A 144,179-nucleotide genomic window follows, 5' to 3' on the forward strand; every position below is an offset into this window, starting at 1 on the left:
GATCCCTGGTCTAGAGTTAACCACCTATGGAGAGGTACCTGGGGATCAAGAGCAGACCACATACCCAGAGTCGACCTCAGACATGAACCTGGATGTCATGAATATTTCCAGTAAGTGAGAGTCTCGCTTTAAGGAGGCCTCGGCAGGTGTTTCTGGACCCCTGTCTTCTGCATTTCTGAGAATGCCTGCTTTCTTCTATTCCCACCATTGACTAGTGACCACACCTGTCTTCCATTTTATTTTCTCAGAATTCTTTGTTGACCTTGAAACAGCCACTGCCATCTACGACGCAGAAGAAGCCAGTGAGGCCCCAGGTAAGGATTCCTGTCTCCTAATATGCAGAATTTTCTCCCTGACTCCCTACCTCATTACTTAGGAAAGTCCTGTAGTAGCTTATGTTTGGGGACCAGCTCTGGTGTCTCCTTGGGGTGGACAGATGTGGCCACAGGACGGGGCTAATCACTTCCTTTCCTTTTCAGATGATTATAACATATTTCAGACAATGAGCTTTGTGGGTGAAGATTTTGGTAAGTGTAAATGTCATCTAAATTTAGACAAACAGAATAAAAAGGGATTTAAAGGCTTTGTGAATTAAACAGTGGTCCTATCTGCCCAATCCCTCTCACAACTCATGTTTCTTCATTTTTCTTTCTGCCATTTTGTGAAGGTACCATAGCACTTCAATACCTCTGTCACTGCCAATAAACTTCAATAGTTTGAAGGATGTGTGAGATTTTTGCTAAAAAAAGGGCCTTGGGCCTGACCTATAAGAGCAGACTTTTAAGGAATCTCCTTGGGTCTACAAATAGCAGCTAACCTGTATTCTAGCACTGCTGTAGGTATATTGAAGGATTGCAGGTAGTAGTTGGATAAGTGCAGAAGTTGTACTTTTGGGGAGATAGAGATGAGGTAAAATGGGGTTGGCTGTATGGCTTTAAATTTTTTTTTTCTCACAAAACATAACTTAATTGCTTAATAAAGTGGTACTTCAGTATTGTACTCAAACTTCCCTACCTCTATAGTTGGTTAATAAGTTAATGATGTCCTATGCCCTGCACTGCATGGAGTAATAGGGAAATTCTCATAATTGACTACAATAAGAAGAAACCTCATGGTCCAGACCCGTGTGGTCACTTCTGAAAGCAGAACCCCACTGGTTTCTACCACTACCTGTTGAGAAATGATTTCTGACTATGGCAATTACCATCTAAGAAGCTTCTATTTTTAGTAGGAGGAGAAAATCCAGAAGGTTTTAACTTTTTAGGTTAATACATTTTTGCTGTTCCCAACACATGTTTTTCCTTTTGATGAGCCAACTGAATTAACAGTTAAGGCCACAGATTTTTGTTTTATTTTTATTTTTTCCTTTCAATCTTAGTTTTTGAGGGATTTTTCTCTGGAAAGATTCCAGAACAAAGTCATGAAGTCATACTTCAGTACTCTGTCCTTGTTTTATACCCTTCCCACCCAGATGCCATGTTCAATAAGCTCAATGTGTGTACTTCTGGCAGATGAAGATATATCCAGTTAATGTGGAACTTCTAGTTTTAGACTTTTTTTTTTTTGCACTGGGATTTGAACCGAGGGGGAGATTTTACCACTGAGTTATTACCCTAGCCATTTTTTTTCCAGACTAAATTAATCTCACTAAGTTGTTAAGGCTGGCATTGGATTTGTGATTCTCCTGCCTCAGGCTCCTTGGGATTATAGGCATGTGCCTCTGCATTCAGTTACTCTTAGGAACCTGAGTGTGAGGGAGATGAAACCCTTCACCAATCCTTCTCATGGGGTGCAGGTGCATCCACTTCCACTGGCAGGCGTTCAGCATTGGTAGAGTGTCTTGGCAGTTAGGAGAAAGGAGGCTTTTGTCCCAGATTCAATGGAGTCCTATGTGTACTAATGCTACTGTTAAGAGAATTCAGTGTGAGTAATATACCAGTTGAAATTGACTGCAAACTAATTCCTTATTTAATTGCAGACCAGAACAGGACTTTTCCAGAAAACAATGAGTACACTTCAGTGTATCTTTGTAAGTTGTTTCTCTCTTATCTCTGATGCCTTTTGAGGGATCTGATACTCCTTTTAATGCCAGTTTTAATCCCTTGGGAAAGGATTCCAAGCTTAATACTTCCTAGATACGGAGATCAGCTACAAAATCTAACAAGGAGGTTGAAGATAACCTCTTTCCTCCAAGATCTTCCATGTCCGGTTACTTGGAACATTAGCAACCAACTAGGATAAACAAGGTCTCTTCTTTGAATTTTTTTTCCCCCAAGATTTATTCTTCCTGTCTCTTCTGGATGTGAGTTCCTGTGTACTCCATGGAATTTTACCAAATGAGTAGGCTGAAGAAAAGGCATCATGTTGCCTGATGCAGAGGACATACCACTGCTTTAAAAATTCTGGGGGCTCTGCATCAGGATGTCCAGTTTTAATACTTCTTCTCCTCACTCTTGACTTTTTGGAAGTCAATAAAATGTTTTCTTCATGCAATAAAATGGATATCAGGACAGTATGTAAAGTCTCATTTAAAGTACAAGGGGAGGAAGGGAGGGTAAGGAGTTACACTTTAAGAAATTAAGTCTCATGCCCAAGATCACAGTGGTGACAAAAGATGGGTCTGATCTTTTGAGTACTGGGTTATCTAGGTAATTCTTGTGTTGTTGTTGTTCTTTTTAATTTAGAAAATGAAGCAAGGTCTCCTTTTGCTGTGACAGTCACTCTGCTATTCAACACTGTCTGAGAAGACTTGAACTTTTGAATCAGTCAACTACTACACTTATTAGATGTTGCTTGATTGTAGAAAGCTAGTGAAACATGGCACATGCCCAGCTGAGGAGAAATGGCAAGCACTGGTCTGGGGTGGGTGTTGTGAATTTTACAGACAGAAGAGGGGCATTTCTTAACTCTGTCCTACTTAATACAGATTTAATAAATTTCCATTAGAATTGAATTTTGAGAGTGGTTTATTTTAGGAGGAAAAAATTGCTCAGTTGCTAATTTCGTTCTTCTTTGATGCTTTATAAAGAGGATCAAATACTTGTCAGGGACTGCATCTGTGGGAAGTACATTAATTTTCCTATGGCTGCTGTGATAAATTTCCACAAATAGTGACATAAAACAACATGATTCATTGTCCTGTAGTTTTGTAGCTCAGAAGTTTGCAATGGTTCTCACTAGGTAAGTCTATATGTAGGGGCTTTGTTCCCTTCTGGAGGCTGGGGTGGGGGCGCGAATCCCACTTGTTCTTCCATCTTCAGAGCCAGCAATGGCTAGGGGAGTGTCACATCCCTGACACACACACTGGCCCTTCTGCCTTCCTTCCCACAGCACTTTCCAGAAAGCATGAACATCTCACTCCTGTGCACCCAGTATGTCTCACCCAGGTTCTTTGGAGGTGGAGACAGTTACCAGGATATTTTTTGCAAAAAGATACATAGGAGTTTATGTAAAATTAGTTGGTGTTACACGTTTGTACTTTGAAGTACAAATGTAAGCTGGGGCCGATGAATCCTTTAGGTGGTGTGCACTTGGGTGGGAGAGAAATGGGTTCTGATTATAGGGGCACAGCTCACTATGAACCTCTTACGAATCCAGCTTCTTTTTGTAACATGAGTCAGTTATACCAAATCAACTTGAAAATCCTTTTCTCTTCTTTAATATGTCATAGCAAATAGCACACTAATGTTTGGAATCACTAACTCTTATAATTATTAACTTATTAGCTTGTCTCAGGGAAAGTCTGTGTTCACCAAGTGATTTTTTTTTTTTCTCCCTTTGGTGGTGCTAGAGATTGAACCCAGGGGCTTGAGCATGCTAGGCAAGCACTCTACCAAATGAGCTATAGCCCCAGCCTACCAAGTGAATCTTTATACAATAAGTTCTCTCTTTTTATAAATCCCTTTTACAATGAGATTGTAACAGAGCATATTGTATTTTAGGATTCTTTATTTTGTATTTTAGGATTCTTTATTCTGTCTCTGTCAAGGCCCTTGTCTCAGGAAGTTTCTTCTAAATAGAAAGTAGTTCTAAGTCCTCCATTGATTTCTTTAAATTTCTATTCTTTCAATCACCATTTTTTCCTTTTTTTATTCCCATTAAAAAAATTTCCTGCAGATCTCAGCACAGAATTTTATGATGGACCATCAGAATGAAATTTATGAAATTTAGTCAGGAAAAAGGGCTCTCAAAATAGGCACTCAATAGAATCTGAGAATCTATCTAGGATAGAAAAGAGATTTCATTTCAAGTTCAAGTGCCTCAACTAAAAGTGGTGCCCTAGAGAATGTTGGGGTGGTGGTGTGCATGCGGTGCAAAGAGCTGATCCTGGTGTAAGTGGCACTTGAAGCCCTGGGCTTAAACAAAGTCCCTTAGAACAGTGTGGATTTCAGGAGAAATAAGGCCCTTGAGACAGCCCTGGGGAAACTTAACATGCAGAGCCGAAGGTGAGGAGTGCCAGGCATGTCACTACACTCAACAGCAGCTTCAGGAAAAGCTTACCTGTGGCAGGTAAAGCCTGAGTTGAGAGTTTTTTGTAGGTTTTTCTACAATACATAGAAAATGTTCACAATATTTCTGATTGTACAAATTAGTTGATACTAAAAATTAATCGCACAAAACATCATTAATTATATAATATTTAATATAAAATTTATACAATTTATATGACAATGTAAACATTGTGTAAATTTTGACAATGGTGCAGACTATTCTGTTTCTGTAATCAAGAAACTCCCCAATTTTCAAGGATTTATTTTACTTAAGACAATTTACATTTCATGTAATTATTGATATGTTAAGGCTTAAGTCTGTCACTTTAATTTATGTTTTACATTTACTTTATTTTTTCCCTGTTTTCTATGCCTAGGCTTCCTCTGTTACTTGGACTTTTTTTTTTTTTTTAATATTTATTTTTTAGTTCTCGGCGGACACAACATCTTTATTGGTATGTGGTGCTGAGGATCGAACCCGGGCCGCACACATGCCAGGCGAGCGCACTACCGCTTGAGCCACATCCCCAGCCCCTGTTACTTGGACTTTTTCTTTTTTTTTTCTTTTCAGAATTTCATTTTGGCTTATGTATAGTATCTCCCCCAGCCCTGGTCCTCCTCCTGTATTGGAGATTAGACCCAGAGGTACTCTGTTGTTGAACTACATCCCTGTTATTTTTTCTTTTAAATTTATTTTATTTTATTTAAGTTTGAGACAGGGTCTTGCTGAGTTTCCAAGTCTGGCCTCAAAGTGTGATCCTCTTACCTTAGTGTCCTGAGTTGCTGGGATTATAGGTGTGCGCTACCATACTCCATTTATCTATTGTATTTTTGAGTGCATTTCTTTCTTCTTTTTTTTTTAATCTTTTTTTTTATTATCTACACATGACATTACAATGATCTTGGCAATTCATGCATTTGAATCAATTGGGGTATAATTTCTCATTTTTCTGATTGTACAGATTGCAGAATCACACTGGTCATAGAGTCACCTATATACATACAGCAATCACAATGTCTATTCTATTGCGTGCATTTCTTTATACATATTTTTTTAGTGGATGCTGTAGGTTTTATAACCTATCACTTATATAACATATAACTTCATAAGTTAAGCTTAAAGTCTACACAGAAGGATTTATGAAATTTAGTCAGGAAAAAGGGCTCTCTCAAATAGGCACTCAATAGTATCTATCTAGGATAGAAAAGAGATTTCATTTCAAGTTCAAGTGCCTCAACTAAAAGTGGTGTCCTAGAGAATGTTGTGGTGCCTTTAGAATATTTAATTAAAGATGTTAAATATATAAAGGTGTGATGTTCAGAGTAGAAGTCTTGGCAAAAGATATAATTTTGTGTCCCTGGTACATTATATAATAACTGAAGCCATAGGAAAGGGTGTTTCTTTTGGTAGTAGAGATTGAACCCAGTGATGTTTCACTTCTGAATTACATCCCCAGCCCTTTTATTTTATTTTATTTTTTTAAATTTTGAGGCAGGCTCTTGCCAAGGCTGGCCTCTAATTTGCGATGATCCTCCTGCCGATTACAGGTGTGCCACACTATACCCAACTCAGAAAGGATAAGTTTTTCTAGGGAGATAGTATGTAGCAAGAAAAGACAAAACACTAAAACAAAATGAGAAGATTTCACAATTCCTTGACTAGGTGGAAGCAGATATGTCTGCAAAGGAGACACAAAGTGTTAGCTCCTGGATGATGGGAACTGACTTTGAATTCATCATTCATCCTTAACTCTTAGAGAATTTTTGATGCAGAAAAGGCATTCAATATTTGATAAGTGAGAGAAGTGAGCAGTGTAGCAACCAGAGAATTAGAACATAAAACAGATACATGTTCTCGACAACGACCTGCACTGACAAGATGAACTGGGTTCAGAAGATCTGGCTGCAATATTAAGAAAAGAGTGAAAAAGCTCAGGATACAGAAGTACTTTTCTTATCGAGGGCCAGACTGCTCTGTGACCTCAAGGAGCCTCTTCCACGCTGGAAGGCAAGAGAGTGTGCACCCGGAATCTCTTTATTTATAGGGAAAAGGATTTTTGATAGAATATTCTACACCAAATAAGGCAGGGGATAATGTTTCAAAGAGGGTTGCCAAATCCCATTGAGTGATGCTCAAGTCCAGAGCTGAAGCAAACTTCTCTGCCAATCAAGGTGGAGGCCACTTGCTTCACATAACCCTTAGCCTGCGATGCTAGATCAAACACCCCCTTTACTCAAGGCTGAGAGAGGATGCTTAGTTCATGGGCAGGGCAGCCTCCCACAGCATGTGGTATCTTGGAAACAAAGAAAAGAGAGGGTTCTTTTCCTTTTCCTTCTCCTTTAAATTTTTTTTTTTTTTTTTTGTACTGGAGATTGATTTCAAGGGTGCTTAACCTCTGAGCCTCATCCCCAGCCCTATATATTTTTTATTTAGAGACAGGACCTTACTGAGTTACTTAGGGCCTCACCAAGTTGTTGAAGCTGATTTTGAACTTAGAAAAGGTGAACTAGAGAGGTTCTAGACTGGGAAAAACTGCCAAAGACAGGGTGTGATTAAAATGTTATTCTAAAAATGTAGGAATGAGAGCCTAAAGTTGTCACACTATTTTCTTGTAGTTTTTTTTTTTTTTTCTTTTTCTTTAGATACCAAGGATTGAAGCCCGGTGCGCCTAACCATTGAGCCACATCCTCAGCCCTTTTTATGTTTTATTTTGAGACAGAGTCTTGTTAAGTTGCTTAGGGTCTTGCTAAATTACTGAGCCTGGCTTTGAACTTGTAATCCCTCTGCCTCAGCCTTCTGAGCCCCTGTGTAAGGATTTTGGCTGTGGAAATGTACAAGGCAGTGTTCCTCTGGTGAGCAAACTTCTGGAGGGTAACAGACACCCTGTTTCCCATGGTTGGAATATTCTGTAGTTTCTCCCAGGAACTAATAAGATGACTAATACATTGCTCAATGTCTAGCTGGTAATGTCCTTCATGAGGAGGCTCTGGCTAGAGTCAGCCTTGACATGAATCTCAAACACTCATCTTTTGGGAATAAAGAAACTCTCTTGTTAGACAACACAATTATGTCTCTGCACCCTAACCTGCCTGCATAATCATAACTTTATACAATGACAATATGTACTAATGATGCCAATGACCTAATGTAACCTATGGATATAAATAAAGCTGGCAACTCGGATGAGCACCCCTTTTACTTTGCCCCTGTGCTTTGATTATGTCTCTTTTTGTTTTTCTTTATACCCCTGGGATTATAGATGTGCCCCGTTGTGCCCAGCTCTTGTAATCTTGTAATTTTGGTTTCCCTGACCTCTTTTGGTAGGTTTGATTTGCTTAATTTAACAAACAGGACACTAAAATGGAAGGGGTTGACCAAGCTGAAACCAAAACAGAGAGCATGTGTAGGACAGCACAAAGCAGCACCCCTTGCTCAGTACCCAACAATGTCAGATGTCCTAAAATCTCCTTCCTGCAAAAATCATGCATTGCATGTTCTGGAAAACATGAGAACATATAAGTTCTGGTCCACAGCTTGCTCCTTACCACTCTCCTGTGGAGTCCTTTCCTCTAAGTATCTCAGAACCCCTTACAAATTAACAATCCTTTGTCTCCCATGAATTTAGAAACTTTCTGTTCTGAGACCACCAGGGTTCCTTGCCTGCACAACTCAATAAAGCTCCTTTCTGCCTGGCTACATCTGGTATTGGAGTTTCTATTGGCATGCTCCAGAGACAACCAGCACCCAGCACCTGCAGGGTGAGGAGAACAAGGCAATTGAGGGAAAGCCTAGATAATGAACTGAGTGTCCAAGCTCCTACCTGAACAGTGCCAGCAGTGAGCATTCTGCTTGAAGATCAGGAGACAGAAGGGTCCTTCTGAAGGATCAGAGCATGTGGAGGTCCTCAACAGAACAGCTTCTAGGCTGCCAGATCACCTTACTGGTTCTCCAAAACTCAGTTCTAACTTCAGAGTTTTCTGATTCTCGTGTCTAACTCCTAAGCATGAACAGAAAGCAAAAGATCGCTACATATTTGAAGAAAATCTCCAATACATTACTATCAAAGAAACAGAAAAAAGGGGGTTCATAGGGGAAGATGATATGAGAAGAATAAAATTAAGAAAGGATAATAACTGGGTGCAGTTATTATCAAGCTTGTAATTCTAGCTATTGGGGAGGCTGAAGCATTAAGATTGCAAGTTTGAGGCCAGCCTGGACTACTGGGCAAAACACTGTCTCAAAATAAAATTGAAAGAAAGCAAACAAACAAACAAACAAACAAACAACAAAAGGTTGGGAATGTAGCTCATTGGTAGAGTACCTGGGTTCAATCTCCAGAACTGTGAAAAAAAAATGATAATATTTTGTGAGGGATAAGATTGGATATTGCATCTTGTTTTTTTGTTTTTGGTACCAGGGATTGAATTTTGGGGTGTTTAACCACTGAGCCACATCCTCAGGCCTTTTAAAAAAATATTTTATTTAGAAATAGGGTCTTGCTGAGTTGTTTAAGGCCTTGCTGAGTTGCTGAGGCTAACTTTAAACTCATGATTCTCTTGTCTCATCTTCCTATGCCACTGGGATTACAGGCACATGCCACTGCCCCCAGCTAGATCCTGCGTCTTTGAAGTAAAGACAGGATGCTATTAGATAAAGGATTAAATACACACACACACACACACACACACAGTGGCAATTATAAACTTGAATGATGATCAGTTCTAGTAGATGAAGTTAAGAAATTCCACCATAAAATTGAACAGAAAGGCAAGGAGATATTCTATAGGTGAGAACAAAATTTAACTAACATGAATTTCAGACAAAAAAAAAAAATCCAGGAGGGGGGATAGTAGAGGATAGGAAAGGTAGCAGAATACAACAGTTACTAATAGGGCATTATGTAAAAATGTGGATGTGTAACCGATGTGATTCTGCAATCTGTATTTGGGGTAAAATTGGGAGTTCATAACCAACTTGAATCTAATGTATGAAATATGATATGTCAAGAGCTTTGTAATGTTGTGAACAACCAATAAAAAAAAATCCAGAATATCCTGGGAAAGAAATGACCAATAAAGCACTACATTTCATGATGTATTCAATATGAAGTCTCCATATTGACACTTACCATTTGTAGCTAGTACCTAGTGTGGCAATACAAAAGGAGGCTCACATTCTCTAAATATTGACAAGTTGTAAACCAAGCTAGTTGCTAGCTAGTTACTAGGTTACACCCAAGACCTACAGACTGTTTCTTGGAGATTGCTCTCTGACTAAGCCTAGACTAAAAGAGCCTTGTGTTTCCCTGCACCACTCTGACCCATGCTGAGGTGTGAGAAGGGGAGGGGGCTGGGTATTTTGCTAGGATAGGAGGTTGGGCCCCAGGACTGATCTGGCCAACCTCCTGAGAGCCTGCATGGCAAATTTTCCTCTCTTGCACCTCCCTTCTGATTTAGGATTTCTAGGAGTTTCTAAGTACTCCTTAAAACCACACCACTGAACACAGGAGTGCAGGGAGTGCAGCTGAATTGGAGGTGGGCGAACCTGACGCCCTAGATGGGCTCTTTGTTTGATTTCAGGAAACTCACCCATTTCTTGCCCCTCTGCTGCCCTAGGACAGAAGGTACCTTCTTTCTGTACATTCTTATCTTGCATCTTCAGGCGTGTAGGGCTACAGTTCAGCCTACAGCACTCTATCATAATTCTTGCTTTTTAAATTCACTTGATACACTTTAAAAATATCTACTAATGAGAGTAAAAGGAATAAGCCATCTTTTGGTTTTGGTGTTTTATGTGGTCCCCTTCTAAAGTGCAGAGTGCAGGGAATGGCCCATCTTGGAATTCTGAGTGCCCAGCACAATACATAGAGGAGACCCACATCAATGTAGATCAGATTACATGATGTTCTCCATTTTCATTCACTTACCAACAAAGGCCATACTTTCATTCTTATTTGAATGAAAGTATGGCCTTTGACTCCATTATATATAGACTCCATTATATATGTATACTGAAGGATGTGCAAAATAGGCCCAAGGGAACCTCCCTTACCTAGGACTGTTCCCCTACCTGCCCTCCTGCTATGTGTGTGGGGACATCCCAGCGGTTAATTGGAGCTTTTGTCATTGAAGCAAGATAAAATAGGAGCTCAGGCCTCAGCAGGAAGGAAGGCAGGAAGGCTAAATGGGGAAAGCACACACATAGGAATATTCACCTGGCCCCTACCTATAGCTGAACTGTCTGTCTTCAGTACTGAACCCCCATGATCTCTATCTGCACTCTTTGAAGGACATGGAAAATAAAAATCCCCAAGGAGAAAGGGAGAGTAATGGGCTCCGAACTGTTGCAACTTTCCTTATGTACAGACATTCCCCTGACTGCCCAAGGTCTCCCTCCAGCTATGACCAACACATTTCCTGCCAGGACTTAGCCCCTCTAAATCCTATAAAACTCAGACCTTTATTGTAGCCAGTTGCCATTTTTCTCTCTTGAAAATGCTTAATGAAGCATTGCAGGTCCACTGAGGCCTGCCTCCATTTTCTTTTTCTTTTTGCATTCTCTTTCATATACCACCATTCATTCATTTCTTTCTTTCCTTTTTTATTTTGGTACAGGGATAGAACTCAAAGGTGCTTACCCACTGAGCCACATCCCCAGTCCTGTTTTACTTTTTTATTTTTGAGACAGGGTATGGCTAAGTTACTCAGGGCCTCATTAAATTGCTGAGGCTGGCCTCGAACATGTGATACTCCAGCCTAGATTCCCCTGTTGCTGGGATCATAGGCAAGTGCCACCACACCTGGCTATACCACAATTTCTTAATCCATTCATCAATTGATGGGCAGCTGAGTTGATTGTAGAAGATAGTTATTGTGAATTGTGCTGCTATAAACATTGAAGTGAGTATATTGTTATAGTATGTTGATTTTAGAACTCCTGTACTCCTATACTATTCTTTCCTGAAATAATTATAATGAAGTTGTGAAGGCAATCTCTGCTGTGTTTTGAAAATCTGTTTTCTCTCTTTTTTTTTTTAAGATTTTAAAAAAATATTTATTTTTTAGTTCTCAGTGGACACAACATCTTTGTTTGTATGTGGTGCTGAGGCTCGAACCCTGGCCGCATGCATGCCAGGTGAGTGCGCTACCGCTTGAGCCACATTCCCAGCCCCAATGTGTTTTCTCTTTAATCATCATCCTTTAAGGCAGCTACTATCATTATCATTATTATTCTCATTTTATAGGTGAAGAAACTAGACTCTGAGAGTTTTATGTAGTTTTGCTTCAAGTTCAGAGCTAGCAGGAAAAAAAAAAGAAAGACTTAGGGCTTAAACTCAAGCATAAAGGATTGATTCCATATTCTTTGCCTCTTAAAATCCACCTAGATGCCTCTTTTATGAAATCCATTTAGGCTTTCATAAAAAAAATGCTAGGTACATGTAGGGAGGATGATGTTTGAGCAGAAATAAAAAAGAAAAAACAGAGTATTCTGTGTTCAAGGTAAATGAGCCCTAGAACTACATTCATTTCTCTAGAAATCAAGATCAGTGGTTTGGTAAATGTTAAGAACTCCTCAGTTTCTGCAACTTTCTCACATTTGTTTTATTTTTGTTGTTTCCCTAAAATTACTTGATATCAGTAAGAGATCTGAAAATCAGGAAACAGTTTGCATTTGTGCTACAGAATCAAGGGAAGGGAGAGTGGGAGAGAACATTGGATGTCTTTCACCAGCAGCTGGTTTGTGGATAAAGGAGGGGGGAAGGCTTCTGGAAGCAGCCATGAGAAGGGGTCCTGGATGTCCTCATACTGTATCCATATGGTTCTCAAATTCCAGACCTTCCAACAGAAAGAGACAGCAACCAGAAATGGCATACTGCTTATTTTATTGGTGTACTGAAGATACAGTTATGATCCTATTGTTCCAAGGCATGACTTTCTGAAGGACATCATCATCTCTCTTACTTTCTGAAACAAATAGGGAGAGTTACAGGGGAGACATGATATGCAGGCAGTTTCTATACTTCTCTGGTGCCGCTGAGGTGGAGTAGTGAGAGCCTGAGTCCTTTCTCTTTCCACCTTTTCCTTCCTAATTTCTTCTTGTATATTCTGGCTATGCACCTAACAGATAATGTGCTTTAAAATGTTTATTTTGAGAAGAAGGAAAAAATATTTTTCTTAGGTTATTATTATTATTATTATTGGTACTAATGACTGAACCTAGGGGTGTTCTCTTCCTCTAATCTACATTCCTACTCCTTTTTAATTTTTATATTGAGACAAGGTCTTGCTAAGTTGCTGAGACGGGAGGCTGAGACAGGAGGATTACAGTAGTTCAACTACTGAGTTGAACTGAGCATACAGTAATTTAAAGATAAGTATTAAAGAATCCTGTATAACAGTTGGCAGCATTATGTTAAGGAATCGTTTAGGAGAGATACTTGTTTTGAAAGTCGTGCTGTGAGTCGGAACTGAGCAACGAGTGATTAGGTAGAAACATGAGATGAGAAGTCATTGAGTGAGCAAGAGGGTAGAGGAACAAAGGGAGAACATTGCTCTACTTCTGCAATGCAGCATAATTTAAGAGAGAAAATCATTATGAAAAAGAATTTGGAGACAGTGTTCCTCAAAATCAGAATCACCTTGGAGAGCGTATTAAAACATCAAGGTCTTCCTATACTCGCCCAGAATATCTGAATCTAAATCTTTGAAATGGGGTCTAGGACTCTGTAGTTTCAGCCTGTTTCCAGTTAATTCATTTGTACACTATAGTTTGATAAGTGTAGAGAGTCAGGGTCTTTCATGGAGAGTACATTGGAATCATACCTGTCATTGACATTTTGTTTACTGGGGTTGTTGGCCTTGGGGAGGTCCTTGTGGTCTGCTCCCTTGGGAAGAGCGTGGTAGTCCCTGTTGGTTACCGGGACGAGGAGGGTGAGAATGCCACTGCTGGCCTGCTTGTGGTATTGGTCCTCGTTGGGGTCCAGGAAAAGGAAGGTGGTGTCGCTGCTGATGTCCTCCATGTTGCAGTGTTCCCTGTTGATGTCCAGGATGAGGAGGAGGAGGAGGATGTCGCAGCTGATGACCTCCATGTTGAGGTGGTCTCTGTTGGTGTCCAGGACGAGCAGGGCGAGGATGCTGTTGATTGCCTTCTTGTGGTGGTGGTCCCAGCTGTAAACCACCATCTTCATCTTCATCCTCATCATCAGCAGGGGGTCTGGGTGGGTATCCTCCGGGAGGTGGTGTCGGAGACTCTTGAAGAGGGCTCTGGCTTGAATCCTCAACTTCTGTGTGGGTGCAGCACAAGAACGGAAGAGCATGTGGTGCAAGACTCTTCTTTCTCCTTACCTCTCTGACCTCATCACACAGTTCCTTTCTCCCAGAACCTGTCTTTCACCTGCCAACATCCCTCATGCCTTCTGCTTCCCTGTGCTTGGCTACTCTTAATCCATACTGATATTAAGAGTATGTGGCCTTAAATTTGGCAAAAAAACAAGGTTTTGGATACCTTAGATTTCACAGAAGAAATCTCCCAAGGCAGAAAGGGAACAAAGGAAAGGACTATTGTTAGTTATGTTGCCAGTTATAGTTCAGGACTGTGTAATAACTTACTGCTTATGAATTCAAGTCTGGGCTCCAGAGCCTGGTGTTAAATAAAACTAGAGGTAGCTGATCAGGGCCTTAGACCCAGGCGGAGAGATACTAAGGGAAAGGGGAGAAAGGCAAATGAAGGTCCACACAGGATTCAATGATTTCCCGTGGCACTATTTTTTTTTTTTTAAATCAGTGACAGGGACACAACTGAGTGGAGAAACAGAGAAAATGTCCACATACGCTGATTTCTGTGCATTTTACCATGAAACCATATGATTCTAGAGAGAAATACCAGGGAAGAAGGAATCCCTTGAACCACTCTCAGTAGCCTGGAGGAGTCAGAATTGGACCACTCCTCATTGGTGCATCAGCTCTCAGCAGTCATTTCACTGAGGGAGAACATCGGGAAACTACTCCTGTAGCCATCCAAGCACCCTGTTACTCAAGTCCATGTCCCTGCTCATGGTTCTGAGAATCAAGATTGGGGACAGTTTACCTACGTCTGTAGGGGAACCAACATTTGTTAAATGCTAAAATAAAAATGCTGATAATAAGACATCACAGAACTAAAACCTTCCCAAGAAAATGGAGAAACAGAAAGTTCATTAAGGATGAATTGGGCCTTACCTGATACTAAGGAGGAAAACTCTTCATAGCTGACCTCTAGGAAATGAAGCACAGGACAAGTGAAAAGTTAATCACCAATCTCTCAGAGCTCACAGGAGTCACATAGGGAAAGGTGACTTGCAACCACAAGCTGTATAGCCCCTAAGTGAACTGTTAACCTCTCCCTGTGCTGCTGTTGGAAAAGGAGGAAGACATGAGGGACTGCTTCGTTCTTGCTGTGCTGAATCTCAGCCTCCTGCTCTAAATAAAAAAATAAATAAATAGATAGATAAATAAATAAAAAGCTTTTTTGTCCCCCTTAGATTCCCTTACAACTTACTGCTAATTGTTCTTAAGCATTCTGGGCATTTCAATGTTATGTTTTAATATACTTTTACCCTTTTTCTTCATTGAATCCTTTGCTTCTATTCACATCCTTTCTGTTTTTCAATCACTATGATAAACACCTGCATAAAACAATTTAAAGGAGGATAGATTTGCTTTGAGTCGTTGTTTCGAGCTTTTCATCCATAGTCAGCTGGTTTCATTACAGGACATGGTGGAGGAAGAGTGTGGTGGCTGAACTCTTACTTCAGGTGTGAGTGTGTGTTGGGGTGAGTGGGGGATGGGGAGAAAATGAGAAAGAGCTCGAGCTCACAAACTTTTTTAAGAGAGAAATCCAACAGTAAACATTTAGGTACAAGGTCACATATACTACTTTATAGTATATTGAAATAATGAATGTGGGTTGGAGTAAAATGCATAAATTAGGCCCTAATATTTCTATCTCTCCAGGTAGAATGAGTCAGCTATATTATCTGGTTCTCAGTCTCCGAAGCAGGTCCTATGCATGCTAATCTTCCTCTGTCATGTAAGGCTACTAGTGCACACTGTCTAGTTCGATTACAAAAATGTCTTCACAACTGGGCTTCCCTCTACCAGTCTTCCCATCTTTTCATGCATCCTTTGCAGCACAGGGAGCTGTTTCTACAAATGCAAAACTTACCTGAACATTCCTCTGGTCATAAATTTTTTATGGAATTCCCACTGTACATTAAATAATAAGGCCTTGATGTGGAATGAGGACATAATTGGTCTTGCTCTTGTTATGAACTCTAGAGTCCACTCTTCCCTCTCATCTCCTGTACTCCCTCCTCCCCTCCCTCTCTGCAATGTGGTTTCCCAAGTCCAAGGAGAGTCCAATCACATCCTTCCCCCTACTTATACCTTCATTTGAGCTCTGAGCTGAGCTCAGGGCCAGCAAGGCTGCTGCAAGCAGGACCACCAGCATCTTGGAGGAGGCTCTGAAGTCGCTTCCAAGTCTGTGCTGGGGAAAGTTGGTCAGCTCCCTTTATAAGGAGAAGAGAAACAATGGTGCCTTTGAGCTCCATCCTGGGTGAACTCACAGCTGACACACTTGGTTGGATGCCTTGCATCCCTCACTTCTCTTTGGGATCTCAGCCCAACAGGATGGGTGGGGAGGACATTATGAGTGTCTCCTTTCTAAAAGATATAGCATGTTACTCAGGCAAGCGTTGAAGGAAACCAATCAAACATTCAGCATAGATATTAGAATTGAAATTCCCTCATTATTTGAATTTTAGTGAGTTTGATAAGACTGTTTTTCTACTGAGCTTTGTGTATGCTGTGTGTATGTACATACACACATGCTGTGTGTATATGTGTGTCAGCAGTGATCCTATAGTTTAAAATGAAGATGATGAATAACTTTGATGATTATTACATCCCAAACTCTATCAGTCATGATGTATATGTCTCCATGTGTATAATATTTAGCTAAGTTTGATGATATAGGAGTCACTTCTGTTCAAATCTATAATGGGTTAAGACATGGAACTTGAACACACCATAATAGAAGGTTGTCCTGCTCAGACCCACAAAAATTATCTGGATCTGGCCCTAATTGGGGAAGATTGGTTTGTAGAAACAAATGCCCCAAGACATTTTGTTTACCAAACTTTTAAGAAAGAGCTCATATCAATTTTTCTCATGAACATTTCAAAAAATTAAAGAGGAGAGGATTCTTCCAAACTCATTATACAGGACCAGCACTATCCGGATACAAAAACTGGAGAAGGATATAACAAACAACTATACACTGTGATGAACATGAATGCAAAAATTCTCAACAAAATACTAGCAAACTGAATCCAACAGAATATTAACAAAGATTATACACTATGATCAAATAGAATTTATCCCAGGAGGCAAGGACAGTTCAATATGCAACAATAAATAAGCATAATATTTCATATTAACAGAATAAAGCATAAAATCATATGATCATCTTGATATATGCAGAAAAAGCATTTGATAAAATTCAACATCCTTTCATCATTAAACAAACAAACAAACAAACAAAACCCCCTCCAAGTTAGGTAGAGATGAAATACACCTTAACACAATAAAAAGCCATGTTTGACAAATCCATAGGCAACATCATAGTGAATGGGGTAAAAAATCTACAATAATTTCTTCTAAGATCACTAATAAGACAAGGATGTTTACTTTCTGCATTCCTCTCACTTTTCTTTTTGGTACTGGGGATTGAATCCAGGGCCTCATGAATGCTGGACAAGTGCCCTACAGCTGAGCTAAATCCACAACCTTTTACTTTCACTGTTCTCATTAATGTAGTATTAAAATGTTAGCCAGAGCAATAAAACAAGAGAAATAAATATAAAAATCATATAAATAGGAGGAAGTCATTTTATTACTGACATTATTTTATACGTAGAAAACCATAAAGACTCCACCAAAAAACTGGTAGAATTAATAACGAATTCAGTAAATTTTCAGACTACAAAATCAACATAGGAAAAATAAGTAATATCCTAATACATCAACAACGAACTTGTGCAGAAACAAACCAATAAAGCAATCCCTCCTGCAATAGCTACAAAAAATACTTAGGGATATATTCAATCAAGATAGCGGTAATATCCATAATGAAAATTTCAGTGATGAAAGAATTTGGAGAGGAAACACACACACACACACACACACACACACACACACACACACACATACCATGAAAGACATCCCTTGTTCATGGATTGGGAGATAAATTTGCTAAAATTTCCATATTACTCAAAGTGATCTAGATTCAATGCAATCTCCATCCAAATATAAATATCATTCTTCACAAAAATAGAAAACACCATTCCTAGAATTCACATAGAATCATAAAGACCCCATATAGCAACAACAAAAAATTATGAACAATAAGAATGAAGCAGGATTTCATAACATACTACCAAAGCTGTAGTAACTAAACAGCATGGTATTAGCATAAAAACTGATAAATATGCCAATGGAACCGAATAGAGAGAACCCAGAAATAAATCCATGCATTGATATAGTTAACTGATTTTTGACATAGGTGCCAAAAACACACATTGTAGAAAGGAAAGTCTCTTCAATAAATCGTGCTGAAAAAGCTATATATCAACATGCATAAGAATGAGGATACCTTGCATACAGAAATCAATTAAGACTTGGTCAAGCTCCTAATTCTAAAACTACCATGAAGCTTATAGAAAGGGACATACAAGAGATAGTTGAAAACACTGGGTTAGGCAATGATTTTTTTTTAATAAGACCCTGAAAGCAGAAGCAACAAAGCAAAAAAATAGACATCTGTGATTATATCAAACTAACGAGCTTCTGCACAGGAAAAGAAAAACTGAGTTACACTGACCAGTGTAACTCCACATCATGTACAAACACAAAAATGGGAAGTTATACTCTACGTAAGTATGATATGTCAAAGTATATTCTCTCAATATCTACATTCTATATACATTCATGTGTAACTAAAAAGAACAAATAAAAAAAAACAAATTTTAGACTGGGGCAGGAAAGAACTGAGTGAAGAAGCAACCTGCAGGATAGGAGAAAACACTTGCAAACTATCCCTCCAAGAAGGGAAAATATTCAGAATACACAAGGAACTAAAAAACTCAACAACAAACCACCTCCAAATAACCCAATTAAAAGTGGGCAAATGTGAATAGATGTATCTTAAAAGGAGGACAAATGTATGGAATTGTATGGAACAATTATCAACATCACTAGTCATCAGGAAAATACAAATCAAAACCACAATGAATGAATGCCAACTCCATTAGGATTGCTATCATCAAAAGAATAAAAAATAACAAATGTTTGTAAGGATGTGAAAAAGGGTAATTCTTATACACTTCTGGTGGAATTATAAATTAGTAGAACCACTATAGAAAACAGTATGAACATTCCCCCTCAAACTAAAAATAGAACTATCCTGTGATCCAGCTATTCTGTTCTACATACAAAAGGAGGGCTGGGGTTGTGGCTCAGAGGTAGAGAGTTTGTCAACCACACATGAGGCTCTGGGTTTGATTCTCAGCACCACATAAAAATAAAATATATCATGTCCACCTATAACTAAAAAAAAAAAAAAAAAAGAATGGCGTTAAAAAAAAAAAACAAACGCTAGCTCAACTATATACCAAAGGAAATGAAATCAGTATATGGAAGAATTACCTGCATATACACATTTATTGCAGCATTATTTACAATAGCCAAGATATGGAATCAACCAAAATATCTATTGGTAGATAAATGAACAAAGAAAATAACATGTACACACACACACACACACACACACACACACACACACACACACACACATGCGCGCGCAAATATTCAGCTACAAAAAAAGAATGAAGTCCTGTCATCTGTGGCAACACGGATGGAACTGGAGGACATTATATTAAGCAAATTAAAACAAACAAAGAAAGACAAACACATATTCTCGATCATGTGTGGATAGTAAAAAAGTTGATTTCATAGAGAGCAGAATAGTAGTCACTAGAGGTTAGGAAAGTTAATAGGGAAAAAAGTATAAAGAAGGATTGCATATCATATATTAAAATGCTATTATATAGGAGGAATAGGTTCAAATGTTCTATAGTATAGTAGGGTGAATATAGTGTGCAACAATTAATTAAACACTTTATAAAAAACTAGTAGGGAGGAATCTGTAGGTTACCAATACAAAGAAAGAATTTCTTTTTATGGACAGAGAAATCCTAACTACCTAGATTTGATCATTACACATTATACACCTGTGTTGAATTGTCAAACTGGACCACATAATATGTACAATTATTTTATGTTAATAAAAAAGAAAAAAAACTCATGAGTGATCTTTCTAATGTGCACTGTTAATCCTCTTTCTTCCTGGCTTAATACTCTGTTGGTATTCCAATGTCCTTAGGTTAAAAGGACAAATTCCTTATCATAGCTTAAAAGAGCTTCTAAAAATAAATGGCCCTTTTGCTATTTCTTGCTGAAAAGAATTTGTTCAAGTTATTTTACAAGGCAGACTATTTCTATCTGCCTTCCTAAGTTTAACAGTACAACCTGCACAGTTCTTTCATACTGACTGGATTAAATATAACATGATCATGAATTCATAATCAGAAAGTTATTGTACACCAGGTTGATGGTTAAGTACAGTTTATTTTTGCAACACTGGAAATAATTTTAAGTGAACTAACACTGTTTCTTATTTTAGTAGTCTAACAAATGCAATTTACTATAACAAATGTCTATATTTTCAAGCCTTCCAGAGAACTTTCCTTAGAGGTACTAAAAATATTATAGAAAAATCCTTTATTCATTTTAGTAAATAGATATGGGCACAGCTCAAGTTTGTTAGAAGATACAGAAAAAGTTTGAATTTACCTTAAAAAATTATCTTTAAATTTCACTAAATTTCTCTGTTTTCTAGTTAAATTTAGTCTATACCTAAGTGTTCCTGATTGTCTTAAAAATACCTTTAAATTTTTGTAGGAAAATTTAAATTTAAAAATGCAGTCTCATTTTAATTAGGATCCAAAAAAGGTCTGAGTATTTCACTTTGTCAGATTTGAATTTTCTGCAAAGGTAACAAAGCTTACTATTATTTGAGGTCTTTCATTTACATAGGACCCAAGTCCCTAGGAGGAACTGAGCAAATCTGTATTCATAATTTTGTATTATGTTTCTTAAAGAGGGTGAAGAAAATTCTGTCAACTTTAGGCTTCACAAAACTGGAATCTTTGATTGCCACATTTTTAAATGTACAGAAGTTCTCTTCCCATTTCATTAACTGACTGATGTAAGAGATTCTACCTGGATCTGCTTTTTAGTCCATTCTGATACCCACTACTGTGTCCCTCTGTCAAAAGGACTATCAATCTTCCTGGTTTGGCCATATTCTAGGCCATATTTGAGCCTATTTTTGTTACCTGCGTAAAGAGTTTTCCCTGTTGGATAGATAGGGACCATTTATCTAAGCATCTTTATTCAGCTTCTTTCTTCATTCCTTTGTTTCTTCTTTCCCTTATCACTCCCTCTCTTCTCTCCCCCGCTTTTTCTCCATCTTTCTTTCATTGAAGTATAAATGACATACAAAAATTGCACAAAATAATACATGCATCTTGAAGAGTTTTGGCACATGCATATGTCTGTGACACTATCACCATAACCAAGGCTTTAAACATATCCCGTGTTCTCACAGCTACTGTGTGGCTTTTTGCTGGAAAGAAGTTATTTCTACTGGGTTTGATACCTCCTCTGATGTCACCAGAAGACACAGGTGTGTTTTTGTTTCCTCTCTCAGGCTTATTTGAGGGTCTGAGACTCTTTCCTGAATGCTTCAAAACTAACAAAGGTTTGGGGGCTAGCTACAGGTTAGAGGTGGTCCTTTTCAGAGGCCAATGAAGTATCTATCTCCATTTCTCTCCTTTTAGGCATTCTTTTCTGCCTTCAATCCCAGGAAATTTTATCTGTGGCAGGAAACTGTTGCTCTCCAAGAAGTAAAAAAAAAACCTATCTATCTATCTATCTATCTATCTATCTATCTATCTATCTATCTATCTATCTATCTTTGGCCAAGATCTGGACCTAAAGTTTAGGTCCAGATCTTGGCCAAAGATTAACTTTTTAATTTTTCTTTGTAATTTTTGCAACTTGGAACACCTTCCGTAGAAGGAAAACTAGGATTATGGTCAATTAGGGGAGTTGACATTACAGCTAAAAATGTAGAGCTAATTATTATTTATTATTATTTATTATTATTATTATTAGGTACTGGAGATTGAACTCAGGGGCACTTAAAAACAGAGACACATCTCCAGCCCCTATTTTGTATTTTATTTAGAGACAGGGTCTCACTGAGTTTCTTAGAGCCTTGGTAAGTTGAAGTTGGCTTTGAATTCTTGATCCTCCTGCTTCAGCCTCTGGAATCTCTGGGATTACAGGTATGCACCACCGCACCAGGCTTAGAGCTAATTATTGCATCAGAAATATCAGGGGAGATGCAAGTGAAGTGTAAGCAACAAGTTCAAACACCTGGATGATCAGAGGTAAATGAGATAAAGAGTAAGGAAACCAAGACTTGAGGTGAGAAAATGGCCAGAGGATATTGAAGCTTGAAGTACCTGGTATACTTCATGAGGAGAGAGCTAATCTGAGGAAGATTCACGTTTTGAGGGATTACAGGAAAGAATGAGAGGTACAGATACTCTTGAAGCTCTTAGGGAAAAGCACAGTGAAAATAAGGACCTCACAAAAATATTGAGGCTCTCAAGATGGTGGAAAAGAGAAAGTCACTTTCCTGCCTGCTCTGTGTGTTGGCAAGCAAGAAAGCAAATAGGCAGCTTCCCAGCAAGGTGGATGCAAAAAAAGTTGGAGCGTGGAGGGAGTGGGGGGCTTTACTGGGATTTAATACAAAAGTACAGAGGCAGAATTCAGTATATTTATTGCTTCTTCCCTCTCTTCTGTGTCTCTGTTATATTAAAAGTCAAGTGAATGAATTATTAGGGAGAAACACAGTTCTTCAATCTGAAAAACTTTCTTTAGAAAGGACAGAGGTAAACATGGGAGGTACGGAAACTAACTTTAATGTTAGCTGAAAGTCTGCTCTTTGAGAAGAATGTGTCTTGCAGGAACAATTCCTATCTTTCTCAATATCATGGGCTTTACCCACACTTCTCTTCCTTATATGTTTTTCACATAGTCGTCTGGGAGAACACATCTTTTTTTATAGAGGTTAGTTCTGCTATAGATTCTTGTGGTCTGTGAACTGATACCTTCAAGCTTTAGCTGAGTGCCAAGAAGGATTTGCTGGGTTGTAGAGACTCCAAGAAACAATTCCTATTAAGAACACAGCTATTATTATTATTAGAGTCACTGCATAAGAGAACATTTTGTTGTTATCTGTGATAGATTGACAAGACAATTTTTAATTTCTTCTACTAAGTGAAGAGTTATAGGTCTCCCAGTTTATTCCAACAGGAGACTATTTATCATGTGTAGAAAAACATTGTAAAGAAAAACTGAAAATTCAAAGTGTGTAATATACAAGTAGGAGAACCATTAAAACTTTGAATACATATATTTATATTCCCAGAGTTAGATCTATAACATCTTGGGTTATGGAAAACTTGTAGATGTGATTTTAAAGCCAGAAATTTTTGCGACAAGGAAGTTACAGGAAAGATCAGAACATAAGGACAATATTTTAGAACCCCTGACTGCTTCAAATTTTTTTTTGAACAAAATAACAAAAGGGAAAGGAAGAAGGGGTAGATGATGATTTATATTAAAACCACAGGAGAGGGGCTGGGGATGTGGCTCAAGCGGTAGCGCACTCGCCTGGCATGCGTGTGGCCCGGGTTCGATCCTCAGCACCACATACCAACAAAGATGTTGTGTCCGCCAAGAACTAAAAAATAAATACTCTCTCTCTTCTATCTCACTCTCTCTTTAAAAAAAAAAAAAAAAACCACAGGAGAGATGTGGTTGTTTTGTCCAGCTCACCAAGATTTCTTTCTTTCTTTCTTTTTCTTTTTTGGTTCTAGAGATTGAACTCAGGGGTACTCCACCACTGAACCACACCCCCAGGCTTATTTTTAAATTCTATTTAAAGACAGAGTTTTCACTGAGTTGCTTAGGACCTCAATAAATTGCTGAGGCTGGCTTTGAACTTGTGATCCTCCTGCCTCAGTCTCCCCAGGCGCTGGGATTACATGCATGCAACCTCTGCGCCCGCCTAGGATTTCTTTTCTTTTTAACTACATTTTTAGTTGTAGATGGACACAAAACCTTTATTTTACTTATTCATTTCTATGTGATGCCAAGGATTGAACCCAGTGCCTCACACATGCTAGCTCCATCACAGAGCTACAACCCAGCCCTGATAAAAACTTTTGATAAGATGTTTGAATGCTTGTACTGCTGGATCTAGTCATCCAACTATTTTCATCAAAAATTTCCTTTTTTAAATGTAAGTCGGGTTTCTTTCATTTGGAACCAAAAATGATTTTGGTGGGAAAAAAAGTGCTAATTGCAAAATGTGACCATTAGGATATTTCTTCCAGAAGCAAGTAAAAGAGTAGCACATATTTCATGAAACAAGTGGGTGCATTTCTGTCAAATTCCATAAACTTGAACTTTCTAAAAGCTGTAGGATTGGGTGCCAACCCAGGGAAGAATGAGCAGAAACTCATTTTATGCCCCTTTGGGAAGCCATTGTTCTGTCATAGTCCAATAGTATTTAGGAGTACATCCGTAAAGCAGAGTGGAATATAATGGGGGTGAGTTGGCTATTCTTGATACTTATCGGTAATCTTTTCTTTTTTTTTTTTTTAAAAGAGAGGGGAGAGAGAGAGAGAGAATTTTTAATATTTATTTTTTAGTTCTCGGCGGACACAACATCTTTGTTGGTATGTGGTGCTGAGGATCGAACCCGGGCCGCACGCATGCCAGGCGAGCGCGCTACCACTTGAGCCACATCCCCAGCCCCCTTATCAGTAATCTTAGTACTCTGTTTTTAAACCAAGTTACACATTAGAATGACCTTAGAAGTAAAAACAAAAAACAAAAAACAAAAAAACAAAACAACAACAACAAAAAAACAAACAACAACAACAACAACAAAAAAAAAAAACACAAAACTTGTGACTATATCACATCCCCAGAGGGATTCTATTTAATTAGAATAGAAAATGGTTTAGACAATAGGAATTTAAAACTTAAAAAAATTAAAATTTAACATTTTGAAATAATTTCAAACTTACAGAAATGTTGCAAGAATAGTACTAGGAACTCTCATTTTTATGCTTCACTCAGATTAACAAATTTTAAATAGTCTATTACATGTTCTTTTTAAATTTCTCTGTATTTATACAAATACACATGTGTTTATATGTATACATATAATTTTTCCAATCAAGTTGAGTATAAGTGGCATATATTTTGAGCCCTTACTTCATGTTGTTTTTGGTACTGGAGAATGAATCCGGGGATACATAGCCATTGAGAAGCATCGGCAGCCCTTTTTATTTTAGTTTTTACTTGAGACAGGGTCTCATCAAGTTGCTGAGGGCCTCAATAAGTTGTTGAGGCTGGCTTTGAATTTATGATCCTCCTGCCTCAGCCTCCCAAGTCCCATGCCTGGCAAACCTTACTTCATAATACTTCAGTATTTCCTAAGAACCAAAATATTTTATCACATAGTTTAATGTAGTCATTAAATTCTGAATACTTAACCCTGATAATACATTTTATTTAATATTACATTTCGAAGAGGAAGAAATACACACAGCTGGCGATTCATATTTATAAAGAACATGCATAATTTCTTGATAACTAATTAATAACCCAGATATAAGTATTTGTAATAGAATATCACATACTTTGTGTGTGTGCTTTCATTTTAATCTCTGTATCTTTAGGAACATATACAGTTCCTGATATACGCTAGGTGACAGATGAAAGCATAGAGCATAAATCTTTAAATAAATATAGGGCTGTAAGTTGTATAATATTTTAGAAGTGTTTATTGTATAAATGACTTGATGTCTCAGTAAAAAAATTATAAACACTTGAATTCAGAAAATTTCATCAAGACTTGCCAAATTAAATTAAGTATATGTTTGTTTTGAGAAGAGGAAATACATCTATCAATTTGAGACATAAAGCTGACCATTCATTAGATTTAGTAGATACCAAAATCAGAATTTGGAAAGCCCTCAGTTTCTTCTGTTATCCTATTTTTTTTAAGAGAGAGAGAGAGAGAGAGAGAGAGAGAGAGAGAGAGAGAGAGAGAGAGAATAGATAGATATTTAATATTTATTTTTTAATTTTCGGTGGACACAACATCTTTGTTGGTATGTGGTGCTGAGGATGGAACCCTGGCCGCACGCATGCCAGGCGAGCGCGCTACCGCTTGAGCCACATCTCCAGCCCTGTTATTCTATTTTTGTTAAGATGAATATTTTCTACAACCTAAAATTAATTTTCTTATGGCAAAAGATAGGAAGTAAACTTTTTTATTCTACTATATATGAAGTTCTGTGTTAGGTTTAAAAATTAATTATTCAAGTAGTAGGTTAGGCAAAATCAATGCTTCAGTTAGCTTAATCATATTTTAAAGTGTGAACTGAGCCAGTTATGTTGGAAAGTAAATTTGAACTTAGCATTCCTTAAACAAAGGATATTGACTATAACCATTAAAAACCATTGTGCATGAGATTTGATCAAGAAAAAGAAATTGAGCTTTTTACATTGCCTTTTGACTCCGATTCCCTGAAATGATGCAAAGCACTTTTAAAAGAACGCTATGAAAAATAAGACAGAGTGTTAACTGTGGGTTAGAAATTTATGAAAAATTCCTAAAGGTAGAAAGCATTTAGATTAACAAGGGAAACAAGATGACAGGAAACACAGCTCAATGTGCACACAGGACAAGACAGCTAAAGAGGTGAGAATGGTTCTGTCTTCCAAGCATGGAATCAGTTCTTACCAGGAGTGGAAGTGGTTCTGGGGAAAAAGTGAGCATGCTTGAGATAAGTTGCATTTTTGAGAATCTGGGTCTTCAGTACTCTCCCTGCCCTTCTGATGCTGAGCAGCAGGCCTAGTGCATTGGCTTCTAGGTTAAAATGGCGATTGTGAGTTTTCAGTCCTAACCCTTAAAAGACAGTGTAGTGTCTAGATACCTAAAACCACCAGTCTAGAGATGAAGGCATTTGTTTTGCAGACAACGATCATAAATATTTTGGGAAATTGTTTAGAATTAATATACAATTGGTAAACAGAAATGAGTGTGGAAACTCGAAGATCATCCCAGCTTTTGTGAAAATCAGTAAACGGTGAAAGACAACCAGAAAGGATTGCTTATCAAAAATTTTAATACTCCTAGGAGGAGGATAGTGACTATTAGAAAATTTTGGAAGGGAATCTAAACCTTGACAGGGTTTACTGAAAAGATTCATTTTCTTATGATTTACTCATTTCCTAATGATTTAGGAAAGCATTAAATAAAGAGAAGGGCATGAATATAAAATTTTAAGCTTCTTATCTCAGAATCCAAATTTATTAATGTGGAACTTTTTGCATAAAATGGTGCACAGGTAGCTGATAGTGCTGTAGAATTGAGAACAGAAATATCCTTTATTCTTTAAGCTTGGACATGCTAGCTAAGCTTAGATTTAAATACTGAAGCAGATCAGAGGAAAGTTCTTCTGCCAAAGGTGGTTATAGTCAACTGTAAGAAACAATGTTTTTTCTAAGGTGTGACATTTCCTTGTTGGAAATAGATGATTTTAGATCTTGTATTTGGACATATGGTTGAAAGGCTGCAGAAGTGACAGGTATCCACAGCCAGGAGCAGTAAATACCTGACTGCATTGGACCTTGAAGTTGCTGATGTCTTCAAATTAAACCATGTAATAACTGTGGTGTCCTTGGAGCCCATTGAAAACCAAAGAGCAAAAATTGTTCTTTTAAAATAAGCAATGAGGTGCAACTTTTCGGACAACAAAAGTCCTGTAGATTTTAAGTAGATCCTTCAAAGGATTCTTCTATCACTTCTTTGTTCTCTACTCAAAGAAATATTACACAAGGTTAGTCATTATCATATTAGTGTCATTGCCTTGCATGTGACAGATAAATTTTTTAATGTCTGAGAACAGATAGATTCTTTTTTTTATTTGTCTTCACTATTTTAATAGTTCAACTTACAACATGTCTAGGATGAATTTACATAAATTTTATATACTATAAATACTACATACTAGTAGGTTCTAACACTTTCACTTTAAAAAATAATTAATTTTAATTAGGTATATGTGACAGCAGAATGCATTTTGATTCATTTACACAATTGCGGCATGACTTTTCATTTCTCTGGTTGTACATAGTGCAGCATCACACTACATGTGCAGTCATACATGTACCTAGGTTAATAACACTGAAAAATATTAAAAACCTTAGAAAATGGAACGATTGTGTTCTTCAATAGACAGAATTAATATTGTGAAAATGGTCATATTACCAAGAGGAAATACAGATTCAATGCAATTATTGTCAAAATATCAATAATATTCTTCACAGAACTAGAAGAAATAAACAGTCCTAAAATTCATATGGAAGAATGAGACTCAGAATAGCCAAAGCATTCTGAGCAAAAAGAGCAATGCTGGTGGCATCTCAATACCTGATCTCAAATTATACCACAGAGCTATAGTAATAAAAACAGCATGGCATTGGTATCAAAATATACACAAAGATCAAGGGAATAGAAGGAACAGAGACAAGCCCACGTAGATATAGTCAGCTGATCCTTGGAAAAAGTTCCAAAAACTTATGTTGGAGCAAAGATAGCCTTATTAACAAATGGTGCTAGGAAAAATGGATATCCATGTATATAAGAATGAAACTAGATTCCAATCTCTTATCCTGAACAAAAGTCAACTCCAAATGGATCAAAGTCCTAGGAATTAGATCAGAATCACAGAAACTGCTAGAAAAACATAGAGTCAACACACCAATACACTTCCACAGGCAACAACTTCCTTAATAAGACCACTAAAGCACAAAAAATAAAACCAAGAATGAGTAAGTGGGTTGGCATCAAATTGGGAAACTTCTGCACAATAAAGGAAACAAGAGCATGAAGAGAGAGTCTACAGATGGAAGCTCTTTGCCAGTTACTCTTTCTATGGGGGATTAATATCCAGAAAATATGTAGACTCAAAAAACACCCCAAAGCCAAATAACCCAAGCAATAGATGAACAAATGATATAAACAGATATTTCTCAAAAGGAGGAATACAAATGGCCAATAAATATATGAAAAGATGTTCAACATTTTTAGCAGTCAGGGAAAGGCAAATCCAAATTATACTGAGATCTTATCTCTAATTAGAATGGCAATCATCAAGAACATGAATAATAATAAAAGTGGGGGAAAATAGGACACTCATACATTCTTGATGGCACTGCAAATTAGTATAACCATTCTGGAAGACGGCGTGGATATTTCTTAAGAGACTAGGAACGGAAGCACCATTTTGCCCAGCTCTCCCCTTCCTTGGTATTTATCCAAAAAATCTAAAATCAGCATACTATAGGGATATAGCAACTTTCATGCTTATTACATCACAACTCACAATAGCCAAGTTATAGAACCACCCTAGGTGCCCATCAACAGATGAATGGATAAAGAAAATGTGGTGCATAGACACAATGACGTTTTACTCAGCTGTAAAGAAGAATGAAATTATAGCATTGGCTAGTAAATGGATGGGACTGTAGAACAATATGTAAATAAAATAAGCCAAACTCAGAAAGTCAAGGGTCGAATTTTTTTCTCACTTCTCTCTAGAAAGAGAGAGAAGGAGGGGAAAAATATTTAATAAAGAAGAGCTCATGAAAATAGAAGGGGGACCAATAGAGTAGAGGACAAGGATTGATGGGGAAGGAAGGGATGAGGTCATGAACAAATATTGGGGGACAAAAATCTACCAATTATAATGTCTATATATGAACACACTTCAAGAATTCTGCTTGTGTAGTTATAAATTATAATTATATATATATAAGTGCATATAAATATAATTATAATGCACAAGTTAAAATAATAATAATAATAATATCAGTAGAGTAGAGCAAGGGGGAGATGGAAAGGGGAGAGACAGGGGAGAAATCGGGAGGTGAGCTTAATCAAATTAGATTATATGCGTGTATGAATATGACATAACAATTTCCACTATTTATGTATAATTGTTGTGCATAAATAAAAAAAACAGAGGAGTCAAGAAATTCCTAGCCAAGGAAACAAATAATTATTACATTACTACTGGCCTTGGACCTGGGCAGTAATGACTGTTAATATAACTAATATCTTTATGTAGTTTAAAAGCGTTCAAGCATTTTTACTTGTCCTATCCTTTCAAATCTTTAATTGTATGACATGAGAACTATATGCTCTGTTTTCAGAGGAAATGCCCATAACACCCACTTATAAGTAGTTAAGTATTAAATGCATTTTATTTTTCATAAGGGAAGAAGTTGAGGCTCAGAGAAATAGGTTGGTTAGTGAGAAAGCTGGTCTTAATTCCTGGTGCATTTCCATGGTGCTTTCCATGGTACTGCGCATCCTTCCCTGACCTTTACTTGTTTGCTTCTGAATAGAGAAATGACATCAGAGCCTCCTCAAGAGAAGTGAAAAAGGCAGAATGCCAGTGGAGTTCAGGATCTGGAGGCACAGAGGAGAGATGCAGCTCACTGACTGTGACTGACCTGATGCTAACTGGTCTGTTGGATCCAACTCAAAGCACATCAGGGAAGTGGCATTCCGGATTCACGCTCCCCACCTAGAAGGAAAGAAAGAAGTTAATGCATTCCACTGCAAATATCTGCCCCTTATTCAAACTTTTGGGTCCCTGGGGAAGATAAAGGAGAAGATAATATGTAAGAGGTCTGAAAAGCCCAGCTTCTGAAACAAGAGGTTTCAGTCTTAGTCTCCAACTTACTAATTTTGCAACCTTGGGCAGCTTACTAAACCTTTTGTGTTTTCCTTTCCTATAAAATAAGGATTTTTTTTTCTGGGCACCAGGGATTGATCTAGGGGGTACTTGACTACTGAACCACATCCCTAGCCCTATTTTGTATTTTATTAGAGACAGGGTCTCACTGAGTTGCTTAGCACCTTGCTTTTGCTGAGGCTGTCTTTGAACTCCTGATCCTCTTGCCTCAACCTCCCTAAGGGGCTGGGATTATAGGCATGTGCATAAAAGAAGAATTATAATAACAAATCAATGACATACTAACATAATAATTTGTTAATTAGTACACATAAAACACTTAGAACATGCTATTTATTATTATTGTTTTTGTTATTTTTCTGTAATTGGATTAAGGAGGAAGATTATTATGCTAAATGAATTATTATGCTAAATACATGATTTGAGATTAAAAAAATAATCAAGCAATACTCTCATCCTGGGCTCCACTTGTGTTTATGAAAACTTCAGTTTTTTTAATAAATTATTTTTTGTTCATTTCTCCATGTACATTGTGTATTTCATTGGAATTAAACTATTTATTCTATAGGATTGGGGTTGGGGAGATAAATAAAAAAAAAGTTTTGTTAATACCATCCTTGGAATTTTCAGTGAAGGGAAAGGGAAAATATGGTACATAAGGACTTTAAATCTATGGTAGTTCAAGTTGAAGCCAGTTTTCCAAAGTATGATCCTTTGTGCCAGGGGTTCCTCTTCTAAAACTAATCACAATAGAGACAGGAACTATATTTAGACATTATTCCCTCCATAGTTATTTCAGATTGCACAGTAAGAGAAACAAGGGCCGAAATTTCAAAATCTGTGACATGTTGAATTCACGGAATAGAAAATAAGAACAGAGAGTTTTATCCTTCTTAGGAGTGTATTTGTTTTAGGGAAGGACGGTAAAAATCAGAATCCTAGCCATAGAGATTTTAATGAGAAGAAGATTTACAACAATCATTTAATTAGCCATATTTAAACAACTTTTTGGAGGTATCTTTTAAGATGTTATTTCAGATTTATAGAAAAGTTGTAAGAATAGTAGGACTAACTCCTGACTACCCTTTCCTTACATTCAGTAATTGTTAACATTTTACTCCATTTGCTTTCTCTTTTATGTCTCTCTCTCCCCCTCCATCCTGTCTCTCTCTCTCTCTCTCTCTCTCTCTCTCTCACACACACACACACACACACACACACGCAAACAGAAGCATTTGGAAGGAGTTACAACATGATGGTAATTTCTCCTGAATACTTCAATATGTGTGTGTCCACATATACATACAAGAACATTCTCTTCCATTACCACATATAATGATCAAAAGCAGGAAATTAATGCAGAGTTCTTAATGTAAGAATTTCCCCCCCAATTATGTAATCCATAGTCACAAGTAAATTTAGTTATTATTCTGATATTTTCCTTTATAGATAAATTTTTTCTTGTCCAGGATCTAGTCCAGTCTGCATTTCCTTAATGATTAGTTACATTGATCATCTAAATCTGTAGTAATTTGTTTCAGCAGTAACAGAAAACTAGTATAGCAACCTCCAAAATAAATTCATGCTCAGTGTGTTCAGTGCTTCAGTTGATTTTCAAAAATATCACTTAAAGCCCAGTGTGGTGGTGCACACCAGTAATCTCAGTGGCTGGAGGCAGATTGTGAGTACAAAGCCAGCCTCAGCAACAGTGAGGCACTAAGCAACTCAGTGAAACTCTGTCTCTAAATAAAATAAATAAAAGGGAGTGGGGATGTGGCTTAGTGGTTGAGTGCCTGACTTCAATCCCTGGTATCCCCTACCCCAAATATATATCACTTAAAGATGAAAAACACCAACTTTCCACTGTGACTTCCTACCTATCTCCCTGTGTCAGGAGCTGGTCTTCCTCTTCCATCACAGTGGAAGAAACCCAGGGATCCTAGGAGCTTTAGCTCAGGCCTCAGAGCTGTGGGAGGGAGGATGAGATGATCCAGCCTCAGCTAAGATGGCAGAAAAGAAATGCCCAGCCACCCACAGAACAAGAAACAGCCTGTGTTTGTTATTTTAAACCACTAAAGCAGAGCATAGTGGCGCAGGCCTGTAATCCCAGCTACGCGGGAGGCTGAGGCAGGAGGATTACAAATTCCAGTTAGCCTGGAAAATTTAGTGAGACTCTGTCTCAAAAAATAAATAAATAAATAAATAAATAAATAAATAAAAAAAATAAAAAAGGCTGTAAGTTTTATATTCTCATATTCTCTATTCAAAGAGGCCCTCTCTGACCCCTTAAATAAAAAGCCCTCTGGCCCTCAAAAATCAGTTGAATCAGTTATTCTGCTTTGTCTCCTTCAAATCTCTTGCTATTATCTAAAAGTTTACTTTTAATTTGTTTCTTGAGTTATTTATTTATGCATTCATTAAGCAGAACAGAAACTCCACAAGAATGGTGCTGGTGGGGCCTGATAGGTGGTGGTGAGTGTGTTCTGAAGCCTCCAGCAATTGGCATACTTCCCAGCTCTGCAGGTGCACAATAAATACTTGTTTAACAAGTGTCTGAGTTAATAACATGTGCTCTGACTCTTTTCAAATGGTTTTTATTAAGGTGCTGACATATAAATATGTAATTAAATTAGATTCTTAAGTCAATGGATTATTCTCATTATCAATACAACTTACTCCTAAATTTTTGTCATGTGTGATTTGGATGTGACTTTATGAATAAACGTGTTGAAGATTGGAAAAACTTATCAGGGATTGATTATCAGGTGCAATTTTAAGTTAGAAATCTAATTCTTAATACTTGAGATAGATTATTTCATCATTTATTTTGTTTTATAGGTTCCACCTCAGAGTTTCACTCCAATCCAGTACTTTAAAAAGTCTTGCCAGTAGGTGGCACTCCTGACCATCCCCTTGGTTCAGATTGAAACAAGGCACTCTTCAATGCTCCTTGTCCTTAAACTCATCAACTGCATCTCTGCAGACTCAGACGAAGCAGTTTGCTATGACAGGCTTCCAGTTTTGTATTTTGTGATCTAGTTTCTGATTCCAGCTCTCCAGACCTTGAATTTGGAGAGTCACCAACATTTGGACTTCAGGGAATACAGGAGTGATCAAAACAGACAACCTGCCCTCATGGAGTCTGCATTTCAGAGCTGAGAAGGACAACAAGCAAAACCAAAACCAAAACAAAACCTAATATATGTTTGATGGTAATAAGTACCAAGGGAACAAAACATGGGGAAAGAAGATATGAATGATCAGGTTGGCCCTGGAAGTCCTCACTGAACAGGGGTGAACCATGTGGATTTTTTTTTGGTTCCTACTGAGGATTGAACACAGGACTGCTTCATACCCTGGCCCTCTTTGAGTCAGTCTCCTTAAATTGACTAAGCTGGACTCAAACTTGTGATCCTCTTGCCTCAGCCTCTTGACTTGCTGGAATTACAGGCACGGCCACCATGCTCTCATGTGGATATGAGTCACAAGGAATATCCCTCAAAGCCCCTGAAGGAGCCTGTTTGAGGAACAGCTCTGAGGACAACAGAGCAACAGAAGCACAAGTGAGAGAGAGAGTGGCTGGTCATGAGGTCAGATGAGGGGCTGAGCCAGAGGTGGACAGATGGGGCTGGGCCTGGTCTGATTTTACTATGAGTGGAGGGAGCATGGTGTTGACATGATCTGGCCTGCATACTTATAGGATCACTCTGTCAGGGCGGGAGTAGAAGCGGGGAGACCAGTAAGGAGGCTAACACGGACCTTCCTACTAGAGTTTCTTTTATAGTTTCTATCAATGTAGATCCAATAATAATTTGATCTCTCCATCACTGAAATTGTGGATGTATGTATAGAAAAACAAGTTGACCATTAAGAATATGAAAACAGATAAGGGACGATGGTGGCTGAGACCAGTCACATCCCAACTTGGTGAGAGTGGGAAGAGGGAAAAGCATTCAAGTTGGAATTATATTTGGAAAAGAGAGGAAGTAAGTTTGTAGGTATACTGTATGTAGGATATGAGAAAAATTCATCCAAATTATGATAACTTTGTCTTACACCAACAAGTATGACTCACATTCGTAATTTACTTTTACTTTGTATATCATTAACAGATAACATGTGGTTACTTATTTGATGCTTAGCACAACCCTCTGGAGGCAGAAAATATCTTATTTTACTAATGTTGAAATAAAAATTTAGTAAAACATAGCCTCTTAACAACTCTTGTGAAGCATCTTGTGTTTCTGGCTCTCTCCTGAATTCCAATCTGGAGATGCCATACAGCTGAAGAGAGAGAATTTAGATCTTGAGAATTAATCTAAAAGCTGTGAGAAATCTTATAAAGACAGAAGGTGGTTGTGACAGTGTAAGAGGAAATAGCAGCTCGAGGTTGAAGTAGGACAGAAAATATGGTTGAGGGAGATATTTTGATTTATACTCTCTTCTCTCTGCCATACTGCAAGATCAATTACTGGGCTGTGCATTAGGGTAGACAAATAGCCCTGCCAGCTCAGAGCTGTGGGACATCTGGGGAGGGAAGAGATGACCATAGGAGACTGATAGGCCTTGAGCTGTCCCACTTTCCTCTTCAGACCTCACAGTCTGGGGAGTTACAAACGAGTGAGAAAGACCCTTGATATCTCCGTGAAGTTTCTCATCCTTCACCATCTACCTGCCAGACGATGTCTGATCACTCCGGTCTGACTTCAGCAAGAATTCTGTTGAGTCAGAATCTTGGTTACCCTTGATGTTTCCTCTTAGTAGTTTTCTATCCACTGACCCCACACTGCTCTGTGGCTATGAATTCCCATTTGTTATGCTGTATTTTGAGTTGACCCATTCTCTTTCCCTCACTGTAAGACCCAGTCTTAGTGGTCTCTGCACCTATCACAGTGGTCCTAAATAAGTCTTCGTTATCATAATTTAACAAATGATCACTGAATTTCTTTGTCAGAGGTCATATGTAGAGCTTGGTTTGAGAACTATACTGAGCTCTATGAATAAACAGAAATGTCTCCTGATCAAAGATTCAGTGATAAGAGTGATAGAAGGAAAATTTATGAATATGAGAAACAAAAATAAAATTAGTCATAAGAGCAAATGTAGTCACCACTAGAAATTGTTTTAATTTCTTTAAATTACTGTCATAAATAACTCGTAGATAGATTTGTGTGACAAAGAGAAACTCATCTATAAGCTCTTTATAACATGACACAAATGGATAAGCAATGTGAAAGATGGGAAAATACCCATCAGATATTTTGCACATAAAAATATCACATGACTGAAAGTTTTAATAGCAAACCAACAAAAAAGCAAAGGACTTTAGTAATGCAGTTGACAGTTATATAAATGTTTGTAAAATGTATGTGTGTATATTGTCAAACCATACCAATTACACCCTCTGCATTTGATAAAATTTCATGTAGTCTATTGATGTGGTCATTGAAGGAGAGATGTGTGCATGAGTGTTTGGGCCCATCTGTGCATTTCCCTTGACTTGTGCCACTTATGCCATTGCTCCTGAAAAATGGGGAGTAATGCTAAACTTCTTAGATATAAATGCATTTTTTTCATAAGAGATAAAGAAAAGAATAGGAGCTATAACTTCATAGAGGGGAAAAAGGGACATGGTTCTTTTGGGGCCATTTAAATTAATGTATACAGCAAATGAAGTCATGGAAGAGTGAATTTATAATATTAAGAAAATAAATTCCGGATTGTGTGCAGCTGCGTTTCAGATGGCACCAGCATACATTTAGTTTCGTCTTCCTCACTCTATTCATTAGGAAATTCTTGGCATGTTCAATCATGGGTTTATCAGACTGAAAATCTTTCAAGTTTCTCACTTTGATGAAAGCTGTAATCACTTTTTACCTGAAACTGTAACAGCCTTTTGACTGACACATCTGCTTTCAGTCTGGTCCCCTCACCATCCATTCACAACCCTTCAGCTATGGTTGCCTTTTAAAAATGCAATTCATAGCATCCTGCTTTTCCCCTTAAACCTATCCAAGCCTTTTCATTAGTTTGACAATAAAGACTAAAATTATTTATGTAGTTTCCATGGTCTGACCACTGCCAAAGAATTTCATTCTCATCTCACACAGCATTCACTCCCTTATTCTATAGTAACCTCTTTTAAAACCAGAAAAGAATCCATCTTATTCTGCCTTGACACGTTTGGAACTCTCCCCCTACCTAGAAAACTCATTCATCTCATCCTAGCATCCTCGATTCTTAGTCTTCAACAGGTCTCAGTTCAAATGTCATGTCCTCAAGAAGTTTAGAGACAATGATTCATTTTATTTCAAATGACTCACTTTGGCTTATACTTTCACTTCAGTATAATATCTTTCTTTCTGCCTTCCTCACTACATTGTGACTTCTAGGAAGCAGAATCCTGTCTTCCATGTACCCTGAGACTTGAGTCTATCATTTCATAGACATTTAAAAATACTGACTTGATAAATAGATTTTTTACTCTAATGGGTTTTGTGGGACTTGGTAATGTTAAATTAAATATAAATGGATCAATTTTGACTTTGAAAATTTATATTTGTTTCTATGTTCACGGGGATAATCTGAGAAAAAAAATAAGAAGAGTTAACCGACAATATTTGGCATAATAATATAAAGTTCAATCTCAGATATAAACAGGATGATTGTGTTGGTTGAAGAACATGAAGAAAATGTTTCTCCTCCTTGGGATATATTTACTGAAATTGATATTTCCAGCCTGAATTCAACCTGTTCATTTCAGTCAGTACAATGTTTTTCTAATTCTTTAAAAAGTGAATGTCTTTGCCTGGATCACATGTCCTCTCATTGTCAGTTTTCACCTTTGCCTCTTACAGCGTTCTTCACACAATCACTTGTTATTAATATCATGGTACCTGGAGGCATTTGAGTGTGTGACCACTGATTATATTGCTCAGAATTAATTCCAGTCATAAAGTCTCTGGTTGTGATGGTAGGCTGCATGTTGAACTCCAAACTGGGGGTCTTCCGAGGAGCATGTGTAGGGACCCCTGTTATTTCTGCATATGTATGTGTGGAGGCTGAGGGAATGGTGGTGACCACTGAGGCATGCTGAACTCTGGGCCTTTCTCTTTATTCCCAATACAATACAATACAATACAATACAACACAATACAATACAAAACAAAATACCCAGAGATATTTGTCTAGAAGAAAATGATGAACAACTTCATTTTATGAAAAAAGTAGCAAAAATCCTCAAATAATAAATCAAACTATATTGCAAGTCTTTAAAGAATAGTACTGTAAGAACTATAAGTATTATAATAGTACTGAAAGTACTATAATTATAGTACTGTTATAGTACTATAACTAATAGTACTATAAGTAATATTTTTTTAAGAGAGAGAGAGAGACAGAGAGAGAGAGAATTTTTTAATATTTATTTTTTAGTTTTCGGCGGACACAACATCTTTGTTTGTATGTGGTACAGAGGATCGAACCTGGGCCGCACGCATGCCAGGCGAGCGCGCTACTGCTTGAGCCACATCCCCAGCTCCTATAAGTAATTTTTATTAATGCTAAATGCTTAAACATTTAGAACTTATTAATATAAATAATCTCATTATTCCATTAAACATATAAGTCATATTTATCATTTGTGGATATAATATAAATGTATTGACATAATTCAGGGTACATATCTGTGAGATACTACCTTTAAAAAGGGTCACCTACAAAAAAACAAATAAGAAACTTTATGCTTAAAATTGAAACTTTTTAGGGGCTGGGATTGTCCCCACAATAGTTTTTTCATACGAGGCCCTGGGTTTGATCCTCAGTACCACATTCATAAATAAATAAATAGATAAATAAATAAATAAATAAATGTATCGTGTCCAACTACAACTAAAAAAATTTTAAAAATTGAAACTTTTAAAATATTATCATAAAATTCATAATAAGTCAAGGATAGTTTAAATATCCTACTTTCAGAATTTTTCTAGAAATAATGAATAACAAATATGAAAAATAAAGTTTAAACATTATAACAGAAGAAAAAGAATATCATTACTTGCTAATGTTATAATTGTCTGCCTGTAACACAGTAGGATATAAAGAGAAACATTTTTGTGGGCAGTTACTGGGGATTGAACCCCCAGGCACATTATCTCTGAGCTACATCCCCAGTTCTTTTTATTTTTTATTTTTTTGATACTGGGGATTGAACATGGGGATGCTTAACCACTGGGCCACATCCCCCACCCTTTTTCTTTTTTATTTTGAGACAGGAGTTTTGCTAAATTGCTGAGGCTGGCCTTGAACTTGTGATCTTCCTGCCTCAGTCTTCTGAGTTGCTGGGATTACAGATGTGTGCTACTGTACCTGACTCTAGAAAAACTTTTTTATATCTAAGAAAAATAATATAGTTCAGACATAAGATAAATATTAAAAAACTATTGTGGGGTTAAGTGCATGGAGTACTGCATACATGGCATACATTAAGGGCATTTGAGTGATAGGCCACTCCTCTTTTGCGAGAGTGGCAGACAGCTTATCCTGTAGGCACAGCCTTGTGCGTGAGGCCATGTGTTATAGTCCCTGTGCTTGCTCCATGGCCCTCTCTTTGATTGGTCACTGCAAGGACAGCAGGCCAGAAATTGCACTGATGGCTGCCTGTAATCTGCCTAGCTACTGCCTGAGTATATGTACATGATAACTGCACAATAAAATCAGACCTGCTTCCTGCTTGTTCTCTGGAGGTCTTGATTAGTGATCCACAGCCACACTCTCCTCTACCCTGTTCTGTGGACCTCCTCACTGGACAAGAGAGAGCCTATGCAAACTATCTTTTCACAAAAAAATAATTTTAAAATATAATGAAATAAATATTCATAATAGAAATTAACTTATAGAAGCCATAAAATAAATACTAATAAATATCTTCAGAAAAGTGCACTAGCTATATTTAAAAATATATAAATTTTTGTTGAAGGACATGGCATTCATGAACAAATTGAGGGCTATACTGTTTAAATTTATGTTTTCATTTGACTGGGCTAAGGCATGCCCAGATAGCTAGTAAAAGATTATTTCTAGGAATTCTATGAGGGTATATCTGGAAAAGGTTAGCATTTCAATTGGGATACAGAGAAAAGAAGATCACCCTCACTAATGCAGGTGGGTATCAACTCATCCCTAGAACCACTTCTGGGTTTGAGGGTAGTCCTTGAACTAGACATAGTTTAAAGTTGTCATAGTGTTAAATGGCTGCACAAGGACCATGTCTTAAACATTTTAGATCCTTGTCTTCATCTCTGGGAAAATTGCAAAAGTAGAGCAAGATATCAGAGTTTTATTCTAATAAATTATTTTAACAACAACAGTTATATCCATAGGAATCTTTCTACCTCCATCTGTTTCTGTTCATGGGAACCAAACTAATTTTTCTGTGGTGTCTTGCTCTAAGGTTGTGTGTGGCAAATGTGAACACATAGTAGGGCTTGGGGGAAGGGTTTGCTTCCATTTACTCATTTCTTCTCACTTCATAGCATGTGTGTGTGTGTGTGTGTGTGTGTGTGTGTGTGTGTGTGTGTGTGTGTAGGGTCTACTTTCTATTGGCTCAAGGAGCCATATTCATTTACTTATTTTTATTTTTTACTTGTTTGCAGTGCTGGAGATTGGACCCAGGGCCTTGTGCATGCCAACCATGTGCTCTATGACTGCTCTATACTCCCAGCAAAAAGACCATAAGTCAAACTTTTTTCTGTGTCATTCAGCCTACACACAGTTAATCTAAGTTCATTTTTTAAAACAGAGATAACTCAACCATTACTTAAATCCCAACTATTTTCAATGAATACCAAAGTGCTATAGAAGGAAATTTTAGCTATTTAGGTTAATATCTATTTTTCTTATTCTAACCAAGTTTTTGTAGCAGGGCTCCACTTCATTCTTTGGATATAACCCTAGCTGCTTTGCCACTGTGGCTTATTTTAAGACTCAACATTTTTCTTTCTTTCTTTTTTTTTTCCCTCTCCCACCCCTTAACTACAGGGGAAGCAAGATTAACCTTTCTCCCAGTCTAGGTGTAGTTATCTGTCATTCTGGTCATCGACAACAGGAGTGAAGGAATCCATATTTGGGGGCTGGTACCAGCAGGTCCGAGAAATGGCTCTCTCTCAAAGCTATCCATGAATTATGGCACAGCTGAAGGGTGTCCTTTGGGGTCCCCTCTTTAAGAGCCCACTGTTGTGCCTGGCAGTTAGAATCACAGCCTCGGGGACAAGAGTCCCTGATATTTCTCTTTTGCTAACAAAGCAATAAAACTTCTTTTTCCTTCTTCTTAAAATCTTGTCCTAGTTATGGGACTGACATCGGGGACAAAGACCAAGCTTTTGGGATCATTTTGACAACCATAAATAGAATTTGAGAATTTTCTTTTACTGTGAATCAAGAGTATACAATTCCACTCGCTTCAGGAGATGAAAAAAAACTTATGGTCATTTACTTGGCAAATTCAGGACGTGGGATCTCTAAAACAAGACTAGGATCTCAGTAAGTGGCAGCCGCAGTGCTAGGCATTTTTAGTACATTATCTTGTTTAGTTATCAGAGTAAACTTCAAAGCAGTGATATTGTTGCTATTTTACAGAAGAGACATATAACACTGTTAGTACCACAAAAGCTCTCTTCCTTTACCTTCCCAATCACTGTCACCACACACTTCTCAAAGATAACCGCTATTTTGATTTCTTACACTATGGCTTTGGCTCTTAATAAAGTGTATGTTGAGGCTGGGGTTGTGGCTCAGTAGTAGAGTGCTCGCCTCACACGTGCAAGACCCTGGGTTCAATCCTCAGCACCACATAAAAATAAATAAGTGAAGTAAAGGTATTGTGTCCAACTACACCTAAAAATAAATATAAAAAAAATGTGAATGTAAACTTTTGTCTTTGTAGGATTCATCCATATTTCACTTCACTGAAGCTTATTTATATTGTTTTATTGTATGAATGATATCACTATGAGTATTCTCAAACATGTTCTTGGGTGAAGGTATGCATAAATGTTAATAAATAATATTAATCAGAGCTGCACATTTGATGCTACCTATTCTTATTACTGTTGTTACAATTTTTTATAATTCACAAAATATATCCTTAAAGATGTTTATGATTTTCCCCACTTGCTATTGTTTGGTTTCTTCTAAACTAAATTGTAGACTCACTTTAAAAATCACTTAAATATTTAAAAAAATACTTGAGCAAGTGGACATAAATAATGTGTCAATTACTACAGTGGACCTTAGCAAGAGTCATTCTAATCAGCACAAAGTCCTTTATGCTAATAAGAATGGCAAATTCTGGTAAATAGTTTCCTTTAGGTTCAGATTTTTGACCTATTAGATAAGAGAATATTGTAGGTGTTGACTCCAGTGATGTTTCAGATATAGACTCTACAGTTCCTGTGAGCAAAACAGAATAAATCCTATGGTACAGTACAACAAGATATATTTATTTGTAAACGATCAAATTACTGCTGATGATGGATGATAGGACGTGCCCCAGACACTATTATTCCTATGCTGAAACATATTCTGACCAATATTTTTCTCACATACTTGAATGAAGAAATATTTAGGTTGACTTTTACAATTTGTAAATGTTTCCCCTAGATTTTCCATAGCTATAGTTACAGATACAAATTTGTTTGGCAAAGGAAATGCAAAAAGTGATGAAATATCAGTTTGCATTTGCATATTAACAAAAAAGAGGTTTATCTTGTCATCCATCTCCTCACATGGAAAACTAGGCTTCAGTATGGTAAAAAGGAAAAATATCAAGTGATGGGTCTAGGTGGATTTGTAGAAACCTTACTAAATGATCATACTCAAATACTACATTGAAGGATATGTTTACATTTACTGTATAACCTCCATTATAATCTATGAATAAATACAGTTTCTGTTTTATAACTTTTTGTTTTAAGTCTTTTTCTTGCCAAATTGCAATTGGTGAAGACCTCTAAAATATAGGTGTGGTAAGATGGTTATCATTGACTTGGTCCCAAACTCCAGAGGAATAATTTCAATGGATCATAGACAGGTATAATGTTTACTCCAGGTTTTTGTAGGCAACATTTTATCAGAAAAAAAGAATATTTCATTATATTCCCTTTTTGCTAAGAATGTTTATTATGAATAAATGTATAATTGACCAAATTATTTTTTCCTAGTGTTTTTCCTTTAATCTGTTAGTATGTTGAATTACATTAACTAGGTCTTTTTTTTGGTAGTGAGGATTGAACCTAGGGGCACTTGACCATTGAACTACATTCTCAGCCTTTTTTATTTTTTATTCTGGGACAGGGTCTTGCTAAATTGCAGTGGGTATCACTAAGTTGTTGAGGCTGGCTTTGAACTTGCAAGCCTCCTGCCACATCTTCCTGAGTTGTTGAGATAATAGGTATTACTGTTTCTTTTCTTTTTTTTTTAAATTTGATTTTTTAGTTATTATTTTATTTATTTATTTGTATGTGGTACTGAGAATCAAACCCAGTGTCTCACACGTGCCAGGCAAGTGTGCTACCATTGAGCCCCAGCCCCAACTCATCATTACTGTTTCTTAAATGCTTTTCATTGTCATGAATTTCTTTCCTCTGGACATGAATCTGGCCAAAGCTATTATTCTTTCCAAAATACTACCACATTTCTTTATTTTAATTTAGCCTTGCTGTAATAAATTCAGCTTTCTTTCTCTTTTTCTTCCTTTTTTCTTTTTCACTGTTTCTTTGTTTTATATGAAACAATCTTCTCCCTGCCTGTTAAGGCCAAATTCAGTATCATGTCTAGGGCCAAATAAAAAACTACATGTAACAAAGGGAAAAAAGCAAAACTGGGGTGCATATTTAGCTGTGAATATGTTACTCTGAGATATCCAAGGAACATAGAATGAAATTAAATGTTGAAATTAAATGAAATTACCAGTTACAGGCTTTAATTTCAAAAAAGTAGTTTCAGTTTTGATGTCTTTTTTGCATATTGTTTGATCAATCCAAAATGTGACTTGTCAGTTTCTTCATAAATTCTAAATATCTTCAAGATCCAAGGCAAATGAACCCTTCCCCTTTCTCTCCCAGGATAGTGTTTGTGAATTTTTCTGTGTTCAAGTTTCATTTTATTCTCGGTTCTGTTTCCATCTGTTGTCACTATTTTATGGATTTATTAGTGCTTTCTTTTCTTGTGGCAACATATATTGCATTTGGAAAAGGTCAGACAAATAGCAGATTCTCCCAAAATGTATTGATTGCATAGCTAAATCATTTAGTTTTTTTCCTATGAAAAATAACAAAGATATTTGGATCCAAATAGTATAGTGTTTCATGTCAGGAGGAAAGTACAAATTAGTGAAAGGGAATCTGACCCAAATTTGCATGTTAACACACTTGATTTTAACCTTTTAAACATTGAAAGTTCAAGCCACGGACACAGAAACTGTTTGGTTTAGAATTTAGCAGTTCTTTCAAAGAAACAGAAATGTTTGCATGAAGCTATGCACAACTGCATTCCATATCAGATCTTTCTGGATAAAGATCAGGATTACAATAGAAGCAGAGAAAAGGATTTTCCTTCCTTTCTTTTTTAAAAATAAAAGGGTTTTTTAAGCGTATGTCAGACTGTATCCAACAGCAAGCAGTTCTTTTTTTTTTTTTTTAAGGGTTTAAATACATTTTAATGATCTGAAAGTCTCTCTGATTATCAGCCATGTCTGTCATGTTAAAAACGGATTAGAAACAAAACAACGTAGACAACCTTTAACCAGATTGGATAGCAATGCAAATAATAAATTTTCATTTTCAAATCATTTCTTAGAAAATTTTATAAAAATGTGGAACGCTTCACGAAATTGCATATCATCCTTGAGCAGGGGCCATGCTAATCTTTTCTGTATCGTTCCAATTTTAGTGTAAGTGCTGCCAGAGCGAGCACTTGTTTTCTTCATTTGAGAAGTTCCTGTTTATTTCTTTTGCCCATTTACTGGTTGGGTTATTTGTGGGGGTTTGGGTGTTAAGTTTTTTGCATTCTCTGTATATTCTGGATATTAATCCCCTATTAGAGGAGCAGCTGGCCAAGATTTTCTCCCATTTCTGTAGACTCTCTCTTCATGCTCTTAATCATTTCCTTTGTTGTTTGAAAGCTCTTTAATGGGATGCCACCCTAATAATTGATTCTTGGTTTTACTTCTTGAACTTCAGGCATCCTGTTAAGGAAGTCAGTGCCTGTACCTATAGATAGAGTCTCAGCAAGCAGTTCTGATCAAGCCTGAAACTGCAATAAGAGCAACAAAGACAAGAATCAGAAGTGAATGCTGTTCTTCAAAATTTTGATTGTAAATTGATCAATGAGATAAAGTATTAGAAGTTTGGATTTTTTCCTATGGAAATGTTCACTGGATCTGGTACATTGTATCTGATATTGTCAATAGCAGAACTGGTCATTGGAATGCTGGGGAATGCATTCATTGGAGTGGTAAATTGTTTGGGATGGGTCAAGAACCGAAAGATCTCCTTAGCTGACTGCATCATCACCTGTTTGGCTGTCTCTAGATTTTGTTATCTGTTGGTGGCGTTGTTTGATTCATATATGATAGCACTAGTTCTACATGCGTATGGCCTTCATAAATTATCAATCTCTGTCACTAGACTTTGGAATGTGACCAATTACGTTACAACCTGGTTTGCCACCAGCCTAAGCGTTTTATACTTCCTCAAGATAGCCCACTTCTCCCACCCGCTTTTCCTTTGGCTGAAGTGGAGAATGAACAGAGTGGTTATTGGACTTCTTGTATTTTCTTTGTTCATCCTGACTTATGATTTTCTATTGCTAGAGAGCCTTACTGGTGTCTTACTATATGTCTATGGGATAGATAAAAGTAATCTAACTTTATATTCAGAGGAAAGTAAAATTCCTCATGTTAAGAGACTAATTCTTCATGGCTTGAACTATCTGATCCCCCTTGTTCTGACTCTGGCCTCCCTGCTCCTTTTATTTCTGTCCTTGGTGAGACACACCAGAAATGTGGAACTCGGCTCCATTGGCTCTGGGGATGCCAGCACCAAGGCCCACAAGAAGGCCATGAAAATGGTGCTGTCTTTCCTCTTCCTCTTCATAATTCATTTGTTGTCCATGCAACTGTCACCTTGGCTCTATCTTGCATCTCAGAAAAGCAAGTTCATTATTTTTCTTTTTACATTAGCATTAAATATCTTTCCTTCCGGCCACCCATTCATTCTGATTCTGGGAAATAGCAAGCTGCAACAGACAGCCTCGAGGGTCCTGTGGCATCTTAAATGTCACCTGAAAAGAGCAAATCCCTTAGCTTTACACATACGATTTCCAGAGTCTTTTCTGAGAAAGTGAACTCCATGAGGTGCCTTCGAGGATCACTTCTACTTTTTTTTTTCTTTTTTTCTTTTCTTCTTCTTCTTCTTCTTCTTCTGGGCCCTTTTAAGTATTGAACATGCCTGAACTTTTCGCCGACTGGACTGTTTTCAGTGATAATTAATACACAGTGAGAAAACAGAATTTTAAAGAAATCATTTTTGTTTAGTGTAACAGACCTGATGCTTTGACTATATATCCTTTGTGGCTTCGAAACTTACATATTTTTTTCTTTTTCCCAATCTTCTTTTCCCTAAACTTCTCCTTCCTGATCTTTTCCCTGATCTTTTCCTTTCTGATCTCTCCTCCCTAATCTCATTTTCTCTGAATCACCTCTATAACAGCTCCCTGTTCCTGTAGATGGGCAGAATCACAGCCTTTGGGACAGAAGTCCCCTGTGTTTCTCCTTTGCTAGCAAAGCAATACACCTTTTTCATTTCTCTCCAAACTGTGTCTTTGTTAATGAATTGGCATCGGGGACAAGAACTGAGCTTTCGGCAACAAATTGGGCACCCCAAATGAGACCTGAGAGCAGCTCCCACTCCAGCTTTCTTTGGCAGATGTGGCTCTCCAAGCAACCCCCACTTCCATACTGAAGATAGGAGGCTGGTGAGTTTGTTGAGAGCCTACCTTTCGAGAAATTGGGATAACGTGTGAGTTTGCCTTGCACCAAACCAGAGTAGCTGTTCCTGTGAATAAAGGGAGGGATTGAGGACCTATCCCAGCAGCTGCTGAAGCTCTGTTTTGCTTCAGGGAACTCCCGCCTTCTGTCCCTGAACTAAATAAGTTGCTCCATTGGTTGCTCTACTTTGAGAAAAAGGAAGCTGAGCTCAAGAGAGTCGTGACAAATTTGGCCATTCTGCAAACTCCCCCAGTGTGCACACCAGGATCCTTGATTTTACACATCTGGTTCCCTTTGTGGGAACATCTGTTCCTTCTTCATGGGGACATCTGTGGCACGGCTGGTGTAGAAGTTACAGTTAAGCGGGAATTGGGAATTTGGGATTTTCCCCCTATCTGATCTATTTGTTTTAAAGGTTCCCATCTGTTGGCCATGGTTTGGGAATTCCCTCTGGTTGTCTGTTTTGTTTGAATCTGTTACTGCCCCTTTTAAGACATGGCCAGTACTGCATTAATACTATAGTCTCTTAGGATAGATCTTGACTAATCAATTTAAAGGTTCCCATCTGTCAGCCACAGTTTTGGGGCTCCTCTCTGGTTGTCTTGTGTTTCTTTTTTGGTACAATCTTGCAGTTGGAGTTGGTCTGTCAAAGGTAAAGTAAGTAAAATAAATTTGTACCTAAATGTCTGTTTGTTTTAAAGGTTCCTGTCTGTCACCCCGTGATCCTCTAGTCTGTTTTTTGGATATGTTACTGGCCCTTTAATACACGGGCCATGCTGTGTTGAACTGACCGGTAGTCTCATAAGCAGAGGGATCTTGGCTTAATGGGCCACCTACAGGTATAAGCCTGTCTAAGAGAAAGACAGCTTATGGTAACACAATCTGGCCTTTGAATTTTTTTTCCCTAGATTATCATACAGTCTTGAAGTTGGTCTGTCAGGGGAAAAGTATATGAAAGAGATTCTGTATGTACAGGCCTTGATGCAGTTGCATGATAAAGGGTCTGAACCGTCAGGAACTAAGTTGAAGGTGCCAAAAGGCACTGTCACTGGTGGGCAAGAAAAACCTGGCTTCTGCCCTGCCTTTCAGCTCCTTTTGCCTGGGTGAATGGAGATTGTCACAAAGGATGTGACAGTAGGTTTTGGCACTGTCAGTTTATGACCTGGAGACAGGAATGATCTCCCCTTTTAAGATCTGGCAGGAGTCTCCATTTGGCCAGGGGATGTTCATCACTGAGGAAAAGCAATCCTTGCTATAATAGTATCCCAATCAACTAAATGCCTGGGGAGACTGGCAGAATAAACAACTGCACCCAGAAAAGAAAGACAGAAACTAAGGCCAACCTGTGTTTTGTGGGCAGCCTCTACAAAGGGATCTCAAGGAAGCCCAAGGAAAAGGATGGAAAGGGCCTCCTTCATGGCATATCAATATGCCTAGTATAAGAAAAAGCCCAAAAGGAGCCTCTGGATACAATTGACAGTGGGAGACTCGCTTAAAGTTGATAGCATTGTGATAATGGTAACAGAGACAGGTTAGGCTCAAAAATATCCTGTGCTTCAACCTCTTGAATGCAACGTGGGAGGAAGAAGATTAAGGTACAGTTTTGTATATGCTGGATTATCCAATCTTCTCCTGGGATAAAATTTGTTGTGTAAATTAAATGCACAGATAACATTCATAAGGTCTGTTTCAGAATATGAATTTAAGAAACGGTCTGTAACTAGAAAGAAAGTTATAGGTATGGAAATATATTTTAGTATGGAAAATTAGAAGGTAAAAGAAATGTTTCTGGATGAGAAAGCATTTTGTCTTGGTAAAGTAATGTTCTTATGCTAAATCCAAGATGAAAGAGGACAAAACTAAGGATATAAAGAAGTTGCAAATATTCAAGTATGTCACAGAAGATTTGAGGAAGGTAAATCTCAAAAAGTTTGTGTTTGATTAGATTGGATACAATGCACAGTCAGTTAAAGTTCTTTGAACTTTAATGTACTGATATGAAGCAAAGTCTGAAACATTGATCTGTTCTTATCTATGGATAATTTTCTTTTATTTGTTCACTTTTATTACTTGGGGAAACCAAGTCTTAAAGTAATTAGGGTTTGTTTCTGTTTTAAAGTCATATGATTACTTTGTGACTGGTTAAACAAACAACTGTTACTTAGGTTATTACAATATAGTTGACACCCTAAATATATGTGACTAGGTATATGTGTGCATCTTCGAACTGTCTAAACCTTGTCTACATGTTATGTAAACATTTATGAAATGAAATTTTATGTAAGTTTAAAGGCAAGATAACCAATAAGTGCTCTGTTTTATACATCTATTTGACATAGAAGGGCCACACTGTCATTTGAAGACCTACCATATCTGTTTGCTTTGACTAAGTCAATTTCTGATCAGTAACACTGTGTCCTAAATGTATAAGAGATTTAAGGCTATCCTTTGATTTTTTTTTGTTAACCCATGAAGACCTGTGATTATTGTTTTCATACACTCTGGATTCTAAATTGTACTTTAAAAGATAAACTTAGTTAAATGTAAAGCTTAGGAGAGCACTTTGCCAAATTGGTGCTATCCAAACTAAAATTACCTGTAGTAAAAATCTTGGATTTGTATAAAAATAACAAATTTAGTATTTATTCATGTCATTTGTCTTATAGCTGGATATAATAATCTCTCAAAAAGTTATGTATACATTTTTGTGTTACTCTTCACACTGGAATTGGAATTTAAATGCATTTTTGGAAGATAATTAGGAGAGCCTGATCTGTTAAAGGTGACATTGTAAAACATGGAAGTATTCTGCCACTTTTTTTCACGAAAACAAAGTTAAAAGCCCTCTTGGTCTTTCTTTGATGTATCAGATGTAATTATGTATTGTGTTACTTGTGAAGAGCCCCACCTTATCTGAGATAGGGCTCTGCCTCCCACCTTACTCCATGTTAGAATGGCTCCAAAATAGGTTAGACTTCAGCTCATTTAAAGTTATGTTCAAAAGGTTGATCTTTGTTGTAAAGATTCCTGTGATCTCAAAGAGGGGATATAATATGTAACTAAAGTTTCCTGTGATCTCAAAGAGGGGTTATAATATGTAACTAAAGTTTCAAGAGCATAAAAGTCATTTTTCTTGGTTCATAGCTATTCTGAATGTGTTTTTGCTCTGTTAGTTTCATTTTGTGTTTTCCATGTAAGCTTAATATCTGTTGCCTGATGGAGGTACTGCTTCTTAAAAACAACAAACCAAAGACCAACCTGGGTTAATTTGAAATGATAAGCCATCACCTACAAGACTGATAGTTTATAATGCTGACTTCTAGTACTAATATTAACCCCAATTAAATGAAAGGGGTATCTGTAAAATGATAGATATTGAAGTTATAACCTGTCACTCCCTTTTTAAGACTGGTTAAACTGGCTTGCTGGGTATTTAAAATCAAAGACTTGGAGACCACAATTCAAGGAAGTAAAAGGGCCGAGGAAAAAGCAGCCAACATTTTGGCCCTTGCCCTCTAAGGTCAGCTGAGACTTAGAGAATGGCGGGACCCTTCTCTGGGCCCTGCAACTCTGAGTTACCTGATCAGTAGATCAGGGAGATGGAGAGGACCCCGCAGAACAGGAATCCAACCAGTGCACATTCTGCAAAGAGGAGGGTCTTTGGAGATGGAAATGTCTCTGATGCTTCCAGAAGAAGCCACATATGGTCAGCTAGACCTCAACCCATCCTGGCAAGTGGCATCACTGGTAGAGGAAAGCTAAATAAGTCAGGAGGCTTTGCACATATTCCCAAGAGTGATCTCTGAGGAATCTCAGCTGACTCTTAAGAGTAGATAGGAACAAGGTCAGTTTTGATCAACTTGGTCTTAAATACCTGGCAGGAGAGTATAGCCTAAAAGCACAGTCCTACATGGACATTTGAAAGGAAAAGCAACATTTTTTTAAAAAAAACAAATGTAACTTAAGATGTATACTTGTGTCACCTTTACTAAAAGTAAAGCTGGAGGATATAAAGGGAGGGTTCTTGTGTGAGAGTGCCTAATATTAATGATCATGAGAGTCTCAAATTTGTCCTGAATTAATTTGAGTCTGATTTCATAGATCTACAAATATTTCTAATATTCATCAATATTCATTGATGAACTTGATTTATTTTTCACTGACAAGATTATGAGTTACTGTCCTCATAGTTTTCAGATATTGGCTAAAATATGAATTTTTTTTGTGCTAATTGTTTACAAAAAATTAATGTTTTGCTGTCTTTATTTTTGTCTTAGCATGATTCCTGCCCTATGTATGCCTTGTCCAGTCACCTGCCACTGTGGACTCTGGACTGCTCTCACGCTGAATGCCTTTAACTGTCCACACACCACCTGATAGAGAGCAAGGACTCTGGGTTACTTCCCCCAACTTCACCCACTTTTAGCAGGAAGTAGCTTGGATATGTCACCACGTACTTTCCATAGAAATGGAAGCTAGAAATCGACAGTGGACAATTGTAATAGAGGCTCACTTGATGCTTTGACCATATCCCTTGTGGCTTTGAAACTTACATGTTGTTTTCTTTTTCCCAATCTTCTTTTCCCTAAACGTCTTCTTCCTGATCTTCTTTTCCTTGTTCTTCTTCCTGATTGCTTCTCCCTAATCTCATTTTCTCTGAATTACCTCTACAAAAGCCCCTGTTCCTGTGGATGGGTAGAATCATAGCCTTTGGGACAGGGGTTCCTTGTGTTTCTCCTTTGCTATCAAAGCAATAAATCTTCTTTTTCCTTTTTCTCCAAACTCTGTCCTTGTTAATGGATTGTCAGTACGGACAAGGACTGAGCTTTCAGCAGCAGTAGCACAAAATAAAATAAATTTTCCTTAAGTAGAAATCGGAAACACATGCTTGTACTGCTAATTTTTTTAATTAATATTTATTTCCTTTAGTTTTTGGCAGACACAACATCTTTGTTTGTATGTGGTGCTGAGGATCGAACCCGGGCCGCACGCACACCAGACCAGCGCACTACCGCTTGAGCCACATCCCCAGCCCTGTACTGCTAATCTTAATCTGAATCTTCAAATTACAAACATTCTTTATGTTTGTAGGTATTTGCTAATTGTGTTAAATTCCAGAACACATAATATGCATTTTCACAGTGACAGAAATCAATGTTTCTCCCATGTTATGTAATAAAACTAAAAATAGAGTCCTCCCTCAACTCAGAAGCACACTCACATTCCACTACAAGATCACACATTTTGAGAATGATTCTGCCTGCATTTTGTTGCAATCTGATCACTAGAATTGTTAGAGCAACAAATAGAAACAAGACATTTGAATAGATCAAGAGGGGAGGCACGGAAAATAAAATTTGTAACAGAATAACAAAGTTCTTGCTAAATTTGGATGTACATATGTATGTATAGTGCTATGGTAATCTAAGTTTAGATATAGTAACTATAAATTATGAATAGGGTTAAGGTATAGAAATTTACTATAAATTTTCAACATGATAATTTTGATAATAGGGATTATGGCATTGTATAGATGACATACATGTGTATATAGTGAAATTCTTTATATTGTGTGAGAATAAAGAAACAAAAAGCTGCAATTAAAGGTCGTATGTGCTTTAGTTTGAACTCGAGGGAGCTCTAGGTAAGGGTACTGCTCCACTGCTATGCCCTGGGTTAATATTTCCTGTCCTTATATATAAAAATAAGGTGTAAGTACATCTGAGATCTGTGCTAATTCCATGTATCAATATTGATGATGATGGCTTTATTGGTAATATAGCATCTATTTTACTTGGTAATTTTCATTTTACAAAATAAAATGTGTATGTTATTTTGAGTATACTAAATATTTCATAAAAATTCTAATTATCTTGCCTTTGAAAAAGGTAATGTGCAAATCAAGCTAAATGCATTTTAGATTTAGATACTGAGTTTGTTTTGTGTTTTATATTTTTTCATGTAAATGATTTAAAGATAACTTTGTACTCTTTACAATATGATAATCAAAAACATTATTTAGTTTTTAGTGTTACTGCATTTTTGATAAGCAAGATAAAACAATTTAGCCAACTTGTGAGCAACTTTTCCTTCTAGTTAGGGGTAAATGAGTATATGTCTAACTTTAGCTAAATCCACACTTGGGCAGCAAATTTAGGGAAATGGGACTACAAGAAACAGAGGCCTATTCTTGACAATGGGAGTACAGCAAAGGACTGTGGTTACCCAGCCCACAGGCAAGGGAAATTGCAATTGACATGTGTATAAGTGAATGGCAAGTGAGATCAAGTGCTACACTTCTACTATCCCCACATTAAGGCCTTTCAGGTGACTCAGCAGCAACCAAGCCACAGTCCAAGAAGAACGTCTCTCAACTCATGCATTGCCAGGTCCATGCACTCTGGAGAAGAAAGACTGACATGAAGAGAGCTCCCCATGGGGTTCAAACTGTTAGGGAGAGATGGAAATTATCACTGGTTCTTGCTGATTGCCCTTCTCTCTTCTGCTAAATAAATGTTCATTTTAAGAATCTGGGTGTAATGATTGTTCATTTCCATTCATCCAGCTAGGTAACTGGTAGAAGAGGAAAAAATAATATGTTTCTACTGTATAAATTGTCTTATCTCTGGTCTCTAGGCCTAGTTCTGAAGGTATCTGATAAACAGGAATCAGGTACACCAAGGTATGCTTTTTTTGGCTCTTCTGAATGTATACAGCAGATAAAAACTCACATCCATATTGGTCTCTAAGAACAAGGCCTGTGGAATGAGGCATGGTGGTGATTGCCTGTAATCCCATCCAGGTTGGGAGGTTGAGACAGGAGGATCACAAGTTCAAAGCCAAAATTGGAAACTTAGTGAGGCCCTAAGCCACTTAGTGAAACTCTATAAGAAGGGCTAGGGATGTGACTCAGGGGTTAAGTGCTCCTGGGTTCAATCCCTGTTACCAAAACAAACAAACACCAAGGCATATGGATTTCCTTAATGTCTCAGATGGTTTATCTGCTTTCTCTTGGTAGGTGGCTTCTAGCAAAACCGTGACTAGATCCTGTCTCCGCTGAGCCCAGGTCAGGTTTTCAGGGTTGTTTGCATCATCACACAGTCATTCCCAATTCTCGTACTCCAGACACTGGATGTTGTCTAGAGTAATTTATGTCCTATTCCAGACCCCGTGACCAATTTTCACAGAACAAATTGATCTGAAAAATTTGGCTGATGCATTTGAGAAACAGTCAACCTTTTCTGTCTTCTTGTACAACAAATCTAATTTCATAACTTTAATACCCCCCTCCCCCCCCCACACACATACACAGTTGCAGGAAGATATCACAGGAGAGGTTCAAAGTTTTGTGTGAGTTAAGACAAAGTGCATTTCTGAATGTACCTTTTCAATACTCCTTAGAGGAAATGCCATTCTTTATTCTGGTAAATCATGAAATCAGTGTTCATGAATTTTCTTATTTTAATCACATTCATCATTATAAGTTTAGACTAGTTATTTCGTATTGTCACCAAAGCAGATACATACAATAACACTTCCTCTAACATATGTAACACTCCAATTTAAAAAATGAAGCATATATAGGCAGTTCAACAAAGGAAGTGAAAATGATCTGTAGTTATATAGATTATAAAAAGTATGGTTATGAACTTGGACTTTGAATTTCACTCATAGTATATAGCATGTGATTTTTATACTTTGTGTTAACTTTATGTTACTATGATCAGAATATCTGACAAGAACAAATTAAAGAACTTAAAGGAGGAAAAGTTTATTTGGGGCTCCCAGTTTCAGAGGTTTAGTCCACGGTTGGTTGACTCCATTGCTCTGGGTCCAAGGGAAGGCAGAGCATCATGGTGGAGGGGCATGGCAGAGTAACACCCCACTGTTTATGATAGTTGGGAAGCAGCGTTGGGAGGAGAAGAAGAAAAAGGGGGAGAAGGAGAAGGAGGAGGAGAAGACGAGAAAAGTGCTGCAAAGAAGATGAACCCTTCCAGAGCACACCCACAGTGATCCTCCTCCACAGCCACAATCTACCTGCCTACAGTTACTACCTCATCAGTCCATTAAAACTAAGATGAACTGATTAGGTTACAGCCCTCATTATTATTGTACCTCTGATTATTTTACCTCTGAATATTCCTGAATTAACACAGGAACTTTTGGGGGGATATCTCATATCCAAACAATAATGAACTTATATTGCATCCTTCATACTGAGTTTCTTCTTCAGTGAACTCAAGTGTTAATGACTAACTCCTGACTGATTCATTTTTTTGTTTTTTCATTTTTTTTGTTGTTTACTGCTAAACTATCAATGAAGTCTTTTTCTCAGTTGGCTTTTATATTTCTTTCATTATATTTCTGAAATATATCTCATCTCCATGGTCTCTTCCTTCCCATGCATGAAATCTAGAGTTTTCTAGCCATCTCCAACTCCCTGAATTAGAATAAGTTCTTTTCATGTGAAATAGTACAAAGGTCCCCACATCCTGGGTGCTAGACTTACATTTTAAAATTTTTATTCTGCCTGACTTCTGAATTAAGCCAGAAGGATTATAGAAAACGTAGATTTTTTTTGAGATTAGTACATAAATCTTCCATGAGTTCATATATGTCACAAAACTTTTTTCTAGTTTTAAGGAGTTTCTTTCCCTTCTTGTTTTAACTCTTGTTTCTTGTCAAATCTGACTTTTTCTTTTTCTATGCCCCATGTAGAATAAACAACTTAGCATTCATTCATTTAGCAAATAGTGATTGAAGATCTAATGTTTGCCAGGCTCTTCCTAGTCCATGAATTGGAAATCAATCAATGGAGAACAAACAAGTCTCTTTCCTCATGGAGATTAGATAATTGGTAGCTAATGTTATTTTTTTAACCAGAGTCAAAATGGACTAAATGGGGAAATGCATTGTCAGAAAACAAGCAGGCAAAATCCTGTGTGGAAGAATTTGCAGAATCTTTATACATTTGCACCTTGTGGGTAGAAAGAGTTTTGCCTGTGCTTGAGGTGCTATAAAGCACACATCGGGGAAGCCTTGCAGAATCCAACAATGCTGATTGTTGATTAAATAAAAATCTTTGGAGGTGACTCGTAGGCAACAATATATTTTTTAAAGCTCTTGGAAAAAATGCTGATGTGCAGTTAAAGTTGAAAATCATTTGTACAAAATAATACATATAAATAATATAAAAATATATTTTATTGTGAAGTAATTTTTACCAAAGTAAGAATTAATGAAAAGGAGAATCTCTCTCTTATTCTCCTTCCCATCTGTTTGCTATTTTTCTTCCTTTTGTTCCCCTTTTCAGCTGATAATGTCTTATTGAGAATCAAATAACTGTATAGGATAACTGTCAGCTTAGCACTCATTCATTTAATGACTTACTGGAAACCACATTCAAAAATTGAGAAAAGTCACTCAGCCAGAGGTATGGATTTGGTACTACAACATATGATCTTACATTATTCTAAAATCATTACCCCTTTTCTCTGTTTCTTTAAGAAATCCTAAAAGTTTCAAGACCCAAGCCAATTATTACTATCCTCATGAACAAGAATCAACTACTGATCATGGGCTTTGTAGCACCCTTCTGTGTTGTAACTAGAGTTTGATCAAACTGTGATCACATTCAATAGTAAAAGTATATTTAATGTTGCTTGTTCCACTACTGTGAGTTTCTTACTGTGAGTTCCTCAATACTTATTTCATCTATAACACAATCTGAAACATGTTGGAGTTTATTCTAATGAAACTAATAAATGATGTGTATATTATAGAGATTATTTTTAGAGAGTTTTATGAAAATAAAACCCAAAAGGCATTGAGTTTCAGTTAAGGAGGAAAGTGCAAATCAGTGTAAAGAAATCTATTTCATATTTGCATGTTTGCATATCTGACTTCCTTTTCCAGACGTCCTTGCTGGTGGAAAATCGTTGCAATGCCAATGTTGTGTAGGTACATTTTCTATTTAACTTGGAAATCAGTAGCCAATTGAAAGTAATGTTAAAGTTTATCATTTAGACCTTTGAGACTGAATCTCTTGGCATATATTTTAGGTCTAAGGCTAGAATTAATATGAAAAAAGAGAAAGGCTGGGTGCAGTGGTACATACCCATAATCCCTGTGGCTCCAGAGGCTGGGGGAGGAGAATCACAAGTTTGAATCCAGATCAACAATTTAGCCAGGCCTTAAGCAACTTAGTGAAACCCTGCTTCTAAATAAAATATAAAAGGGGCTAGGGATGTGATGTGGATCAGTGATTAGGTGCTTCTGGATTCAATTTCTAGTACCAAAAGAGAAGGGAGGTGAGAGAGAGAGAGAGAGAGAGAGAGAGAGAGAGAGAGAGAGAGAGAGAGAGAGAGAGAGAGAGACCTTTTATGAAAATAAATGAGCAGAACATTACTTTGAGCATTTTAAATATAAAAGTGAAAAGCATTGAACTAGATATTGTTCTGCAGCATTTTGACAGCAAAATTATCAGTTAAACATAGTGTTGTTTTTTTAAATTTCTTTCTACAGAAAAACCATCTGGAATTGAAAATACCTTTCTGATAGTGGCAATAGGAAAATTCATAGTCAGAATGCTGGGGAATGGGCTCACTGTACCAGCTGACTTCATTAACTGGGTGAAGAATCAAAAGAGCTCCTCAGGCAACCGCATCCTCACTAGCCTGGCTATCTGGAGTCAGCCATTTTTGGATAATGCTATTTAATCCGTTGATCATGGTGTTTATGGCCACTTCGGTAGGCCATAAATTATCAAACCAGTTAAATTAGCAGTTAAATTATAAACTTGTTGTTGTCTTTTGGACCAATTGCCTACCTCTCTCTCTCTGGTTTACCACTTGATCTTCCATCCCTGCTTCACCTGGCTGAGATGGGGAGTTAGCAGAGTACTTGCTACTTTAGGTCCGAGTGGGATCTTCTCTTTTCCAAACTTATGTTAACAGATGTTTAATAGCTGAAGGATTAATGAACATAGACAATGTGAAAGAAAGATAACTTGGTCTTTAGATGTAAGTAAAACTCTGTGTCTTAACAGTTTGATGGTTTCTATTTGGAGCTCCTAATACCCTTAAAGAGCTAAGAAAAATGTTAAAAATCTTCCCTATCCATGTGCCTACTGTGACCTTCACACATCCTTGATGGAACTTCTAAAGAATGCTGCATTCTTGGTGGGTTTGGCTCACTCTTGAGAACTCAAGAGTCATTTACTTATCTCAAGGCTATCCCTCCTTTCCTTCAGTGATCTGCCCAGTCCTTGGGAGGATGAAGTATCCTTGAGGAGATTACTAGGTCATACAAGTTGTTGGAAGGAGTTTTCTTTGTTCTACCTTGTATTTAAAGGCCCCCACTGGGAATAAGACTTTGGAGCCTCACTCATGGAGAGGACACTCTGCCTGGGACTCCCCAGCTGCATGACTTCAGGTGTTGGTGTTTCCCCTGATCTGGTGTTGTATTTTCTTCTCTTTCTCTCTCGCCTATCACTTTTGCTTTTGCTCTTGATTCCACATTATGACTAAAATAAATGCTATTCTGTATAAAGAGTGTCTTTATTTATTGGATTCAACCTGCCAAGTTAAGCAGCTGAACACTTTAGAGCTACACCACTTGCTTTTGTCACTGATCTCACAGCTCCTTTTATTCCTCTCCTTGATGAAACATCATCAATTCATGATTCAATTCCACATGCTTTATGGTTCTCAGCATAGAGGTGTGTGAAAAGGCCATGGAAATGATGATGTCCTTCCTTCTCCTTCCTAGTTCACTTTTTTTCTATCCTCTTTACAAGTTGAATTTTTCTGATACTAGAGAAACATCAGATGAATTTTCTTGTCATTTTAACATTGACTATTTTCCTTCAGGACACAGCTAGCTGAGATAACCACTGTGGTATCTTAAATGCCACTTGAAAAGAATAAAATTTAGGCTTTATAGACTTTTCCCAATACTTTTCAGTTCTCCAGAGAAATTAAACTAGTAAGATATTGAAGATCCATTTTAACTTCTGATTTTCTCACTGGAATCTTTTAGGTACCTTTGAACACCACAAAATTTCCCTAGAACAGCCTATAAACTAACAATATTGGATTTTTAAAAAGCAATCATCATTGTCATTATAATACTTTCTACTAAGAAGAAAATATTGGAGACAATGTCAATGTAAACTATATAATGCGACATTTATTAATTTTATACATGTTGGAAATACATAATTACATTTATACATAAGGAAAAAGGCATAAATATTTACATATAAAAATCCTCTCCAAGTTAGAGAAGGAAGAATATTTGTACAATAGTAAGTGAAAAATAAATCAAACACTAAAAATGTTTGAAATATATAATCTCATAACAACACATTAACTTTTAAAACAAATGAACATTGTATCATTAAGATCTGGCTTGCAATTCAAGCTCTCTTTCCTTTGAAGGATAAGAGAAAAATATCAACTAAATTTATAGGAAATTGTATAATTTTCCTTAAGTGTAAAATAACACTTTCATTTCTACTTTGCAAGAATAAAAACCACACTTTGGCAACAAATGTGTGTGTGTGTGTGTGTATGTGTGTGTCTATAAGGTTGTATAATCATGTGCCACATGATGATGAACCACATATAACAACTGTTTCCATAAGATTATAATGAAGCTCACACATTCCTAACACCTGGTGACTCGATAGCCATTGTAATGCTGTAGTACAATGCATTTCTCATGTGTTTATGGTGATGCTGGTAAAAACAGACCTCCTGTACTTTCAGTTGTGATCAGGACTGGTTCCAGGAGAATGCACTATGTCACAGGAGATGATGGCTCCAAGCACATTACCGCCGCTGAAGACCTGCCAGTGGACAAGATGTGGAGGTGGAAGACAGTGATAGTGATGATCCTGACCTTGTGTAGGTCAAGGTAATGCATGTGCTTGTAGTAGTTTTGAACAAAAATGACGTAAAAAGTAATGAAAAAAATTCTAAAAATAGAAAAAGTTTATAGAATAAGGATATAAAGAAAATATATACAGCTATATACTATGTTTGTGTTTTAAGACAGGTATTATTCCAAAAGTCAAAAATTTAAAAAAACACTTTATATGGTAAATAGTTACAGTAAGCTAAGGGTAATTCATTATTGAAAAAAGAAAAACAATTTTAATATATAGTGTAGCCTACATGTAGAATGTTTATAAAGTCTGCAGTTATGTACAGCAATATCTTAGGCCTTCACATTCACTCCCCACTCACTTGCTGACTCAGTGAGAGCAATTTTTATTCCTCAAAGTTTTTCATGGTAAGTGCCCTATACTGGTGTACATTTTTATATTGTTTTTGTTGCATATTTTTTAATGTTTAGAAATGCTTAGATACATGAATACTTACATTGGGTTACAATTACCTGAAGTATCTAGTACTATAACATGCTATATAGGTTTGGTGTCTAAGAGCAATAGGCTGTATTGTTCAGCCTCGGTATGTAACAGTCCATACCATCTATGTTTGTAAAAGTACACTCTATGAAGTTCACATAATTATGAAATCACTTAATGACACATTTCTTGGAAAGTGTCCCTATTGTTAAGTGACACATAACACCATTTTTGTCATATCACGTGATATGTTTTGGATGTTCTTGTCCACGTTAAAAGTTAAGTTGAAATTTGATTGCCAACACAGTGGTGTTGGGAGGCGGGACTTGCTATATAGTTTGGACGTTAAATGTTCTCCGAAGGTTCATGTGTTTAAAGGCTTGATCCACTTGATTCAAATAGTGCTTTGTGGCACTATTTGAAGGTGGTGGAACCTTTAGGATGTGGGACATAGTAGGAGGGTTTTAGGTCTTGAGGACATGATCTTTTCCTCTTTTTCTGCTTGTGGGTTGAGATATAATCACTGGCTTGCTCTTCATATGCACTCCTGCAATAATGTGCCACCCTCACCAGAGGCCCCTATGGGACTACCTGATATTGGACTTGAATACAGAGCAAGGAAGGAAAATAAACCTGTCTTTATTTCTTAAGTAGCCTGTGTCAGGTGTTTTGTTATAGCAATGGAAAGATGACTAACACAGGAATTTAAGGAGGTTTTAATGCTTCTCTCCAGACTCAGTTCTTGTTCTCAGGGGATTTGATTGGTAGCTTCAGGATGGGTGATTATAGAGCAAGTCTGGTTTTTTGATTTTTTTACCTCTTGGTTTTTTGAGCATACTGTCTTTCTTCCTCACATGCTCACTTCTGCTCTTGTCGCCTCTCTCATCATGTGCTGTCCTTTTGCCACAATAGATGCTGAGCAGATGCCAGCCAGCGTCATGCTCTTGGGCTTCCAGAACTGTGAGCTAAATGAACTTCTTTTCTCTATAAATTACTTACACTTGGGTATTTTGTTGTAATGACAGAAAGTGAACTGAGATATACACTTGGGTATTTTGTTGTAATGACAGAAAGTGAACTGAGATACCATGAATGTAGTATCTCTTATTAGAGAAAACTAAAGCAATAAACTCACGAGGGATAAGAATAGAAAAAGAGCATGGATTTTAGACATGTTTGTGTGTTTAGTGCTGCGTTGACTTTATCATAAAATAATTAAGTTAAATCAAAGTAGTTGAAAATGTATATAATCTTAAGGCCAGCAGGTTGTTAATTGTGCTTGCTAATAATATAATTTTGAATATAGTATTTTACAATATTTTAGTAATTATAATTGTAAACATCAAAACTATCAATGAAGAAAAATGTCAGGGTTTACAACTACAAACACTTTTTGATGATAGAGATAAACAAAAACAAACTACAGAACATAAGTGCTAAAAATATGGTGGTTTTAAGTTAATTTTGATGAAGCAACAAATCAGTAGTAGATGTTGAAAAGAATGGTAAGAACCATCAGGGTTTTGAAAAGCATTTTTACTCCAGGAAACTGCTGTGTGCTGCTCTGATGTGTCTATGATGGTTATTATATATATATCTGGATGGATATATATATACATCCAGATATATATATATATATATCCATCCAGATCTATACATAAACATTTATATTGTGCAATTCCATTCATTGTTAGATACTGTATAAGAAATGTTCTAAAGATTGTCATTGGGGTTATCTTTCTTTAGGAAGGGTAAAGTTAAAACCACACTGACTATATTTAGGTTCTGATAGGATAATTTGGTTTAGAATGTACCCCTTTTAGGAAAAAAGCTTAAATTACTTTGCAATTATTAGAACATTCCAAGAATATTTAGTTTAGTACTACTAAACTTTTTTTTTTTTTAAAGACAAAACACATTTAAATAACTACACACAGCCCCTGTGTAAATGTTTTGTTAGAATGAAGGCCCCACTTCTCATGTACTAACCTTGGAAAGTTGGAGCTATAAGGAGGAGGGCTATCTATTCCTTATAATAGAAGCACAGAAAATGACCTTTAAAAGATAAAGCCTAAGAACTTTGATTGGGCAAAGGGGAGGGTGGAATGGGGAGAGGGCATGGGGGCAGGAAAGATGATGGAATGAGATGAACATCATTACCCTAGGTATGTGTATGACTGCACATATAGTGCGATGTTACATCGCGTACAACCAGGCAAATGAAAAGTTATGCTGCAATTATGTACAATGAATCAAAATGCATTCTGCTATCATATATACCTAATTAAAATAAATAAATAAATAAGTTAATTTAAAAAGACAAAGCCTAGGGCATAGGCTGGTACAGTGGCTATTAATATATTGCATTCTAGTATAATGGTATTTTAAGATTAAGCTCTGTACCAACACTCATAAGAAGAGCCTGTGTTGGAGGCCCAAACTAGAATCTAAGAACACTATTATTATAACTGGTGTCATGGGATCTGGAGAGAATTGTATCCTACACTAGGGCCACATATTTGCGGAAAAAAATGATTGTCATTGATTTCTTGCCAGTCACTTTCCCCCAACATGAACTTTTAATCATGAACTCCTCTCCCTCCTTTTCTTCCCAGTGTGGTCATACCATTGAGTTATAGAAGAACTGCCCAAACAGGCTTATATGTAAGCCCTGCCATTAGGTTAAAATTTAAGCTGAGAATATATTTTAGAGTAGTCAAGCCATGTTATTTTGAAATTTTCTGGAAGTATGCATGGATCAATATATATTTCAAAGCATGTAAGTCTTGAGTTAATCTTGGATGGTTTAGCTGGTTTTCTGCTGCTCTTAATTTAATATCCTTTGAACCAGGGACTTCTTTAATTGCAGACAAAGGGACATCTGCAAAACCTCCACTTCTACAGTCTACTCATTGGGAAACACTGGTTAGCACTATGTAGAGTGACCTATACTCTAATCTGGATTGCTAAGAATAAATCTCCAATTAAAAAAAAAATTGGTCAGATGGTTGGTCTGAGCAATTTACAAAAATGTTAAAAATTTTGGGGTGGGTGACAGATTTATTTGTATAAGAAACCAAACATGACAGATGGACTATTTTTAGCTATTTGGTGCGTGGGGGGAGGGGTACCAATGTAGATGCACTTTCAGAGGACAAAGGCTCAATACCAACTTTTTTATTAGTGCCCCTATTGCCTACATATAAATGAGAAAGTAATTCAGTTTCCCTCTCTTGTAGATATAACCTGGTATATGAATTTTAAAGTTTCTCTTTTATTTTTTTAACTTCATTTGTAGATGATTTCAGAGTTAAGACATTCTAGTTATTACATTATTGGTTGCAGCTGACTTATTTTCCTTATTTTGGTTCATGAAAAGGCATACCCAACTTCCCTCACTAATTTACAAAAGAACTCTATTCCTCTGTTATTTGCTGATGCATGTCATTACCTCACTGTGAATATTTGGTGTTGAAAGTCATAAAGATGGTCAAGATTTTCTCAAGTTCACTGCAAATTCCTAATCAGGATAGAAACCCTCAGATGTCCTGTCATTTAGCTTATCAGAATTGCTTAGTTTCTTATTTTCACTTGTAGCAGGCAATTGGAGATGTCCTTTGGCCCATCAATTCTCCCAAGGACATTGCTGATTTTGTATTTATGGAGCATGTAGGTGGGGGAGGTTTAATTCTGTCCTGAAAGAGACTGGTGAGCTGGCCTGATGGGAATCCTGCTGAGCAATAAGCTATCAAGTTGTCTCAATCTATTCAGACTGTTAAGCTATTATTAACAACCTATCAGGAACTGGGTGACTTATAAACAAGAGAAATTTATTTCTTAAACGTCTGGAGGCTAAGAAGTACATAGACAAATCAGCATCTGGTGAGGGTCCCCTTGTTTGTTCATAGATGGCTCTGTTTTCACTCTTAACTGTACATGAAAGTGAACATTCTCTGGGACTCCTGTTTAAAGGCATGAATCCCATTCATGAAGGCTCACGTCCTCATGACATAATAGCCTCTTAAAAATCCCATTTCCTAATACTATCAACTTGAGGGCTAAAATCTCAGCATTATGAATTTAGTAAGGTCAGAAGGACATAAACATTTAGATCACAGAACAAATGTTCTTGTTACAATTGCAAGAGAATCCCGCAAATTCATAGGAAACTAAGTAATGGCCTGACGTGACTTCATCCAACCCAAGTTTTAGGAATTTTAATAGTTTTTCCAAGATCCCTTTCTTGGTCTGTGTGCTTAAAAATGTCCCAAATCTAGTCTTGAGGTTATTCTCCATGCTCAAAGTTTTTAGAAGTAGAATTTTCTGTCCCCTCACCTTTTGTTCCTATAATACTCAACTTTCATTTCTACCTTTTATGCCTCCATGTGTATGCCTTATTTCTTCTTGACTGCATCAAAGGCAGAAAAATCCTCCATTAAAAATCAAACTGCAAGATTCTGTAATAGAAAATTTAGTTACAGCACATCAGGACAGCAAGGATCAAAATTCAAGATGCCTGATACCTACTGTGTATAAAAGAGGAAAATACTTCCCTTCCATTTTAGGGAAAAATGTTTTTTTCTCTTTGCTTTTGTCCCCTTTTTCCAATGATAAAGGGCAGCAGAAAGTATAAAATGCTTAAATTCACATATAAAATTGTTTAATATTTATATTCTAATACAAAAGGCTCTTACTATTACATTAGAAAAAGAAGAAATTCACTCTTCATTAGGTCATATTTCTGTTTGGCAATTTGGAAGAAAGGATTATTTGGAATCACCTAAACACTGAAAAAAAGAAAATGGAACCCCTTATGAAATATACTTCTAGGGACATCTAGAGACTTAATTCCCATGACCTTGGGAACTGAATCTAAATCCTGTTCTCTTATCTGAGAGACAGTGATAAAAATGTTTTCCTCATATGATATATGTGAGAATTATGGAGCTAATATATTTAAATAACTTCACAATCCCAGTAAAATTAAAAATGTTGATGGTGATGATTTGCTCTTTAGGTCAAATAAGCACACACTTTTACCTTGAATTAAAAAAATAAAAAAACTCTTCTACCCTTTCATTTATGTTACCATGTTGACTAATTCTCTGTTAAAGCATATTAAAGTATGACAGTTACCATTCCTTAGTAATTTTAAAAATTGGTTATACTTCATGAACAAGTTTTTTTTCTTTATGTGTAATAGTCACACCACCTCTCTGCTTCTTCATGCTTGAGGGGATCTCTAGACAAATCAACATTCATGATGATCTGAAAAATTCAATTTATGGGTAATAAAGTGGAACACTTTGATATTAGAGGCAAACATAACTTTGTTTCCTTTACCGACTATTGACTGTACTGAATAACCAACTAAACTGGCATTTGTTTACCTATTTGGCAATATTTGTTTTTTGCTTTGCATCAGACAATAATGCTCTAGGCATGATGATAGAGCAGGAAACAAATCCATGGCCTCCTGGATGTTCCTGTGTGCCAAGAGGAATAAAATCAATTGTGAATTAGAACAGTAAAAGGTTTAGTCATGGCATAAATTTCATTTTCTCCCTGGGAAACTTCACCAAACTGCGTCATGTAAGAGGAAAAATACATATCCAGGTTTGAAAGCATTTATGAAGAAGAAAGGGCAAATCACCAAGCTGACATTTAGATCCTACTATTAATTTGCTGATACTACAGGATGTAAGATTGGATAGGATACAGAAGCTTCCTTCTCACAGCTTCCAATCTAGTGGGAGGAAGAGATAAATATTTTAACTGCTATGAAGGCCTTAGTTTCTTTAATGTAATAAATGATAAAATAATAAAAAGCTGATGGAAACATGTTCATTCAGTTATCAAAATGAAGTACTCCACTGTGTCACAATTTTAGTGCTAATGGCAAACAGATTTTTAAAATGTTACAAACTGGGACATTAGTGCTTCTGGGATATGATACCTACTATTCTAAGTGCTTCAGTATTACAATTTCATTGACTGAACTACCTTATAATATTTTAGAGTAAAATGTTTTGGCTCTTTACTCTTAGTCATCCAAGAAATCTGTGTTCTTGGAATATATAAAACAAAAACAAAACCAGATAATTAACTTACTATTAGGGAAATGTGGGAAGCCTATAAAAACAGCATTGATATTAACAGATCTTAGATGGACTAGAAGTTGTAAGCCCCAATCTGTTCAGGGGAATTTGGGAAAAAATAATGGAAAAAGTATCACCTAAACTTGTCCTTAAAACAGGAAGAACATCTATGGGCAAAAAAGCAGATAGAAGAGGAAGATATACTTGATAAGTTTGGCTGCAGAAAAAGAATAGAGTAGGAAGAGCCCAAAGCCAGGTAAGGTGAGGCAGGGCAGGACTCCTCTTATTTTAAGACTATTGTTTGACAGACACAACCAGAATATAGAACAGTGCCAGCGTTTAAATCTTTACTTAGGCAAACATGGCCCCCTTGTGTGCAAATATCTCAGCTGGGATCATTCTAGAGCATCTTTTCCATCCTGCTATGATCTCTACCCTACTTGTTACCTTCTTTTGGAAAAGCATCTTTCTGTATGTCCTTTTACATCTTATTCACTTTCTAACGTGGTATTATTATAAGAAATATTGTTTATTATGGATATATGAAGAACTAGGGCAGGTTTACTTCTAGTTCTTAGACTAACTTTCAAGGTGGGGGGTATTACCCTCATTTACAGATGAGGAACTAGGTTTAGGAAGATTAATGGATCCATCTCTCACCACAAAACTACAGAATATGAATATTTGAAGAAGTTTGCCTGATTGAGCAGCTCAGTCCCATTCTACTCTTGTGATTTTTAACCAGTGGTATATATTTAAATCGCCTAGGGAACTTTTAAAAAGGAAATGTATTTAAGTAAGTTTTCAATTAAACAAAAGCTTACACATAGTTAAAAGGAATCAAATAATACTATTAAACTGGTAGTGAAAAAAAGCAAAACTTGGCCTTTTTTTTGACCTACCCTTTATTTTGTTCTTCCAGAGACAACAGCTTGTAACCTGTTTCTTACTGCAGATATTTCTGAAAAACATGTTTGTATCGCTTTTTCTAGATATACATATATGGGTATACACACACACACACACAGACTGAATCCAGTCCTGGTGGATGCTAGGGAAGCACTCACCTCCACCCCCATATTAATCTTGATTTGACTTTTCACAATTATGTCTCTCTCCTCTTCCATTTTCTCAAATGCTATATAATTATTTGCTAAACTAGTAGTCAGTATCTATAAGTGAATTTACATGACTAATATTCAGTTGCAATATTTTTTTATAACTTTTCATTTTTCCTTGGATTTATTAGTTTTGTTTTCTGAATTTTGAAAAGGCTGCAGACTAATAATTCATCCCAGCCTCTTTGAAAAATTCCTAGTCTACATTCAAATACACCAGGTACCCGTATCAATTTTTCTTTTTGAGGAGCCCTACCTGAACTCTCCATCTTCAGGATTTCCTGTTGACTTCATGCTGGTCTCGCCTCCCACCTTCCCACTTTATTAATAGTTATATTTCTAGTTTAGAAACCATGGCTACCTTGTAAGTAACAAAATATCTTCTTTTCCCTTCACAACAGACTGTGTCTCTCAACTCTCCACTTTATTAGAACACGAAACCTTTCCAATTACGTTTTCCTCCCTCCTACAACATTCCCATTTGTATTTTTACATCAAGACTAATGACTTTCACATTCTATTCTGTAACCATAATTAAATATTTCCTTAAAAGGGGAAAAAACCACACACAGAATTTGCATTATGATGGTAAAATATTATTCAATGAATAGCCAAATTTTATGCTGTTTGGATTTCCTTCTTGCAAAGATCGTGATCCCAATGCTGCTCACAGGGACATTAAAACAGAATGCATTTTCTCACGCTTCCACCATTTGTTTAAAATCGTGCAGCATTTCACATTTAGTGTTTAGAGGATGTTTTTCCCGTACAGTTTTGCTTTGTCCTTCACGTAGGATGAAAAAACATGCATTCCACTTCATATCCTTAATACCATCGGCTTTTTCTTCAGCGTCTTGCTAACAATCCACACCGGTATTCCCTAAGTTTACTGATTTCTTAATTTTCACTCAGGCCATGAATTTGTTGCACAATTTTTTTTTTTCCTGAAAAATTCGGTCTTCCTTTTTAATGATATATTCTGTGCCCTTCTGTTATATCCTGGAATTCGATCGGAGTTTAAGAATACAAAGTTTCTGATTCTGGGGGGTTTTAGCCGAAGGTCTCAGTTCCCGGACTCCCCAATGGCCTCTTTTTGGTCCCAGCAGGGGTCCCGCCACGGTCCAGGGAGCGCTAGGAGCGCAGAGCGCAGGCGCGGAGTGCGTCCGGGCCCCCTCGCGAGAACTCCGAGCTCCTCGCTCGCAGGTTCACTAAGTCCCGGGGATGCCTGGGAGTCGGCCATCATGCTAGCCGTCCAAGGCCAGCAGCTTAGTCACTTTTCTAAATGTGTACCTGCAAGCGGATGTTGAGGATCACCGAGCCTGCGATGTAGAAATACGGGAAGTTCATCCGTAGCTGCCAGGCCAGCTCGAAGAAGGCGAGCAGGGTGCGAGAGAGCCCCTTGCAGAAGACCCCATAGGAGGTGGGGGCTGCTGCCGGGTTTGGGGCCTTGACAGCCAGGGACAACGGAGCCGCCACCGGAGTCATCGCTGGAGCCCTGGACCCAATATCGCTGCCTGCCCAGCGCCTGGAGCCGAGGTTCATCGTAGGCTCTGCCGGCCCCGGAGCAACGGCCAGGACCAAAGGGCCGGGATAGCAAAGCGGCCGCCGGGCTCACCCGCGCCTCCCGCAGCGGTCGCTAGCTCGGGTGCGGTGCTGGGCCGGCGGGCGCTCCGCCCCTTCCTGTCTGCCTCTCCTAGTGGTATTTACCATTTAGAGCATACTCCGTAGAAGATCGGCAACAGGATGTGTTATGTAACGAGTACGCACAGCCGCAGTCATTATTTCCACTTTAAAGTGAAGTTACATAATTTTCCCAAGAGCACGCAGTTTGTAAGGGCCAAAGATGGCTCAAATTAGGGTTTGCTGTGATCTGAGATCTTACCCTTTCGATTTTATAATTAGGGCAAGATGGATCTCCTTACCTAAACTAGTACAGGCATATCTCTACAAATAAATACTTTTATAATAAATACTTTTTTATAATAAATACTTTTATAGTGTAAAGTCACAACCTTGGACTATGAATTTTCCTATGTATTAAGACTATTTAGGTTGCAAGCAACAATCAGTTATTTTAAGAAAAAAGGTAATAATAATAAGTAACATCTATGAATTTTTTTCCCAGAGCATATATATGACGTCATTTCCACTAATTTTTTTATGGAGATGCATTGTGAAACCTGGAGTGGAGTCAAGGCTTGGAATATTACAAATATCTACTTCCATGTCCTTAATACCCTTAGAGTAACATCATAATGGATGTCCCATAGACAATGCTTTTCTTGTATCTAAATGAAGTACAATTCATTACCTTCACTAATCATTTTCTAGTTTTGACTAGAAATCATTGCACTTTTCATCATACATAACCTCTGCAGGGATTATGCAAAGGTCTAATTTTTGATCATAACCTTCAGATTACAATGTAGTTTCAAAAGTCATTTCTCCGTTCAGCAAATCTATAGGAAGCTATTCAAAGCATAATTACTGTAAGCTGGAGTATTTCTGCTTCTATTGTCCTGCTAATAGTAACATGCCTTTGTGAAATTCGTACAATTTAATTGTGTGTCCACAGCCACAATTTCTTCTTTTGCTAGTTTGTACCAATACAACCCCAGCATTAAACAGCAAATTAGGGAACTGCTTATGACAGCCTCTAAAATACTGGTAGGTGGACACAATACCTTTATTTTTATGTGATGCAGAGGATTGAAGCCAGGGCCTCATGTGTGCTAGGCAAGCACCCTACCACTCAGTCCCAGCCCCAGCCCCAGTGTAAAATGAATGACAACTCTGATAACTGAGAAAATATGTATAGTTTTACTACAAAGGTGCAGTTCTCTTTGAAAATTGAAATACCATAGAGCCATTTAGCATTCAGGATTACAGAAGTCATTTTGTCCCTGGCTTTCTATTTCCAGCTATGTAAAAAATATGTGTTATCATTCTTCTTTGTACTCACAGACCTCACAGCTCAGCTCTGGTTAACTATGAGAATACTGTTTTCCATCCTTACTGCATGGGAAATATAGCAGCAACCCACTGATTAAATGGCAAAGTTGAATGCCTAGTCCAATGGGAAGGGATAGGCAAAGAAGACCAATTTAAAGCTCCAAATCCTACCCCTTAATGCTCTGAAGCTGATGAAGGATTTCAATTAAGTATCCTCCTGACAGTATATTATATATATATGTTTTCTTTTTGGTACTGAGGTTGGAACCTGAGGTGCTTAACCCACTGAGCCACATCCCCAGTCCTTTAACAAATTTTATTATTTATTTTTATTTTGAGACAGGGTCACTATATAAGTTGCTTGCCTAGAACTTGTAATTCTCCTGCCTCAGCCTCCTGAGTTACTGAGATTATAGTTGTGCACCACTATACCCATCTCAGGACCAATATTTTAGATGGTGTGTGTGTGTGTGTGTGTGTGTGTGTGTGTTTAAGTATTTATTTGTAGGTGGACACAATACCTTTATTTTTAAGTGATGCTGAGGATTGAACCCAGGGCCTCATGTATGCCAGGCAAGCACCCTTCCACTCAGTCCCAGCCCCAGCCCCAGCCCTAGATGGTTGTATTTTTTAATTCTGATCCTTGAATTTTAAACTTGAAGACTAATCTATGCTTCTTGCCAATAGATACATAATCAAGCTATCAACAATAATGCATGTCTTAAACCATTTGACTGAATGATACTTCACTTGGCCTTTTCTAGTTTTATTCCCTTATTTTTTAACTCTGCACCCCAGCTTTAATATTTTTTAGTAGCTTATTTAGCTTGATGATCCTTTGGAAAAATTTTAATATAAACTGCAGTGAGTCTGCATAGTATCATATTCACAGATTCTCATTTTTAAAAAGGATTTGCCATATAAGTGCTCTGTTTTATAAGGAATGCATTCAGAATGCAAGGATTGGATCCAAATGATCCAAGCCTAAAGGCAAAAGAAAAACTATTTGCATACTAACAAATAAAGTTCAACAATTCAATCTTTGGACATGGACACTTTGAGGTTTAGTTGAGACTGTTACGTTGGTTTAGTAAAATTCTCAGAGGAAAATCGTATCAGGTTGGTAACGATGATTATGTTTCATAGCACACTGGTCAGTTTCTGGATCATGAGTAAAATTAAGCACAGATATATCATACTGAAGTAGACTATCAGTTAAAACATCAGAGATTAAGATTTTCTGGGCTGGGGATGTGGCTCAAGTGGTAGTGTGCTCGCCTGGCTTGCGTGCGGCCCTGGTTCGATCCTCAGCACCACATACAAACGAAGATGTTGTGTTCGCCAAATACTAAAAAATAAATATTAAAAAAATTCTCTCTCTCTCTCTCCCTCTTTCTAAAAGAAACAAAAGATTTTTTCTTTGTATGCTAGTTGTAAGGAAGGATATTTTGCTAATGATGGTATTAAGAGAAATCATGATGGGTATGTTTGGAAATGGCTTGATGATACCGGTTGACTGCATTGACTATTTCAGGCATAAAGCTCTCTTTTTAGGCTTTTCATAAGTTTAGTCATCTCCAGAATTTGTCAGCTGTGTTTAATAGTATGTAAATTTGTATACTTGTGTTCACACCATACCATTAACTTTGCTCATAGCAACCTTATAATGTTTTCTTTGGACACTGATCAATCATTCAATCTTCTGGTTGCTCTCTGCCTAATAATTGTTTTTGAGTTCAATATGGCTAATTTTCTCAACCATTTTCCTCTGGATGAAGTGTAGAATTAATCATATGATCATTATGATTTTAATGGAGTCTTTGGTTTATTACCATTCATATTGGGTATAAAAAAATAAAAAGTGTTTTATGGAGACTAGTCATTGGTAACATGTGAAAAGAGAGACATATGAAATCACAACAGCTATAGTTTCTCTTGTTTCCTTTTATTTTAAAATATTTATTGCAAACCTGATTTACTTTATTGTAAAAATCCAGCTGAGTGTGATGCCTTTGGAGATAGTAGCTATCTTCTACCTTTCTGTTCACTTCATTGATTCTGATTCTAGGGAAGAGCATGTGGAGATATGCCTCACTGATAATGCTATGGAAAATTAAACTCTACCATAAATATCATGGCTCCACAAAAACCCTGTAAATACCTGCCCCATTTTTTTGTTCTAGGAAAAGAGAAACAAAGTAGAAGTCCTTATAAGAACAGCCACTCTTTTTTTTTGCAATTGCTTTATTTATATTAATATTTATTTTTTTGAAATGGTCCTTTTCTGTTGTCCAGGCAAGCCATGAATTCCTGGGTTCAAGTGATCCTTGTGCCTTAGTCTCCCAAGTAGCTGGGACTATAGGTATTCACCCAGACTTCTGGTTTGTTATGTCTTTAATATGTTGTATAGTTTTGAATCATTGTAATTCTCACTAGAATATGCTCATAACTAAACATATATTCATTTCCAGGAAGACTTTCCTCTCTCTTCTCCCCCTGCCTCATCTCTCTTTTCGATATCAGAATTGGAACATACTTAGTAATTCTCAAGTTATTAAGATGTATTCTGTTTTAGTAACAACAGCTGGAGATGCTTTCCATAAAATCACTTTGGAGATGCTTTCCATAAAATCACTTATCTCTGAATCTTTTACTGAAAAAAATTTAAAAAGTAGCAAGTTTGCCAAATTTCATGTTGAAGAATATGATAATATATATATATATGTATTAATACATGTTTTTTTGAGAATCCTGCTTTCTTCTGGGGAATAGAAAACCATGAGAAAATGTTTTTTTCTACTATTACAAGGAAAATAAACTGGCTACAAAGTCATAATTTATTTTGTGGTTGTTAGAGTTGAGGTTGCAAGTAAGCAGATAAATTGAATTCTGAAAGATGATTAGCCCTTCCAAGTAAACTATGTGAACTGTTTTTATCTTCAAAAAGAAGAGATTCTTGCCATAAACATAGGCTGAAGTTTTAACAGTTCTTACGGGGGTTGAGTGTAGGTTAGTGGGACAGTTTTGAATCCTTGGGAACTTCAGATATTTGTAAATACCAGCTCTTTTCTCTGGGCTTCTACCAGGTTTCCTAAACTTTGGGAATAGGGCAGGATAACCAAGAAAGTCCCTTTGTAGTACATAATAAAGATGTTCATGTCCTAAATCCTGGGACCTGTTAATATGTTGATTTATGTGGCAAAGGAACATGGCAGATGTGATCAAGGGTGTGCACCTTGGGATGGGAGATGTCCTGGATTATGTAGGTGGATCCAATCTAATCACATGAGACCTTAAATGTAGACTGTCTTAGTTAAATGTGTGTGTGTGTGTGTGTGTGTGTGTGTGTGTGTGAGATAGAGATAGAGAGAGAGAGAGAGAGAGAGAGAGAGAGAGAGAGAGAGAGAGAGAGAGAGAGAGAGAGAGATTTCTGATTTTGAGGAGGGAAAAAGGGAGCCAAAAGCTACAGGCTGGAAGTGATTTCTAGGAGCTGGGAATGGAAAGGAAATGGATTCTCTCCTTGAGTTTCCAGAAATCAATAAAACCCTGTCAACCACTTGATTGTAAACCTTTTTTTCAGACTGTGAAATCCTCTGTGAAACCTTTGTCAGACTTCTGATTATAGTACTGTAAGATAATTAGTTTGTGGTATTTGTTATTAAACTTCTGGAAAATCTTTCTAGCAGCAACAGAAATCTAGAACACAGGGAAGCAAGGTCTACTTAATCTGTACTTTGAATCCTGCTTGAGTAAAAGGTGGTCATTGGCTACTACCTGGGGATAAGCAAGAAAACTGCTCATGTCCTGAAATCCTGAATTATTAAGCAAAATTTGCCTGTGCTGGTGAAGGACAGAGAATCTGTTACAATTTGGACCCTACTGTAATATCATGCAGAAACTGTTTGGCACCACAGTAGGAATAGGAAATTTCTACTCCTGGATCTGCACTGATACATGTTAGAGGTCTGCTGCCATAGAGGAAGGACAGGAAACTCTGGTCCCACATTGAAACTAGATAGAAGCTGTCACTGAGGTGCAAAGCCTACCTATCCCAGACTCTGCATGGATACTAGTCAAAAGCCATTTGCTGCTGGAAGAGGGAAGTTAACCTCATGATACCAAGCTAGCCCCACAAGATATTGGTTGGTTGACACTGAAGAAGGATCAGGAAGGCTGCCTGACTTGGATTCTTATACTGACATTAGGTGAAATCCATTTGTTGCTATTGGAAGAGGGAAAAGGAAACCCACTTATAACCAGAATCCTGCAATGATTATAAACTTTTTTTTTTTTTTTTTTTTTAGTGTGTGTGTGTGCATGTGTGGAAGTGGTAAGAACACTATGCCCACACACGTCCCATGCAAAAGTACAGAGTCTACCTGTTATGGTTTAGATATGAGGTGTCCCCCAAAAGCTCATGTGAGAAAATGTAAGGTTTAACAGCAAAATAATTGGGGTATGAGAGCCCTAACTCAATCAGTGAATCCCATGAGAGGAATTAACTGAGTTGTAACTGAAGGCAAGGAGAGTGTGGCAGGAGGAGGTAGGTCACTGGAGGTGTGACTTTGGAAAATATATTTTGTATTTGGTGATTGGAGTCTCTCTTTCCTGGTTGCCATGTTCCCTGCTGCTTTCATCCACAACACACTTACACCATGATATTCTGCCTCACCTTGCACCCCACCCCAAGGAATGGAGCCTACCATGTGTAGACTGAGACCTCTGAAACTGTGAGCCCCCAAATAAAGTTTTTCTCCTCTAAATTTGTCCTTGTTGGGTCTTTTGGTCACAGCAGCAAAAAAGCTAAACACTACAGTAGAGGCAGTTGCTGGAGGAGAACAAAGAATTCCCATTGCCCCACCACTAACTTTGCTCTGAGTAACAAGCAATATCATATCACTGGGAAGGGAGTAAACGTATGGAAAGTGATCTTTCTTTATGTTGGATGTGTGTTCTCCTGAAGCTGAGCACAAATGCTGAAAACTCTCTGTTACTTCAGTTTTCCCACTAAATACAGGTGGTGGCATTCAGTCATTGGAGTGATTAAAATCTAAAGTCAGATAAACAATGGATTGGATTGCTTCAATTTCACATACCTGATGGTTTCACAGAGTAAGAGGCGTGTCTACTTCTTCTTGATAATATTTACCTTAGAATTTACGTATGTGTGCCCACCAAACTAGTAACCATAGTTAAGAGGAAACAATGGCCTAGAGTTTGGAATTATCATAAAAAGAGACTTAAAAAATAATCATGATACATTAAAAATGTAGCAGAAACGTGAATAAGTTGTGCACAAGTGGGAGTTTTTAGCAGAGATGGGAATTACATAAAGCATTCTGATGAAAACACTACAAATGGAAAACAGTGTTGGAGATGAAAGATTTCTTTGCCATTTATCAACAGACTGGACACAGTAAAGAGAAAGAATCAGTGATTAATGAAGTAGGTTAATAAAAGTTATGCAAACATAAAAGGAAAAATGAAGAGATGAGAGAAAATTGGAAACAATGGTTGGTGAGGATGTGGGGTAACTGGAGTCTTTGTGTATTACTGGAGGAGATACAAAATGTACAGTGTCTTTGGGTAAAAGTTACATATTTATATACAAATATATATTTTAATGAAGTTAAATATATTAAGCTAGCTGGAAAGCTTAAAAACTTGAGGATGGTATAAAATATCTAAAAGATATCTGACATACCCAGTGTGTTTAAATGTTTAGGTTTTGTATTTGCTTCTTCAGACCTTGTAAAGACTCTTTGATACCCTTTAATAAATATCTTTTATGTGGAATAGATTCTTCTAAACATTTTAATGAGTTCATACCGATATTTCCTAATCAAATTTTGTATGCTTATTTCTTTTCTCTCATTCTAAAAATCTTGGTATCTAATAACAACATTTGCAAAATTTGTGTCCTTCAGTATTTATAATACTTTCAAGCTAATAATATGCAGGTACTTCTGGCAACATATCTATTATATAATTTTAGAGTTTTTTTATTTTAGGATATATCTTTGTGGATATTAAAAGTCAAAATACCATGTTTTAAGATAATTTGAAACAATTTCTCCTTTTAAAGTATACATCAAACAGCATGCATCAAAATACATAAAATATTTGTTTTTATGTTATTTTTAGAGATTAATATTCCTTTTATTTTGTAATTTTATGATTGTTTAGTAAATTTTTATAGTATTAGACTCAAAACTTCAAAATTGAGTATATTTAGAGAAGCCTAATTTTTTTTTCTTTCCTTTCCTCTCTGTTTTCTTTCCTAAAGCTAACTATTAAAAAAAAGTTTTAGTTTCGGGCTGGGGTTGTGGCTCAGAGGTAGAGTGCTTGCCTACCATGCATGAGGCACTGGGTTCAATCCTCAGCACCACATAAAAATAAAATAAAGATATTGTTATAACTAAGAAAAAAATATTAAAATTAGTTTCTGGTAAGGACTTCTACCCTTTCTTAGATTATATATAACATACTATATATTGTTCTGTATCTTGTTTTTTTAAAAAAATTAACAATACAGCTGGGCATGTGATGTATGCCTGTGATCCTGTTGACTCAGGAGGCTGAGGCAGAAGGATTGCAAAGTTCCAGACCAGCTTCAGCAACTTAGTGAGGCCTTAAGCAACTTAATGAGACCCTGTGTCAAAATTTTAAAAATGAAATGAAATAAAAAGGGCTGGAGATGTGGCTCAGTGGTTATCTGGGTTCAATCCCTGGTACTAAACCAAGTCAAACCAAACAACAACAGCAAAAAATTTAAAAATATTATTAGAAATGACTCTATAACACTCCATAGTAATCTTTTTAAGTCCTTTTTACAGCTGAATGGCATTCTATTCATCCTTTCTCTCTGCAGGTATTCATTGATTCAAGTTATAGAAACTTAACACATTTCAATGCAATTTTCATAGTTGCCCAGCGGTCATTTGCCTGTGTGTGTGTGTGTTTGGGGTGAGGCAGTACTATTGGGGTACATAGAGTTTTTCACATCTCATATTCTCTTGACTAGAACTCAGTCACTCAGTCACACTTAACTGCACTTTAGACTGGAAGATATACTCTTGTGTGCTCAGGAAGAAGAGGAGAATAAGGATTTTGGTGAGTTCCATAGAATCTGTCACAGTTTTCATGCCTAATCTTAAATCATCATGTATACTTTTCATCCTACACATGAAGCACACTTATCTTCCTTCCCTGGGAATACAAATTGAAGTTCTATATTCAATTATATTGGCTTTAAGTTCAGAGTTTCTGAATGATGGGTAATCCTCATCATCACTTCTGATGTGATTTCTCATGGTCTGGAAATGAATAAAAACAAAAATCACAAGATGAATACTGGCATCTATTCCCAACTCCAAGATTAAAATTTATAATTAGGGACATGGGTAATTGAAAGAACAAACTCCTTTCACTTAGAAGAAAATAGTAGAAACATAACCGCGAATTGTCCGCAGCAATGACATCTCCTGAATGGCTATGGAACCACTTGCACTGGCTTTACAATGAAATTCCTGATTAGTCCCTCTATCTGGGCACCCTTATCCATCCATCTCTATGGTTTCTGGTTCATGAACATCATGCAAGTCATCAGAAATATTAAGTATGTAAGCCAGAGGGTGGAAAGGTAGAGTGAAAAAGAACAAGTACATCTAAATGGCTGTACTTTCTATTCTCTTCACGGGTATTTACATTTAAATAATGGATTTACACTCCTTTTCTAGTTACCGCAAAAGAACAAGACATCAGCAATAGCAAAAGTTCTAAACAATGATTCTGCTCCTCTGCCCATTTTTCTTTTCCTTTGATTCTGGGGGCACTTAACTGATCCACATTTCCACCACTTTTTATATTTTAATTTTGAAACAGGGTCTCACTAAATTGCTTAAGGTCTCAATAAGTTGCTGAGGCTGGGATCCTCTTGCCTCAGCCTCAAGATCCACTGGGATTAGCGGCATGTGCCACTGTGCCCTGCTGCCAATTTGCTCTTAAAATGCCTATCTCCTTTCTTAATTTGCCTTATGTTTCACATCAAGTTCTAGTTTGGACATTTTTTATTTCATTGACTTCAGTGGTCTGTGACTTTATAGAAAGATTAATACCATTTCCCCAGGTATTTGCAACTTTCTCTGGTTTTACTTAAATGAGAAAATCTACAGCTAAGCCCCCATCATAAATTTGCGGGCAAGTTTTCAACCTTTCTTTTGTGAGTAGAGATTCAGGAAAGCTGGTATTTGGATCCAAACGATCCAAGCTTTAGGGATAAAATTGCAAATCAGTGCAAATTACTCTCTCATATTTGCATACTAACAAAATGGAATTTTTTTAAGAGAGAGTGAGAGAGGAGAGAGAGAGAGAGAGAGAGAGAGAGAGAGAGAGAGAGAGAGAGAGAGAGAGAGAGAGGGAGAATTTTTAATATTTATTTTTTAGTTCTCAGCGGACACAACATCTTTGTTGGTATGTGGTGCTGAGGATCGAACCCGGGCCGCACGCATGCCAGGTGAGCGTGCTACTGCTTGAGCCACATCCCCAGCCCAACAAAATGGAATTTAACCTTTAAATCAAAATTACAAATAGACTGTTACTACTTAGGACTAGCAGAACTGTTTGATAGGAACAAAAACTTTATGTTAAACAGAATTCATGCCCACAAAAAAATCTTAAAGATTTCTCAATTAAAACTGTTCAATGATGCATCAGATATATGCCACACTAAAAAAGATATGGCAAAGTGAAGCAAACTATAATTATGTTCTTAGGAACTAAAATTTTTCTCTCTTCAAATATTTCATTTAGTTGAATTGGAGAATATGTGACTCATGGCAGAATTAGGAAAATTATTGACAGTATTTTTTCTAATTATTATTATTATTTTTTAAATATTTATTTTTTAGCTTTAGGTGGACACAATATTTTATTTTATTTTTATGTGGTGCTGAGTGTTGGGTACAGAGCAGGCTGAACTGTGTTGTCTGCAGAGCAGGCTGAACAGATGTTGGCTGCAAGATAGCCCACGCACTCAAACCCCCCTCTATCTGGTCCTTTATCACCTGTTTGTGTCAAGTCCCGCTCAAGGCTGAGCACTCAACCCCCCTTGGGCCAACAAGGCAGCTTGCAGACCCAGAGGCCCCATTAGATTTGGGCTATAAAAACTCCCTCCTGCCAGGCCCCCCTCTCTCTTGCTCTCTCTTGCTCTTTCTCTCTTGCTCTCTCTCTCTCTCTCTTGCTCTCTTTATCTTTCTTGCGTGCGCTCTCTGTCTCTCTCTTGCTCTTGCTCTCTCCCTGTTCATCTCTTCTCTTCTTTCTCTTTCTCTCTTTCCTTCTTTCTTTTCTCTTTGTTGCACTGCTGCAATAAAGATCTTGTTGTGGTCACTTTCCTTTCACTGAGGACCGAACCCAGTGCCTCACGCATGCCAGGCAAGCGTGCTACTACTTGAGCCACATCCCCAGCCTCAAAGTCACGCCCAACGTTAATTATTTTATTATGTATCCACAAATTACATTATTGGCTTAAGGATGATGTTATCCTAAAAAAATCATCTCCAGAATTAAGTGCATTGAAAAAGATTTAAATTTTTTAAACTCATAAAATCTTTTATTGGGGTTGGAGCTGTAGCTCAGTGGTAGAGGGGCTGCCTCCCATGTGTGAGGCACTAGATTTGATCCTCAGTGCCACATAAAAATAAGTAAAGATATTGTGTCCATCTACAACTAAAAAAAATATTTTAAAATGTTTTATAATTTCATATTACTAGAAAAAATACTATTTTGGACAGACTAGTCATTCAACTCTCTTGTTTGCCATTTTTTGGTGGGAGGGGAGAATATCTATATTATTATATTCATTGTAATGATAGGGGACAGACAGATTATAGTGGAAGGAACAGGAGGTTAAGGGAATAATTCTATAAAACGGGCTCACTGTGCTAACCCCCACATACTTTCTTTGCCAAGAAGCCATTTACAGGCAACCTGAGTGGCTTCTGTGGATAGGATATGTCACATTCCTCAGCAAACTCCATGTTATCTGCAGGATAAACATAGGCCTGAAATAATATTGATAAGAGGAACCCAAATGATCATGAAGGGGGAGACTTTTGTGACTCTTTTCACAGACCAGATCCCAAAACTCATGGAGACAAGGATCATTCCTCCTAACCATAAAATCTGTGAGAATTTATGGTTAAGAATCTGATTAGAACTGGTCAGCATGGACCAAAGTGACTTAGAGTTGTCATGATAGTGGGGAATGAAAAGTTTGATGTCATCCTGGAGGTTTCCTCAGTGAGGGGAGAAAGGCTGCTCCTCTTGGTAAAGGTGTTTGTGCAAAATTTAGGGTTTTAGGGTCATCAAATCCTTTGGAATTTGCCCATATGCACCCATCCTAATTTCCAGGGTTCCATTCCTCCTTTTATTTAAAATTCTTTTTGGCCATACTGGGGATGGAACCCAGGGGTGCTCCACCACTGAGCTATATACCCAGTCTTTTTATTTTTTATCTTGAGACATAGTTTTGCTACATTGCCCAGAATGGCATCAAACTTCAAACCCAGCCTGCCTTCTTTTGCCTCAAAACCCTGTAATGAGTTCTCCTGAGGTGATTGCCTTACAGAGGAATGCCTTTCTCTGGAAATATCCTTACCTCAATTTTCAGCCCACTATCACACAAATGATAAGGTGCAAGAACCTCAAATTATAAGGTAAAAGTTGTGATTCAGGACAAGGGAAAATGCATACCAAAAGATCCTCCTGCCTTAACCTCCTGAGTTACTGGATTACAGGTATACACCACTGTGCCCAGCTGGATTCATTCCTTTTAAATAAATCCCCTGACTTTAACAAAGTTTGTGAGATTTTCAATTTAATTTTCTATCTGATTCATCTATTGCAGGATTTGATTTGAGTTTGTTTTTCAGAAAATTCAGTCTTTCTGCTTCTGGAGATGAGGATTTCATTTGAATCCAAGAATGCTTCACCATTGAGTGACATCCCCGCCCTTTTCATTTTTAATTTTGAGACAGGGTCTTTGGGCCTTACTAAATTGCAAAGACTGGCCTTAGACCCGAGATCCTTCTGCCTCCGCCTCCCAAGTTGCTGGTATTAGAGGTATGCACCACCAAGCCTAGTGAGTTACACAATTTCATGGCAGTTTTCCCTGCATTTGCATGTTACCCTCATGAGTTGCTTTCTTTGCAGGCATTATGGCTCAGGGCCCCAAAGGCAGATTGAGCTCCAGTGAATGAGTCAGATTTTTGAAGTAATTTTGGAAATGACCCAGTGTCAGTTCCATGATTATAATCACAAGAAGTAAAATCAAGAATTGATAAATGGGATGCATTCAAACTAAAAATCTTCTTCTCAGCAAACGAAACAATCAATAATATGTAGAGAGAGCCTACAAATTTGGAGAAAATCTTTACCACATGTACCTCAGATATATCACTAATCTCCAGGATGAATAAAGAGCTCAAAAAACTTAACACCATAAAAACAAATAACTCAATCAATAAACGGGCTAAGGAGCTGAATAGACACTTCACAGAAGAAATAGCATCGATCAACAAATATATGAAAAAATGTTCAACATCTCTAGCAATTAGAGAAATGAAAATCAAAACTAAGATTTCATCTCACTCCAGTCAGAATGGCAATTATCAAGAATACAAGCCACAATAAATGTTGGTAAGAATATGGGAGGAAAGGTACACTCATACATTACTGATGGGAATGCAAATTGGTGCAACCATTATGGAAAATGGTATGGAAATTCCTCAGAAAACTAGGAATGAAACCACCATGTGACCCAGCTATCCCATTCCATAGTATATACCCAAAGGACTTAAAATCAGCATATTATAATGACACAGCCATATCAATGTTTCAGAATATTATAGTGACACAGCCACATGTTTAAAGCAACTTAAAATAACTAAACTATGGAACCAACCTAGGTGCCCTTCAACAGATGAATGAATAAAGAAAATGTAATACATATATATGATGGAATATTACTCAGCTTTAAAGAAGAATGAAATTATGGCATTTGCTGGTAAATGGATGGAACTGGAGAATATCATGTTAAGCAAAATAAGCCAATCCCCCCCAAAAAAAAAACAAAGGCTGAATATTTTCTCTGATATGCAGATGCTAATTCACAATGGTAGAGGGGTAAGCTAGGGAAGAATAGAGTTACTTTAGATTAGGTTGAGAGGAATGAAGGGAGAGGAAGGGATATGGGGATAGGAAGGATAGAAGAATGAAACAGACATTATTACCTATATACACGTTTGACCGCATAACTGATGATTCTACAATATGTACAAACAGAAAAATGAGAAATTATATTCCATTATGTATGATATATATGTATTATATTCTAATATATGTATTTGATACATATATATATACATATATATGTATTATATTCCATTACATTATGAAATATAATACATATATATGTATATATATATGTATCAAAGTGCATAAATATATTCTACTGTCATGTACAAATAATTAGAACAAATACAAAAGATTTTAAAAAGAAAACATTACAACAAATTTAGTTTAAGGATATTAATTTGCTCTTATTTACAATTCTAGAATCTGGAAATACCTTATTCTGTAAAATAGAGTATTCTGATGAATACTATTCTATTCTGGCTCTGTAGACAGAAAAGGGGCTGAAGAAAGCAAAAACAGAACAGAAAGGTAGTTTCATTCCATGTTTTCTGAGGAATTTCCATACCATTTTCCATAATGGTTGTACCAGTTTGCATTCCCATCAGTAATGTTGGTAGCAGAGAGGACTTTCTTATCATGGCTGCCAAGACTGCCTATTTGGGGATTTGGCTATTATGATCATCTATCTGTCTGTCTGTTTCTCTCTCATTTCTTGGCAGGCCACATAAATAACTTGATTTTGCTTTGTGGTATTGACCTTCAGCATGAACAATTCCATTTTGAATTTAGAGCTTAGTCTAAATCAGTGGTCTCCTATACATTTGTTCAGCTCCAGAGCTGCAAAGGCCCAAAGTGTACTGTTTACCCATCTCAAAGAAAGCATTTGGAGGACCCAACAGAGAGATTTTTCACTTTCTGCAAAAAAAAAAAAAAAAAAAAAAAAAAAAAAAAAAAGGCTGTTTGGATTTGACAGGGATTGTGTTAAATATATAAGTTGATCCCACCTAACATTCAGTTTAGCTGGTTGTCTTTGCTGGCACAGTCCTTCGATGAATTTAAAATTTTGGGGTGGATATGGTAGTGCACACCTGCAATTCTAGCTACTTGAAAGGCTGAGGCAAGAGGATTGCAAGTTGAAGGCCAGCCTGGGCAATTTAGCAAGACCTTCAACAACTTAGGAAACCCTGGCTCCAAAAAAAAAAAAAAAAAAAAAAAAAAAAGTAAAACGGGCTAAGTAGCTGGTGGTAGAGCCATTTAATTTTCTCATTGCAGTTGTTGTGGGAGGATATAAGGCCTTCTTTAAACTAACTTACTTTACTTATAACTGGAAATGCTCACGAATACTTTTTTTATGGCTGGGCATCAAATTCAGGTTCTCTTTCCTGCCAGGCAAGTGCTCTACCATAGAGCTATACCCACAGCCTCTCATAGGTAACTTTTAAGATTATTTTAAATATTTTATATATTTGAATATATAATTAACAATCCCTGGTGTCTATCCTATACTAGACAGGAAAAACAGAAAGCACTTTTTACAATTAGCATGCTAATTTCCTCCCAAGACCACCCAAAGAATGTTACTTTCTTCCACATCTTACTGATGGTTATACTAAAGAAGAGAGTAGTTGTAAAGCAGAGTCTAACATCAGAACTGTACAAAGCAAAGAATCTGTTTCTGTCCTGACAGTCTGACTCCAAAATCCTCTCCTAAAAACAATTATACCATAAAACCGAAAAGGAGTAAAATCCAAATTCCAGTCTAATTTTAACATTACTGATCTTAAAAAATGAAGTCATGAAAAATGAATTAAGTAGAGAAAAATAAAACGGAATGTTTACATGTGAAGATGTTTAGAGTCCCCAGTGGAAAACACATGCTATTTTAAGTGACCAAGACATATTTAGAAAATTGCAGACTATTTTAATTCAATAATAAATATTTAAGTATTGGATTGACCCAAGGGGGTAACTTTACCAAAGGTCTATGTATGAGAAATATGTCTGAAAAATATTAACAATGGATGAAAGCCTAATGAGGAAAAAAGAGCTATTTAAACCTAGATGATGTCCCTGAAATCTATTTCTCATTTTGGGATTATAGGACAACAATTCCTTCCAATCATGTGAGGTGTGTGGGGGTGTGTGTGTGTGTGTGCGCACACATACATGTGGGCACACGTGTGCACTTGCTTATAAATAATAATTACACATAGGTATTATGTATGAACTACCAGATTTTAAGCTGCATGGACTTTCCTGGAGTTTATAAGAAAAACTGGGGTGCTTTTTATAGGAAAAATTTTGATTTTTCAAAATTTGGCTAAAGCCGTAGTGCGCTTGCCTGGTGTGCGTGTGGCCCGGGTTTGATCCTCAGCACCACATACAAACAATGATGTTGTGTCTGCCGAAAACTAAAAACAAAAATTAAATATTAAAAGTTCTCTCTCTCTCTCTTTCTAAAAAAAAATATAGAGAGGTGCTAATTCTAGTTATGACCAAGCTTTATCCAACAATTTGAATACTCACTATATGTTCTAGATATTAAATTTTAAAATTTTACTAACAAAAAAACTGAAGTTTCTGAACACAAATTATGAGGAGGTTAAACAAGGAAAAAATTGCAAAACGATGAAACAGAATATGTCTTTATTTGCCTGCTAGCAAATGAGAATGTAGCTTTCACCCTAATGTCAGCTATGAAATATACCAGGGTATGGGAGGGACATAAAGTATGTGAGTCAGAATTAATTTGAACAATTATAGGAGTGCACTGTTTTCCATAAAAAGGACTGAATTCTTCCATGCGCACTGTGATGATTTTCGTTGACATTGGTCTCAGAATTTAAAAGAAATCTGAACATTACTGTGCACTCAGAAAGCAAGTGCACATAGAATTTACGCTCAGTACATTAAAGGAATCACATCTAGTGATCCTAGGCCTGTCTTCTTTTTGCTTTTTTCCCTTCTGGTTTCAACATGGTTAATGTACTAGCAAACATTGCTTCCATTCTCATAATAGTAGAACTTGTCATTGGAAATTTTGCCAATGTCTTCATAGCCCTGGTGAACTGCATTGACTTGATCAACGGACAAAGGATCTCCTCAGCTGATGGAATTCTCTCCGCTCTGGCTGTCTCCAGAATTGGTTTGTTATGGGCAATATCAATAAATTGGTATTTTACTGTGTTCAATTCAGATATATACAGAAAACAAACAGAAATTATTATACGTATTGCCTGGGCAGTAACCAACCATTTAAGCACCTGGCTTGCTACCAGCCTCAGCATATTTTATTTGCTCAAGATAGCCAATTTCTCCAACTTTGTTTTTCTTTACCTAAAGAAGAAAGAGAGGAGTGTCATTCTTGTGATAATGTTGGGGACTTTAATGCTTTTGTTTCCTCATCTTGTGATAGCAAGCATTTTGGAGACAATGCAGATGAACGAAAACATAGGGAATGTGACTCGGAATACTAAACTGAAGGACATCACAAACTTTTTAAATATGACTGCATTCACTCTACTGAACTCCATACCCTTTTTTATATCCCTCATATGTGTTCTGCTGTTAATCTATTCCCTGTGTAAACATCTCAGGAGGATGCGGCTCCACGGCAAAGGATCCCAAGACCCGAGCACCAAGGTCCTTGTGAAGGCCCTGCAAACGGTGATCTCCTTTCTCTTGTTATTTGCTTTGTACTTTGTGTCCTTAACTATATCAGGTTGGAATTCTAAGAAGCCTGTCATGCTACTGTGCCATGCTGCTGGCCTGCTCTATCCTTCAAGCCATTCTTTTGTCCTGATTTGGGGAAACAAGAAGCTGAAAGAGACCTTTGTGTCAGTTTTCTGGCAGGCAAGATGGTGTCTGAAAGAACGGAAACCACCAAGTCCACAGATGAATAACAATGACACCCGGTGACTTCTGGCAGGTTTCGAACTGATGGAATATGCAACATTTTATGCTTCTTACCACTTTTTTCATAGTGTATATATATTTGAGAAATTTCTGAAGATATGCCTAGAAAGCCTTTTACCTATGCTTATTAAATAAAAAGATATGAGCTTGTCTGTTTGTTTGTGTGTATGTATGAAAAACATGAGGATGCTTGTTAATAACATACCCTTAATATTTTATTTTGCAAATAAATTAATTATACAAAATATGACAGGATACAAAATATATGTCAGAATTATGAAACCATGTGTATTTGACATGCACATTCTATTTTATCCTCCATTTGAAGAATTTATGATTTGTATTTATGCCCTATGTAGAACTGTCAGATTATTTCAGGAAATTTTTGTTTTCCATGGTTCCTTGTACAGCATATATGTATCAAAGTGTATTAGATTTCAGTGTTTGAACCTCCAACTGTTTTGGATAGCAAAACATTGAATTCTAAATCACTTATCAAAGATGTACGTTTTGAGGTAAGTTTATTTTTTCCAAGATTCTTATTTCATGTTTAATAGAATAAACAATTATTATAAAACATTCACACAATAATATTCAAGACTAACAAACATCTGTTGAGTAGATTTAGCATGAATACCATAATTGTAAAATAGATTTAATACAAAAAGTGAGAAGCTTAGAAAAAGAAACTTTCTATAAAGGGATGGAGAAGGTAGGATTATGATCATGACTTGATTTCAATGCTATTAACATTTCAGTACACAGTTAGGAAACTCATTTCTTGCAATAACAAAGACCTTTTATTGACATTGAGATCTGATTTTAAATATTTCAGCTTTTCTTAAGCCATACCTGGACCTCTTAAATGCCAACTATTTCTTTCATTTTTCATTCTTAAAAATTTCTTTGAGCTTAATAGATGAGGACTGTACCTTTCCCTATCTTAAAAATATGCTTACTACAAAATAATACATAAATAATTACACATAATTCAATGAACATATCTGCAACCATTAAAATGGCATCTTTGAAATTCATGTGATAATTATAGAGAATTTCTTGAAGTTCTGGTTTAGTATAATTTTGTGTAAAATGTGGAAATGAGAGAAAGTGGGTTGACAACCATAAATGGTAAGTTCTATTATAAGAAGGAAATGTATAACTTTATGATAGCTTAATTCTACTGATTATATTCCTGGTGTTGTGAAATCTTAACGTTATCATCTAAAACAAGTTAGATAATTTTCACAACTAATTTATTTATGTGTTTATCATTCATCTTCCCAGTACATTGTAAGCATCACTGAAGCAGAGATTGCTTTGTCTTATTTACTGTTTATTCCCAGCACCTAAAAGCCAGCACAAGGAATATCATAAAAAATGATGTTTTGCTGAATAAAATGGTTGAAAGAATGTATGAAATATATGAGGATAGGTAAACCATTAAAAATAAAACTCATCACAAAATCTTCAGTTTGCATGGATTTCTAGGTTCTTGTTTTATGTTGAGGTTCCATGTTTAATCAAATAAAATCATTTCTCAGAGCCAAACACTAAGTATTCCACAATTCCAGTGAGAATATCTCTAGACTGTAGACTTGAAGCAATTATATTAGGAATGTGATGTGAAGAAAAGTTAGAACTCCAAAATTAGATAACATGACAATAGATGACACAATAGTTTCAAAAAAGCATATAGAAATTCTGGTAAATTTGCATATATTTTTTTCTACGGTGAGTGACATTATTATTGTGATATGTTGTAGTTGCCTAATTTCTACACAAAAGTGGCTTTTGATTTAAAAATTTAGCTACTAACTATTTTTTTTTCTTTTTGTGGGATGGGGATCAAATCCATGGCCTCTCCCATGAGAGGTAAGCACCCTACCACTGAGCTCCAATCCCAGCCCAACCCCAACCACTGCCTTTCTAGAATGTTATTTTGATATATTTTTAATAGTAATCTCTCTATTTAAACTTTTTTTTGTACCTAGGATTGAACCCAGGGATACTGTACCTCTGAGCTACATCTCCTGCCCACTTAATTTTTTTTAAAAATTTTGAGACAGATTCTCACTTAATTGCTGAAGGTCCCAGTAACCTGCTGAGGCCAGTCTTGAACTTGCAATCCTCCTGCCTCAGCCTTCCAAGTTACTGGGATTACAGGTGTGTGCCACAGTGTGCCTGGATCTCCAAATCAACATTTTATCATTGTTCTGTAAACTCAAAGAAAAGTGAACAAATAAAAATTATAAAATTCAATGGCTATCTTAAGCTTGGGGCTTCTAAAACCAGATTCAATGTTAGGGATTACATTAATAATATGTGGAAAGTCAGATCCGGGGTGGAATTCCAGAGGACCTGGAATCTAAGAGGAGAGAAGAGGGGAAATGGTGTGAAATGACGTGTTATTCTGCTGGCTGCCTTTTCACAATGAGCTGAGAGAATCATTGTGCTGGGCACAAGAGGGCACTTGATGTCCAGGACTTCCCCAGGAAGGTCCAAAAGTGGACTTGACCTGCCTTAGTCCTTTAAAGAGAGAGAAGAGTACAAACTGGTCTTCTCAGTTCTCTTCTTTCTACAGTTATCCATTGTTCAGGGTTTACCTAGAGCAGAACCAATCTCTATTTTTTAAGCCTTAAACCATACAGCTCCTTGGTGGCCCTTTACAAAGTTAGATCTCATGCTCACAGGATGGAGCTGCTGTAGTACAAAATAGAAAGATAACCTGGATCACACAGAGGTTGACCAAGAGAACAGGAATTGTCAAAATACCTGAAGATATGCACAGATTTGTGTTCAATACAGTTCACCCCTTGGGCACTGAGGTGTGCTCATGCCCTCCAACAGTGACTTTGGCTTTGTAAACATATTAATTATTAGTTGTTGGAGGTCCTGTGCTTAGAGAGACCTTATGCTTGTTTTAATTGTCTGTTTTTACCATTTTATTTCTTAGACAAAATACTCTTCTGATGAAGAAGAGGTGGCTTCATGCTAATTCAGTGGGGGTTTGTCACCCTTTTCTTATGAGTTTTGTCAGAGACATGCACAGCATCCTTGCCCACTTACAAATGCCTCTATCAGCCTTGATCTGCTGAATCATCTGTCAGAGCAATGGGCAGAACATGTTGGATATCAGCCTGGCCTGAGCTGTTGAACCCTCTCCTGCTCTGGGGTCGCTTAAAACCAGCATCCTTTGAAGAAACCCCATAAATGAGTTAGTGCCACATCCCTGAATGTGGTGATGTTGTCTTCAGAGCACAAAAAGGCCCAACAAACACTGTGGCACTTTTAGTGACAAGAAATAGAAGGTAGCTTGAGAAGACACTTTAGAAAAGGTGTTTGCCTATGTAGATCAGACCACTGGACCCTTAGAACATTACTTGTGGTGGAGGTCCCTAAATCCTCTCAGGTTTTTCTCCCTCCTACAGAATTTTCCTTTTCTGTAATGTTATGATATTTTACAATATTTCAGGAACTTGCCACTTCCTGCTTTGGGTACGAATTAATATAACATCACTCATATGCTATATTTAATGAGCACAGTGTTTGGAAAATGTTAATGAAACTGGAAGCAGAAGAAGTGATACAGTCCTGACATACCACTGTGAGGTGTGCTGCAGCTCTTAACACACAAATGTTAGCCTGATTTTTCCCCCAAATGGCTATAGATGGAACATCATTCACCAAGTCAATAGCTAGAAACTAAGTGTCAGAGGCAATGTTTGGCTCAATAAAGATTTTGCTTCCTGGAGCATCTATTATTGCAAATCAATCTATATTAATCTGCATTCATTGTATATTCCATCTGTCCATTGCAGGGTCAATATATGTTAACTTAATAGTGTCATGAGAAGGAGCTCCACTCCTCTATTTTCCAGTGTTTTGATAGTTCAGTAATTAATTTTATTCCTTGGAGAATGTGGCCATTATATCTTGCTCATTGTCAGTAGCGTATACGATAATGTCCATTATTGTAGAGACCAGGAGCAATGTGAGAGTTTTGCCAATGGCTAAATCTGTCCATTTCAATTAGGTAAATAACTGTAACCCCATTAGACTAACCGTGGGATGGACGTGAGTCCAAGATCTAGGGAGATTCCAATATTCAGAAATTCCCATGCTATGCAGTGGACCACAAGGTCTGTTGGTCTCCAGGTATTAGAATCAGGTCAGATCTGGAAATCCCAGAAAATGTGGATATGTGATGTGCCCTTTCCTCTGGGGACTGTTTGCTGGTAATGCTCCAAGTCTTTGAGAAACATCATATGAGGACATCCTGACTATTCCTGAGATGCATGTTGAGTCCTTTATCATGGGGCTTAGCCCTGGATTCTGCTTCTTGACTTATTCTCAAAGCTGGGTGAGCTCTTCGAAGGTTGAGTCAGAAATACAGTTTTTTTCTTGTTTCCTTTTGGTTCACAGTATTCAGCAGATAGCAAGACCTCTTCACTGCTGTCTTCTGGACCTGCTTCCCTCAGAGTGTTGCTTAAGACTTTCTTGAACCTGATCCTGCAGGGTCTCCAGTGAGTCCATGCTGCCAGTGCTCAGACTTCAACCTGCAGGAGCTCTGAGCAGCCCTGAAGGAAACCTACTTGCTTCCCAGGATACCGCCCTCTCCTGGTTATGTCCTTGTCCACTGAGCACAGATTCTCTGTCTCTTTTGCTGGTACTTACTCTTCTCCCTAAAGAGTAAATATCAGGTGGACCAAGAGCTCAGTTTTACAAACTGGAATCAGTTATGCTGACCTTGCTGCTTGTCCTTACTGAGAGCCTAGCTGAACCGTCCCAAAGAGTTGAATAGCTTGACTGTTCAAATCTGTCTGTCTATCTATATATCTGTCTATCATCTATCTAGCTTATACTGGAAAGTATACTTTTCTTCTTTGATGGGAAAGGTATGCTAAATAATAATAATATAAGAAAACCACAACAAAATCTAGATAGAAGGGAGCTTCAATAATATTTTTGCTTGAATTTCTACTAAATCAGAGTGGTATTGGGTCCTGAAAACTAATTTAATTTTATTTAAAAGAAAAAACATAAGTATTGGAGATTTATATGTGGATACTATCATTATAGAAATAACGATGTAAATAGAGAGATATATAGATAGAATTTTGGTTGGTTAAACTCTTTTTGATTATTTGGTAAAGGGAGTCTCAAACTTGTCATGAAATTTCTTTCTTTCAAATGAAATGTACTAACTTCTTCAAATATATGAGTATATCACTGACTCTGAAATGCATGAAGACCCTGCTCTTTTCTCCAGAGTTGACTTGTTATTTTACTCTCTAGACATAATTTTTGGGAATTATCCTGGGTGCCGTCCTTGCCTTGCTGGAAGAGCATCTTTCCCTAGAAGCTGATGCTCAGGTGGAAACCTAACGCATGCCCAATCTGGAATGAGAGATGCAGTATTGGGAGCCTCAGGAAGACCTGCTCTGGGGTGAGTGCAGCCCTCATTTGGGACCGGAGTTCTCTCTTTTCTAAAAGCCCAAGAAGCTTCTGTTCTAGTGCCCCTCCACAAATCCCCACCCCTAGGGTTGTTTGCTTTGCTCTCTGTCACATTTCCTACCTCTTCTCTGTTACAGGAAAGGAGGCAAACCAGGAACCTTCCTGCCTGTAAAGGGTTGGTATGTTTTGTCTAAAAATGTTGGAATGCTGACCTAATGTACGTTTTCAGTATGTCTTTTCCTTAAATGTTAGACATTTGTGAGAAATGTCAAGATATTTGAGATTCAGTTTCTTAGCTCAGTACTGTTTCAAGGGACTGGGGTTAGCCTCAGTCCTTCATAGTGAACCTTATGTCTTTCTCTGCTATCTATGATGTTTACTACACATATTTTTGTGCTTTGTTAGTTGTTCCTGGATTTATTCTGCTCTTTAGCTATCAAAGAATGATTCTTTAGGCTGCTTATTTCTCCTCTTGCCTAGGCAGCATATCATCCTTCAGCTCCCTGGGTGCCAGTCATGGAGCTGATGTTAGTGGGAGGTGAGCAGAGGAGATAAAATCTGAAGATCTCTGGTGCTCACGGGGGAAAAGTCTCCCTTATCATTCTGAGCAAGGGAGAGGAAAAGAAAGATGTATTCTTGCTGTGTAGATGAACTCATCAACCTCAGCAACTGTTTCATGGCACAACAGGAAGATTTTCATTGCTTTTCAGATGCACAGATAAAATAGTCCCTAGTTTACTGGCTATTTACAGTAATACTGCATCAATTATATTTGAAAGCATTTTTTTAAACAATGTGTTAACTACCAAATCACAGTAATAAGCATGAGCTAGATGCATAAGGCATGTTGAGTAAACGTAAAAGCTTAATTATTGAAGTGGAAAATGAAGGGGGTTTGGATTCAAATAAATGTGTGTGTGTGTGTGTGTGTGTGTGTGTGTGTGTGTGTGTGGTGTGCATGTATGTGTTAGAGACGGAGGAGGGGGAGAGAGGGGATGTAGACCTTATAAAAGTAAAATGGTAAATATTATTTTCAGCACTTTCAGAAGAGCTTTGGACAACGAGTGCATAGTCCCTGTACAGAATAAATTCTAAAGTATTTAAATGAATGAAAGAATGTCAGGGCTTAGGAAGTTTTATATACCATTTAGATTATTTTTGCTATCCATATATTGAATTTTATAGTGTATATGAGAGTTTTTATAAGCCAGTATGTTATGAATATTCAAGAGTCAGATATACATAGCATTTTAAATGAATGCCTTAAGAAATTTTCAGCACTATAATAGAAATTGGGACATTCTCTTACAGACAATGAATCTTATCATACTGAGAACACTGGAAATTATTTTAAGTGTGGAATTCATAATTGGAACTTTAGGAAATGCATACATAGCACTGGTGAACTGCATGGACTGGATCAAGAGAAGAAAGATCTCTTTAGCTGACCAAATCCTCACTGCTTTGGCACTTTCCAGAATTGGTGTACTCTGGTCAATAATCATAGCTCTAGTGATATCTTTGCAGAACCAAGATTTGTGGATGACTGAAAAAATCATAAGAACGATTAATCTTTCTTGGACGGTGACCAACCATTTCAGCCTCTGGCTTGCCTCAAGTCTGGGCATCTTTTATTTTCTCAAGATAGCTAATTTTTCTAACTCTGCTTTTCTTTACCTAAAGTGGAGAGTTAAAAAGGTGGTGTCAATGACCCTGCTGGTGTCTCTGGTCCTCCTGTTTTTCAACACTGTACTTATAAACACACAAATTGATGCCTGGGTTTGTGGATATAAAGGAAACCTGTCTTACAGTTTCTGTTCGAGGAAGTTTGAACGACTTTCTAGGATTAGTGTCATCATCAACACTGTTTTCCTTTCTGCACCTTTCACTGTGTCCCTGGTCACTTTTCTCCTGCTCATCTTCTCTCTGTGGAAACATCTGAAGAGGATGCAGCACAGTGCCAAAGGATCCAGAGACGCCAGCACCGTGGCCCACGTGAAAGCCTTGCAAACTGTGATCGCCTTCCTGCTACTGTATGCCATTTACTTTCTGTCTCTTGTGAAATTTTGGGTCTCTCAGTTTGGGACAAAAAGTGTGATTGTTTTGTTTTGTTTGGCTGCTGGAATAGTTTTCCCTTCAGGTCACCCATTTGTCCTGATTCTGGGAAACAGTAAACTGAGGCAGGCTACTCTGTCAGTGCTGGGGCGACTGAAGTGCAGGTTCAAAGATGTGGACCCCTAAAATCCCTAAAACATTTTGGGGATCCTCTTACATTCTAGAGGAAGATCACTTCATTAGAAATTGTTAGATGCTATCAATTTATAATTTTCCAACATTCTTTTATTCTCTATTACTTTGTGACTTTACAAAAATTATGTTTGGAATAAGTCCTATTCAAACACATTTCAACTTTAGCAGAATATACATAGGGATGTATATTAATGTGCTTATAAAAGAAGGATGTGAGTATAGACTACTTAAATATAAGAGCTTATTATAGTAACATGATACAATCTTTTGTCACTCATTAACCTTCTTGAGTCTTTAAAATGATTAAACCATGATATATGAGATATACATGTGAATATGCAAGAGACACTGTAAAAATGAAATGGTATAATTATATACACATAAAATAATTTTTTTTAAAGTAGAGAAGAGAGAAAGCAAGGAACACATTTTTTTTTAGAGAGAGGGGAGAGAAAGAGAGAGAGAGAGAGAGAGAGAGAGAGAGAGAGAGAGAGAGAGAGAGGAGAGAGATAATTTTAATATTTATTTTTCATTTTTTGGTGGACACAACATCGTTGTTTGTATGTGGTGCTGAGGATCGAACCTGGGCCGCACCCATGCCAGGTGAGCATGCTACCGCTTGAGCCACATCCCCAGCCCCAAATAATTTTTTAATGTAGAATAAATGCCTAAAATTCCAGATGAAAAAATGGAGAATAACATATAGACTAGGAAACCAGATGCACTAGATACAATATTTTAAATATTTCAAATCCAATTTAAAGAAGCTTTTTAGAAATTCCTCAGAATAATGAAGCTACTTTATTTTGATTACTCTACCTATATTGTTAACCTTATAATCAAGAATACTTGGAATAAAATGACATTATTAGGAAAATGTAATTTACATTTTGAAATATGGTGCTTTTTTCTAGGTAATTTAATCCATTTTAATTTTGATACACGAGAATATTGAATGATGGATAATGATAGTCCTTTTGAATGTCATACTGGGAAACTGGTGTTTTTGTTATACAATATGTCGTCATATACCTGTATATTACTAGGGTGGAAAACAATCATGTTGTCATAGAAACAGAAATTTAGAGTAACATGTGAGTGACCAACAAATAATTAACATGAACTTTTGCTATGTATATATGTTTTTAGTATTAACTCTGGTAGAAATTAAAAGTAAATAAAAAATTACACAAACTTAATGAAATAGGTGAAAAATTTAAATTACTTCAAGAGAAGAGATAAAGAGAGGGAATCATGGTCATGTGCTGTATGTTCAGTGTTGTTACACCTTCAGGAAAATAGAATCCTATAAATTTTTAGAAATGAAGAATTCTTTGTTCATAATTTCTTTTGAAAACAGATCTATTCAGGCTGGCTGGTTGGTGTTTGTATAGGGTTTTTCCTTTAACTTAATTCTTCATTTATTTATTCATTTTAAAAAAACCTTTTCTCTGTGTATTTGGAGGTATTTTCATAAGAAATAGATGTTATAGAATAAAGTGAATGTGTGTGATAGGTGACCTCTAAAAAGAGAATACTATAATATTTATGTGGCAGGTAGTCTGTATGCTTAGTACCTTTTTAATGCTCATATACCTGTAATGCTATTTTACATGGGAAGATACTGTGATGCTGAGATGCTAAAAGACTTATGCAGCAGTGCGTGGAGATGACAGCAGAGAGCCAGAGCAATAACTCCTGATAGAGGGAGGCACCCCTCAATTCAGTGACATATCAACAGGAGGATGCTGTTCACAGTCACATCTGTGAGCTGGTGGAAGACTACTCAATTTTGGTGGTTATATTCAAGGTTATTTTTTCTATGATGTTAGAAACCTGGCTAAGATGTACACAAAGAGGTACAGGTATTGTTTTTGTTTGCTTGTTTGCTAATTAGAAGTCAGCTGCCTTACCAATGTGTCATATGAGCTTTGTGTCTTTAGCTCATCCTCTTTTCTTTTGCAGATGAATATCCTATCATCTGCATAAAATATTGCATAGTGGTTATTTTACTTTTTCCTTGTAATTATTTATTTTGGTTGGGTTGCATATTCAAATGGCTCAAATACTCAAATCTTAGATACAACTGTGTTAACTGGCATCTCTTTGTGAATGGAGAGTTTCCTGGTGTTTCACCAGTTAAGTGTAATACTGACTTCAGCTTTGAGATTAAATACTTTTAAAAATTATCATTCTCTTCTTATCTTTTCTGGTAAAAGTTGTCTAAAAGGCATACAATATGCATTCTTATTAACATGTCATATATTTCCCTCTCCTCTGACCAAATAAAATAATGATGCATGTTAATGATGCATATCTTGCATAAAACACTGAGGTCTTCTGTTATACACATGCTCTTTTAAACGAAATGTTGTGTAAGTATTCACATTTGTATATGTAGAGTAAGAAATTTGTAACTATTAGAGGCAAAGTGAAATTCAGAATATATCTATAAGGTAATGATAGGCAATATCCAAAATGGAAACAACAAAATTGAATCATGTGAGAAATCTATTTTAAAAAATTATATGCTTGGGCTGGGGATGTGGCTCCAGCGGTAATTCACTCGCCTGGCATGCGCCGGGTGCTGGGTTCGATCCTCAGCACCACATAAAAATGAAATAAAGATGTTGTGTCCACCAAAAACTAAAAAATAAATATTAAAAAATTCTCTCTCTCTCTTTAAAAAAATCATATGCTAGAAGACAACTGATTCATATTATCAACATGCTGAGCAATGTGACTATAACCCTCAATTCTTGGCTAAAAATATGTCCTTAGAGATCCAACTAATTAATATTTCATATGAAAATGATTGGGGCAATTCCCTATACACACCTCCTCTCTGTAAAGGCCATTAATGGACCTACTTTGAAGAGACTTCGGTAGACTGAATGGTTTGCCACTGAAACCCAAACGTTAAAGCTCTAACCCCCAATGTGACTGCATTTGAAGATAGGGGAAGTATGGATGTCATTAAGTTTGAAGGAGATCATAAACTGAGACCCTAATCCAGTAGGGCTGGTGTCCTTATGAGAAGAGGGAGACCCCATGTGTCTGAGTTCACAGAGAAGGTCTTGGGAGGTCACAGAGAACAGATCCTGTGAGAAGATGGCCCACTGACCAGCAGAGGCCTCAGCAGAATCCAGTGCTGCTGGCCCCTTGATCTGGACTTGCAATCTCCAGATCTGTGAGGAAATAAACTCTTGTGCAACACACCCAGTCTGTGGTGTTTTGTTAGGGAAACTTGGACATTATAATAATAATAATAATAGACAAAATTTTAATAGGGAAAGACTGATGCTTACCAATTGAAATGCTAGATATGTTGAGGAAATAAATAAGCACTGGCTTATTTATTTTGTATGAGTGGTAATAAAGTTGGTAGCTTATAGTTTAAAGCAAGATATGATAAGATCTTTTATCACATAAACTGCACAAACACACAATTCTATCTATATAAATTATTCTTAATAAAACTGGTTTATAAAAAAAATCTACATAACACCATTGGAAAGGGTAACAGTTTAAGAGGATTGTAGACCATGTCAAGGCCTTTGCTTGGATTGAGAGAAGACAATGATTTAATTAAAAATAATTTTGAGAGAAGACAATGATTTAATTAAAAATAATTTTGAGAGAAGACAATGATTTAATTAAAAATAATTTTGAGAGAAGACAATGATTTAATTAAAAATAATTTGAAAGTGTGTGTGTGTGTATGTATGTGTGTGTGTGTGTGTGTGTGTTGTTTACTAAATAAAATAAAGATAGAAAGCTAAGATAAAATCCCCAGTACTGGGGAAAAAAGAAAGAAAGCAGAAACCCTCCAATTTTAGAGTAGTACATATACTCTAAAATTATCTAATTAAATTAGTAAATTTAATTATCTTATTAAACTAGTCAAGTTTTACTTGTTTACTTTTTTACATGTACTACTTTAAAATTATGCATATATAATATTACGTAACATTTTATATAGTATTAGTATGGTCATATATTTTGTACATTTTGAAATTATTTTATTTCATACATTACATCAAGAGTCCCTTGTAAAATAAATAAGTGGAAAATGGTTTAAATTGTGTGAATGAAAATGAAAGAATACAAGTGATCAAAGGACTGTTGGGTGCTTTGTAGTATTTATTCTTCCCTTCTTGATTAGTGAGAGGACACCAGTGTCATCCTGCTGATGTTGGTATCTAAATGCTAAACATTGAATACATTGTTAGATGAGAGATAGTTACATTTTTATCTAATTAAACTAGTAAAATTTTACTTGTTTACTTAGTTTTTAACATGAATTTGAATTCTGAACTAATATACCAAATAAGTAAAAGCTGGTGGAACAATATTATTATCAAAAGAAATACTCTCTAACAATGACATAGTTTTTGTTACATAAAAACAAAAATAAAATCACAACAGATAAAAGAGGTTAAGTACCTTGCCTAAGGTCCCATAGCTAGAAAACAGAAAAAAAAATCAAATGTTAGCCCAAATTTCACTCCTAAGCTTAACTACTTTGTGATCTGCATATATAGACATCCCTTGCTATCTGTGCAGGTTGATTCCAATACTCATGGTTTCCAAAATCCGTGAAAGCTTAAGTGCCTTATAAAAATGACAGTATTTGCATATAAACTGTGTGTATCCTTCTGTACACATTAAATCATGTCTAGGTTACTTGTAATTCCTAATAAATGTAAATAAAATGTAAATAGTTATTATAATGTATTCTTTAAGGAATAGGGGTAAGAAAAAGATGCATATGTTCAGTAGTGCCAACATTTTTTTTCCAATTATTTTTTATCTGCTGTTGCTTGAATCCACAGGGATGGAACTAGTGACTATGGAAGGCTGACTATAATAATAAAAGAAGAAATTAGTGATATAGAAAACCTAAGTAAAGTGTAGGTGAGGATAAAAGAATTTCTTGGTATAAATAAACAGACAAAAAGTAAAATATAAATAACATTAGAAACACAATAATAGTCTATCAATAAAAGTATTTGAGCATCATTTTTCAACAAAATTTACAAAATTTAAATAAATTAAACAGTTTTAATGCTTATATTGGTGGCATGGGAAGCTTCTCTGTGCCAGGCTCCTGAAGTGCCCAGAGGACCACAGAATACTGCTGTCTGCAGCTTCTCCAGTGGAACCTCAAATAGTTTCATGCAGAGCACCTCTGGTAAGACATGTGTCTGTGAGCAGCTTTCCCAACATCCAAGAGGTGGAATTCTGGAAAGGTCTTGAGAGTGGATTTTCAGTTGTTTCTGTTGGCTCAGCTGGATCAGCCATGGCTGTTATCAGTGGGGTCTTGTTCTTATTCTTGGATGGTGTGTGTGTGTGGGTATGTTTGCGTGTGCATGCACGCACACGCATGTGCACATAGACTTGTTTTTGGTGCTAAATCTTTGTTTTAGGTATAACAGTTATCTACAATTTTGATATTCAATCCCACTGTTATAGTCAATAATTCTTTATGTTAAATGTTTCCTGTCAAAATTCCTGTATGATTTGTCTTTTGATTGAACACTGACCATTAGCAGATGTTGAAATATCATTTGATTAAAATTTCAGTGAACCCAAACCAAAAAGACCAATCTATTTGTACTGATAATTATAATACATTTGCATTGTTTTAAAAATGACATATTAGAGATAATCAAAATGGATAAAATCATGACTCAACAATATTATGTCTATATATAAACTATAAAGTCAAAACATACATTAAAAGTAAAATGATGAAAAAAGATATGACATGCCACCGTAATAAGGAAGCTAAAGTGATGGTATAAATTCAAAGCAATAGATTTGAAGACAAAGAATGTATTGCCAGGGACAAAAAAGATTTCATAAAAACAAAAGTTTAAATGGATTTTGCAGGGAAATGGATGGCATTAGAGCAGATTATGCTAAGTGAAGCTAGCCAATCCTTAAAAAACAAATGCCAAATGTCTTCTTTCATATAAAGAGAGCAACTAAGATCAGAACTGGGAAGAAGTACATGAGGAAAAGATTAACATTAAATAGAGATGAGTGGGGGGAGAGAAAGGGAGAGAGAAGGGAAACTGTATGGAAATGGAAGGAGACCCTCATTGTTACACAAAATTACATATAGGAGTTTGTGAGGGGAAAGGGAAAAAAAACAAGGGAGAGAATCAAACAACAGCAGATGGGGTAGAGAGGGAAGATGAGAGAGAAGGGGAGGGGGGATAGTAGGGGATAGGAAAGGTAGCAGAATACAACAGTCACTAGTATGGCAATATGTAAAAACGTGGATGTGTAACCGATGTGATTCTGCAACTTGTATTTGGGGTAAAAATGGGAGTTCATAACCCACTTGAATCAAATGTATGGAAGATGATATGTCAAGAGGTTTGTAATGTTTTGAATAACCAATAAAAAAAGAAAAAAATTCATTATAAGCAAATAAAAAGCTGAAAGCTGTATATGTCTAATAACAAAGAACTGAATACATAAAGAAAAAATAGATAGATATTTCTTTTTGTTGCTCCTACTCTTTCTCTTTTCCCTTTTTTCTATTTCTCCTTCCCTCTCCCCCTCTCCCTCTTCTCTCTCTCTCTCTCTCTCTCTCTCTCTCTCTCTCTCTCTCTCTCTCTCTCTCTCTCTCCATGAAAAATAAAATAGATATCTGAATTCCATTTGTTTCCAAATAATATTTCCTTGTGAAAGTGATCTGTATTCTCTGATATAAGGAGAGCAACTAAGAACAGAATAGGGAGGAAGAGCATGAGAAGAAGACCAACATTAAACAGGGTAGAGAGGGGGGAGGGAAAGAGAGAGAGAAGGGAAATTGCAGGGTAAAGGAAGGAGACCCTCATTGTTATACAAAATTACATATAAGAGGAAGTGAGGGGAAAGTGGAAAAAAAAACAAGAGAGAGAAATGAATTACAGTAGATGGGGTAGAGAGAGAAGATGGGAAGAGAGGGGAGGGAGGGGAGGGGGGATAGTAGAGGATAGGAAGGGCAACAGAATACAACAGACACAAGTATGGCAGTATGTAAAAAAGTGGATGTGGAACCGATGTGAATCTGCAATATGTATACGGGGTAAAAATGGGAGTTCATAATCTGCTTGAATCAAATGTATAAAATATGATATGTGAAGAGCTTTGTAATGTTTTGAACAACTAATAATAATAATAATAAAAGAAAGTGATCTGTATTCACTTCCACCAGTACTTCTGTACATTTATCAAAATGGTAAGAGAAAATTAAATTTCCAAAGAAGAGTTTTAGATTTCTTAAAAATCTAAAACTGGATTCATGTGCATTTAGTGTTTTCATTTTTGAGCATTTAGAGCAGTTCCTCATTAATGCATTTTTTTTGTTTTTTGTTTTGTTTTGTTCTTGGCATATAACACAAGTAGTCCATCAAATCAATTTTCCTCCCTATGGGCCATTATATAATAAATTTATTATTATTTTTTTCATTTAAAGAAGTGCAATAACAAGAAACCTCACATTTTCCCAAACTGTGGATTTTTAGATAATTCTTTATTCAGCTCATGGATCGATTAACCTGAAGAGGTGTAGATTGCTAATGTATTTAATCATAGTCATCAGCATTATCACTTGTGAGACCTCCATGAGTAACTTATGTTGATAGAAGTGATGTAGATACACACTTAGGGGAGTTGAGACCCACTGAAATATAGAATCATAATTTAAAAATTTAACATTATTTTTGGACTTTTGTACAGAAATAAATCTTATGCTACAGACCCTAAGATGAGGGAAATAGACTCTAACCACCTCTCTTCTCTTCTTACTGATCTTATATTTATTAAGTGAGATTGAGGATTTGTTTACATGTACTAATACTACTCTCATTTAATCAGGGCAAAAAAATATATATTTAAGGACTTGAAAAAAATTTTTAGTGAACCAACATATGTGGAAGAATGATGACAAAACAACAAAATATGTGAACTAAACAAACAGGAACATTATGAATAATGGTGAAATGTAGAATATTAAGAAGGTTTGTATTAGAATTATTAGTGTTAACATAGACGAAAGAAAAAAAACTATAAAAAATTGGATGAGATTGACAAAATGATTTATTTGTCTTGCAGACAAAGTTTTGTTTAGGGATAATCTAGTGGAATTCACAAAGAAGTGGGAAGTGAGTGTATCAAATACAATCAGTAAGTCTTACAGAATTGCCAAATATGATATTAAGGTATGACTATTCACCAGTAGGGCTACTTAGAATATGACATTTGAAGCTGGACTTCTTGTACATTAGCAACAAAAGCCAGAATGGGCATGGAAATAAGTCTCATACATTATCCTTTGTTGAGACAGTTATTAAATTGCACAGAAGAACACAAAAAGTTCTACATAAATGTACATATGCACCATGTCCTTGAGTTATAGAATCAATTTTCTAATGTGACTTGTATGCTCAAATCCTCGGGTTCAATATGATTCCAGTGAAAATCACAACAAATTTCAGTAATATCTGTAAAATTACTGAATCTTTTCATGAACACTGACCATTAAATATTAAATAGGGTTAGGAGGGAAACCTTTGTAAAAGACCTAAGCATGGAGACACGTTTGATAAATGTTATGGGCTAAGAAGATTGAGTATGAAAGAAGGGATTTAAGGCTGGGGTTGTGGCTCAGTGGAAGAGTGCTTGCCTGGCACGGAGGTTCTGGGTTCAATTCTCAGAACCCTTATTCCCCCGGAGGATTTAAATTTCAAATTCTCTGAGTTCTCATTTTGAAAATTACAAGACAAAATATTTTCTTATTTCTTAGATTTTTTTTCAGAAACCAAATGGTACATTGGGTGGTGGTGAATGTGTGTCTGTGTTTATGGTTTATAAACAATGCAGCTACATATAAATACTTCTATCAATAGCTAACTGTAAGGAGGTTCAGCTTTCCTGGGAGTTCCTAGAAAAGTCTAGGAAAGAGGAAAAACCTACAAATCACTTCCTTTAAACCTTTCTATGTGGATCCAATATTTTCCTTGAAATAAATCTTCTGTAATAATAGTCCATTCAGGTCATCTCCACATGACTAGGTTTCATCTATCAATTTAGATATTTCTGATGTAGCTTATGTATTAGGTTTTAAAATTTTACTAGCTGACATCCAAACCCAAGGAATGCAAATTATAAACAAGGCAAAAAGCCTGAAAGAGAATATGTCTTAGTTTGCATGCTAGCAAATGGGAATTCAGCTTTCCACTGACACCTGCTTTGAAAGAACCCAGCCTATGGTACGAAGTCAGTTAGGCAATATTTTGAGCTATTTTGGAATAACAATGGTTTACATAAAAACATCATAGACTTATTTTTTTTTGTATATTTTCTGCTTCCTGTTTGACCTTGGTCACAGAATATAAAAGAAAGCAAGAACTTTAGTGTACATCCAGAAAAGTGGGGCTGGTAGAACTCTAGGTCAAGAGATTATAAATCACAACCAGGATATTAAGCATGGATTCCCCTCCCCTAGAGATGTGATAAGATTACTATGGAGCATCATTTATGTCTAAGTAATAGCAGAATTTGTTCATGTCTTCATAGTACTGGTAGCTGCAGTGACTTGGGCAGGAGTCAAAATATCCCTTTAGCTGATGGAATTCTCACTGCTTTGGTCATTCACAGAGTTGATTTGTTTTGGGAAAGTTAAAACACTGAAATGAAACTATGATTATTCAGGTTCATATAGTTATATATAGTTATATATATATAATTAAGAATTATTTTTCTTATTGCCTGGGCAGCAACCAACCATTTTAGCACCTGGCTTGCTTCTAACCTCAGCATATTTTATTTGCTCAAGATAGCCTTTCTCCAACCTATTTTTATTCACCTAAGGAGGAGAGAGAAGAGTGTCATTTTAGTGTCAGGGTTGGGAATTTTTATGATTTTATTTTTCATTTTACATGGTAACCATAAGTGAGATCCTGCAGGTATAAGTATACAAAGAATCGTGTCCCAGAGGAGCAAATTGAGCAACACTGTATCCCTCCAATACACTCTAGCAAACTCCATACTCTGTTACATCCCTGAGCTGTTTACTCCTTAGGTAATGGCCTGAAGGATGGACCAAGCCAGTAGCCTGGCAGGAAGATGGCCAGTTCTTTCAGCATTCTATTAGAACCTCTGAGGAACATGTAGGTCCATGACAAAGGGTCCTAAGCACCAAGGTCTATATGAAGGTGTTACAAGCTCTGGTCTCCATTCTCTTGTTATTTGCCATGTCTTCTCCATCTTTAATTGGGTCTGTGGGCCTTCTAATAGAATGCTGAAAGACCTGGTCATCTTTTGCCAGTCTTTGGTCCATCCTTCAGGTCATTCATTTGTCCTGATTTGGGGAAACAAAGGCAGAAATAGACCTTTCTGTTTTCCCTGTGGCCAAGAAAAATCGAAAATCTTCAAGTCCATAATTCAATAACAGAGACAAGGTGTGATTTTTAGTAGAAATCAAATGGAATCAGCAACTTTATATGTTTCTTATCTTCTTTGCAGATAAGAAGTATGTGTATGATTTTGAGTAATTTCTAAGCAATTTTCTAGAAAGTCGGTTACCTCAGCTAATTAAGCAAAGATATACACATGTAGTATGTTTCTGTGCATGTATGGAAAATGAGAAAGATTGACTATAACATACAATCATTGTTTCTTAATGTAAACAACCTAATTATACAAAGCAAGGTAGGACATTTTCCAGATATATTTATGATCAGTAGCGTAAAAGCATTTGGTTATCTTAGGAACTGAATACTATTTTCCTTTGTACTTTATACCTTACTTAAGTGGCATAGTATGTTTAAATTTCATTTTTGAATTTCTAACATTCTGGATTGCAAGGACATTCAATCTCCCTTGCCCCCATACTAGGGGTTGAACCCAGGCCCTCACTCTTACTAGGCAAGTGCTCTACGGCTGAGTTGTATCCCCAGCTATGAGCATTCAATTTTAATCAATGTAGAGCAGTTGGTGGTGCTTGCCTGAAATCCCAGCACCTTGGGAGATGAAGGGGGAGTATTTTAAGTTCCAGGCCAGCCAGCCTTAGCAACCTAGTTAGACCTGTCTCAAAATAAAAAATAAAGAAAGACTTAGGGATATAGGTGAGGGACAGAGTGCCCTCCTGGGTTCAACCCCAGTATTTCAAAGAAAAATATTGTCAAAGCTTATATCAAAGATGCATGTTTGAAATAGATCTTATGTCATTATGAATTTTTAATGTCATGCTTAATAAAGAATAAGCAGAAGTGTTGGAATAAAACATGCACACAATAAAAACAAATACAGTGTAAATGTAGTATGTGACTACCATAAATAGTACTGAAAAGTAATAGATGGAAAGATTAGAAAAGGCTAATGTCTATAATAAGGATGGATGAAAAAGGAAGAACTGTGGTCATGATCTGATTTTAAATATTTCCATTTTTCCTAAAACACCTCTGTGCTTTTTGAATTCCCCCAAATCTCATTCACCTTCCATTCTTAAATACCCTTTAAATTATGATGTGAATTTTCTAATATTTCTGATATTAAGAAAAGATGCCATACAAAAATAGTATAGAAATCTTGTTACATAATTCAGTGAATATTTCTGTAACCATTAAAATTGCACCTATAAAATCCACATAATAATTGCAGGGAATTTCCCATATACCTGTTTTATTATAATCTGGTGTAAATGTGGAAGTGAGAGAAAATGTGTTGATGTTATAACTATTTACAAGTTCATAAGATGGAAATGTGTGGTCTTGAAAACTAATTAAATTCTGCATGACTACATTAATTCTTGGTATTATGAAATTTTAGCAATGTCTTAGGATAGATCAAGTCCACATCTGATTTATTTATTTGTGTAGTTATCATGTATCCCCAGTATAGTATAAGCTCTAAATAAACTGAGGTCATATCTGTCTTTTTTGTTGTCTTCTTCTAACATCTTGATTTTAGCATAAAGAACATTTGGTGAAAATAATATTTTATTAGTAAATGCAACAATGAAGTATATTAGGACCAGCAAACCAATGAAAATGAAGTCCACCATCAAATCTGCAGGTTACACAGATTTCTTGGTTTTGGTTCTACATTGAGGTTACAGGCTTACCCAAATAGAAGCATTTCTCAGAGCAAAAGGATGGCTGTTCCACAGTTCCAGGGAAAATATCAATCAGGCTGGGGGTGTGGCTCAGTGATAGAGCCCTTGCCTAGCATGTGTGAGGCACTGAGTTGGATCCTCAGTACCACATATAAATAAATAGTAAATAAATAAAATTAAAGGTCCATCAGCAATATATATATATATATATATATATATATATATATATATATATATATTTACCACAACCTAATTAAAAAAAAGAATATAGCCTTGATTCAACTATATCAAGAGTGTGAAGTAGAGTGAGTTGGAACACCAAAAGCAGAAGGCATTCGCCACAATACAGTATTAAAAATAATAAGTATAATAGGCTTTTAAAATTTACATATGTATTTTTATTATGAATGATAGATTATTATTATTTTTCTAGCTGGCTATTTTATACACAAAAGTGTCAATTTGGCTTTTTGAAATTTAGATAGTAACCAGCTTCTTTCCTAAAATATTAGTTTAGTGTAATATTTTTCCAACATATTTTCTTTTCTTTTTAAAAAATATTTTTAGTTGTAGATGAACACAATACCTTTATTTTATTTTATTTATTTATTTTTATGTGGTGCTGAGGATCAAACCCAGTGCTTCACACATGCTAGGCAAGCGCTTTACCCATGAGCTACAGCCCCAGCCCCAGCCCCAACATATTTTCTAAATAAACTTTTAAAATTGCCATATTATAAATTCACAGAGAAGTGAACAAATAATAATCATGCAATTCAATGCATGTTTTAGCTTGGGGCTTTTAAAATCTGAGTCATTCCTGGGATAGAGTGATTGTGTTTATTTGAGAAGGCAAATCAATGCAGAAGTGTGGAGGGAATGTGGAAAAGGACACAAAGAAAGACGTGAAGCAAGGTGATGTGACGTGATTCTACTGGTGAACTACAATAAGCTAAGAGAACCAGGGCTCAGCACATGTAGGAACTTTTCTAGGAAAGTCCAAGGGGAACCAGATTGAACATTAGTCCATGGAAGAGAGGAGTGACTGTTCATGTCAGCTCTTCTCTCTTCCAATCCTTTGGTCAGAGTTTACCCAAGGGGGAATTAAAAAAACAAAACAAAACCCCCCCCCAAACAACAACAACAAAAAACCCCTTTTATTATACTGCCCCTTAGTGGCCATTTACAGAGTCAGCTCTTAGGCTCATAGAATGGAATTCTGCTACAGTACAAAATAGAAGGATAACCTGGACCACACAAGATGCTGACCAAGAGAATAAGAGATAGGAAATCTAAGGATATACACAAATTTGTATTCCACACAGTCCACCTCTTGGAAAATCAGGTGCTCATTCTCTCCTACAGTAACTGACTTTGTAAATGTATGACTTTTGTAGTTGTTGAGGGCCCTGTGCTTAGAGGGACCTTATGTTTGTTTTAATCATCTGCTCTTACCATTTTATTTCTCAGACACAGTGTACCCCTTTGCTGAAGAGGGGATGGCCTCATCCTAATTCAGTAGGCATTCGGTCACCCTTTTTCCTATGAGTTGTGTCAGAGACATACATAGCATCCTTGCCCCCTGCAAACATTTCTATTAGCTTTGAACTGCAGAATCATCTTGCAAAGCAATGGTCAGAGCATTTTGGATGCTGGTCTACACCGGATATACAGCTGTCTTGAAAGCAGTAACTTTTAGGGAAACTCCATAAATGGTTCAGTGCAATATCCTCAAATGTAGTATACCTGGCTCCAAAGCACAACACGTATTATGGCACGTTTTTGGTAATAGGAAACAGAAGATAGCACAACATGCCATTTACTTTAGTAAGGATGTTTGCACAAGTAGATCAGACCACTGGACTCCTTAAACAACATTGAAGGTGGAGGTCCCTAAATCCTCTCTTTCTTCTCTCTCCTTATAGTGTTTTTCTCTTCTGTACTGTTATGATATTTTACAGTATTTCAGGAACTTGCGACTTCCTGCTTATAGGTACTAATTAGTAGAACATCACTAATATGTTATGTTTAATGAGCACAATGTTTGAAAAATGTAAATGAAACTGGGAGAAGAAGAGATGTAATTCTGACATACTTCTGCAAGGTGTGCTATAACAACATTATAAACAAATGTTAGATTGTTTGATTTTTCCCAAAATGGCTATCGATGGAAAATTATTCACCAAATCAATAGCCCGAAATGAAGCATCACAGGCAATTTTCTGCTCAGTTAAGATTCTGCTCTGATTGCATCTGGCTATGGCACAGTCAGTAGAGGTTAATTAAATAGTGACATGAGAAGGAACACGACTCCTGTGATTTACAGTGTTTTTATGGTGGCAGAAATTAATTTCATTCCCTAGAGAATGCAGTTATATTGTCTAACAGTAAGGAAGAATTTCAGAGGTTTCCCCATGTTCCTTTTACAACAATGTCCCTTACATGTCCCTGTAGTAAGGGTCATGGAGCAGATGTTGGTGTGAGGTGAGCGCAGGTGGCTGTTCTGAAGGTCTCTGGTGCTATGGAGGAATGGTTCCTACTGGGCAAGGAAAAGACAAAAAATGAGGAGTATTCTTGTTTCTTGGATGAACTCATTCACTACAGTGACTGCTTTAGGGAACCAGAGAGATTTCCATTGCTTTTCAGATGTGTAGGTTATTAGTCCCCCAAATTACATTAATACTGCAAAAATTATACTTGAAACATTTTTATCTCAACATCTATCATAGTACTATACATGAGTCACATGCATAATAAATGTTGAGTAAATGAAATGCTGAATTATTGAAGTGGATAATAACCAGGATTTGGATCCAAATAGTGTTTATATGTGAATTGTATGTGTGTGTGTGTGTGTGTGTGTGTGTGTGTGTGTGCGTGTGTGTGTGTGTTATGCATGACCTTGTACAAAGTAAAATATTAAAGAACTGAATATTTGAGGGATAACAATCTCCATGAGATCACTAGATAACTGATGATTTACAGAAAAACTTTGTACAATGTGTGCATAGGCCCTTGTAGAGACCAAATTTTCAAGTGTTTATAGAACCTCAGTGCTTGGGAAGTTGTATTCACCACTGAGATTCTCATTGTCTTTTGTACACATTAGAATATTTGTGATGTTGCTTGCCCATAACTCAAGTAGCCAGATTAAAATATGTAAATAAGACAGAGCAAATCAATGCAAATAAATATATCTTTATTTCCATGTTAACATATGAGATTTTAGTGTTTCCTTCATCCTCAACTACCACAGACTCCTGTCTACTGAGTGTGGAGGCACAGTATCTGGTTGAAGCTCAGTTGGTCTGTCTTGGAAAATACGTTTGTCGTGAAGAAAACTGGTTATTGACAAATCTTGATGTTCGCTTGTTTGTTATTGTAGATGGGAATTTTAAAAAGTTGAGTATATGAGTATTGAAGAGTCAGATATACTTGGCACTTTAAATGAATGTGTGAACAAATCTTCAGCAGTATACTAGAAATTGGGGCATTCTGTTATAGACAATGAATAGTGTTGTACAGAACATATTTGGAGTCATTTTAAATGTGGAGTTAGTAATCGGGAGTTTAGGAAATGGATTCATAGCACTGGTGAACTGTGTGGACTGGGTCAAGAGAAGAAAGATCTCCTTAGTTGATCAAATCCTCACTGGTTTGGCACTCTCCAGAATTGTTATGCTCTGGTCAAACATGGTGTATTTATTGGTATCTTCACTATACCCAGGTTTAATGATGACTGGAAATATGTTAAGAATCATTTTTAGTATCTGGACAGCAGCCAACTATATCAGTGTCTGGCTTGCTACAAGCCTTAGCATCTTTTATTTTTTCAAGATAGCTAACTTTTCTTATTCTTTTTTTCTTTACCTAAGGTGGAGAGTTAGAATAGTTATTTCAGCGATACTGCTGGTGTCTCTGGTTCTATTATTTTTAAATATTAGGATTATAAGCACAAAATTTGATGTCTGGAATAGTGGATATAAAGGAAACCTGTCTTACAGTTCCAGTTTGAGCAACGTTGAACATCTTTGCAACCTCTTTTTTATCAACTCTATGTTCATGCTCATGCCTTTTATTGTGTCCCTGACAACTATTCTCCTGCTCATCTTCTCTCTGTGGAAACATCTGAAGAGGATGCAGCACAGTGCTAGAGGATCCAGGGACGCCAGCACCACGGCCCACGTGAAAGCCTTGCAAACTGTGACTGCCTTTCTGCTACTGTATGTCATTTACTTTCTGTCACATTTTGTACAAGTTTGGAAGTTTCCGGAGAAACATCTGATTGTTTCATTGATCTGGGTTATAGGAATAGCTTTTCCCTCAGGCCACTCATTTGTCCTGATTCTGGGAAACAGTAAACTGAGACAGGCCTCTCAGTCAGTACTGTGGTGGCTGAGGTGCTGGTCCAAAGATGTGGGACCATCGGATCCCTAAAACATTTTGAGGATTGTCTGGTGTATTCTAAAGGAAAATTTGATCATAATAAATTCTTGTATTTATGAATTTATACTTTCTGAATAATTTGCTACATGTAAGTTTATCAAATTTACAAAATATGTTTGGATTAAGCAGTATTTAGGCATTTAACAACTTTAGCAAAATACATACAAATATGTATATTAGAATACTTATGAAAGAAGGAAATAAATATATCCTTTGCCTAAATATAAGAACTCTTAATAGTAACTTATATAATTTCTTGTCACTCACTAACCTTCTGTTAGAGTCTGTAAACAAGTCAGGATGGCACCTAGCATTTTGCCAGAGGGAATGGTTTGTGAGGTGGCGCCAGCAAGCCTTTAAGTGTGGAGATTCCTTGTTGGTTGACTGCTGTATCTAGTTTATGTTAATTAAGATAAGCTGTGTGGAATGTATATATACCCCTCCTGTCCTACAATAAACGGCTCCCACTCCTGCTGTATCAATGTACACAAGTTGCTCGTCACCCCCTGGTTATTTTGCTGCAGCCAGACTGTGGTAGATGGTGGCCCGAACGGGAGCCCCAGGACACTCGGGGGTAAGTGACGAAAAAAAGCTGCCCGTCTCTAGATAGGACAGGAGCAAATCTGCTTGTCCCTAGGCAGATAGGGCGAGAGGAAAAATGGTCATTTTGAGAAAATGGAGAAGATTGATACAGTATGTTTGTGTCTTGTTTTGTCTTGAAATGTTGTATTGTCTTTGTGATGAAAATATGGAAGGGGTGTTAGGTAAATTGATAAGGGAAAGAGGCACCCCAATGGAACCAAGAATAGTTAGGGCATGTGTTGATAAAAGCCCAGGAACTCTAGTCAGAAAGAAAAAGAAAGTTCAGAAGAAGAAGGATTATCAGGAAAAAAGTTGCAGCAAAAGGTTATTACTGAATACTTTTCGTTACCGGAGAGTGTGTGAATCAGCACGGCGGCTGCCACGTGTGCGAGCAGGTCAAGGTGTAGCAAGGACTTTCCAAGCGGTGGCAGCTGGCTCTTCCCCGCCCCCAACCCCCCCCCCCAAGCCCGGGGAGCAGACCCCACTGCGAGAGCCCAAATCCAAATCTGACCTGGAGGCACAGTCTCCCAGGCTCTTGCTCCCTGTGCCCAGTGGCAGTTTGAGTCCAGAACACTCCCTGGACTCTCCCTGGGGCCATCTGGGGCTGCCTGAGACGCTGCAGGTGGCAGGCGGAAGACAGCGTGTCCCTGAAGTTTGATCATTTCCAAGGCCAGTAACTACAATGGTTCTCCCACACCTGGAAGCTAATGAGTAATGAGCACTATTAAGGCTTATTTCAAATGTAAAAAATCTTGAGATAATGTACTAAATTGTTCAGAAGGTTGTTTTCTTAGTGCCTGCTGGAATACTACAGGATTTTCTTTAACGTCAGTGCTGGAGTTCCTGCCTTGTCCCAGTGCCGGTGAAAACAAGGGTGGAGGAATTTCCAGTGTTGCTGAGAACTGGATGAGATTTCGGATCAAGCTAGCTGCCTGCAGAACTTACCTGGACTGTGATTTAAGCTAGCTGCCTGCAGAATTTACCTGGACTATAAACTCACCTGAACTGTGATTTACTTGGACTGTGAATTAATCTATTGAGACACTGCTTTACCTGGACTAAGACAACAAACTGTAATCTACAACAAATTGTAACTTGGTATCTTTACTAACAGTGTCATTGCTGGTATAATTTTTCCAAGGGCTTCTTGCATGGAGCCATCAATTGGCTTGGTATTGTGACATTTTGTATCCTCCCCTTCTGCTTATAGCAGATTATTTATGGTGTTTGTGTAAAAACCGCTATGGTCATTATTTAAATTAAACAAAAGGGGGAAATGTTAGGGTCTGTAAACAAGTCAGGATGGCGCCTGGCATTTTGCCAGAGGGAGTGGTTTGTGAGATGGTGCCAGCAAGCCATTAAGTGTGGAGATTCCTTGTTGGTTGACTGCTGTATCTAGTTTATGCTAATTAAGATAAGCTGTGTGGAACGTATATATACCCCTCCTGTCCTACAATAAACGGCTCCCACTCCTGCTGTATCAATGTACACAAGTTGCTCGTCACCCCCTGGTTATTTTGCTGCAGCCAGACTGCGGCACCTTCTTTGTTGCGGGCCATCCATAGGTTGTGTATGTGAGCTATGTGCATTTGAGTGTATGAGAGGACTGGCCTGGTGTTGCATGCTCTTTGGTTGGTGCAACACATGTGTGTACTTTTCTCTCACTCTGCCTATGATCCCCACACAAGTAAGATGATCTTAGGTAAGATGCATGTAATTTTCCAAGATGTCAGTCAAATTGCTGACCAAGACATCACCAAGCAAGAATCAACCCTCTGAAACCCGACTCTTTGTTTTCTTGTAATAGTACCTCTCTGCCTTAATTGGATGGGAGGTTCTATGGAACAGTGCTCCCCAATAAAAATTAGGGTTTGAGGCATGCTCTCTCTCTTTCCAACAAACCTCTGAGGTCAAGAGCCATCCTGGATTTTAAAAAGGTATTTCTGTGCTTGTGTACTTTCTTCACCATTTTCTCAGTTATTGATTTAGTCAGATTTTGTGAACCCAGCATAGATCGCCAGCTTTGCTAGATGGTGATACTTCTTGATACTTTAAAATTATTTACCTATAACATATATATGTGTGTATAAGCATGTGAGACATATAAAATAAAATTTATAATCGTATGCCCATAAAAATAATTCCCCAATCTGGAATATGTGCCTACAATTTCAGATAAGAAATGAAGACTAACATATGGACTTGGAAATCAGATGCACTAATATGATGTTTTAAATATAAGACCCAATTTAGAAAGGTGTTTTACAAATTCCTCAGAATTGTGAGGCTATTTTATTTCAATTACCTTACCTATATTATTAGTTTTATAATAAGAATTCTTGGAACATATATAGTATTATTAAAAATATGTAATTTATATTTGGAAATATATTGTATTTTCCTGTGAATATCACAATCAATTTTAATTTGAATTTGCACAAGAATAACAAGTCATGACTAAAGATAACCTTGTAATTAAATATCACACTGGAAAATTAGTATTTTAAAAAAAATTTTTTTTTACTTGTAGGTGGACACAATATATTTTTATTTTATTTATTTATTTTTAAGTGATGCTGAGGATTGAACCCAGTGCCTCACACGTGCTAGACAAGTATTCTGCCACTGAGCCACAATCCCAGCCCCTAATACACTTTATGTCATCACATATTTGTATTTTACCTATGTTTTACTAGAGTGGAAAATATTCTTTTTTTGGGGGGAGACTTTATCTACAAAAATGAAATGGCTGGAACATTCCAAATGTTAAGTAATTGTGGTGATGTCCGGCAACATTTTTGTAAATGGAGAGTTCCCTAGTGTTTCACCATGAATTGTAATACTGTCTTTAGCTTTAAGATAAATATTTTTAAAAACTCATGTTCAGAGTGAATTGTACTTACCTTTATTGATGAAACCTGTGTCAAACATGTAATATTATCAACTATGTGTTATTATTTATAAATATGATTATATATTTCCCTCTGACCAATGAAAATAATGATATGTGTTAATAGTGGCTCATGAAACAATGGTATATCTTTTAAAGCATGCACTTTTATATTTGATGAAAAGTACCATTAACTATTCCCCTGTATGTATTTTAAGAAACTTGCAACCAGCAGAGGCAAAATGAAATTCAGAAAGAATCAACAAAGTAATGACAGATGATATCCAAAGGTAATAGAAAAGCTGTTTTTACTAAATGCACAGATTCTTCATTTAGGCCTACTGATGTCCAATAGGTAATTAGGAGCAGGATAAAATCTTCAGATTCCTGCCCCAAACTGCATGTAGGTATATTAGTCATTTGAAGAGTGTTTCTAAAAACTGGTAATATGAGGCTTTATTAGTTCTAATTTTATTTATCTACCTTTAATGCAACGATACCAAAATAAGAGTGACTAAGCTATTTTCAAGATTTTTAGGATTGAACTGTTTGCCTCCAAAATCCAAATGTTAAATCTATAAACCCACAATGTGACTTTATTTGATGATAGGGAAAGTATAGATGTCCTTAAGGTTAAAGGAAGTCATAAACTGAGGCCCTAATCTGGTAGGGCTGGCATTCGTATGAGGAGAAACCCAGGTATCTGAGTTTGCAGAAGAGGCCATGTGTGCTCACAGAGGACATGTCATCCTGTGAGAGGTGGCCTGCTGGCCTGTGGCAAGAGTGGCCTCACTAGCCCTGCTGGCCACTTGATTGGGATCTTCCATCCTTGAGAACTATGTGGAAATAAATCTGTTGTTTAAGCATCCAGTCCTTGGTGTTTTGTTATGGAAGTCTGGGCACACTAAAGTAGAGAGATAGAAATGAGAGGGACTCATGGGTCCAGTGGTACACACTTGTAATCCCAGAAGCTCGAGAGGCTGAGAAAGGAGGATCACAAGTTCAAAGCCAGTCTCAGAAACTAAACAACTAAGCGAGACCCTGCCTCAAAAAATAAAAATGACTGGGGATATGGCTCAATGGTTAAACACCTTGGATTCAATCCCTTGGGGGGGGGGGAGAGAGAGAGAGAGAGAGAGAGAGAGAGAGAGAGAGAGAGAGAGAGAGAGAGAGAGATAGATCAGAAACAAAAATCTAAGGTGTTGAAAAGAATTGGGTTCATATGAGTTGTAATAAAGTTGAAATTGTTTTCAAAGCAAACTGTTATTAAGATTCTACATGAAATAAACTTATTTCTCATAATACTCAACTTATTTTTCATAAATTCTTCTTTTTAATGAAGCTGGGTATTACAGCAAAAAATATTTACATGACACATATTCGAAGGGTATTTTTAAGCATGTCAAGACCTTCACTTAGATTGAAAAGAGACAGTGATGTAATTCAGAATCATTAGAAAGAGAAGTGTATTAACTATGTTTTAACAAGAGTATATGAACCAATAAAAAATCATAAGCAAACTCTAAATAGCTGGGAAAAGGGTTGGGGAGGGGAGAGAGAGAGAAAGAGAGAGAGACAGAGAATATGAATAATATCAATTTCACCAATCCAAAATAAAGCAGAAAAAAAAAGAATTGGAGAAGGCATGTTAGACTACAAAGAGCAGGACATCAAAGAGTCCCATGAAACAGGTGGGCTGTCAGGGAGAGAGGAAAATAGGCCTTTAGTACATGGAGACTTGGATCTACAACTATGACCAGTCATGTCTGCCTTTTAATTAGATGAACAAAACTTCCAGCATATGCTTGTACCAGCTCAACTAGAATAAAAACATACTCCATTTAAATGTCACCAGATTCAAAGATTATACAAGGCACCCACAATTGATTTATGACTGACTATTTAACCAAACACAAATGTTCTGAACCCCAAATATAAATGATTGCCATGGAACTTGATTTTCACAGAAGCTTACCTGAGAATGGACATTTCTTCCCAGGAAAATCATATTTATAGTCAGAGAGTTCAATCTTGGGTGTCGTCACTCCTCTTTTCTGAGAGGCCAGGGGCTCCTACATCCTGCTTTCAGGGTGTGTAACGTTGCTGTACTTAGATAAATCTTTGCTTGTGTTTTGATTTTGATGTGTCCTGGAAGTCTTTTCAGCAGGAAAGTCAAGAATCCACTCAGGCCTGGTTGATGACTCATTCTCTTCTTTGGAGGGACCTCCTCTTACCCCTTGTCTGGGAACACAAAGTCATCAAAAATCCATGAAGTACCTTGGTCATTAAAAAGAAGATACACTCAGAGTTGAGATATACACACCTATCTTTAAGATTACATATCCTATATTTTATATAATTCAGTATTTTAAATTTTATAAATTCATGAACTTTATATGCATATTTCATGTTTCATATATTACATCTTATATACAAGAGTCACACCTAAAAGAAATAAATAATAAGTAGTAAGATTTTGGATGTCTTTGATAGATGAGAGATAAATAAACTTTTGTCTAATTAAATCACTGTTTTCACTCCTCTATTTATGAAGCTAAATTCTATACTAGCATATCAACAAAATAAAAGCTGCTGAACAAAAATTAATACCACATGAAAAATATTTAGGTAATTTAAAGAGAGATGTTTAAACTGATAAAAGAATTGAAAAACAGAAAAAATAGAGCCATAAGTGCTTTAAAAAATATAGTATCAAAATGAGTGCAGTCCCTGGGTGTGGTAGCATATACCTGTAATCTCAGTGGGTTGGGAGGCTGAGGCAGGAGGATCACAATTCCAAAGTCAAACTCAGCAATTTAGCAAGGCCCCGAAGCAACTCAGTGAGACTCTGTCTCTAAATAAAATATACACACACAGACACACACAGACACACACACACACACACACACACACACACAAAGCATCCCATTTTTAAAAGTGGAGAAAAGACTGAATCCATGTACAATAGAAACTTTAACTTTTTCATAAGCTGATGTATCAATCAGAATTAATATTTATAAATATTTATGATATTTATAAATTAATATTTATAAAGAGATGTGAATAATACAATTCTAACAGATAAGTGTAGATTTTTTTTTAAATAACCAACACAGAATACAGGAACCTTTAAATTTTGTGAACATATTCCTTAAATTAGACAAAACATTTTTGATTATATGTCAGAGTGACTATTACACAGAATATATTTTTATCACCATGACTCAATAACACTCTAATGAAATAATGGTAGGAACTCTAATAATAATACTCTATAAATTTGAAAGGAAAATTGCACTCCAATGAGTTAAAAGTAAGACAACACATTAGCAATAATCTCAAATTTAGAAATGAACCAATAAAGATGTACTACCTAAACTGAAGCTTGAAAGTTTCAGCCAATCTGGAGAATTCATATCTATAGTTGCATTTTATAAAAAAGTTGAAAAGATGAATGAATAAAGTACTTAACTCAAAAAGACAGAAAATAATGACAAATAATCTTAGAAAAAGTAGAAGGAAAGTAGGAGAAATAGGTATCCTTTTTATGGACACCAAAATCCATGGATTTTGTAAAATGTGTGACAATGTAAAATGGTGCAATATTTGAACACAAGCCATTGCCCTTATCTTTCCTTATACTTTAAATCACCTCCAAATTACATATAATACCTAATACAGTGTAAATTCTACGTAAATAGTTCGAACACTACTGTTTAGGAAATGATGACTAAAAAAGTGTATAAATGTTCAGCACAGACGAAAATATTTTTCCCAGTGATTTTCAGTATCCAGTTGGCTGTATCCACTGATGTGGTTATGAAGGCTGACTGTAACAATGAAAGAAGAAATGAATCACTTAGAAAACTAAAATAAAATATAGGTGTGGTAAAAACTGAAGAATTCTTTCTAAAATTCAATAAAGAGAAAAAAATATAGATAATATTGGAAATACAATAAGTCCATAGAGGGGAATACATACACACACACACACAGATGCACATACTTAGGAAAAATACAAAAATTCCAATTTATTGGGCAGTTATTGGATCCATAGCATGGACAAGTCCTCCAGGACCAACTCCCCAAGTGGGTTATGGACAAGTCCCCTAGCCCTGGAGAGCTTTTCTCATACAAAGCACCTCTGCCATGTTATCTGTCTAGAAGCAGCTTCTTTCATATCCAGAAGGAGGATTTCTGGCCAGGTCTGGGCAGTGGATTTCTGTTTCTGTTGGGTCAGTGGGGGGAACAATTGCTGTTTTCTTCAATGAGGACTTCTTAGTCTTGTATTGGTGTGTGTGTGTGTGTGTGTGTGTGTGTGTGTGTGTGTGTATGTGTGTGTGTGTGTAGAGGAGGCTCCTTGTTGGTTGCCACATGTTAGCCCTAGGGTTAACAGCTGTTCCTTTTATGTACTATTTTTTTGTATTCTGTAGAGTCATCTGTTATTTCTTTCTTTTTAATCACTTATTATTCCCTCAACTCTATTATATATAGTTAATAATTCTTTATGGTGATCATTTTGTGATCAAATTCCACTGTGATCTCTCTCCTGATTGGACACTGACCATTGACAGATAGTGAAATGTTACATGACCAAAATTTTAGCTGAATCAAAATGTGTAGAAGAAAACAATATTGACTCAGTAAATTATGTATGCCAAATGAATACAAGAATATTACATTTATTGATGAAATGCAGAAATATTCACATTGATACTAGAATTAAGGAAAGGTTTGTATTAAGATTTTTTTAGCTAGTGAAATGATGAAACACAAAACAAACTCATGGAATTTTGCATGCAAATGACAAAACTTTTATTTTTTGGACACTTACTGTTTTAAAATATGGATATTCCAATGTAATACAAAAAAGAAATAAGTAACTTTATCAAATAAAGTAATAAGTTTAGGAAAATTTGCAATTATGATATTGAGATATAGCTATTCACCTAAAATATCTAATTAGAATATGACATTTGAAACTGGACTCTTTCACAAAGCAAATAACCCCCCAATCCCACGAAACTTGGACTTATTGTATCTCCAAACTCTGCTTGGAAAACAGTTTTATGTGTTGTATTTCATTAAAACATCTATTGAAATTTTATTGAAAAGTCTAAAAACTCTGAAAAATATAAATACGTACCATGTTCTTGAGTACATAGAATCAATTTCTTAAGGTAGATTTCGTGTACACGATGATTCCAGTGAAAATCACAATGGATTTCTGGAATCTCTAGAAAATTCCTGAATTTTTTTCTTAAATTGAGGAACACTTAAAAATTAAATATGTCAGGATAGAAGCCATTGTATAAGATTTATGTGCAAGAGACATGATTAGTAAATATTTCGGGCAAAATAGCCTAAGTATGAAGAAGGGGATTTAAATTTCAGTAAGTGCTCAGAGACTCATTTTTCATTTTGGAAACTACAGGATAATAATTCATCTCTTTCAATTTCTTGGCATTTTCAAAAACCAAAGCAAATGTATGGGTGGTAGTGGTAAGTTTGTGTTTAGGGCTTGTGAACAATAAAGCTATGTATACATACTAGCTATTGGCACTCAAGTTTAGAGAGATTAGCTTTCATGGGGGTTCCTCAAAATAAATAGGAAGGTTTTGAAAGGAAAAATATGGCGAGCCTCTGGACTGTTTCCTTTCACCATTCTATAAGATATATTTTCAGCCATGATAAACCATCCATGTCATCTCCACAAGACTGTCTCATTTATCAGTTTGTAGATTTTGGGGGCTATTCTAAGTTTAAAATTTTATTAGCTGAATCCAAAATTGTTGAACCCAAATTGTGCAGAGGTTATGGAAGGCCCCAAAACCTGCAAAACTGAAAGATAATATGTCTTCATTTGCATTGCTAGCAAATGAGAATTTAGCTCTCACTCCAACATCTGCTGTGAAAGGTTCTAGCTTATGGCGAAGCATTTGGAAACGAGATATTTTGAGCTGCTTTGAGAATAAGTATTTTCCCTAAGAGCGACATTGAATCTATCCTTTAGCATACTGAATCAATTTCTGTTTAACATTAGTTACAGACTATAAAAGAAAACAAAAACTTAAGAGCATACCCAGAAACCTAGTTCTGGTAGAACTTCGGGTCTGGAGATTGTGAGTCACAACCAGGATATTAGGTCTGACTTTTCTCTCCTTGCACTTCATAGGTTTACTATTGAGCATCATTACAATCCAAGTAATGGCAGAATTTGTTGGAAATTTTGTCCACATCTTCATAATATGGTGAACTTCAGTGACCCTGTAAAGAAACAAAATAATCCTCAGCTGATTGAATCCTCTGGGCTCTGGACATCTCCAGAGTTGTTTGTTTTGAGAAAACTAACAATATGTAACTATGATTTTCTAGGTTCATGCAGGGAAGGGACAAGGAAGAATTATTGTTCTTTAAATTTTTAAAAAAATTTATATATGACAGCAGAATGCATTACAATCTTATTACACATATAGAGCACAATTTTTCATATCTCTGGCTGTATACAAAGTATATCCATACTAATTTGTATCTTCATACATGTACTTTGGATAATAATGATCATCACATTCTACCATCATTTCTAACTCCCTACCCTCTCCATTTCCCTTCCATCCCTCTGCCCTATCTAGAGTTCATCTATTCCTCCCATGCTCCCACTCCCTACCTCAATATGAATCAGCCTCCTTATATCAGAGAAAACATTGAGCATTTGGTTTTTTTGGGATTGGCTAACTTCACTTACCATTATCTTCTCTAACTCCATCCATTTACCTGCAAATGCCATGATTTTATTCTCTTTTATTGCCGAGTAATATTCCATTGTGTATATATGCCATATTTTTTTATCCATTCATCTATTGAAGGGCATCTAGATTGGTCCCACAGTTTAGTATTGTGAATTGTGCTGCTATAAACATTGATGTGGCTGTGTCCCTGTAGTATGATGTTTTAAAGTCCTTTAGGTATAGTCTGAGGAGAGGAATAGCTGGGTCAAATGGTGGTTCCAAGAATCATTGTTCTTATTGCCTGGTCAGTAATCAACCATTTTAGCACCAGTCTTGCTACTAGCCTAAGCATATTCTATTTATTCTAGATAGCAAATTTCTCCATCCTTACTTTTTTTTTTCACCTAAAAGGAAGAGATAAGAGTGCTGTTCTAGTTGGGAACTTTGATCATTTAGTTTTCTCATCCTGCTGGGGCAAACAAAAGTGAGGTCATGCTGGTGAAGGACTATGAAGGAAATGCAACTTGGAAGACCACATTCAGCAATATGCTAAGCCTTTCAAATATGACTGTATTACTCTAGTGAACTTCACATACTTTATTAAATCCCGGTCTGTTTTTGCCATGAATCTAATGCCTGTGTAAATATCCCAGAAAGATGCAGCTCCACAGCAAAGGATGCACAGATGCTGTAAAGAAAGTCCTCAAGTAATCTTTGCAAAATGTTTCTTTCTTTCTTTTATTTGCCATGCACTTTTGTCTGCAGCCATATCATGGTGGAGTTCTAATAAGCTTCTTAATGAACTGGTCCCCTTGCTTTACCAGTCTAGTGGTATTGTTTATTCTTCAAGCAATTCATATGTCCTGATTTGGGAAGGAAAGAGCTGAAACAGTTCTTTCTGTGTGTTCTGTGGCAGGAGAGGTGCTGATTAAAGAAAAGAAACCATCAATGTTTATAGCTGCTCAATTCACAATAGCTAAGCTATGGAACCATCTTAGGTGCCCTTTAACAGATGAATGGATAAAGAGATGGAATATCACTCAGTCATAAAGAATAATGAAATTATGGCATTTGCAGGTAAATGGACAAAACTGGAGACTATCATGCTAAGTGAAAAAGGCCAGTTCCCCCAAACCAAAGGCCAAATGTTCTCTCTGATATGTGGATGCTAACACACAATAAGGTGGGGGGAGGGAAGAATAGATATTCATTGGATTTGACAAATGGGAATGAAGGGAAGGGAGGAGGAATGGGAATCGGAAAGAGTAGAATGAATTAGTCATAAGTTTCCTATGTTTGTATATGAATATATATATATATATTTGTAAATGATATAGTTATGACAAATACAGTAGAAAAAATTTTAGAATTATGAATTTATGTGTTTCATATACACACTCTATGCAATCCTTCAATTAAAGTGTTTATGATATATTTTTATACATTATGTAGAACTGCCAACTTTTCCTGGAAAATCATTGCTATTTTGCATTGCAATTTGTATTGTATATATGTACTACAGTGTGTTCTGTTTTCATTATTAAATTAAATTAAACCTGAATTACTTTGGATGGCAGAACCATCCAAATTTAAATCACTTTTGAGGTATTTTTTTTGTTTGAGATAGATTTATTCCATCATTAATTCTTATTTCATGTTTAATAAAGGGTAAATGGAATTCATATTATAAAAATATGCAGACAATAAAATCAGAGTGTCAAATATATTTTAATTTAGTATATGTATACCATGTACAGTACTGAAGAACGATAGACTTAACATAAATAGTTTTAAAGCTTAGAAAGGATCATACTACTGAGATAGAGTCTCACTAAGTTGTTTAGGGCTTCATTAAATTCCTGAGGCTGGCCTTGAACTTTCGATATTCCTGTCCTAGCCTCCTTAGCTGCTTGTATTACAGGCATGAGTAAATGCCTATCTCTTAAAATGCTTTTTAAGTTAACATGAGAATAGTTTTTCTATCATGAAAAATGCCCCATATCAAAGTCATGTAAAATTATATGTAATTCAATGAGCCTTTCTAAAAACATTGAAACAGCATTTGTGAAATCCATATAATGATAGGGAATTAATTTAAGTTTTGTTTCTTGAAATTTTGTGTAAAATGTGCAAATATTGACATATTCATTAAAGATAAGTTGAATTATAAGAATGAAATATGTAAACTTATTTAAGAACTGAGTTCTATATGACTATAATAATTATGCAACTTTAATAGTATTACAAAAACAAATCCCAATAATACTACCTAAACTTTTAGATAATCACTTCCACATCTGGTTTATCTGTTGATTTCTTTATCATTTATCTCCCCAGTGCAATGTGAGCATGATAAGAGCAGGAATGACGTCTGTGTTGTTTACTGTTGACTTCCAGGATCTAAGGGCCAGTGCAAAGAATAGTTAGTCTAAAATAATGCTGTACTGAAGAATGAATGAACCCTATCAGGACTGGTAAACAAATGAAAATAAAACCCATCACAAAAATCGTGTTGGATGGGTTTCCTGATTCTGGTTTCATGTATCCAAATAGTGTATTTCAGAGTAAAAGCCCAGATAACATGTATAAGATTTCAGTAAATTTATGTATGTGCATTTTTCTAGTGTGAATGATACATAATTTTTACTAGATTTTCTGGGTAGCTACATTTACTCAGAAATGCCTTTTGATTTTTAAAAATATATTCAGTAATTTCTTTCCTTAAATAGTATTTTGATATATTTTTATCCAATAACCTTTCTAATTAGGAAAAAATTAGAAATTAGTTTTAAAAAATATTACCATGTTGTAATACTATAGAGAGGGAACAAACAAAGTTGTACAACTCGATGAATACTTTATCTGGAGATTTTCAAATCCCAGTGAATGTCAGGGATAAACATGATGTCATTTGTTTGAGAAGGCAGGTCCAGGGGAAAATGTGGTGAACATAAGGTGGCCTCTTCACCATGATCTGAGAGGCAGTGAGGTGAGCACTTGGTCCCAGGACTTTTCCATCAGGGTCCAAGGGAAACCAGATCCAGCATCAATCCATGAAAGACAGAGGAGCGGCTATGGATATTCTCAGCTCTCTTCTGCCTTCTATTTCTCATTGGCCAGGGTTTACCCTGCCAGAACCATCTCTCAGCTTTTCTGCTTTACATCATCCAGCCCCTTGGTGGCCGTTTCAAAAAATAAGATCTGCTCACAGTGTGGACTTTATGAAGGAAGGGTAATCTGCAACATAAAATGTGCTTACCAGGAGAATCAGATATAGTCAGGGAATCTGAGGAAGCCCTCAAATTTGCTTCTAAAACAGGCCACCTCTTATGCCACTCAACTGAGATGGAGCCGTGCGGTAGTTCCTGGCTTTATAGATGTATGACTTGTGTAGTCACAGGGCGCATTGTGCTCCGAGGGCCCTATGCTTGTATTTGTCTCCTCTTGCTATTTTGATTCTCAGACACCGGGGAGTCTGTGTGGAAGAGGCAGCAGTCTTGGAGAAATTCTGTAGGAGTTTGGTCTCCCTTTTTCCTGAGTCCTTTAGAGACATGCATGGTATACTTGTACTACGCAAATTCCTCTATCAGATTTGATCACTGACTCATCTGGCACGAAGGGCAAAGCAGTTTGGACAACAGTCTGTACCAGGGATAGAGCCCTCTCTTGCTCTGTGTCCACTTGAACCCTGCAGCCTTCAGGGAAATCTGTTAGTGGATTAGGGCAATGTCTTTGAATATGGTGTATGTTGCCACTTTTAATAGGAAATAAACATGATGTTTACTTTAACAAAGATGTTGCAGCATGTGAAAGAGCCCACTGAAGCCTTAAAAATTCATTGATATTGGTGTCTTGTCAGATTTTTATATACCTTCTTCCAGAGTTTCATAATAATTAAGAAACTTGCCATTTCCTGCATGTGGGTATCAATTAACATAATGTCATTAATACAATACATTTAATGAGCAGGATATTTTACAAAATATAATGAAACTTAGAGCCAGAAAAGTGATATAACCCTAACATAAAATGGTAAAGATATGTAATTGAATTAAAGACAGAAAAACAAATTGTCAGGATTTTCCCTCTTCATAGGTTTAGATTAAAAAGTATTTACCAACTCAATATTGCCAGAGGCTATCTGGCAATAGATACTATCTCCTGTAGAGCATCTGGCAAGTGTAATGTAAATTTATAGTAATCTGCACCCATCCTATATCCCAGCTGTTTTTGGCAGAGTCTAGAGACTTGAATTCAACAGGGATATGAAAAGGAACATGATCCTCTGCAACTTTTAAGGTTTCTGTGCTGGCAGTAATCTATCCCATTCCTTCAAGAGTGTGGTTTTTAATTTTTATTCATTGTCTTTCAGGAAGAGAGAGTTTCAGAGGTTGTCCCTTGGTCCTGCTTACAATCATGTCCCTTACTGTACAGCTCAGGAAGCAATATGAGAGTTTTGCCAATGGCCAAATCTGTCCATTTTAACTACACATTTTGAAACAAGGAAAACCCTCAAGTGTATGAAATCTGCCTTGGAATGGAATTCGGTAAAAGCTCTCAAGAGCATGTGACATTTAGGAGCTCCCATTTCATGCAGTGGACCACAAGGTCCCTTTGAGTTGATTCAGTCTCCATACCTAAGACTCCTAGAGAATGTGGATCCAGGCCTTCTCCTCTAGGATGTCAGTAAATGGCAAAAGGTTTTTGGAAAATGTCACATAAACACACTCTAAACATACTTGTGGTGCACAGTCAGGGCACTTTATCAAGGATTGAGGGAAGCTTCAGTTGTTAGACTCTGGTTCTTTGCAGGAGCTCAGTGCTCAGAGTCGGGTGAGGGCCTTTGACTTTCCACTTCAAAGACTAAGCCCAAGAATCAACGGCTCAGCTCTCTTGGTTTATAGTATTATTTATACTGTAACACTTCTTCAACTGCTGTCTTATGAACTCATTTCACAAGGGTGTCATTCTCTCCACTTAACCTGAATCTGACATTGTAGGGTCCCCAGTGAGTCTTTGCTGCCAACGCTCAGGTGTCACCCTGCATGGCCCGTGAGCAGGGTGGAGGCAACTTCCTTGCTTCTCAAGACACAGCCTCTCCTCCTCTATACTCTGGCTCATCAAGCATTGCTTCTCAGTTTCTTTTGCTACTTCTTCCCCTTCCCCCTTGTTTCCCCAGATAGAAAATATAAGGCAGCCTATTCTAATTCTTCAATTTATAACCAGTTATGCTGATGTTACTCATGATCTCAGAATCTCATTCCTAAGAACATAGCTTATCAGTTCCGGGCAAGTCTCATTATTCAAATCCATATAATGATTTATCTACCTACCTACCCATCTCACACTGGAAAGCATACTTTTTTCTTTACAAGTTGAAGTTGGATTTAAAAATAAAAATATTAAAACATTTAGGGAAAAAATGGAAACATTAGCAATAATTTTGTTTGAATTTCTATAAAATCAGGGTGATGGTGACCCAGAATCTAACTTAGTTTTATTTAAATTAACAGTTGGGCTGGGGTTGTGGCTCAGCGGTAGTGCACTTGTTATGCTCGAATTTGGGACCCCCAAAGACTACCAGAGACCCAAGATAGATGCAAGCAGCAAAGAGGTGTTTATTGCGAGCTAGCTTGGTCCTCCTCATGCACACACAGCAACTGGTGACATTGAGAGGCCCTGAGCCCAAGGTTTGCAGCATTTTTATACATTCTTTGGAGAAGGCAAGGACCCCCACATACATCATAGCAAATCATTACACACTGTGGGAAATAACAACTCTAAAACATGATTAGCACATTCACTGGCGGGAACAAGTTGGGTAAGGGTGATTGGTCAGTACAAAAGGGGTATTCGTTTGAACTGATTGGTTTAAGCCAAGAGGGGTGTACATGCTGAACTACATGGTTTCCCAATATGTTATCAACCACCATAAACTACTGGGGGATCATCTGGCATTCCAGGTATTTCCCTGTCTCATGCTGATTGGTGGCTGCTAGGGGGCTGCTATGGGTCCCCACCTAGCCTGACTGAGTCAGGGACACCTGGCACAGCAGATCTCTCTGTTATTTGTAGATAAATAACTTAGCAGGGTAAGGATGTACTTAGGAGTGCTCTGTGGGTTTTTCCAAGGACAAAGGCCATGTCCCTTCCTTGGACAGGCTTTGCTCTGAGATAGAGGCTGGTTTTTCACGCTTACCTAACACATGCGAGGCCCTGGGTTCGATCCTCAGCACCACATAAAAAAAAATAAAAAAATAAATAAAAAAATAAATATTATGTCCAAATACCACTAAAAAGTAAATATTTAAGAAAAATAAATAAATTAACAGTATAGGTGTTGATAGACTAATATTGAGAGTATCATTATAGATATAATGATCTAAATAGAGAAATGTTTAGATGGAATTATGGTGGATTTACCTCTTCTTGATTACTTGCATTTGGTGCAGTCAGTGTATAAAAAAAAACTGAAATGAAGTCTACTAACATCTAACTTCACCGAAGTGCAACATTGACAGAGACCTGGATGGAGACACTGCTCCTTTCCGAGGGCTGACTTGTGATTCTGCTTTGTGGATGAGATGTGTGGGATTTATCATCGGTGCCATCCTACCTTCTCTGAAAACATCTGTCTTCTCTAGAAGCTGTAGTTCAGGTGAAAACCTAAACCATTTCTCATCCAGAGTGAAAGGTGCAGTGTTGGGGCCTCAGGGAGAGCTGCTCAGGGATGAACGAAGCCCTCACTGGGACCCAAGTTCTGTCTTTTCTCTTAAAAAGTTCATGAAGCTCCTTTACCAGTGCCTGCTCTAATCAGCCCCACCCCCAGGGTTGTTTGCATTGCTCTTTGTCTCCTTTGCAACTTCTTCTTTGTTACATGGAAGGAACTGAGCTGTTCGGAGCTTCCTGCCTCTTCATTGATGGTATAATTTTTTCCCTCCTTCTTAGTTTTCCTTAAATTTTATCCATACAGTCCTATTTTTATCTTTCAACATACATCTCTCCTATATAAAGGGCATTTGAGAGTAGTTTCAAGATATATTGGATTCATTTCCTCTGCTAAGTGTTGCTTCAGAGGATGGAGGGTTACGTTGGATGTTCACAATGCAATGTCTCAAGTCTTTCTTTGCCATGCCTGAAACTTAGGATACATGTTTTTTTTTCTGCTGTTTCTGATAGCTGTGGCTGTATTTCTCTTGTCTGTTGCCTGCTTACTTCTTAGCTGTTGAGGAGAAACAGTGTCACCAGGTTACTTACTCCCTACCTTGCCCAGGCAGGGTATCATCCTTCACCTACCTGGGTGCCTGCAGTGAGAGTCATGGAGCAGATGTTGCTGGGAGATGAAGGGAGAGGGATGAAATCTGAAGGTCTCTGGTCCCTACTGGGCAAGGGGCAGACAGAATGAGGAAGATTTTTGGTGTGGGGATGAATTCTTTTGCTGCAGCGACTACTTCAGGGAACCGCAGAGAGATTTCCACCGTTTTTCACATGCACAAAAGAATATTCCCAAAGTTTACTGAATATTCATATTTATTAAGGTATAATATCAACCTGGAAGCATTTTTATTTTACTTTTTTAAATTTTTATTTATTTATCTATCTATCTATCTATCTATCTATCTATCTATCTATTTATTTATTTATATTGGTTGTTCACAACATTACAAAGCTCTTGACATATCATATTTCATACATTAGATTGAAGTGGGTTATGAACTCCCAATTTTTACCCCAAATGCAGATTGCAGAATCACGTCAGTTACCCATCCACAATTTTACATAATGCCCTATTAGTAACTGTTGTATTCTGCTACCTTTCCTATCCCCTACTATCCCCCCTCCCCTTCCCTCACATCTTCTGTCTCTACCCCACCTACTGTAATTCATTTCTCTCCTTGTTTATTTTCCCATTCCCCTCACAACCTCTTATATGTAATTTTGTATAGCAATGAGAGTCTCCCTTCATTTCCATGCAATTTCCCTTTTCTCTCCCTTTCCATCCCATCTCATATCTCTGTTTAATGTTAATCTTTTCTTCTTGCTCTTCCTCCCTGCTCTGTTCATAGTTGCTCTCATTATATCAAAGAAGACATTTGGTATTTGTTTTTTAGGGATTGGCTAGCTTCACTAAGCATAATCTGCTCTAGTGCCATCCATTTCCCGGCAAATTCCGTGATTTTGTCATTTTTTATAGTTTCTTTTGTTTCAGTTTTGTTGATTTCCACTCTGATTTCAATTATTTCTTGCCTTATGCTATATTTGCTGTTGTTTTGTTCTTCCTTTTCTAGTGCTTTGAGATGAAGTGTGAGCTCATTTATTTGTTGGTTTTTTCTTTTTTTGAGGAATGATCTCCAGGCAATGAATTTCCCTCTTAAAACTGCTTTCATTGTGTCCCATAGATTTCGATATGTTGTGTCTGTATTTTCATTTATCTCTAAGAATTTTTTTATTTCCTCTTTTATGTCTTCTGTAACCCATTGATCATTGAGTAACATATTGTTCATTTTCCATATGATGTAGGATTTTTCTTCCTTCTTTTATCATTGATTTCCAGTTTCATTCCATTATGATCAGATAAAATGCATGGTATTATCTCCACCCCTTTATATTTACTGAGGGTTGCCCTATGGCATAATATATGGTCTATTTTTGAGAAGGATCCATGTGCTGCTGAGAAAAAAGTATATCCATTTCATGATGGTTGATATATTCTATATATGTCAGTTAAGTCTAGGTTATTGATTGTGATATTGAGTTCTATAGTTTCTTTATTCAACTTTTGTTTGGAGGATCTGTCTAATGGTGAGAGAGGTGTGTTGAAGTCACCCATAATTATTGTGTTGTGGTCTGTTTGATTCTTGAACTTGAGGAGAATTTGTTTTATGAATGTCGCAGCACCATTATTTGGTGCATAAATATTGATAATTGTTATGTCTTGTTGGTGAATGGTTCCTTTTAACAGTATATAGTGTCCTTCCTTATCCCTTTTGATTAACTTAGTCTTGAAGTCAATTTTATTCTATATGAGGATGGCCACTCCTGCTTGCTTACGAGGACCGTGTGCGTGGTATATTTTTTCTCATCCTTTCACCTTCAGCCTGTGTATGTCTTTTCCAATCAGATGTGTCTCCTGGAGGCAGCATATTGTTGGATTTGTTTTTTTAATCAATGATACCAGCCTATGTTGCTTTATTGGAGAGTTTAAGCCATTAACATTTAGAGTTACTATTGATATATGGTTTGTACTTCCAGCCATGTTTGATTATTTATCCTTTTTTTAAAATTTAGTTTGTTTCTCCATGATTATCTTTCCCCCCACCCTCTGTCTTTACCAAGGCACTTCCCACTGATGGTTTTGGTTATTGTTTTTCATTTCTTCCTCGTGTAGTGTTTTGCTCAAGATGATTTGCAATGATGGTTTTCTGGCTGCAAATTCTTTTAACTTTTGTTTATCATGAAAGATTTTTATTTCGTTGTCATGCCTGAAGCTTAATTTTGCTGGATACAGAATTCTTGGTTGGAATCCATTGTCTTTCAGTGTTTGAAATACATTGTTCCATGACCTTCTTGCTTTCAGCGTCTGTGATGAAAAATCCGTTGTTAACCTTATTGGTTTACCCCTGAATGTGATCTGCCTCCTTTCTCTTGTAGCTTTTAATATTTTCTCTTTGTTCTGTATATTGGATATCTTCATAACAATGTGTCTTGGCATTGGTCTACTGTGATTTTGTATGCTCGGTGTCCTGTATGCATCTACAATTTGTATATCCATTTCCTTTTTTATTTCTTGAAAGTTTTCTGTAATTATTTTATTCAGCAGGTTACTCATTCCCTTGATTTGAATCTCTATACCTTCCTCTATCCCGATGACTCTTAAGTTTGGTTTTTTTATGTTATCCCATATCTGTTGGACGTTTTTCTCTTGATTTTTTACCTGCCTTTCTGAGTTGGCTAGACTCTTTTCAAGATGATATATTTTGTCTTCATTATCTGACATTCTGGCTTCTACTTGCTCTACTCTGTTAGTGATACTCTCATTTGAGTTTTTAATTTGATTTATAGTTTCCTTCATTTCTAGAATTATTGTTTGATTTTTTCTAATCTCTATCTCCTGATAAAGATGCTTAACTTCTTCTTTAATCTGTTTATGTAATTCATTTTCAATGTGTTCTTTCACTGTTTGAATTTGCTGTCTCGTATTCTCTTTAAGGTTCCTTTCCATCTGTCTAAGGTGTTCCTTGGGTTCTTTATATGACCATTTTTCTGATGACTCTAGGTCCTCCTGAATATTTAGGCTGTCCTGCATTGTTTGTACTCCTTTTCTTCCTTGCTTTTTCATGCTGCTCATGTTACTTCTTGTTCTATTTGACTGCTGAGTTACTGTTTACTCCTATAAATTTATTTGATGCTTGGGAGGAAAGGTATTAGAAGGGAAGGGAAGAATTCACTAAAGAGAATGAGAGTAAGCAGGTAGAATTCAAAGAAGGGGGAATAAGAAAATTGAAAAGAAATGAAAAGACAAAAGAAGAAAAAAATAGGAAATAAAAAAGAAAATTTTTTTAAAAAAATAATAATAATAAAAATTAAAATTAGAAGAAAAAATTAAAAAAAATTAAAAATAACAAGAAAGAAAAATGAAAATGAAAAAAAAACCCACCAAATCAAATACACAACAAAACAAAACAAAAACCTAATAAATGCAGTCTTAGAGTTTGATTAACTTCTCTTCCAGTAGGTGGAGCTGTGCCCACCAGGCCAAGCTTCTCCTGTCAATATGCGGGAACCAATCACTGTGCAGCAGCTCCTCTTCCCAGACTGAGCAAGTCTCCAATCCTGAGTGCCTAGGGCCTCCTCTTGTGTCTAGTCACTTCCCCACTTTTCCTCTAGCCAGGCCCCTCTCACCGATGACGCTCACCACAATACTGGCTACACACCAGGTCTGCTGCTCCCTGGAGCCCTGTTGTCATGAACGACTGGGCACACTCTCCCTGTTTGCCATTCCCTCAGACCCTAAGTTTGTAGAGCTTGGGGCTGAGAATCCTCAGTGAATTTTACTTGCCCTCCGGTAGCCACGCCCCCCATAGCTGGTGCAAGAGACCTCAGTTGTCAGCACTGGTGGGAGCGGTAGCCGGGAGTTCCGCGCCGCGGGTCCCACGCCACTTCTGATTCCCTTGGTCTGGCTATCGTGCTCACAGGAGAGCTGGGAGGGGCCCTTATGGGAGACCTAGGAGGGGCCCTTAATGTTTCCCGATGTGTGGAGAGGGAAGGCTAGGGGATTACACACCTGTAGCCGCAGGTTTCAATGAAGTTATCTCCTCCGCTGCAGTCTGGTGACGTCAATTCTCTGCCATGGTGGTATCTCTTGCAAATGGCGACAGTTTGTTTCCCTTTTCTGGGTGACCAATGCAACGGGTGGGTCCTTACTGTCTCTCCCAAGCCCCGTTTTAAACCTGTGGCCCCTACCTATGAAGGCTCGGTTGGCATTTACCTCCGTGGGATCAGAAGGGCTGACCAGTTGTTTCAGCCGGATGGATTAGTGCTGAGTCACAGCTGTTTGTCTGCGGGAAGAAGGCGAACGGGAGCTTGAATTCAGCCGATCCGGGCTCAGTGTGTGTTCTGAGAGGCCCAGACTGTTCGCCCCAGATCCACGTCAGCTCAGCATTGCCTAGTGATCCTGAGCAAACAGCATTTAGACTGTTTACGACTCCCTATGCCCACACAGCTGAAGAGGTCAGAGACTTGATCTCTCCTCGCCCACCGCCATGTTGGATCTCCTGGAAGCATTTTTAAAGGAATGACTTATCACTGTACTCAGTATGAGGCAGATGTATATTGAATGTTGAAAATCTTCAATTATTGGGATGGGAGGAATTCAAGTAAATGTATTTTTATGGGTGTGTTGTATGTGCTACTAATGCATTGGTAAAAAGTGAAATGATAAATATTATTCTCAGTACTCAGCATTGTAGAAATAATGAGCTCCAGGATGTTAGGCCATCCTGACACTTTGTACAAAGAGCTCTGGGAAACACCTGCATAGTTTTCTTTGTATACCTAACTTTAAAAAATACTAAAATCCTTAGGGCTTAGTAAGTTCCACATACTTATGCGTATATTTATTGCCTGCCATGTTATTAGAATTTTTGTAATCTTACTTGCTCAAAACTCACTTTGCCAGACTAAAATATGTAGTTAAGGAAGAAATATCAAAATAATGCAAATAAAAGATTACAGTTTGCATGTTAGAAAATGGGAGCAAAGTGTTTCCTTCATCATTGACTACAAAAAACTACAGGCTGTTGTGTGTGAAGTACACAATATCTTAATGAGTTCAGCTGGGCTGTCTGGTAAATGCAATATTTTCTTGATAAAAGCTATTAATCCATTCATCAGAAATTTTTGATGTTTGTTTATTTGATGCTCTATATGTGAGTTTTAACAGGTGAATGAATATTCAAGAATCAGATATTCATAGCATTTTAGATGAGTGCCTTAAGAAATCTTCAGCAGTGATATTAGACTTTGAGGCAACCTCTTACAATGGACATTGTCATAGAGAGCATGTTAAAATCATTTTAAGTGTGGAATCCATAACTGGGAGTTTAGGAAATGGATTCATTGTGCTGGTAAACTGTGTGGACTGGGTCAAGAGAAGAAAGATCTCTTCAGTTGATCAAATCCTCACTGCTTTGGCACTCTCCAGAATTGGTGTGCTCTAAGCAGTACTCATAAGCTTAGTTGTTCCTTCATTTTATCCAGGTTTATTGATAACTGCAAAAATGATAAGAATGATTAATATAGGGCTGGGGATGTGACTCAAGCGGTAGTGTGCTTACCTGGCATGTGCGGGGCACTGGGTTCGATCCTCAGAACCACATAAAAAAATAAAATAATGTGTGTCCACCAAAAACTAAAAAATAAATATTAAAAAAATCTCTCTCTCTTTAAAAAAAAATAATGATTAATATTACCTGGACAGTGACTAATCATTTTAACCTCTGGCTTTCTACAAACCTCAGTATCTCTTATTTTTTGAAGATAGCCAATTTTTCTAATTCTATTTTTCTTTACCTAAAGTGGAGAGTTAAAAAGGTGGTTTTTGTGATTCTTCTGGTGTCTCTGATTCTTTTGTTTTAAAATATTGTACTGATCAACATTTCTAATGAGATCTGGATTGGTGGACATGAAAGCAACATGTCTTACAGTTCTAGTTTGAGGAAGTTTGCACAATTTTTCAGGTTTTTCTCATTCACCAACTGTATGTTTATGTCCCTACCCTTCACTGTATCCCTGTTGGCTTTCTTCCTGCTAATCAGCTCCCTGTGGAAACATCTGAAGAAGATGCAGCACAATGGCAGAGGGTCCCGAGATGCCTGCACCTTGGTCCACATGAAAGTCTTGCAGATTGGGATCACTTTCCTCATACTATATACCATTTTCTTTTTGTCTTTTGTCACACAAGCTCTGAATTTCGGGGGGAAAAGCTGGTTGTTCTATTTTGCTGGGCTGCTGGAATTGCTTTTTCTTCCGGCCACTCACTTGTCCTGATTCTAGGCAATGGTAAGCTGAGACAGGCCCCTCTGTCAGTGCTGTAGTGGCTGAGGTGCAGGTCCAGAGATGCTGAGCCACCGGGTCCATAGGCCATTTTGGGATCATCTAGAAAAAAATCAGTTCACACAAATTCCTGCATTTGTCAATCTATGTTTTTCTAATATTCTCCTTTTATTGACTTTGTGAATTTTATAAGATTCTATTTGGCACAGGCACTAATCACATTACAACCACATTTATAACCATGTCATAAATAATAAGTCTATTAATACGCTTATATACAGAAATATATCATTATAGATATTTTAAAGAGATCTTTATGGTAACAAATAATATGAATTTTGTGTCAATTATTAACCTTTTTGAGATTTTAAAATGAGAAACTTACACTATAGAAGCTATGTATGTGTATGCATGCGTGTGAGACAGTTACTAAAAACAGAATTTTATAATTTTATACACATTAAAAACAAGTTTTTAGCATAATAAATGTGCCTGAAGTTTTAGCTAAGATGTCAAGAATAAAATATATACTATGGGAAATCAGATACTCTAAATCTACCTTTTAACTCCAAGTTTCAATTTATAAATGAAGAAAAATTTCCTCAGAATCCCAAAAGTGCTTTATTCTAATAGTATTGTCTATATTTTGAGTTTCAAATTCCAGAGTTTTTGAAACATTTATTATTATTAGTGATATGTTATTTACATTTGGAAATATATTCTATTTTTCAACGTAGTTTTCAAGTATGTAACACAATCCATTTTGATTTTAATATACACTAATACCAGATCATGGCTGCAGATAGTCTTTTAGTTGAATATCATACTGGTACATTGGTATTTTAGATTTAATTTGTCTCACCATATATCCATATTTTATTATGATTGCAAACAATAAGATTGTTAAAGGAATAGAAATTTTGAAAAACTTATAGGTAGCCCCCCAATAGAGGGAGGTGGTCCCCCAAATTCAAATGATATATTAATAGAAAGAGGTTACTTACAGACACATCTGGAATCTAGTGAAAAAAAGACATAAAGGAATATGTAAATTTGGTGTTTATATTAAACATTATTAAATAATTAACATGGAGCATAATTAACATGGAACTTGGTTATGTGCATATAATAATAATATTAATTGTGTTACAGAAATAGAAAGTAACTTAATTAAATATGTGGAAAATATAAATAGGTTTAAGTTATGGGATGAGGAGAGGAAAACATGGTCATGTATCTTGTATTCAGTGTTGTTGAAACAGTGTTAGAACCCTGCGTATTTTCAGAAATGAAGAATTCTTTGTTTGTGGCTTTTTTTCACAAAAAAATCCCTTCAAGTTGTAGAGTTTGCGTCTGGAATAGATTTTCTTGCTTTCTTAATGTTGCTCATTCATTTATTTATTGAAAAAAATACATGTTGAATATCTTTTCTATGTAGATTCTATGAAATAAAAAGTGGGCATTGTAATAAGTGGCAATTAAAAAGAGAAAGTTGTTCTGTTTTTGTGATAGGTTTATATGCATTCTTCATAACTTTTTAATATTCACGTATGTCTAATATTATTCTTCATGTGAAGAACCTGAGTGTCTGAGATGTTAAAAGACTTCTCCAGCAGTGCACGAAGAGGTCAGCAAAGAGCCAGAGTGAAAATCCCCAGTAGAGGGAGGCCGTCCCCCAAATTCAAATGATATATCAATAGAAAGAGGCTACTCACAGACACATCCATTTTAGGATAGGTTCTTATCCAAAACCTAGTGAAAAAAAGGCATAAAGGAATATGTAAATTTGATGCTTATATTAAAGATTATTAAATATTATATTTACAATATAATACATATTCTTAAGCTTTAAAAATGATATTTGGTACTTGGTTAATGTGAACTTAAAAAGGTACAATAATTGTTTTTATTTGTTCATTTGGTGAGTTAGAAAGCAATGTGCTAAACTATAGTGTATGCTTTGCTTTTTATTCTCATCCTCTTTCCTTTTGCAGATAAAAAATCATATCATCTGCATAGTTATTTAAAATGATTATTTTATTATTTTCTTGAAATAATTTATCACTGAAAATTTTAATGGTTTACGTATGAAATGGCTTAAACATTCAAAATGTTAAGCAGTTGTGGTAATAATTGGCATCTTTGTAAATGGACAGTTGGTTGGTGTTTCACCAATAGCATAAAAATCACTTTAGTATTGAGGTACTTTTAAAAATAATTTTCACAGAGAATCTTTTTCTTATTTTTCTGCAATGTGATATTCCAATAAAACCTGTGTTTAAAGTAGCAAATATACAGTTCTATGAGTTTAATACAAGTATAAAATCATGTATCCACCACCCTCAGAGCAGATCATCACCCAAAGACTCGCCATGTGCATCTCCTAGGTGGTCAAACCTTCATTCCTCTCTGATTCCTGCAAATTCTCATGTGTTCTCTTTTCCTATGTGCCTTTTCCAGAACATTACATAAATAGGTTCATTATAGATGGACCTGAAGATTGCCTTTTTTCAGGGTAATTTCTTTGAGATTAATTTGCATTTTTACTTTTTATGTCTGGTGGCATTTCCTGTATGTGTGTATCACAATTTGCTTTCCATGACCTCTTTAAGGATATTTGGGTTGTTTTTCCAGTTTGGGGTACTTATGAATAAAATTGTAATAAAAACAAACAAAAGTATCAAATGTTTTGTTATTCATTAGGATGATCACATATTTCCCTTTTCTCTGACCAATGAAATTAATGATACATGTTGACAGTGATACACAAACAATGTATAGAATATATACATATTCTAGTTAATGAAATATCATACACATATTCACTTTTGTATATGTTTTAATAAAATTGCAACTATCAGAGGCAAATTGAAATTCAAAGTACCTACAAAGTAATGGGAAGCAATTGCCAAAGAATAAAATAATCAATCTGAGTTTTCTGAGAAATCTCATCAAAAATTATATGTCACATACAAGTGATTCATATTTTAAAAGTGATGAGGAATTAAGCTGTAATATTTAATTCTTGGCTAAAAAAATGCCAGAGGAATTGAACTCACATCATTTCAGAGTAAATAAAATTAATGCTATATTATACACACATTTCAGTGAAAATGTTGGTATTGGAAATAGTATTATGGACTGGATCATTTGCCAGAAAAATTTAGTGTTGATTCCCTAAACCCCAATGTGACTGCATTTTAGGATAGGTTCCTTATGGATATAATTCCAGGTTAAATGAGGACATAAGGAGGAATCCTAATCTAATAGGACTTGTTTCCTGGAGAGATACCAGGAGTCTGAGTGTGCACAGAGGGTCACATGAGCTTACAGAGGACAGGTGCTATGAGAAGTTAGCCTGCAGACCAGCCAGCAAGAGTGACCTCAACAGAATCCAGCCCTACTGGCCCCTTGATCTTGGACATCCAGCCTTTGAACTGTGAGAAAATAAATTTGTTGTTTAAATGGCCAGTTTGTTAAGGCAGCCTAAGCCCATTAATATAAAGACAAAAATTTAAAGGGAAAAGAATGAAGTTGAGCAAATGAAATTTTTAAGTAAGTTGAGAAAAATAACTAACCATTGGCTGTATATAAGGTGTAATAAAGTTGATATTTTGTAATTTAAAGCAAGTTAACATTAAGATTCTACATGAATAGGAATGAATGATTTATTCTACTGTCTTTCCTATTACTATTCCCACTTCCTTCCCTTCATTCATCTTTCTCTAATCTAATGAACTTCTATTCTTCCTTCCCCAACTCCTCCTTATTGTGTGTTAGCATCCGTATATCAGAGAAAACATTCAGCCTTTTTTTTTTTTTTGGATTGGCTAACAGTGTACAACCAAAAGAATGGGAAGTCATACTTCATGTAGGTGTAATATGTCAAAATACACTATACTGTCATCTATATCTAAAAAGAACAAATTAAAAAAGACATAATTTACATACCATAAAAAGGTTCTACGTAAAATAAAATAACTCAAAATGATTATTTTATCCTATGTATATTATTCTGTGAAATTTGTTTAATAAAACAAAAATATTTATATATATGTTTTGGAAGTCTTGTGCAAAGGGATTTAAAAATCATGTCAAGGTCTTTACTCAGATCGACAGCAGACAATGATACTAATCATGATTAAAAAGAGATGTGGTATGTAAATTGCAAAATGTGTGATACCTAATAAAAAAATTAAAATAACAAGTAAACTGCTAAATAGTGAGTTGGGGGTGGGGGACGGGTAGGAAAAAATGCCAATTCCAAGACAAAGCAGACAGGAATATTTAGAGAAGAAAAGAGAAAGCATGATGAACAACTGAAGAGGCCATTTGAACTTAATATAGTTAGAAATCACTAAATGAATTAAGTTAATCATTAACAAAAACACTCAAATTTCAGATGCTGAATTCTGAAACTACATAACAATTAAACAAAATCTGTGGAAGCAATGCAAATATCAGATAAAATGTTTATTTAAGTGAAATTAATCAGTGTTTGAACAAAGATATTTAAAGTATAAAAGGAAACAGTAATAGACAAAACACAGTAATTGAGACAAAGACTGCTTCTAAAAATGTAGTACCAAGATAAATGCATTACATTTTTAAAAATGGATAAAATACTGAATCAATATAGAGTATATATTTAAGGTATTTTACAAACTGATAGACGAAAAGAAAGTAGTAATCATAAAAGAGGCATGAATCACATGACTAACAATATTAATCTAATAGGCAAAAGTAGAGTCCTTTACCAACAGAATACACTATCATCTCAATGAAATACATATTTTCTACAAACACAGACTATTGATAAGCCACGAACTCTCAGTGAATGTTAAAGATGGTTATTATAAAAATATTTGATTACCTGGTATAAACAGTACTTTTATTAAATAGCAATAAAAATAATAATAATGCCCAATTCTATAATAAAAATTGCTATTTTTTTTAAAAAAATATTTTTTAGTTGTCAATGGAACTTTATTTCATCTATTTATATGTAGTGCCAAGAATCAAACCCAGGGCCTCATATATGCTAGTCAAGCACTCTGGCACTGAGTGCAAAGGACAAGATATTTATTTTTTCTCACAGACAATATTTATGATCAATGTAACTCATGAAGAAATAAGTAGTTTGTCAAATAGAAAAAGTAAGTTTAGGGCTGGGGATTGTGGCTCAAATGGTAATGCGCTCGCCTGGCATGTGCAGGGCACTGGGTTCGATCCTTAGCACCACATAAAAATAAAATAAAGATGTTGTGTCCACCGAAAACTGAAAAATAAATATTAAAAAAATTCTCTCTCTTCTCTCTCTCTCTTTAAAAAAAGTAAGTTTAGAAAAATTGCCAAAAATATTAATGTTTAACTATTCACCAGTAATGTCCATTTAGACTTTAACTTTTGAAACTAGACTTTTTCATAGTAGCAACAAACAGTAGAAGGAGAGCTGAGGATGTAACTTGCCTAGCATGTCGGGGACCTGGGTTTGAGCCCCAGTCCTGCAAAACAAATAATCAATAGAAAGGGCATGACACTAAGTCTAATTTATTTAATTGTATTGAGGAACACAAAAATATGAATAAATGTTGATATTTACCATGTTTTTTGATCAACAGAACTAATTTCTACATTTACTGTGTCCAAATCCTTGTGTCCAATTCAAAGCAGTGAAAAAATCACAGTGGATTTCAGAAATGTCTCTAAAATTTGTGAATATTTTCATTAAATATATTCATTAAATATTTTCATTAAGTAATAAAATTTTTTCATTGAATAATAATCTTTTTTTTGGTACTAAGGATTGAATGTACGGGTGCTTTACCATTGAGCTACATTCCTATTTCTTTATTTTTTTATTTTTTATTTTGAGACAGGGTCTCTCAAATTTGCTGTGGCTGGCCTTGAACTTGTGCTCCTCTTGCCTTGAGTCACTGGGATTACAGATGTGTGCTATTATGCCCCCTTGAATGGTTAAAGATTAAATAGAACCCGGACAGAAGCTTTTGTAAAAGGCCTAAGTGTGAGAAACATGCTTGATAAACACTGTGGGTTAAAAAGCTTGAGTGTGAAAGAAGGGGATTCAAATCTCATTAAGTTCTCTGAGACTCACTCTTAATTTTGGAAGTTCTGGGAAAATGATTCGTGCTTTGTAGTCCCTTAGAATGTTCTTAGAAGCTTAATGAAATACATGGATTTTATGGTAGTTGTAAGTGAGGGTCTGTGTTTATGGCTTGTAAACAATAAAGCTATGTGTATGTACTAGTCATCAGCACTCGATTTTAGGGAGGATTGGCTTTCATGGAGGTTCCTAAGGAAACTGTGAAACTTTTGATAGGAAAACATAAGCAATCTATAGATTATGTTCTTTAAAGTTTTCTACATATATCCAAATTTTTTGTTCAAATGAATTCTCAGTGGTGATCAACCATTCAGTTAATCACTAGATAACTAAGTTCCTTCTATCAATTTAGATTTTTCCTTCATGGTCTATGGATTAGGTTTTAAAATTTACTAGCCAATATGTAAACTTAATGAATTCAAATTATGTACATATTAGACAAGGCAAAAAACTGTAAATCCATGAAAGAGAATATGTCTTCATTTGCATGCTAGCAAATGCAAACTCATATTTCACACCATCAGCTGTGAAAGACTGCAGCCTATGGGAGTGATATAAAGTATGTGCATAGGGGTTATTTTGAGCTTGTTTGGAAATAACTGTATTTTCCATTAAAAACAGCACCTGTGGTCCTTTTCTATTTGGTATAGGTTGCAGAATGTAAAAGAAAACAAGAAGTTTAGTGTCCAGAAACCAGGTGTTGGTAGAACTCAAGGAAAGAGATTATAAATCATAACCAGGATTTATTTATTAAACCCTAGACTTGATAAATTTTCTACTGGATATCCTCTCCATCCAAGTAATGGCAAAATTTGTTTTCAGAAACAAAAAAATTCTCTCTGTATTTATAACACTGATGAACTGGCAGTGATTAGGTCAAGAGAAAAAAAACATTTCTTTACCTGACAGAATTCTCTACGTTTTGGTCATCTCCAGAGTTGGTTTGTTTTGGAAAAGTTAACACACTGATATAAAACTGTGATTATCCAGGTTCATATAGTGGACAAGTAAGAATTATTGTTATTTCCTGGGCAGTAATCAATCATTTTAGTACCTGGATTGCTTCTAGCCTCAGCATATTTTATTTGCTCAAGTTAGTCAATTTCTCCAGATTATTATTTCTTCACTTGAGGAGGAGAGAGAAGAGTGTCATTCTATTGATTCTTTTGAGGATAATGGTGGTTTTGTTATTTCATGTTGTAGAAACAATTATAGAAGGGCTGTGAGAATGAATATAAAAGAAATTGAATGTAAAAACCAAATCAAGGGATGCCATAAATTTTAAAATATGATGGCATCTACTGCAGTAAATTTCATACATGTGAAATACTGTTTCCTGCTGTTAATCTACTCCTGTGTAAATTTGTCAGGAAGATGCAGCTCTATGGCACAGGGTCCCAAGATCCCAGCATCAAGTTTCATATGAAAACCTGGCAAACTGTGATCTCCTTTCTCTTATTATCTGCCAGGTACCCTCCTTCTGCAACCACATTGGGTTGGAATTCTAACAGGCTGTTGATGCACTGATTTCTTGGAGTTCCCTTGGTACTAGCATCATCTGTCTTTCAAGTCATTCATTTATTCTACTTTGTGGAAGAAAGAAGCTGAAACAAGCCTTCTATCAGTTCTGTGGCAGGTGAGACACTGGCTGAAATAATGGAAATCTTCATTCAGGTTCATTGATTGATGTCAGGACTATTGAGTGAGACTTCTAGCAGAAATCCAACAGATGAAGTCTGTAACATTATGCTTTCTACCACTTTTTCTGTAGTTTAGTATTTGATTAATTTCTAAAGACATGCCCCCAGAGTCTGGAACCTAAACTTATTAAATAAAAGGACCCATGGTCATGTGTATCTTTTTAATAATACATGAGTATATGAAAAATATGAGACAATGACAATAATATGCCCTTAATCATTTTTTTCATGGAAATGACCTAATTATTAAAAATGTGGAAGAAAATTTCAGAAAATTAAGCCATGTGCATTTCACATGCCTAATCCATATTGACCTTCCTTTGAAGTATTTGCGATTTTAATTTATACATTATGTAGTACTGTCAGCTTATTTCAGGGATCACTGCTATTTACTATTGTACTTTGTATCACACATGTGTACCACTGCATGTTTAGATTTCATTGTTTGAGCCACCAATTTTTTTTTTGGATGACAAATAAACTTAGTTCTAAATGGAATATTGAGGTGGATATGATGAGTTTTGTCATGAACTCTAATTTCATGTTTAATATGAATTGTTAAATGGTATGATTATTGTAAGACATGCAAATAATCTGATTCAAGAGTGAGAAAAATATTAGAGTAAATTTAGTATATATATATATGAACCTTAAGTAGTACAGAAGAGTATTAGATTTAATGCAAATAGGTAAAAGTCTTAGAAAAAGATCATTTTAATGACAGGAATGAATCTGATTTAATTGCTGTCATATACTTCCATCTGCAGTAGGGAAAGTCATTTTTTCCAGTTGTTAAATTAAGAAGGACCTTTTTGGAATGATTTCTTTTCTTTTCTTTTGGGTGTGTGATATTAGGGGTCGAACTCAGAGTCTCATGCATGCTAGGTAAGTGCTCTACCTCAGCAAGGAAGATCTTTTTAAAGTTGAGATATGATTTTCAATATTTCCATTTTGTCCCAAACCACCAGGGTCTTGATTTCCCAAAATCTCCTGTATCTTCCATTTTAAAAATGCTTTTTAAACTTAAAAAGAGTCTAAACTTTTCTTACTTAAGAAAATAATATAAAAGTAATATGGAAATCATCACACATATTCAATGAACCTTCCTGCATCCATTAAAATGACATCTATGAAATCTGTATTTGGATTACAGGAAATTTATCATATACCTGTTCTATTACCACGTGTAAAATGTGGAAATGAGAGAAAGTATATTGATATTACCATTGAGGGCAGATTCTTAGTCTCTTTTGCTGGTTTCCCCTAAAAAGTATAAAGGCCAACCAAAGGCTCAGTTTTCACTAGTAATCTCATACAGTCTCCTTACTGAGAATGTAACTACGCACTTCCTTAGAGATGAATGAAGCTGATTGATCAAATCTGTACCTCTATTTGTCTATTTATCTCACATTGGAAAAAGTACTTTTTCTCCCTAAAATGTAAAACGTATGTTTAAAAGTCACACTACCAGAAACTAGAGAGAAAAAGGGAGTTTCAGTATGACTTTTTATCTGAATTTCTGCTAACCTATTGTGATGGTGACCAAGAAACTTATTTAGTTTTATTTAAAAGAAAAACATTAAAGATTTATATGTAGGGGATTATGATTACAAATAGTGATGTAAGTAGAGAGATACATAGAATTTTGTTTGGTTAAATCCTTTTGGATGAGTTGGTGTAGTCAGTATATAAGACTTGCCACAAATGAAAAAACTAACATGAAATGCCCTAACTTCTAAGCACACCTAAATATATGATTGATAGAGAAAAGCTTGAAGATACTGCCCCTCACTGAGGATCTGACTTGTTTTGCTTTATGGATGAAATATGGGGAAATTATCCTGGGTACCATCTTCACCTTATCTGGAAAAAGCCTGTCTTCCCTAGAAGCTATTGTGCAGGTGGAAACAAACCTAAATTAAAGATTTATATGTAGGGAATAATGGTTACAAATAACCAGAGTGAAAGGTGCAGTGTTGGGGCCTCAGGAAGGCCTGCTCTGGGGTGAGCGCAGCCCTCACTGGTATGGGATGGATTTCTGTCTCTTTTCTAAAAGGGAATGAAGCTCTG

General features: G+C 36.4%; 7 protein-coding genes, 1 long non-coding RNA gene, 1 other non-coding gene and 2 pseudogenes across 11 annotated transcripts in view; 8 read left to right on the top strand and 3 right to left on the bottom strand.

The window, feature by feature from the left end:
• The window catches only part of LOC110598808 (uncharacterized), a 4,651-nt gene extending 1,698 nt beyond the window's left edge, over window positions 1–2,953 (top strand). The window contains exons 2-6 of one of the 3 annotated variants that reach the window (XM_078015231.1): window positions 15–110; window positions 249–314; window positions 480–527; window positions 1,979–2,029; window positions 2,277–2,515. In XM_078015231.1, the coding sequence (XP_077871357.1) occupies window positions 15–110; window positions 249–314; window positions 480–527; window positions 1,979–2,029; window positions 2,277–2,344 (329 nt within the window). In that variant the 3' untranslated portion in view covers window positions 2,345–2,515. Of the gene's footprint in view, window positions 111–248; window positions 315–479; window positions 528–1,978; window positions 2,030–2,276; window positions 2,516–2,684 lie in introns of those variants that run through there. The other 2 variants (XM_021730773.3, XM_078015230.1) reach the window with 2 other exon arrangements.
• Window positions 2,954–11,306: 8,353 nt separating this feature from the next.
• Window positions 11,307–31,096, top strand: LOC144364929 (uncharacterized). Its single transcript, XR_013423084.1, has 2 exons — window positions 11,307–11,625; window positions 30,216–31,096. It is a non-coding gene; the product is annotated as an uncharacterized LOC144364929 (long non-coding RNA).
• Window positions 12,942–15,996, bottom strand: Prb4 (proline rich protein BstNI subfamily 4). Its single transcript, XM_078052402.1, has 3 exons — window positions 15,915–15,996; window positions 14,709–14,744; window positions 12,942–13,774 (listed from the first exon to the last, which is right to left on the bottom strand). Exons 1-3 carry the CDS (start codon window positions 15,976–15,978, stop codon window positions 13,332–13,334), a joined length of 543 nt encoding a protein of 180 aa, XP_077908528.1. The 5' UTR covers window positions 15,979–15,996; the 3' UTR covers window positions 12,942–13,331.
• A 13,336-nt stretch (window positions 31,097–44,432) lies between the features above and the next one.
• Window positions 44,433–44,539, bottom strand: LOC120888828 (U6 spliceosomal RNA). Its single transcript, XR_005732499.2, has one exon. It is a non-coding gene; the product is annotated as a U6 spliceosomal RNA (small nuclear RNA).
• Window positions 44,540–44,992: 453 nt separating this feature from the next.
• Window positions 44,993–46,037, top strand: Tas2r42 (taste 2 receptor member 42). The gene has a single exon (XM_005331923.3). It carries the CDS (start codon window positions 44,993–44,995, stop codon window positions 45,968–45,970), a length of 978 nt encoding a protein of 325 aa, XP_005331980.3. The 3' UTR covers window positions 45,971–46,037.
• A 21,738-nt stretch (window positions 46,038–67,775) lies between these two features.
• On the bottom strand, window positions 67,776–68,902 carry Smim10l1 (small integral membrane protein 10 like 1). Its single transcript, XM_005331914.5, has one exon. The coding sequence runs from the start codon at window positions 68,741–68,743 to the stop codon at window positions 68,480–68,482; it is 264 nt and encodes an 87-aa protein (XP_005331971.2). The 5' UTR covers window positions 68,744–68,902; the 3' UTR covers window positions 67,776–68,479.
• Window positions 68,903–85,324: 16,422 nt separating this feature from the next.
• On the top strand, window positions 85,325–86,271 carry LOC101964967 (putative taste receptor type 2 member 33). Its single transcript, XM_005331924.2, has one exon. It carries the CDS (start codon window positions 85,325–85,327, stop codon window positions 86,264–86,266), a length of 942 nt encoding a protein of 313 aa, XP_005331981.2. The 3' UTR covers window positions 86,267–86,271.
• A 6,760-nt stretch (window positions 86,272–93,031) lies between these two features.
• Window positions 93,032–93,961, top strand: LOC101965262 (taste receptor type 2 member 14). The gene has a single exon (XM_005331925.5). The coding sequence runs from the start codon at window positions 93,035–93,037 to the stop codon at window positions 93,959–93,961; it is 927 nt and encodes a 308-aa protein (XP_005331982.3). The 5' UTR covers window positions 93,032–93,034.
• A 15,623-nt stretch (window positions 93,962–109,584) lies between these two features.
• On the top strand, window positions 109,585–110,522 carry LOC101965559 (taste receptor type 2 member 140). Its single transcript, XM_005331926.2, has one exon. It carries the CDS (start codon window positions 109,593–109,595, stop codon window positions 110,520–110,522), a length of 930 nt encoding a protein of 309 aa, XP_005331983.2. The 5' UTR covers window positions 109,585–109,592.
• A 10,478-nt stretch (window positions 110,523–121,000) lies between these two features.
• On the top strand, window positions 121,001–121,659 carry LOC144365064 (taste receptor type 2 member 43-like; annotated as a pseudogene).
• Window positions 121,660–133,177: 11,518 nt separating this feature from the next.
• LOC144365065 (taste receptor type 2 member 140-like) lies at window positions 133,178–134,371 on the top strand (annotated as a pseudogene).
• The last annotated feature ends 9,808 nt before the right edge of the window (window positions 134,372–144,179 follow it).

This window comes from Ictidomys tridecemlineatus, chromosome 6 (genome assembly GCF_052094955.1).
Source record: "Ictidomys tridecemlineatus isolate mIctTri1 chromosome 6, mIctTri1.hap1, whole genome shotgun sequence".
Taxonomy (NCBI): Eukaryota; Metazoa; Chordata; class Mammalia; order Rodentia; family Sciuridae; genus Ictidomys; species Ictidomys tridecemlineatus.

What these genes read in the sequence shown, in the direction of transcription:
- LOC101965262 (XM_005331925.5), top strand. Translation starts at nt 93,035, where the DNA reads ATGAATCTTATCATACTGAGAACACTGGAAATTATTTTAAGTGTGGAA.
- Smim10l1 (XM_005331914.5), bottom strand. Translation starts at nt 68,743, where the DNA reads ATGAACCTCGGCTCCAGGCGCTGGGCAGGCAGCGATATTGGGTCCAGG.
- Prb4 (XM_078052402.1), bottom strand. Translation starts at nt 15,978, where the DNA reads ATGCTGGTGGTCCTGCTTGCAGCAGCCTTGCTGGCCCTGAGCTCAGCT. An exon ending in AGCTCAGAGCTCAAATGAAG is followed by an intron (nt 14,745 to 15,914) that starts GTATAAGTAGGG and finishes TTCATTTCCTAG; the next exon opens with AGGTCAGCTATGAAGAGTTT. An exon ending in GTTTTCCTCCTTAGTATCAG is followed by an intron (nt 13,775 to 14,708) that starts GTAAGGCCCAAT and finishes GCACCCACACAG; the next exon opens with AAGTTGAGGATTCAAGCCAG.
- LOC101964967 (XM_005331924.2), top strand. Translation starts at nt 85,325, where the DNA reads ATGGTTAATGTACTAGCAAACATTGCTTCCATTCTCATAATAGTAGAA.
- LOC101965559 (XM_005331926.2), top strand. Translation starts at nt 109,593, where the DNA reads ATGAATAGTGTTGTACAGAACATATTTGGAGTCATTTTAAATGTGGAG.
- Tas2r42 (XM_005331923.3), top strand. Translation starts at nt 44,993, where the DNA reads ATGTTCACTGGATCTGGTACATTGTATCTGATATTGTCAATAGCAGAA.